Below are 144,179 nucleotides of genomic sequence, written 5' to 3'. Positions count from 1 at the left end.
ATTCTTCACTCCTTTCTCATGGTTCTTGTCTGAGGCTTCAGTGGATTCCTTCCTATACGTACAAATCAATATCCAGCAAAAGACTTGTGATGTTTCTGTAATTCTCTGGTGCTCCCTCTCTGTACAGCTCCCCCCTCTCTACTTCTCTGCCCTTGGCTTCCCGAAAGCCCAATCTTAGTCTTTTCAACTCAGCAAGACTTACCAGGGTTCTGTCAAGCTTCTGCCTTCCTGCACTACAGCCTGAAAACTACCTCCGGGGAAATAAACTCATGCAATCATAGAACTCACCTCACTTCACCCGGCCTGCTTATATATTTTGTAAGTTCTTCAAGGACAGAGTCTTATTCATCTATGTAGCTCCCCTGCCCAACACAATTGGAGAACACATGGCAGGTACTTGATAAATGATTGATAAATCAGATTATTCCAACAAAGCAAGTGAATTAGTCCTTGCCACACAGCCTCTGGCAAATTTGCCCCCAAAAGACACGACCAACTTATCGTCTTAATATCTAAGGAAGCAGGCCAGGCGCGGTGGCTCACGCCTGTAATCCTAGCACTCTGGGAGGCCGAGGCGGGTGGATCATTTGAGCTCAGGAGTTCAAGACCAGCCTGAGCAAGAGCAAGACCCGTCTCTACTAAAATAGAAAGAAATTATATGGACAGCTAAAAATATATATAGAAAAAATTAGCCGGGCATGGTGGCGTATGCCTGTAGTCCCAGCTACTCGGGAGGCTGAGGCAGGAGGATTGCTTGAGCCCAGGAGTTTGAGGTTGCTGTGAGCTAGGCTGACGCCACAGCACTCACTCTAGCGTGGGCAACAGAGACTCTGTCTCGAAAAAAAAATATCTAAGGGAGCAGTCTTTCATGAATAATGTAATTTTGTATTTGAACACAAGAGTAACTTATATGTGAAATAAACTGACCAATGGAAGCAGTATCAACTTCAGAGGCCCCAAAGCCCCAGTCCTCTAGGGCCTAAATCAGTAATGGCGATCTTACACCTGAGATGTACGTCACTTTTTCTTTCTCATAATTCTCACTCATTCTGCTAAATCCTTTTACTTCTAAATACATGTCAACCACTCTTGTAGTACTTACCATTTCACTGAAGCATTCTTAAACAAGTTGGAATACTAAATCACACAAACACAAAAGCTACCCTATCAGCTAACTTTAATAGTAACCTCAAATGTATAAAGGAAAATAAATTCCTAATGGGTTGGATTTTATTTGTTGTTTTTAAAAATGTTATATATTATCTGGAAACCAGGGGAAAAAAAGAGATTCTTTGTTTTATTTTATATTTTACCCAGTAACCAAAGGAAATAAAACACAAATTCTTCATGGTAAAGCTGGTTTATTGAACTTCATGGAAGAAATGTAACAGTGACACCATTTCATAACAAAACTTTACCTTAGATTTAATGAGGAAACGTGTATTAGCAATATACTTTCAATAAAGCACTGTCATTAATAGCTTACTACATTAGATGCTGGGGTAGTTTCCTTTAGTGTTCTCAAATGAAGACCTTTCCAAAGCATATCTGATATTTTCAATTAAAGGTCATAGTTAAAACAAATTCACACAAATTTACAAAATGTGTGATTTGTGCTTTAAAATACTAATAATTAGTTGTTAGTCACCATTTTGGAAGTGATTTGTCAACAGTTAATGAAATATTTTATAAATATTTTGGAATACATCTAAAAGCTTTATCCCCATTCAACTGATAAGTATGTTCTTTTTAAAAATAAAAACATACATATAAAAAATTAAAACAAATTGTTACAAAGGAGATACAAATATTTTAAAATAAATATTAAAGTGAAAAAATAAGTCCTTTCACAAAACTGTAAAGAATACTAACTTCTTATAAAAAGAAATAAAGTTAAATTAATTTTTTTAAACCATAGTAACTACTAAAAAAAATGTGCTTGGAAAGTCTATAAATTTTTTTCCCCCACTTTAGAAAATGTTTTGAAAAGCAATGAACAGATTCCCTTCTTTAGAAAAACTGTTATACCCATCACAATTACTATAGCTGTTACTATTTTACTACAAAAATAGTTACAAATCAATGTTAATTTAGATAAAAGTAAAACAATTTTTAATTCCAGCATGATTAAGAAAAATGGATTAATCTCCCTAAATGCAAATAAAGCCAGTTTGAGCTCTAGTACTTAAAACTGAGTAACTTCCTGTAATTATTACTTTCAGTTAGTTCACTTAATATAATTATTTTGTCTTTATAGTTAAATTATCCAGTTAGGACTGTCATCACAATGATTAAACAAAAATCCTAAACTGGATTAAATTACAGATTTAATTGATTTCCACTTCCTGAACATTCTGTAAGTACAATCATCTTCTGGCTTAATTTCCTCTAAAATTATCAAGGACAGCAATCTATCAGAATTGTTAAGTGTGTACACTTCAGTTAAAGTTCATGGCTTACATTCCATTTATGTAAATACCTGCATGTGCAAGCTTGCTATTTTCTATGTGCAAAGTCTTAAATTCAAAATAAAAGTATTTAGGATAAAAAAACTTCTTGAAATATTCTTTCCATCACTGAGGGATAGACAAGGTATTTTTCAATCTAATTTATTGTTCATAGGAGGAATAGCTTGTTGTGACCATAAAATTTAAACATTTAAAAAAACTGATACAACACAATACTATTACAGAAATACATGTAGACTCACAGCAATTAGTGTTAGACCCTCAGAGATACAATCCAAATGGAAGTTAATTTGTTCATTCAGCATTTAGTCATTAAAGTGATTGGGGGTGAGGGGAGAGCAAGAGATACCATGCCAGATACACAGCTTGAAATTACCAAAAGCTAAAACAGTCTCCTGTGGTAGCTAGGAACAATGTTTACCTATTTTCTCTTAAGTTACAACTCCTCAAATGCTTTCAATTAGTTTTTCACTGTTTAAAAATATCAAAATAGACCGGGCGCGGTGGCTCACGCCTGTAATCCTAGCACTCTGGGAGGCCGAGGTGGGTGGATCACTCGAGGTCAGGAGTTCGAGACCAGCCTGAGCAAGAGCGAGACCCCGTCTCTACTAAAAGTAGAAAGAAATTATATGGCCAACTAAAAATATATATAGAAAAAATTAGCCGGATATAGTGGCACATGCCTATAGTCCCAGCTACTTGGGAGGCTGAGGCAGTAGGATTGCTTGAGCCCAGGAGTCTGAGGTTGCTGTGAGCTAGGCTGACGCCACGGCACTCACTCTAGCCTGGGCAACAAAGCGAGACTCTGTCTCAAAAAAAAAAAAAAAAAAAAATTCAAAATAAAATATAAAGCACCTTATTATTCACTTCAATTGCCTTAAAATCTCTTATTTTTGCATATTTTAATATAACTTAGTAAGAAAACAATTCAAATTGCTCTTTTAAAAATAACAATGATTTTTGTAGATCTGATTGATATTAATTAGAAATAACAAGTTGGGCATGGTAGTATACACCTGTAATCCCAGCTACTCGGGAGGCTGAGGCAGGAGGATCACTTAAGTCCAGGAGTTTGACCAGCCTGGGCAACATAGCAAGACCCCTGTCTCAAAAAAAAAAAAAAAAAAAATTGAAAAGAAATATCAAGCATCTAGAACTGTTGGAAAAATCATTCTTTATAGACTGAGAACCAGAAAATGTTCTAGGCCTTCTTATCCCACTGGAACTAAAGTCTTGGCTCTAAAAATATACCAATAATAACTCATTAATATGCCAACAAAACAAAGAAAGGCATATGCCTGTAGTCCCAGCTACTCAGAAGGCTGAGGCAGGAGGATTGCTTTAGGCCAGGGGTTCAAGGCCAGTCTAGGCAACAAAGTTAGACCCTGTCTCTAATAAAAAACAAAACAAAACAAAACCCAAAAAACCAAAGACTGTGGAAAGGCAGATACCAGTTTTTATTCTATTGGGAACACTTCCCATTCAAAGGACATTCAAAGGTGTGTACTAAACACTTGATACTTTTTTCATTCCCGGGAACATGGGACTGAATAGTTACTGACTCTTAAAATCTCGTTATGCTCTCATTTGAAGCCTCCTTCATTGGGCTCTCAATTGGAGAGATGTTCTGATTCATCCTATCTGCTTCATTTTCAATCTCACCTGAAAACCAGTATTTTTCTTGTGTTGTCCCAGTGACAAACTTGATTAAGTAGATACAAAATACAAAAGTAAGCATGACAATGATAAATGGTAAAGTGTCAGGATGATCCATTATAGTTGAGTTAAATCTTATGACTTATCACTGTCATACTTCAAAAGTATTTCTTTAGTCAAAATTAGATAGTATAATGAAGACTGTTATTTAGCACCAGCACGTCATTGCAGGCTTTGGTTCAGGCTTCAGAATAATTCCATTATCAGGGGGTTGACTAAGCATTAATGGTTTGTGGCTCTTAAGCTTATGAGCCAAGGTCATAAATATAGCTTCCACATGGTCATTATCATTGGGGTTTTTAGCAGAGGTTTCAAACAAAGGCATACTGTGTGTGTCAGCAAATTTTTGTGCCAAGTCTGTGGGTACCTGAATGGCACTTCTCAAGTCACATTTATTTCCAACAAGAATCCGTGGTATATCATTGGCTAGCAAATGTTGTTTGCATTCTTCTATCCAAGATGGCAGGCTGTGAAAACTAGCCATGTTGGTCATATCATACACGAAGACAACGGCATGTACATTTCTGTAGTAGTGTTGTACCATGCTCTTTCTGAATCGTTCTTGTCCTGCTGTGTCCCATAACTGGATCTGAAAATAAAAAAAAAAAGGAAAACTAAACATGTCATTCCAATTATATACATGTTGAAAAATGTAATCACCTTTGCATGGTCTTTAGTACTTCTTTACTTGTATTAATACTTTGCTGCCCTCCATGATGTCTTTTCAGTGTTATCTATGGGATCCAGACTCCATGACACTAGACTAGTTACCTCATAATTAAACCATAATAAGAGTGTCAGGATAATTCAATTTAGCATTTCTAAATTTTAGTAAATCAAATTTGTTTGTATAAAATTATAACAAAAATTTATTTTAAAATATTAAGAGAAAATATTGCAGGTTTTAACAAACATGTTAAGTATTTAATTCCTGCAAATTTGGTTACCATATGCTCCTCTCTACCTTTCACTAGTCTAGTCTAAAATATTAGACCTAGGAAAGATGTTAACAGTTATGAGGTACAGTCTCCAAATCAACACATATATAAATTTTATAAAATCCAGGCTCCCTTGAAGATTTTAAAAGGCTAGAAAATCACTTATCTATCCTAAACATCTCCACCAACAAAACTATTCCAGCATCTCCTAGTGGAAATATGGGGAAATGATGTCTAGAGCTAAATTTAAGTCATGTGCTACGATTCCCTTAAAACACTGAATTATCCCATGCTTGCTTACTTCCTAAAAAAAGTTAAATGATGAATGAGGAGGATACTAGTCACACTGGAAAAAACTAGAGGCAAATTTGCTTAGATAACTTTAAAAGACTTCAGCTTTTTTTTTTTATTTGAGACAGTGTTTTGCTCTGTTGCCTGGGCTAGAGTACAGTAGCTTCATCATAGCTCACTGCAGTCTCAAACTCCTGGGCTCAAGTGATCCTCCTCCCTCAGCGTCTCAAATAGCTGGGACTACAGGCACGTGCCACCATGCCTTGCTTATTTTTAAAATTTTGTAGAGACAGGGTCTCACTATGTTGCGCAGGCTGGTCTCAAACTCCTGGGCTCAAGTGATCCTCCTGCCTCGGCCTGCCAAAGTGCTAGGATTACAGGCATGAGCTACTGCACCCAGCTGCTTGAACTATTTATAAATATTTAGTGTATGGAATGGAAGCCTAAACTCATGACTTCTCATACAATGATATGGAAGTAGAGGGAAATTGAGGGGATACTGTAAATGGCCCCCAAAGCAGGTAGGATATAAGATATGAAGTACTCAGATCATGCCAGTTGGTATATATGGTAAGTGCTCAGTTAAGATGTAATGAATGAATAAATTTTTAAAAATGTAGTAAGATGAAAATATTGATCATTGCTTTCTTTCATTCTACCTTAATTTTTGTCAGTTCTATTTTTTTCACCTTTTTTTGGGGTAGCTCTTTTTAGTCAAAATTTCTCTATTTCTTAGTAGTCTCCCCTTTCTTCCTAGTTAACATAAACCTAATTTGGTTTCAGACATAAATATAAGACACTACGAACTTGATTTCTTAGGCTGTCCTGGCATGGGGTGGGGAGTGACATAGTTCTGGCCAATAATATATAAACAGTCTTCTCAGTGGGAATTTTTAGAAACTACTGTTTTTGTGATTTTAAAAAAGATAAAAGCATTTGGTATATGCTTTTTCCCCTGTCTTACCCTGTTCCTTTCTGCCTGAAATGGGATATGAGCATGAAGAAGATTGCCACATACAAGAAAAACAGAAGTCTATGAACCTGGAATCCTCCTGACAGCATGCCATCATACAGACTGCTACCTCTGGCCTATTATGTGAGAAAAATAAAACCTTATAGTTAAATCACCACATTTAAATTTTTCTTACATGTAAGAATGCCAACGTAAAATTATTTACCATACGCATTATTCCCCTCCCCTCCTGTTTTAGAGGCAGGGTCTTGCTGTGTCGCCCAGGCTGGAGTGCAGCAGCATGATCATAGCTCACTGCAGCCTTGACTCCTGGGCTCAAGTGATCCTCCCACCTCAGTTTCCTAAGTAGCTGGGACTACAGGCACACACTACCATACCCAGCTAACTTTTCTTATTTTTTGTAGAGACAGGGTCTTGCTATAGGTGGCCCAGGCCGGTCGTGAACTCCTGGCCTCAAGCAATCTTCCCGCCTCAGCCTCCCAAAGTGTTGGGCCACCACTGGGCCACTACATCTGGCCATACCTACACTCTTTACACTCACATTTACTCAGGAAATCACAAGGTTTTGTTTCAGTGAATTCCTAGAGACCATGTCTCAAACTAAATCATTATAAAATCATTATAAAATACCACTTTGTGATGTAAGCTACATAACTGGTGGATGGGCCATACTCAGTGTCCTATAAATCAGATATGGAAGCAAACAGTTGTCTGCAAAACAACTACTAACATCGAAGAACATTTAAATGAACAAATATTTATTCGATACCTTATATGTGCCAGTAGTTTATGGCTATACCTCCAGGCCTTAGCTCCCTCAACAGTAAAATTTAGTTCCAGACCCTATAAATAAGCACTCTTATATTAGCTACATTGACTATGCAAAGAACCAATGAAGAAAATGTATAATTCTTTAAAAATACAACTTTCTTGGCCGGGCGCGGTGGCTCACGCCTGTAATCCTAGCACTCTGGGAGGCCGAGGTGGGCGGATCGTTTGAGCTCAGGAGTTCGAGACCAGCCTGAGCAAGAGCGAGACCCCACCTCTACTAAAAATAGAAAGAAATTATATGGACAGCTAAAAATATATATAAAAAAAATTAGCCGGGCATGGTGGTGCATGCCTGTAGTCCCAGCTACTCGGGAGGCTGAGACAGGAGGATCGCTTGAGCTCAGGAGTTTGAGGTTGCTGTGAGCTAGGCTGACGCCACGGCACTCACTCTAGCCTGGGCAACAGAGTGAGACTCTGTCTCAAAAAAAAAAAAAAAAAAAAAAATACAACTTTCTTTTTTGGAAACAAACAAACAAAAAAACCCAACTCCCCCCTCCCCCCCAACTAACATGTTAAGAATGAAAACTTTAAAGCTGGGCACAGGCTGTAGTCCCAGCTGCTCAGAAGGCTGCAGTGGGAAGATCACTTGATTTTGATCATACCTGTGAATAGCCACTATACTCTAGCCAGAGCAACACTCAACATACAGTTAAAAATACTTAAAACTTGAGATGTCAAAACTTATTACAAAGCTACAGTAATCAAGACTGGGTGGTACTGGCATAAGATTAGACATATAGACCAAAGGAATAGAACTGAGAGTCCAGAAGTAAATCCATATATCCATGATCAACTGATTTTCAACAAGCATGCCAAGGCAATTCAGTGGGGGGAAAGAATAGTTGCTTCAACAAATGGTGCTGGGACAACATACAAAAAAATGAGGCTACATCCCTACCTCACACCATATGCAAAAATCTACTCACAATGGTTTCTTAGATATGACACCTAAAGCACATGTAACCAAAGAAAAAAAATAGAGAAACTGGACTTCATCAAAATTTAAAATGTTTTTGCTTAAAGGACAACATGAAGAAAGTGAAAAGACAGCTCACAGAATGGGAGAAAATATCTGCCAACAAAATATATCCGATAGGGATATAGTATCTTACAACTTAATAAAAAGACAAATAACCCAATTGCAAAATTGGCCAAGGATCTGAATAGATATTTCTCCAAAGATATATAAATGGCCAATAAGCACATGAAAAGATACATTAGTCATGAGGAAAATGCAAATCAAAACCACAATGATGGCTGGGCGCGGTGGCTCATGCCTGTAATCCTAGCACTCTGGGAGGCAGAGGCTGGTGGATCATTCCAGCAGGAGTTCGAGACCAGCCTGAGCAAGAGCGAGACCCTGTCTCTACTAAAAATAGAAAGAAATTATATGGCCAACTAAAAATCTATATAGAAAAAATTAGCCGGGCATGGTGGTGCATGCCTGTAGTCCCAGCTACTTGGGAGGCTGAGGCAGGAGGATCGCTTAAGCCCAGGAGTTTGAGGTTGCTGTGAGCTAGGCTGACGCCATGGCACTCACTCTAGCCTGGGCAACAGAGCGAGACTCTGTCTCAAAAAAAAAAAAATAAATAAATAAATCAATGATATACTGATACATGTTATGAGGCAGATGCACTTCCAAAACACGAAAGTGAATGAAGCTAAACACAAAAGGTCATATACTGTATGATTCCATTTATATGAAACATCAAAATAGATAAATCCATAGAAACAGGATTCAGATTGGTGGTTGCCAGGGGCTGGGAACGGGGAAAAACTAATGATTGAAGGGTTTTAGTTAGGAATGATAGACATATTTTATCATTAGATAGAAGTAGTTATTGTACATTGTGAACACTGTGAACGTACTAAATGATACTGAATTGTTAACTTAAAAATATTTAATTTTGTTATTTGAATTTCACCTCAATAAAATATTAGGAAAATAAAAGTCAAATAGAGAGGTGTCATATGACCCAACAATTCTGCTCCTAGGTATATGCCCAGGAGAAATGAAAACACATGTTCACACAAAAAATTTTCCAAAAATGTTCATGGCAGCATTATTCATAATAGCCAAGAGGTGAAAATAACCCAAATATTCATCAAATGATGAATGGACAAATAAAATGTGGTATAGCTATACAATGGAACATTATTCAACCATGAAAAAGGAAGGAAGTACTGACACTTGCTACAACATGGAGGAATCTTGAAAACTTCATGCTAAGTGAAAGAACCAAGACATAAAAGCCCACAGACTGTATGACTCTATTTATATGAAATGTCCAGCATAGGCAAATCGATACAGACAAAGCAGATTAAGGGTTGAGGGAAGGGGAAGAATAGGGAGTAACTTGCTAATGGGTATGGGGTTTCTTTTTGAAGTACTGAAATGTTCTGGAATTAGATAGTGATGATGGCTGCACAGCCTTGTGAATAGACTAAAAACCACTTGATTGTATATTTTAAAAGGGTGAACTTTGAATTTTATGGTATGTCAATTATATCTCAATTTTTTAGAATTAAAAAAAAACCCTTCAAACTCTATCTTTAGCATTTAGAAAAATATTGTGGTAATAAATTGGATGACCCATATAAAAGCTGTCCAAAGAAATTAGAGCTGATTTTTTTTCTCTGTTAACAGTGATTTTCTTTAAGGCAATTTCCCCCTTTATTTCTACTTTTCTGTTTTCAATAACATGCATTTCTTTTATAAAAACAAACTCAATTTTAAAAAACAATAATTACACAGAATTTTAGCCTGCCTCAAAAAATTGTGGAGGTCCTCAACAAATAAAAAAAAAGTGGTAAAGATAAGAAGTTTTAACCCTAAGAAAACCTCTGGGTTTTGGGCAGGTCTGGCTCAATATTCCTCTTTCCATCAATCCTACTCAAAACTCTGCATTCTAATCATATTATACCAAGACTTCCAGAAAAAAAAAAAACAAGTATGAAATAAATCTTCACACTTTATTAGAGAGAGCCATAAAAGTAATTAGCAAGTTAATGAGGCATTTACAAAGGCATACTTTCAAAGAAGCTGCAACTAAATCATGTGAAGGCTTAGGGCTACTGCTGCCTTCCCACCAGTGGAAAAGGGCAGTCAGAGACTCAGCCAGAAAAGGACAAGTAAACTGGTAAAAACTGTTTGCCATAAAAGGCTAGAGAAACCTTGAGAGAAACAGAAAGACAGACAATAGGTGGAGAACAAATATTACGATAGTCTTGAAAACTTGAGGTTTAGCTATGAGAGGAGTGGTTCATAATCTTTAAAAAAGAGGAAAGAATGATACTTTGGAACCTAAGGAAGTGGCATGCTTTTTTCTGGTAAACGTTAAATTAGGAAATATTTTGAGAGCAATTTTTCTCAATAAATATCTTAAGAAAAATGGCTAATGTGTTCATATATATATTACTCTCATTTTAAACATTATAAAGACAACATAAAATATACTGCCTTTACAATAATATTTCATGAACCTCTACTTTAAATTCCAATATCAAGTTCCAACAAAAATGGCAATCTAGCTATTGCTAAATCCTAATAGATTCTTGTTGCTCATGAAAGCCTTTAGTAGTTTTATTACCCAAAATGAGAAATGATATGACTTTAAATTGATTTAATACTCCTTTTGCTTGACCTAAAATATTAAAGGTATTAACTGAAATGATCCCTCCTTCCCTGATTAGCTATCAAATTTCCTTTTCCCTTGTCCTCCCAAAGAACACATTTTTGCTCTTTTTGCTTCTAAGCAGCACACATAAAATACCAACTATATAAGATTAACTACATAAGAGCTTCTATTAACAACATAAGTTGTGAATCCACATCATAACTGGTATTAGTAACAACTCAAGAGATGTCTTTTTGCTTTTGGTATGTGGAGTAGAAATGTGTACATCTAGTGTACGAAACCAAATGACAAATTTTTAAAATAAATTTCAACTTGCTAACAAGGAGAAATGATGATTTTTTGTGACTATTTGAAAGGAATACTTTCTTTAAAATGAAGAATTTAATGATAGTATAATGAAGGGAATAAGGAAGATCGCAAGCAGTCAGAGAAAGGACACAAAAGCAAGGGTTGTAATCCCGGCGCTGCCACCACCCTGCGTCACTTTGATCCAGTCATTCAGCCTTTCAAAAGGCTGTTTTAATCTTAAAACCAGGGCTGATACAACATTATGGGTTCATCTTTTTAAAAAAAATTAGTTATGGCCTTAGAGCAAAAAATAAACACAATTTGGGAACAGTAGTAATCTCAGCTATCCTCTTCTCCTATCCTTTCTCTGCTTTTTTTTTTTTTTTTAATTACTATCTCCCCGGAAGGAGTGAGCATTTACTCTTAAACTATTAGTATTTATTTGGGCCTCAGACACTCTAAGTACATTCCAGGCACTATGCTAAGTCCTTTACATTTTACATTTAAAATGTGCAACCCTATACAATAATTACCCAATCTTGTAAATGAGGAAACTGAGGTCTACCAAGGTGAAGTAACTCGCCTAACGACACAAAACTGTAAATCTTAAGGTCAGAATTTCAACTTGGGCTGCCTTTACTGACTCCGTAGAGAACACATATTGTTTTCCTCAGCCTAATCCCCATTCCTATTTCTGTTAACAGCACCCCATTTTCCTTGGGGAACCACCCATCCCTTGCTTTCAAATCATGTGAACCCCTGGCTCCCAGGCTGCCAGGCATGTGACCTAGGCCTGACCAATCAGCATGGCACCCCCCCATCACTACCATACGTTAGGAATGGACGTACAGGCCTGTGGTTGGCTCTGGCAGACAAAAACTTACCTCTTGGCTTCTCAGTTGTGAAACAATAAATCCCCATTTTGTTAAAACTAATTTGTGTGATGTCCTAACACAGACTCCACAGTAAGAGATCTTGACCACTGATTAAAGATTCCAGGGAAGTAAATAATTCTCTCTCCTCACCATCTCTGAGCGTACACACTAATGTCGCCATCCTCACAGGAAGTGGTACAAGAATCACAGGCTTCTGAAATCAGGCTGGTAGAACAACAGGAGTTCTGACTTGGTTCCAGGGATACTTCAGATAGTGGGAAGGCTTGGTCTGTGAAAATGTACCTTGCTTGTACCCTATAGGTCCCAGGATCAAATGCCAGTAACTCAGAATCTCTGTCAGACCAGATCCAATCCCCCCAAAGGTTTCTGAGCTAAGGGGTTACAAATTAAGATTCTGGAGCATTTTTCTTAGAGTCCCCTGACTGCTAATATTCTCATTCACTGAATTCTAATGCAAATCAAATCAAAAGGACAAATTTGGTATCTACCAATACCACATTTTAAGAGATAAAGTATCCATTTAATTCTTTTGGTGTAGGGTATGAGATGACTTCATACAAAATATTCTTTGACATATTCACAATCTCAGTCATCTATAAGTTTTCTTTCTTCTCATCACCAAAAGCCAGTCATGGAAGCCATTGCCTTCATCTTCAAAATACCCCATTTTATTACCTCTATCTTTCTTTTCCTTAGTTTCTCTCATCACCTCAATTCTGCATTTCCAGAGCAGCCTACCATGGTTTAAGAACTGAGCTAGACACAGGAAGACGTCTATGGAATTACCAGACATGGCTCCTGCCCTGAATAAGACTAAGACCTAATAAGGGAAGTAAGATACATGCATAATACAATGAGACAGAGATCATTTAAAGGCTCAGATAAGGTGCCAAAGGGGGTTCATAGAAGAAAGAAGTAGAGTGGAGAAGGAGGAGAGGGGAGATTCTGAGAGAAATTATGCCGGCAGAAAACCAACAGGCCTAAGCAGCAAAGGAGAAGGGTGACACCACAAGGATGACATCAGTACAGCTTATGTGAATTTTGAATTTCATATGATTTTCACGTCTCATGAAATCTTAAGATTTTTTTCCCAACCATTAACAAATGTCAAAATCATTCTTAAATTGTAGGCCATATAAAAATTGGAAGCTGACCATTTTTGGCCCTTGAGCATAGTTTGCTGACCCTTGAACTGTGTTGTAATTCTTTATCTTCTTCCCAGTGATTATATTTGATTTACCGATGTGAGGAGAGGCCCTGATTATTTTCCTTTAGTTAATATTAACATCTTGTACTTAGATGGCAAAATTTCACTTCTACCCCTACAAATAAGCTACTGAAATGTTCAAGCAGGAACTGCTGACCGCTAATGGGAGGATAAACTAAATCCAACACTAGGCTTTAATGACTCCATTGGTGTATCTGCCATTGTAAAATGCCTGTGTGAAAGGAATACAGCTGGTCACAATGGGGACACATGTACAAGGAAGAAGCATAAGGATTAGAGTTGGGAGTCTCAATTTAAAAGTCAAATGTATTTCTATTTAAGGAAGTGATTTTATAATTTTATTCAACTTCCAAAATTTGCAAACAAGATTTTCCCTTTCAATTACATATTTATAGTGCTTAGGAATAGATTAGCAAATATAGACTTTCTTACATTTCATAAAACGTTTTAACTGATCCTGAAAGGGCACTGCTATAAGTCATGCTCTCTGAAAATTTTCCAGTCACAATTATCAAAACATTTAACACAATCTCATTTTTATCAAACAAATAATGTCTACAATGTCATTTTACTAGTAAAGTAACATAGAACTTTCCAGCTTTCAGATGAAAATCTAGAAAAAATGTCCTTTTAAATCAGGCTCACAATTTCCCAAAGATATATGAACATTTCAGCAGCACTTAAGATGTATTACAGGTTAACAAAAAAGTAGCAGCAATGCAATCAAGCTCTTTATATTGCTTTTCAGTTTCTAAAAAAGGTATATTAAAAAAATTAAGTTTTGGCCAGGTGTGGTGGCTCACGCCTGTAATCCTAGCACTCTGGGATGCCAAGGCAGGAGGATCGCTCAAGGTCAGAAGTTCGAGACCAGCCTGGGCAAGAGCGAGACCCCCATCTCTACTAAAAAATATAAAGAAATTAACCAGGCAACTAAAAATATATAGAAAAATGTTAGCCGGGCATGGAGGTACATGCCTGTAGTCCCAGCTACTCGGGAGGCTGAGGCAGGAGGATCGCTTGAGCCCAGGAGTTTGAGGTTGCTGTGAGCTAGGCTGACGCCATGGCACTCTAGCCCAGCAGGGCAACAGAGTGAGACTCTGTCTCAAAAAAAATAAAATAAAATAAAATTGAGTTTTGTGAGGTTTTTTCACTTCCAGCATAGCTATATCTTTTTCTACTACAGAACTCTCAGAACATTTCTGTAGTCATTTCAACCACAAAAAAAAAAAAAAAAAAAAATCTCCCTCAAGTCTTGAGGGTGGCACAAGTCAATAGCTAGAATCTTAGAAATAAGAAAAAGAATCTCAGTGTCCAGGTCCCCAACAATATAACAAGTTAAGCTAAAGCTCAGGAGAAATAATTCCAGAAAAAATGTTTTCTCCTCACTCTTCTCAACCAGAAGGATCTCTGTGCTCCCAGACGCATCACACCTGTGTTCTGGTTTGCTTAAGTCCTCACCTCCGTAGTTAAATATTCGACTTTATACAATGCACACACTTTGTATTTTTTCGATATTAGTATTCTCTTAAATTTGTACCTGAGTCATCTGTGATCTTTAAGTATAAATGACAACCCAAGAATAGGCAAAGAGCCCTCAAACCCCAACTCCTTCTCCCTCCATTCTACCTTTTTTAAAAATTTCCTGCTCCCATTTTTTTTTTTAATTTATCTCCTTTTCAGCTCTCCTTTATCTCTGATTTCTTCTTTGGGTGTACAACTGCAGAACTAATGGTGCCAAAGAAGAAAATAATATGAAGCTGCCAGGAAAGACAAAGAATCTTTGTAAGGGTACCAATTATGAACCAGGTGCTTTACATATGTTCTCATCTAATCCTCACACCAGCCTGATAAGGTATCATGACTCCAATTTTTCAGAAGAGAAAACAAGACTCTGAGAGGTTAAGGAATCTGCCGAAGGGCCAGGGTGACCAACTATCTCAGTTTGCCCAACACTGAGGGGCTTCCTGGGATGGAGACTTCCAATTTTAAAACCCGGACAGTCTCAGGCAAAGCTCGTCACTCTACCGAGGACACACAGCCTGTTCTTACTTTTTCATAGATTCAGATTTGAACTTGGGTTAGCTGGGCTCCAAAATCCAAGCACTTTCTTCCAGAACTGCTTCTCCCAAACTAAAACCCCTCTCAACCTTCAGAAGCCCCATTATATTCGTTCCCCACAGGCTTCTAGGACTAACCTAATTCTGGTGAAAAACGTTCAGCCTCTTTTTATTCTGTCTTTTCCTCTGCGATGTATACAAATCTTTCTTAACCCCCTAATACAGCGCACCCAAAGGACCACCACTGGCAGCTTGTATGGGACAATGAAACAGTAAACTGAAAAATTAAAAGGTAAATGCGCCTATAGAAGGGTTTTCTTTTAACTCACCTTATTTCTTCTTTACCATCATTAGCATTAAAAACCCTTGGGGTGGGGAGCAATGATTAGGGAACTGAGAGAGAAACTGTTCCTGCTTCAAAGACACAAGAGTAGGAATGACTGCAGCAAGCCTATCCCTCCACCCCCTACCCCACAAGGGGACTGAGGTAAAGATGAATACTAATTTAAAGCAACAGTAAAAGCAGTGGTATAAGGAAGGCTAGGCAGTTCCTAGGGTTCACATGTTTTATAGGGTGGTATCAGCAGGTGGCATTTAGTGGTGGCTTGCAATGAAGAAGTGTATCTAAGGTTTATACCATCAGTAGGCCTCAGCCTTGTCACTGATCCTCATTCTCCAGTGTCCTAACCCAGCCCTGGCCTGAGCCTACTACCTTCTCCACGGTTACTCAGTGTCCCCAGCCTCGGGAGCCACCAATAATGATGTAAAAGGAAGAAAGAATTGGGAGAGGGTCTGAGGTGGCATCAAGAAAGAGATGTGCCTTTGGCAACCTAAGCATGAACTATCATATATAGAATGTTTCTGCAGGAAAAAAGATTCTTCTAAGCAAGTCAATGTCATACAGAAACTACAACAGCAAAACTGTATGCAAGAGGATACCTAAGTACTTCCTCAAAGGCTTTTCTTCCACAATACCCAGGGCAGTGCTCCAATGAATGTGTAATAAATATTGATTAAATGCATTTTCCATGCTTGAGAAATTCCACTGTTTTTCCTTCAGTCATATTTCACTGACTCCCAGCACATGAGACATAGCTAATGAGTCACTGGACTACACTCTTGCTACTCAAACTGTGGTCCATGGGCTAGCAGCATCTGCATCATCTGGGAGCTTACCAAACCATAATCTGTATTTTTAAAAACAAGATCCCCAGGTAAATCGCATGCACATTAAAGTTTGAGAAACACTGCCTTAGAAGTTTGCTGTATACAAATCCTTCCATTCTCCACATCAGCGTGAGGAAAAAATGGAGCGCACGCCCTGCCCAGCTATTAGCCAACAGAGGGATTGAGACACTTGTCATCCCGGGAGTCCCTCCTCACTGACAGTCCCCCGTCCGCTCACCTTGATGCGCTCCCCATCAATCTCCACTGCTCGTTCTCGGAAATCCACCCCAATAGTGGCCTCGGTGCGGTCGGGGAAGCGGCCAGCGCAGAAGCGGTAGGTCAGGCACGTCTTGCCCACATTGGAGTCGCCGATCACGATTATCTTGAAGATGCGGGAGCGGGCCGGAGGCAGAAATCCTGGTGTCCCAGACACCGCACCGCTGGACGAGAAGCTTGCCTCGAGCGACGACTCCATCTCCGAAGCCATTCTCCCGACCCGCCCCAAACTGAGGCGGAGAACTGGAGACGCAGAAAGGCTGGCGATTACGCCACCGCGAGCGAGTGCGCGCAGCTTGCCAGTTCGGCTGCGCAACGCCCCCGGAGCCCCCACCCGCCAGCCGGGCAGCGCGCTTGCGCACCTTCTCGCCCCCGCCCCGCACAGGTGTGGCGCGCACCGCACCGCTGACCCTTGCGCCCGCCTGCAGCCCCACGCTCAGCGTCACTCGGGCGGGCGCCCATCTACCTGGGAAGGCGCGGGGCCGGCCGGGGCTTGACAGCGGCGTGGAAGGCCAGCCTGCTTGGCGGCTGAGCGGAGCGCCCCAGGCCCAGCACCCAGGCTGACTCGGCCCCGCCACGTCCAAGGTTCCCGCCCTCTGGAAGAAGCCGCGCAGCCGCTCGGGGGCGGGGAGAGGAAAAACAGCTGAAAGGAAGGAGGCGCCACAGGCGCGCTCTCGCGAGAGGGCCGAGGAGCCGCCTTTGGCGGGGGCGTGTGCCTGGGGAGCGACGGTGAGGGCGTCGGAAGGCTGGGACGCGGGTTCGGTGCCGTTGTCAACGTGTTGCGTGGTCTGCGCCGGACCCGAGGAGAAGTCAGGTTTCCATGGCTTGCAGCTGGGGGCTGTGGCATCGGCTGCGCTCACCACCGCCTCCTCGCTAAACCGCAGGAGTTGGGACCGCGGCAAGGGCTGAATAGGGTGGGGCGCGAGCCATCGCCGAACGGGCGCGGGGCGCTCTTGAAGGCGAGGCCTGGGCCGCACTGAGCTTTGCAGCCTGAGGGCTTGGCGGGCGCCTTGCTGTCAGGGAGCTGGCCGGAGTTCGAGGCCGCCTACCGCCTAGGCAACCGAGGCCATGTGAGAATATCCGCGGGACCACGGTGCCCAAGGCTCATTCAGTTAATATCCCCAGCCCCAAAAGTACAGCATGTCAGATGTGCGGCACTTGGGGGAGTTGAACCCGGGAGTCGTTACTAGATGCCTCTGATGAAAATAAAACCCGTCGTGCCTTAGTTATGTCTTAGTGCCTGAGTGAGGATGATGTAGCGGTTAAATATCCCTGAGCGCACTTAGAGCTTTGTCAACCTGAAGAAAATATTAATAGCTTTTTTTTTTTTTTTGAGACAGAGTCTCACTCTGTTGCTCAGGCTAGAGTGAGTGCCGTGTCGTCAGCCTAGCTCACCGCAACCTCAAACTCCTGAGCTCAAGCGATCCTCCTGTCTCAGCCTCCCGAGTAGCTGGGACTACAGGCATGCACCACCATGCCCAGCTAATTTTTTCTATATATATTTTTAGCTGTCCAGATAATTTCTTTCTATTTTTTTAGTAGTGGTGGGGTCTTGCTCTTGCTCAGGCTGGTCTCGAACTCCTGAGCTCAAACGATCCGCCCACCTCGGCCTCCCAGAGTGCTAGGATTACAGGCGTGAGCCACCACGCCCGGCCAGGAGGATCACTTGAGCTCAGGAGTTCGAGACCAGCCTGAGCAAGAGCGAGACCCCACCTCTACTAAAAATAGAAAGAAATTATATGGACAGCTAAAAATATGTATAGAAAAAAAAATTAGCCGGGCATGGTGGCGCATGCCTGTAGTCCCAGCTACTCGGGAGGCTGAAACAGGAGGATCGCTTGAGCTTAGGAGTTTGAGGTTGCTGTGAGCTAGGCTGACGCCACGGCACTCACTCTAGCCTGGGCAACAGAGTGAGACTCTGTCTCAAAAAAAAAAAAAAAAAAAAAAATAGATGAAACCACCCAACCTTAAAGAATCTCTGTGAATTCTTCTGAGGAAAATAATGCCATACAAAAAGTCCCAAATGTGTAATCATACTGTTTTTTGTTAAAAGTTTTGTTTTGTAATGACAAGACTTCATTTTATGTTTGAACAGATGCATATGCCTTTGGAAAGTCAAAGACTTTCTCACTTACCTGGTTTAATGTGTATGCCAATTACATTTATTCAGTTTCCTGTTTTAGAAACTGTAAGGCTGGTAGCAGGCACCCCTCCCCTCCCTAATGAAAAAAAAGAAGAAGCCCACGAGACCTACCTAAAACGATGCAAAAACAATGCCTGCAAGGCACAGCTAAGCTAAAGAATAGCCACACCTGGATGGATTATCCTGATAAGGGTCTCAGTTCTTGAAATCCATACATACCACCAGCCCCTCCTAGTTCTCAATACTCACCCTAAAACCCTAACGGAACCGAAAGACCCTCATTCCCCCAGCTCTAAAACATATATAAGCCCACACAAGACTTCTGGGCGGTGTGACTTCTCGGGCCCCTCTCTCAGGACCCGTGAACCTCGCCCGGGCCCCTCTCTTGGGACCTGTTACCCTCGCCCTGGGAGTGCTCAAATAAAGCCTTGCTGCTTACCCCTTTCTACTCTGCTCGTCTTTCTTTCTCTGGCGCCGACCATCCAAAAACCTTACAGAAACCAGACTATGTGCTGGAAAATCTTAACTTTTTTATCTGTGAAGTTATTTCCATGAACATTAATCGTCCACAAACTATTATTAAAGGGCCTTGGAATATATTCCTCTAATTTACTCTACCCAACCCAATCAAAGGAGAAAAAAATGACGATTTAAGGACAAAGAGCAGCTGTGGTTAATCAGGGAATTTCAAAGGATGGGGAAAAAAGCATCAACATCACTTGCACCCCAAGACCCTGCTCTTTACCGTCCAAGTACTAACCAGGCCCAACCCTGCTTTGCTTCCAAGATCAGGCACATTCAGGGTGGTATGGCCATAGACAACCTTGCTCTTTCTTTTTTGTATTCTGGCCTTTCCAATTTAGCTCATTCTTTATCATGTTTTCCCAAATCCTATCCATTCTTCACATCCTAGCTCAAAAGTCCCATCTCTGGCGGGTGTGGGGCTCACACCTGTAATCCTAGAACTCTGGAGATCAAGGCAGGAGGATTGCTTGAGGCCAGGAGTTCCAGACCAGCCTAAGTAAGAGCAGGAGTTCAAGGCTGCAGTGATCTATGATTCCATCACTGCACTCTAGCTGGGGCAACAGAGCAAGACAGTCTCAAAAAAAAAAAATAAAAATAAAAAAGAAAGTACCATCTCTACAAAAATTTTTCTCATTACTTCAGGTCAGAATGTTCTTTGCTTTTTTCTAACTCTAATAAAATTTTTGGAGTATTGCTCATTTAGCCATAAGATTTGGAATCAACCTAATTGTTCATCAACAGATGAAGGGATAAAGAAATTGCAGTACACGATTATTATATAGCCACAAAAAAGAATCAATTCCTGCCGTTTGCAACAACATGGATGGAACTAGAGAACATTATGTTATGTGAAATAAGCCAAGCACAGAAAGACAAATCTTACATGTTCTCACTCATAAGTGGGAGCTAAATATTAAAAACTATTGATCTTATGGAGACAGTAGAATGATGGTTACTAGAGGCTTGGAAGGGTACTGGGGAGGGGTGGGTATAAAGTGAGGATGGTTAATGGATGCAAAAATATAGTTAGATATGAACAATATTTGATAGCATAACAATGTGAATATAATCAACAATAAGTTGGGATATACTTTAACTAAAATAATTGAATTGGAATGTTACTAACACAAAGAAATGATAAATGCCTCAGGTGATAGATACCCCAATTACCCTGATTTGATTAATTCATATTATATACATGTATTGAAACATCACATGTACCCTATAAAAATATACAACTATTAGTACCCATAATTAATAATTAAAAATTTTTAAAAAGAAAAAAAGGAAATTATCCTAGAAGAATGGTCTGAAGTGCAAGATAGAATGGTGAGTGACTCAAATAGTAAATAAACTTGTCAATCCAAATAAACATTATCAGTCTCAAAAAATTATGTCTGATTTGTGAAGTGTTTTAAACAGGGAAATAATGCCTTGAATAACAATAGCAGGTGTTGGGGGGAGGCGAGACCAATGGAATTAAAATTATTCTAAGACCATTAGTTTGTTTGGAAGGAGGGTTAAGATATATTTACCTTCAGCCAGGCGCGGTGGCTCACGCCTGTAATCCTAGCACTCTGGGAGGCCGAGGCGGGTGGATCGTTTGAGCTCAGGAGTTCAAGACCAGCCTGAGCAAGAGCGAGACCCCATCTCTACTAAAAATAGAAAGAAATTATCTGGACAGCTAAAAATATATATAGAAAAAATAAGCCGGACACGGTGGCGTATGCCTGTAGTCCCAGCTACTCGGGAGGCTGAGGCAGGAGGATTGCTAGAGCCCAGGAGTTTGAGGTTGCTGTGAGCTAGGCTAACACCACGGCACTCTAGCCTGGGCAACAGAGTGAGACTCTGTCTCAAAAAAAAAAAAAAAAAAAAAAAAAGAAGATTTATTTACCTTTAAATTTTGTTAAATTAGAGGTGCAAGGAAACTTATAAAAAGAAAAGAGTAAGTAAATACAGTGTGCATGAATTCCAATTCCATGTAGGAAAAAATGGAATTTTTAAAAATCTCGTCATAGAATTACTTTTTAAAAAATACAAGGCCAGATGGCTCACACCTATAATCCCAGCACTTGGAGAGGCCAAGGCAGGAGGACTGCTTGAGACCCAAAGTTCAAGACCAGCCTGGGCAACATAGCAAGACCCTGTCTCTACAAAAAAATTTGAAAATAATATGTAGCTGGGCATGGTGGCATATACCTGTGGTCCTAGATACTCAGGAGGCTGAGGCAGGAGGAGTGCTTGAACCCAGGAGTTTGAGGTTATGATCATATCACTGCACTCCAGCCTGGGTGACAGCAAGATCCTGTATCTAAAAAAATAATAATGATAAAATAAGTGAGTAAAAAATTTTTAAAAGTTGGGGGCACAAAAAAAGTAGCTTGGATTTTCCTCTTCTCCCCACTCCCACAACCTGTTTTGCTAAGATGGTACATAAGCTTCTGAACCCCACTGGCGTGTAGGTAATCACTCTTTGATTCTCCCTGTGTACACAATAATAAATCTATATGCCTTTTCTCCAATATAAAAAAAATAGCTTGGAAAAATCAAGGCAAACAGAAACAAAAAGTAAGATGTAGAAACAAGTCCAACTATAACAAGAATAAACATAAATGTATTAAATTTATCAATTAAAAGATAAACTGTCAGCTGGGCACGGTGGCTCACACCTGTAATCCTAGCACTCTGGGAAGCCGAGGTGGGAGGATCGCTTGAGCTCAGGAGTTCCAGACCAGCCTGAGCAAGAGCGAGACCACGTCTCTACTAAAAATAGAAAAAAAATTAGCTGAATGTTGTGGCATGCACCTATAGTCCCAGCTACCCAGGAGGCTGAGGCAGGAGGATTGCTTGAGCCCAGGAGTTTGAGGTTGCTGTGAGCTAGGCTGATGCCACGGCACTCTAGCCTGGGCAACAGAGTGAAACTCTGTCTCAAAAAAAAAAAAAAAAAAAAAGATACACTGTGAAATAGATATAAATAGAAAAATCTACCTGTATGCCATGTATAAGTGAGGCAGCCATAGACAAGCGGTGGCTGAGTTACAGCGGGCACAAGAGGTGGACCTTGGTGAGTAGCAGGAGCATCAGGTGTTGTTTCAGAAGTGGCAGAAGCTCACCTCTGGGTTGGGGGTGTTGCCACCAAGCCCCAGCTGGATGAATACCAGGGCCTGGTGAAGTATACAGAAGACTGCCATCGTGCTTTGAAGTTTGGGCCTTAGCAAGCCTGCACATTGTTCAGTCCAGGGAAATAGGCCGAGCAGGTAGAGAATGGCATGCTGGTGATGGATGCTGTGGACAGACAGCTACAGAGACAGCTCAGCAGCTCCTCCTCCTACAGCAAAGATGTCAGCAGGCACCCCACTGTCAACAGGACCAGGAGCACACCCCGCAGAGCCCTGGACATTTCACAAGAGTGATAATGGACCTTCCTTTGTAGCAGAAGTAACCCAACAAGTAACCAAAGCCCTACACCTAGAATAGAAGTTACATACATCTGGAATTGATATAAGAAACCCATCTAAAGTAAGATAGGGTGTTGACACTTCCCCTTCTCTGGATAAGGGTAGCCCTTTAGAAGCAGGCTTAAGTTAAGCCCCTGAAAAAATAGTTTATGAGAGATCCTTCCTAGCACCCTGAGGTAAGTATGGTAATATAACCATTAGTAACAGAGAATAGACTAAAACGTTATGCCAAATGAGTGGGTCAGGCGCTAACCACTACACACGAGTTTGCCTCTTTCAGGTCCCTGCCCCAGTTAAAGGAAGGTCTCATTATAGCCTCTGGGGATTGTTCTTTTAAGGAATCTTAGCCTATAATTATAATCTCTTGGGATTGTTCTCTTAGGCAGTTTATAGAGAAGCAGGTGGATATTGTGGTTTGAGAGGCAGGGGGCAGTGGACTTACCGGGAACACACTGAACTCCGTGTCACTCTAAAATCCAGTTGAGGTTATGCCTGGGAGGAACTCTGGATGCGTTATTTCAATCCAGGAACATTGGGAGTCCTACAGTCTAAATCTTTGGTGTTGCTGCTGCAGGACAGGCAATCTTCGAGGAGCACGGAAATCCTTCTGTGACTGGGAAAGGGCATAGTGATATAATATAAATATCTACCTAGAAAACCCAAGAAAAGCAACATCATTTTAGATCTCTTCTCAAACTTCATCTTATCACAGGTGGTTTACTTGAATACATTATCTGAAATAGTATTTTTCAGGTCCCTTTCCATCCTCTTACTATGCTTCCTCCAGCCTCCACCTTCTTAGCACTTATCACTACCTGTCATATATTTATATGTTTAGTTTTTTCTCTCAGTAGAATGTAAAGGCCTTGAGAACAGACTTTGTTACTGCTTATTTCCAGGAGCTAGAATAGCTCCTATACACACTCAATAATATTTATTGAATGAATGAATGAATGGATAAACTGAAGAATGTTAGAACCATTAAGCAAGTTCAGTAATGTGGCCAATTACAAAACCAATAATTCTAAAATTAATAGTGTTTTTATGTACATTTAGTAAAAGCCATTAGAAAAATATAGAAAAAATATATTTATTAATAGCAATAAAAATATAAAATATCCAGAAGTAAACTAAATGGAAACTAACACTCAAATTTTACGGACAGAAGAATTGAATGGAGAAGCAAACCATTGTTGCTGGATGAAAAGGCATAATATTGTAAAAATGCAAATTCCCTTCAATTTAATGTATAAATTGAACACAACATCAATCAGAAGCCAAATGGAATATTTAAAGGAAAGGGAGGGGCAAAATTTGACAAAATGATTTTACAATTCACCATGAAGAATGAATGCTTTAGAAGATCATCATGTTTGGAAGAAGGACATTGAGAAGGGGACCTTGTTCTATCAGATTCAAAAACATAAAGGAAAAGGCCAATAGATGGTATATATCAAAAGTCTTAAAAAGAAAAAGAAGTATGTACCCTTTTGCCAGACATTCCACCCCTGGAAATTTTCCCTGAGAAACAACTACATGATTTGGCAAAGCTGTTTATTGAAGCATTGTCTGTAAAGCCAAAACAATGAAAACAGTCAATGCTTGACAAGTAGAGGATGGTTTAAATCAATTATGGTTTAAAGAAATCCCTGTGGAATATCATGGAATTCCTAAGAATGATGTTGTAGAACTACTACATTAATTGATATGAAAGGTGCTTGCTGTATATTGTGTTTCAAAAAAAAACTGATTACAAAACAGTATGCCTAACGGTATTCCCATTTATGTAAAAATAGAAATATGTGTGTATATATATGCCTACATATAAGAAGAAAAAAACCTGGACTGAAGATACACATCAAAACATTAACAGTAGTTCGACTCATTACTGAAAAAATAGTAAGTTTTCCCAAAAATGAGATGGCAGTTAAGCTCTTCACTACTGCCACGTGGTGGCTACCACAGGGAGGTTTGTTATTTCTTTACCATCTTAAGTAGTAATGCACATAACATCACAATTATATAAAGAAATCTTCAGTACTGTACCATCTTAGTCCCTGAATTACCCTTGCCCTTTCTACTATATCCCATTGCCTCTTTCTTCAATGTTTTGGTGGACAACTCTTAGGATATGCCCATTCTTTGTTACGTTCCTCATGGTTGAAAAGGCAGTACAAACATGTACTGAAAGAACTATAAGGAAACAAATAACCTTACCCCCAGCTCCATGTAAGACCCTTGTCCAGACAGAAACTTAGACTGACATTGAATTGCTCAAGTGTCCAGATACTAAGAATCTTATGTTAGAGATGTGGAACTATATATAGACAGGCATCCTTGGGCTCCCAGCTACAGTTTTACCCATTCTTTGATCCCCCCTTAAGTTTCTGTAATTATCACTATATACAGTTGTTCATGCACTTTTTCCTCCTCTCCTTTCTAGCTCTTGCCTACTTTCTCAGGAAAATAGTCTCCAGCTCTGGATCTCTTCTTTGTGCATCAAAAACAAGGTGGATCAATGATAATAAGTATAAAAGTTGTACTAGGGATAAATCTATTGTTTAAAAGTAAAACTAGAAATATGAGAAAACTAGTGCTATTAGCCTCTGAAGCCCTGGAAAAATGTTCTTCCTTTCTTTAGACAAGGAATAAAAAAGCAAAGAGAAATGCTGTTCCTCCTGTTACCTTGGATGGAGGTTAATTTGTCTTACTTACCCTTGTAGAAAAGTCTCTCCTTTCAAGCTTATATTTTTCAACCCTCCATCTCTCTATTCCTGCTTGTTACTGTCATCTGCTAGGCTCCAAGTTATTCTTCTCTCTGGTTTATGGTCTTCACCTCCATTGTGAGCCCCACCATCATCTGAGATGATTTCATTGTCCATGTGGACAGCCTTAGCTTCTATTTTCTTGAATCCTTTCAATTTAATGACCTTTAGCACATTCCACTTGGTCTGTTCAATGGCTGTAGCTAAGTTTGTTGCAAATCAAATGGTTTATCACCATTTTGTTCTACCTCTTAAATCCTAAATTTCAATCTCTTCCATTCCTTTAGCTCATCTATTTTCTTGCGAAAAGCCTCCTTCTGTCACTTCCTTCCTTAATCAGCCTAGATGCATGGTCCAGGTTTCATGAGTCAACTTTTCAAAAACACCTTCACTCCTTTGTCCTCTTGTTCACCTGGCTCAAAATCAGCCTGGTTTTATTCATGACACTATGCTCCACCATGTTCCTGGCTTGTGGCCTAAGCATGAGTAAAGGTTCCTTTGATATGGCAGGGGCGTCTAAGATGGAAAAAGAAAATCATCCAGCACAAAATGAATCTAGCCTGGGAATAATATGATAATTTACTTTCTACTCCTGTACACAGGCTTGTATAGATAAAAACCCTCTTATCTTCTTATTTTTAATGTTGGTGAGGGGTTTTAAGTTAACCTTAGAAGTGGTTACAAATGTATTTTAGTACTTAATGTATATGCTCCCTTTGAAATCTTAGTACTGTTCTCATGTAGACTAGTAATGGAACTATCTCTAACTTCCCTGCTTCTTATTGGTAGACTTATTCATTTGTGCAACAAATATTTATTGAGTACCTGCTACGTATTTGGCAGATACTTTGCCCTTAAACAGCTTCTAATGGTATAAAATGAAATAAGTACTAAAAAATTTTAAGATCATACTACATAAAAGAGTGACTAAAAAGAAGATGGAATGTGCTATGAAAGATCAAAGAAGGAAGAGCTTATATCCAACTAAGAACATTCTTTTTTCTGAGACAGAGTCTCACTCTATTGCCCGGGCTAGAGTGCCGTGGCGTCAGCCTAGCTCACAGCAACCTTAAACTCCTGGGCTCAAGCAATCCTCCTGCCTCAGCCTCCCGGGTAACTGGGACTACAGGCATGCACCACTATGCCCGGCTAATTTTTTCTATATATATTTTTTTAGCTGTCCATATCATTTCTTTCTATTTTTAGTAGAGATGGGGTCTCGCTCTTGCTCAAGCTGGTCTCAAACTCCTGAGCTCAAACGATCCACCCGCCTCAGCCTCCCAGAGTGTTAGGATTACAGGCATGAGCCACTGTGCCAGCTAAGAACATTCATAAATAGGCAGAATTTTCTTAGTTAGTAATAAAGAATATTTCAGCTAGAGTGAGAAGTACGCGAAAAGACTCGGCATGAGAAAGCATTGAGAATAACCCAGTTCTTGACTTATTTGTTCATAGGTGGATGGAAAGCATATTTCCAGTTTTTAAAATATGATATGTTGATATTCCACTTGTACAATGAACACAGCCCTTTCTTTTATCTTTCAAAGGTTTGTTTTTGTTTTTCTGAGACAGGTCTCACTCTGTAGCCTGGGCTAGAATGCAGTGGCATTATCATAGCTCACTGCAGCCTCCAAATCCTGGGCTCAAGCGATCTTCCAGCCTCAGCCTCCTGAGTGGCCCAGACTACAGGCGTGCGCCACCGCATCTGGCTAATTTTTCTATTTTTTGTAGAGCCAGGGTCTTGCTCTTGCTCATGCTGGTTTGAACTCCTGGCCTCAAGCAATCCTCCTGCCTTGACCTCCCAAAGTACCAGGATTACAGGTGTGAGTTACCACACCCAGCCTCAAAGATACTATTTTTAACAAACAGCCAGTGTGGTCTTCTTGACCACACAATTAGTAAAGTTACCCCTGAAATTTTCATTAGCAACAACAAAAGACCACACAATATTAATATCAGCCTACTTTTGGTCAGAAAGGCTCATTTAAATGCTTAAGAAACAGAATTCCCAATGCTTTGTAGTAATTTCTTCCACTAACAGGAAAAAGCTCAAAATTGGTTTTTCTAGAACTCTAGGGGAATATTATTCAAAAATAAAGGAAATAGACACAGATGACAACACAGATGAATAATTGTGCTGAACGAAACCAGACTAAAATAAAAGCAAATACTGTTAAGATCTCATTTATAAAAAACTCTAGAAAATGCAAACTAATCTATATATTAATATATAGAAAGCTGAGGATAGGAAGTGGGAAGGGTAGGAGGGAGGGATTACAGAGGGGCATGAGGAAACTTTTTGGGGTGAGCACCACAGGTCTACACATGTCAGTTGTACATTTTAAATATGAACAGTTTATTGTATGTAAATTATAACTCAATAAGAATATTTTTTAAAAATACATTTCCCTTTGAGGGCATCAACTTTGTCTTTTATACCATTTTATGTCAAATCTAAGTAAAAGATTAGTGTAAAGTTTTAGTAAGATCAGAGTGTGTGTGTGTTTTAATTTCTGTGCCATATAAGATAATCATGATGATGAAGAAAAAAGTACTTATCTAATTAATTATAAACTATTTCAGTTAAATGACTAAGTACCCTGCATAAGGTAAAATGATGTACAATATTTTATTCCTATTGATTGAAATTGTTCAACTTTGTTAAGAATACATAAATAATGGAAGAAATAGTCCTGTTACTACCTCATGCAACAAGCAACTCACTGAGAGAAAATTTAATTTTAATCAACTTCTTCATTTAGATATAAACTGCTGAGACAACATTGCCATCTAGTTGTTGAATACTGAGTATATTGTTGAAACATTCTTGACAGTATTCAATTTCACTTTTATGTAACCATTCAAGAACACAAAGACACTCCCAATTACATTTCCTTCCTAAGAGTGTGACTGTGACTGCCACAGTGCAGCCTATGCTGCCCCTGGTAATTAATTACATGCCTGAACCCAAGCAGGTGATCATGTATCCTGGAACTACCTCATGCTCAAGGCTCTCCCACCTCTTTCTCTCTCTCTCTCTCTCTCTCTCTCTCACACACACACACACACACACACACGCACACACATGCGTAAAACAAACAAACAAAAAAACAACCAACCTGCTGGATCCCTGTCCTAAGGAGTTAGTCTAGCCAGGGAAACAGACAACAAAGCATTTGAATACAGTGTGGTGGGTGCCATGAGAGCAGAAGTACAGAAAATATGTAAGCCCCAAGGAACACCAGCAGGTGTTGAGGGTTTAGGGAAGACTAATGGGAAGTTTATCTAAAATGAAAGCAATGATTAAGACGAGATTCTGCAGTGCCCTGTAGACTATTTTATTCTAGAAGCAATGGGAAGCTTTTGAAGGATCTTAAGCAAGGGAATGAAGTAATTAGATTTTAGAAATAATATTCTGGTTGCAGTATGAAGAATAGATTAAAAGGAGATAAGATTAGAAGCAGGGAGACAAACTAGAGGTTGTTAGGGTAATTTAGGCAAGAGATGGTGGTACTAAACTAGGATTATAAACATGGAAATGGAGAGAAGTGGGTGGATTTGAAAGATGTTTCACAGATATAATAAGTGTGACCTGCTAAAAGCTAACTGTGAAGAATTAGGAAGAGGGAAATACCAAAGATGACTTCCATGTTTCTGACTTAACAACTGAGTGCATTATAGTACCCAAAAAGTGGAGGAGCAGGTTTTGGGGAGATTATAAAGTTCATTTTCACTCCTATTGAGCTGGAGGCACTCATGATATATTAAATAGAGACATATTTATCAGTTGGCTATATTGGTGTGGTGCCCACTATAGAGAACCTGGACTCCTAGGCACATAAATTATCATTGACACCACGGGAGTAGATGAAAGGCACAATGGGTCTATTTCAGGAAATGTGCCTAGACTGAAAATAGACATGCACACGGAGTGAAAAGAATATGCATAGCGAAAGTAAGATGCAACTGAGAAGGAATAGCTAAGGAAGCTTCCTGCCTTCTCACTCCACCTCAGGCAGGCAGGCAGAACTTAACTGATGTTCCCTTGGACTCCTGCTGTTTTCCATCTATGCATCTATGAAAGCACCCTTCATCTGTCATTGAATATACTTTTCTTTGTCTCTCTCCCTACTAAACCATAGGGACCTTATGGCAAGGATCATGTCATATTTATCTTTGGATTCCCAGGACTTAGCACAGTGCCTGGAAGATAGTGTTTAATAAGGCTTTTATTCATAATTAATGATAGGAAGAATTTATTGAGTACTTTCTGTATTCTAGGCACTTTACATACAAGGTCTATTAAACCTAGTATATATTGAGACTCAGAAAATTTAAGTGAATTGCCCAAGAAGTTTCCAGGATTCAGACCCAGTTCTGTATAAGTCCATGTTTTTTTTAATACTGTATCATACTCTTTGCAAAAGACTGGCGAATGAAATCTATCTTTAACAAAAGATGAAAAAAAAAGGGATTGCATTTTATATAAAGCACTGGTACTGATCCTTATGCTAAAGAAGATGCAGTCCTATAGAGAAAAATCCTTGGGTTCTGTCTCCTGGGATGTCTGCTACACACCATGTTTGCCAGATAGTATAGCAAATCAATGGCTGCTTGTCTTAAACCATAAGGAAGTCCAGCAGAGACTAAGCACAGCAGCCCCTGCAAGGATCCAGCAATTACCACTATACCATGGATCTAGAGACACCCCTACAAAAGATAGGTCAAACACTGCCTGGGACCTTCAGCTTATCGGTTTTGCTCAAAACAACTTGGCCAAAGCTGAGAAACTTTAGTCCGTCTGAACTTCTCATTCCTATTATATTAATACTTCGTCATTGATCTGAATGCAGTCCCCTCATCCATCCATCAGTTTTCTCTCATTTCTTGTCTCCAAACTGCTCTGTGTACCTGATAGCACCCCCACTCCCAACAACATACCATGCCCTCCCTCCATCCTTTCCAGTGTGAGATTTGGCAACCTATCCCACTATAAATAAACTCACCCATACCCTCAGCTCTTCTGATGAATGTGTCTTCCATTTCTTTGCCCTCTCTCAAAGACACTGCTTCCTTTGTAGTTTCCTCAAACTCTATGAACCAGAAGGCTCAGATTCAGTATCACCATTTTTTTTGTTGTTGTTGTTGTTCCATAGGCTCTTCCAAACCATTTCACTCTCCTGTAAAATCTTTAATTCCTTTGAATTTTGTCACCCTTTACTTTGCTTTGTCCCTAATATCCATTAACCTCCAGATTCTTCCCCCACAATAACATTATACCTAGATCATGTTATTCCTTTAAACACCAATTCATTTAGTCATTTCCTTGGAAATTTCAACATTCTTGTGGATGGTCAGTTGAACACTCAAGCATCACAGTTCCAAGACCACTTCAACCTCAGTCCCTTGGTCACACTCTCCACTTTGTTATGGAGTGGTTCTGGGTGATTTCAATACACTTAACCTTGCACACATATTACCCGCAGTATGCCTAATCCTTACCCTCATCAAGACCTCCATTCCTATAATATTGCATTTTCTTCCAGTTTATTCTTGGTCCCACTTCCTTCCACATCTGGCCTGGATCTCTTAATTGGTCATATTAATCGCTCTGTCACCAGTTGTTTCAATCACCCTATATTTTTCCTTTCCTAGTATCTCTCTTCTAACCCACATTTCTTTTCTTTTTTTTTTTTTTTTTTGAGACAGAGTCTCACTCTGTTGCCCAGGCTAGAGTGAGTGCTGTGGCGTTAGCCTAGCTCACAGCAACCTCAAACTCCTGAGCTCAAGCGATCCTCCTGTCTCAGCCTCCCGAGTAGCTGGGACTACAGGCATGCACCACCATGCCCGGCTAATTTTTTCTATATATATTTTTAGCTGTCCATATAATTTCTTTCTATTTTTAGTAGAGATGGGGTCTCGCTCTTGCTCAGGCTGGTCTCGAACTTCTGAGCTCAAACAATCCGCCCACCTCGGCCTCCCAGAGTGCTAGGATTACAGGCGTGAGCCACCGCGCCCGGCCCTCACCCACATTTCTATATTCTGCCTGGCATCAATGCTCTCAATTCCCTTCCATACTTGTCTTTCTCCCGTATTTGTTATCCAACTCACAATTCTGGATCAGTCCTATAATCTACCTGGCCCTGTAAGCCATTCAGCCGAGATGCTAGAAACAATCACAAAATCAGTATACTTTCACACTTCCAAACTCAATTTTGTGGTTAACACTCTTCATTAATGCTTTTATCTTTAGTCAGCTTAACTCCAAACCACCTCTATTCTTTTCAGGCCCCCCAAAGTAACCTTTTACCCCCTCCTACCTCACAAATATTACCTATCATATCTTACTTTACAAAAATATTGAGACCATGTAGTAGAACCCTCTCCTTTTACACCTACGAACTTACTTATAAGCCTTACTTCCTTTTAGTTTTTGATAAAAGGTGTGTTTTTCAAGGGTCACCTTTCCTGTCTCCTTTGGGACCTGGTTCCATCAATATCCCTCCCACCCCCGCTAGTTTCTTTCGATCAGATACAATCATACTCAAATCTCTCAAATATCATGACCCCTCTTTTCACCACATCTCCTTCTGGTTTCTGCTCTCTGCCTCTGGTTTCCATTTCACTCAAAGCTTTTTAGAAAAATGGTATTCTCTTGATGGCTCTTCATCTTCACCTCTCATTTACTGTTCAACTCATTTCCCTGGCTTCTATTCTCACTACTCTGTGGAAACCAATTTTACTAACTTGACAAAGGACTTGCTATTTGCAAATCTAAGAAACATTAAAATTTGTGAGTTTATAATAGTTTGCAGCAATGTTTTCCCTTATTTTACTAAGGAAGTTTTGCTTTTGGCTTGAAACATAACATTGTAGTTGAGGTGAAAGTACAGATAGATCCTACTTTCTTGGTTTCTAATTACACTTTAGCAAGATAGCTTGGCAATCTCGAACAATCAATACACCTATAATAGACCACTTTACTACGGGCATATTATCCATGGCAGTGGTTTATTTTTCAGGGCACTGTACTTCATTCAAGAGACACAGGGATTGTAGTTTCTAATTCATGGATTTGGTAAATGATGTCAGACACTTATCTTCACCATCTTGAAGACCTACTTCCCTAATATAAAAGGAAATCCAAATGCCAGCATAACAGGGGGGTTGTGGGGACAAAATAGGTAAGTTTGAAACACAAAGCAGTGTCAGAATAAAGTATGTTTTATGTGTGTATGTGTATAAGGATAACATTGCATAGTTTTAAAATACCCATTTTTAAAAATCCTAACATTCTTCTCTTTTAAGGAAGTTCTAAATAGCACAAGGTACTTCATTTCAGTAACAGCCTCCTAGACAAAATAATAGGATCCAGGAACACAGTGTAGTTATTTGCCTTGAAACCAAAAACCTGGCATCAATTTCCTGCTCTAACAGCTACACTTCTGTGACCTTGAATGACCAGCAGATAATGGGAGGAGCAACACAGGGAAAGATCAGTATCCTCGGGTTCTTTGACTTGGTTCACTACTACTATCTGGGTACCCTTTAGCAAGTCATTTAACATTTCTGAGACACTTTTTTCTGTAAAGAAGGGATAAAATTATAAAGGGTAATGTTTTAGATACTGTTTGAACCTCTTCCTCCCGCCAAATTATGTTACACATCCTGGTAAACCTCTCTCATACTGCCCCCCTCATTTCTGGTCATTCTTAAATGAATCAGTAAAAGTACCCTTGACCTCTTGGGAAAGTATAGGAAGCAAAGAATCACCTGTTTCATTTGTAGGTAGTTACCCTACTTTCAGAGTGAATCAGTATTATGTACCATTTTTGTCCACCTATACTGTCAGTGGGAAACAAAAAATTTAAAAATTATTTGGCTGGGCACAGTGGTTCATGCCTGTAAGCCTAGCACTTTGGGAGGCCAAGGCAGGAGGATCACTTAAGGCCAGGAGTCTGAGACCAGCCTGGGAAATAGTGAGACCTTGCCTATACAAAAAATTAATTTTTAAAAATTAGCCAGGAATGGTGATACACGCCTGTAGTCCCAGATACTTGGGAGGCTGAGGCAGGAGGATTGCATGAGCCTAGGAGTTGGAAGCTGCAGTGAGCTATAATAATGCCACTACACACTAGCCCAGGGAACAGAGTGAGACCTGATCTCCAAAAAATAAAAAATTTTAACTTTAAAGATCTCAAATAGACCCAAAATTGTAGGACCAAATCTTAACATTTTGTCACACTTATCTCAAATATTTTCTAAGAAATAAAGATTACAGAGGTAAAGCCACTTATGTATCCCCCCTTCCTTTAAAGAGAACCACTGTCCTGGATTTTGTGTTTATAATTCCCAAGCTTATTTGTAAACTTTTACTTTATGTGAATATATTCATAAACCACTTATTATTTTGCATTAAAAATAGTTATATACAAGATATATAATAAAATGCCATTTGTTTTGGGGGATCATCATTTTGGAAGGTAACCCTTGATTCACTTAATGTTAGCTTATTCGTTTTAACTGCACAGAATTCTATTAGATAAACATAGCACATTTTATTTCCAAAGTTTACTATAAACAATACTGCACTGAACATTCTTGCACATCATTCTGGCAAATGTGGGGGCATATACCTGAGTGTAATTACTGGTTCATAGGATACGCACATTTCATTTTGCCAACTGAATGCTGACTATTGCCCCCGAAATGATCATACCAATTTATATTCCCAAAGACAGTGCCTGAGAAGTCTGTTATTCTGTAACCTTCTCAGCAACACTTGATATTCAGACTTTAAAAATTTTACCAACTTGATAGGTATCAATTATAGTATCTTGAGTTTAATCCTTGTTAACACTTTGATTCCTCAACACTATTATCTTCAACTTCTCCTAGGTTTTGACTTCAATCTCTTTTGCTAGCTTTTCTCCCTCTATCCAATTCTGTTGGTATTTTCCAGAGTTGTCATCTTTGTTCATTCCCTCCAATTAATCTTGTTCAGGCTATACCACATATGACTCATTCTTCAAGATACCTCTAAGTTTCACACCCATATATACCTAGCTGCCTACTAGACATCTTCACTTCGATATCTAACTATTCCTTCTCCATTCACCGCCCTCTTCCCCTCAACAGAGTCAGCTGATCTAGTCCGACCTTAGCATCCCTTGTATTCTTACTTTCTTCTCCATATTTACTGTTGTCCTTACCACTTCTCGCCTAAGGCTACCTATATTGTCCAGTTTTTAGAAGCAACCACTGTAGAGTTACACATACCTAAGCTTGAGTCCAGATTTTATCACTTACAACCTGTGTGACCATGGGCAGTTACAAACCTAACTTCTTTGACTCTCAGTTTTCCTTTAAATGATAATACCTACCTCATATGGTTTTTTTAAGGATTAAATGAGCTTAAATGAGACTAACAAATGCAAAATATTTGCTGCACATAGTAAGAGCTCAGTGATAGTTATTAATTATCTCAAATACTAAGTCTCCAGATTAGTCTTGGTGACTCCAGTCTTGCTCCCCATCCCCACCATATTACCAGCAGAATTCTCTCAGACACATATCATCCCTCTTTAATTCAACAACTGTCCTTTGCTTACAAAAAGCTAAATTCAGCCTTTTTAGGAAGTCATCTAATTCTCTCTTAAACCTGAGCCCCAGCCTCATTTCTCAGATTCTATTCACATTAGGCTACATAAAGTCCCTGAATACACACTATCTTGTTCCATGTACCTAGGTCTTTAGGCGCACATGCTATCCTTTGCCTAAGAAACTCATCTTTATCTTTCTAAACCCAACATTCTCTGTGAAGCTCCTCCTAGTCTATCCAAATAGAAATGTGTGCTGACTCCCAGGGGGTTTATATGTGGCTGCTGCAATCATTTCTTGATGTGTCTGTCTCCTTTAGAAGCCTATGAAAAATGTAAGAACAAGGACTATGTCATATATCCCCAATATGAAGCATAGTGCCTAGAGGTAGTAGGCATTCAGTAACAACTGTATGGACGGAGGGAAGGAGACTGGGATTGGCCTTATTTTACATCTAAATAATTTTAAAAAGTAGCATCACGAAGTCTGCCAAGTTTGCTAACACTACTAAAGGTTTCAATAAATGTCAAAATGATAATAGCAGATGGAGATACTATAGGTAGTTTACCCAATGAAAAGGCAAAATAGCGCAAAGTACTAGCAAGTATAAAATAAAATACAGACATCTCATTTTATTGCATTTTGTTTTATTGTGCTTCACAGATTGTGTGGTTTTTTTTGACAAATTGAAGGTTTGCAGCAACTCTGCATTGAGGAAGTCTATTTAACACCATTTTTCCAACATTATGTGCTCATTTCTTGTCTCTGTATCAGTTTTTGGTTAATTCTCACAGTATTTCAAACTTTTCATTATTATTTTATCTGTGATCAGTGATCTTTGATGTTACTGTTGTTCTTTTTGGGGGCACCACAAACTGCACTCATATAACAAGACAAACTTAATAACTGGCGTGTGTATTCTGACTGTTTCACTGACCGGCCATTCCCCCATCTCTATCCCTCTCCCCAGGCCTCCCTGTACCCTGAAACACAACAATATTGAAATTAGGCCAATTAATAACCCTGCAATGGTCTCTAAGTATTCAAATAAAAGGAAGAGTTGTAGGTTTCTCACTTTAAAATCAAAAGTTAAAAATTATTAACATTAGTGAGAAAGGCATCTTGAAAGCCGAGATAGGCCAAAAGCTAGGTCTCTTGCGCCAAACCATTAGCCAAGCTATGAGAGCAAAGGAAAAGTTCTTGAAGGAAATTAAAAGTGCTACTCCAGTGAACACAGAAATGACAAGAAAGCATTGCTTATATGGAGAAAATTTCAGTGGTCTGGATAAAAGATCAAACCAGCCACAAAATTCCCTTAAGCTAAAGCCTAATCTAGAGTAAGGCCCCAACTCTCTTTAATTCTATAAAGGCTGAGATAGGTGAGGAAGTTGCAGAAGTCTGAAGTTAGCAGATTTGGTTCAAGCAGCCAACTCCAGAACATAAAAGTGCAAGGTGAAGCAGAAAGTGCTGATATAGAAGCTGTAATAAGTTATCCAGAAGATCTAGCTAAGATAACTGATGAAGGTGGCTACACTCAACAACAGATTTTCAATGCAACAGCCTTCTATTGGAAGAAGATGCCACCTAGGACTTTTACAGCCAGAGAGAAGTCAATGCCTTGCTTCACAGTTTCAAAGGACAGGCTGTCTCTCTTGTTATGGGTTAATGCAGCTGATGACTTTAAATGGAAGCCAATACTCACTCACTATTCCAAAAATCCTAGGGCCCTAAAGAATTACACTAAATCTACTCTGCCTGTGCTCTATAAATTGAACAACAAAGCCTGGATGATAGCACATCTGTTCACAACATGGTTTACTGAATACTTTAAGCTCACTGTTGAGACCTACTACCCAGAAAAAAACATTACTGCCCATTGACAATTCACCTAGTCACCCAATAGCTCTGATCAAGGAGATGAATGTTTTCATGCCTCCTAACACAGCATCCATTCTGCAGCCCATGGACCAAGGAATAATTCTGATACTCAAGTCTTTTTTTTTTTTTTTTTTTTTTTGAGACAGAGTCTCGCTCTGTTGCCTGGGCTAGAGTGAGTGCCATGGCGTCAGCCTAGCTCACAGCAACCTCAGACTCCTCGGCTTAAGCAATCCTACTGCCTCAGCCTCCCGAGTAGCTGGGACTACAGGCATGCCCGGCTAATTTTTTCTATATAGATTTTTAGTTGGCCATATAATTTCTTTCTATTTTTAGTAGAGACGGGGTCTCGCTCTTGCTCAGGCTGGTCTCGAACTCCTGACCTCAAGCAATCCACCCGCCTCGGCCTCCCAGAGTGCTAGGGTTACAGGCGTGAGCCACCGCGCCCGGCCTCAAGTCTTAATAAGAAATACACTTCATAAGGCTATCGCTGCCACAGACAGTGATTCCTCTAATGGACGTGGGCAAAGTAAATTGAAACCTGCTAGGAAAAGGCTTCAACATTCTGTATGTTATTAAGAACATTTTTTTTTTTTTTTTTTTGTTGAGACAGAGTCTCACTTTGTTGCCCAGGCTAGAGTGAGTGCCGTGGCGTCAGCTTAGCTCACAGCAACCTCAGACTCCTCGGCTTAAGCGATCCTACTGCCTCAGCCTCCCGAGTAGCTGGGACTACAGGCATGCGCCACCATGCCCGGCTAATTTTTTCTATATAGATTTTTAGTTGTCCATATAATGTCTTTCTATTTTTTAGTAGAGACGGGGTCTCGCTCTTGCTCAGGCTGGTCTCGAACTCCTGACCTCGAGCGATCCACCCGCCTCGGCCTCCCAGAGTGCTAGGATTACAGGCGTGAGCCACCGCGCCCGGCCAAGAACATTTTTGATTCATGGGAGGTCAAAACATCAACATTTACAGGAGTCTGGAATAAGTTAATTCTGACTCTCATGGATGACTTTGAGGGGTTCAAGGCTTCAGTGGAGGAAATATTGCAGATGTGGTGGAAATAGCAAGAGAACTAGAAGTAGAGCTGAAGATGTGTGTGAATTGCTACAATCTTATGAAATTTGAACAAATGAGGAGTAGGTTCTTATGATGAGCAAAGAAAGTGGTTTCTTGAGATGGAATTTACTCCTGGTGAAGGTCCTGTGAACATTGTTAAAATGATAACAAAGGATTTAGATATTACATAAATTTAATTGATTAAAGCACCGGCAAGGTTTGAGAGGATTGACTCCAATTGTAAAGAAGTTCTACTGTGGGTAAAATGCTACCAAATACCATTGCATGCTACAGAGAAATCTTTTGTGAAAGGAAGAGTCAATTGATGTGGCAAACTTCACTATTGTCTTACCTTAAGAAATGCCACAGCCATCCCAACCTTCAGCAACCACCATCCTGATCAGTCAGCAGTCATCAACATTGAGGCAAGACCCTCCACCAGCAAAAAATTACAACTCACTGAAGACTCAGATGATTGTTAGCATTTTTAGCAACGAAGTATTTTTTAGTTAAGGTATGTACTTTTTTTAGACATAATGCTATTGCACAATTAACAAACTATGGTACAGTGTAAACTTTTATATGCACTAGGAAACCAAAACATTTCTGTGATTTGCTTTATTGGAATAGTCACTTTGTTGTAAATTTGCTTTACAGTGGTGGTCTGGAATTGAACCCACAATCTCTGAGGTATGCCTGTACTAAAAAAATAAATAGACAAAATTTAAATTGTTAGTATCTAGAAAAAGATTATAAACTATTTCCCGAAACACTGGCCCAATGTACTTCAGTAGATAAGAATAATCAAGTAAAATATTGACAATTAAACAGAAAAGAACCTTTTATAAATACTAGTGTATAAAATGAATGTTTACTATGTCAAATATTGTGGTAATCACTTTATATACAGCATATTACTTAATCCTTCCAACAACTGTATGACCTAGAAATTGTTACTATCTTGTCTAAGGGACCTCAACCAGGATTTAAACCTAGCTCTATCTGACGTAAAAGCTTGTTTTTAACCACATTACACTACTATTGTAGCAAACCACCAAGTGTTTATACTAGAAGTTTAGCACAGTCACAAGAATCAAAGAAAAGTAACTAAAGCATAAAACAAGGCATCTATGGTGAAGACAGACTAAAACATTTAGACCTCCCAGTTTGCAAACTGAGATAAAATCATCCACGTCTACAAACTCAGGGATAGTGATAAACAGTACCAACATAGCCTGATTCATTTATCAAATACTCTTTAACCAGTAAAAAATAAACTAGGTAAGAGTTGAGGGTTGGCCTACAAAAAGATCCCTATTTTGTTAAATAAAAATACTGGATTGGATAGATTTGGGAGTTCTATCCACAATGTTGTTATTACTTTAACAGATATCATAAGTTAAATTTCAGCTTGATGTATGATTCTGTAGGACACAAATCTCCTTTCCGTTCTACACTATCAGGCCAACACTCTCCGTTTGAATTGTCTGTCCTAGAATTATGGTTCCTTTCTTATGTAAGATTTCTAACAGTGATTCATTCATTTATGGAAAATGCAGTTCTGTAGGGATAACATATATATTTGATTGGGGGCTAGGTATGAGTGTATTTTCAGAGTATTGTCTACCACTTATCCTTATTTAAAAGTCTACTGACTGCTCTGATAGGCATTCACTTAAAAAACTCAAGCATCTATCTATGGCAATTATACTTAAAAAGCTGTTTCAGTTAAGTTATCATGACATCAAACAAAGCTAAGAGGTGATTTTTTCCCCCTCTATCAGTGTCTCAGGTAGTGTAGTTAACAGCATTTAACACATTGACTGCCACACTAGAAAAAACATTTTTCCCCTGGGGCCATGGTGTTTCATTACAAAAATAGAATAAAAACTTTGAAAACAAAACGATCCTTTCTAAATTAATGAAAAATGTGTTATTTTTAATTGTTTTCTGTGCATGAGTTACATGCAACTTGAAAAATAGTTTCACGTGGCTCAAGGTGAAGAGATGTGTGAGTTACATATGCTTCACGAGGCCCTGGGCTCAAAACTGGTATGAGTTAATACAACTTACATGGCAATTAATGTGTTAAGTAGGGAAAAGCATGACTTGGAAACTAACCAGAAAGCTCTTGATATAAAGTTCAAATCTGGGTTCTTCCACTTAATGTATTACAGGGGAAAGGTAATCTCTTTGCATTTCCATACTTGTCCTTTGATCTCTCCGGGGATAAAAACCAGTAGTATAAAATATTCTTAACTTCTTCCTCATCATCAGATAGTGGCTTTGAACTCTGAATGCACCTTGGAATCACTGGGGAAGGGAAAGAAGTGGAGGAGGGGAGGAAATAAGGAGAGGAAGGAAAGGAAGAAGACCAATGCTTAGCCCTGAATCCAAATCATTTAAAATCAGAATCTTTGCTGGTGGAGCTGGGCAGTAAGGTTTTTTGAGTTTTTTTTTTTTTTTTTTTTAATAGTTCCCTGGGATTCTAATATAAAACCAGTGTTAAGTTTATGACTTAAAAGATTGAATTGCCAATCAATCCTCAGTAGAAAAGATCAACTATGGACCACACCTATCACTTGTGATGGGCACTGACTGTGAATCAAGTGTCCAGCTAGAACCATAGCATATCCCTGATTTGTGTCTCCTTACTTATAATGATTAAAAGTGGAAATGCTAGGCTACGAAAAACAGTGCCTTTTAGGTAGATGGTGTTACCAGGCCCCTTATACTGTTTGAAAGATGAAAAACTGAGTGACAATCCTTGTCACTTAATTCCAATGGCTTGATGTTACCTGGGTGGCTGGTTGCTAAAGACATGAAGGATGAGTAGATTCACTGCTAACCAATGCCACAATGAACAGGCAAGTGAGAAAATTAGAAGATGGTCCTTCCAGGCATCTGCTTCCTAAAGACCAGTCACAACCATTCCTGACAAACTATAGGAAAAAAACAAAAATTAGACATGAAAAATATACTCAACATAAATAAAATGTAATGGATCTATAGTACTTTGAGGAAATTCCTTAAGACTAACAGAAGAGGACAAGGGAGAGATGAATGGGAATACTCTACATCAACAGATAAGGGACAAAAAATTGTGAGCTTTTTGCAGGTGACCTGAACGTTAATAGTACTTATTGCTATTTTCTACAATCTGTAAGGCAGCATTAATATTCACAGCAAATTTAACCAGGATTTGAATACCTACTATGTATTGTCCTAGTCACTGTTCCTTTATACCAAAATGTACTCAGCATAAATCCTTAAAATTTCATACATCACATTAAAAATGGATTTACATGAGTCTGAACCAAAGCATTAATCATTTAACTTCATATTGTAATGGCACATTTCTCTCAAATAAAAAGCATTCTAGCAGGTGAATGAAAAATGCTGTGTCAAATGAAATGCCTGAATAAGTAGGCTCTTTAAAGCTTTTTAAGTTGTAAAAAATTACAAGTGAAGCAATGAGCTTATTCTTAGGTCCTTTTCAATGAACTTCTGGGCAAATGTTAACTCTACAATAATGCTAGCTAAATACCTGCTTTTAAATACTTCTACTGCTATTGTTGACCCACAGTATTGTTTTTACTAAATTGGTGAAGGGAAAATTAGTATTCAGTAATCCAGGGTCCAGAACTTAAAGAAGGAAAGGTAAGAATCTAGGAAACAGGTTGTTTTTTTGAACCTTCTTTTCATTTTTAAAGATATCCAGTGACAGCATGACTACTTAAAGGCAAATAAGCAATTCAAAGAAACATGAGAACTGGTAGCTATTTACTACTACTTAAAAAAAAAAAAAAAACCCCACATAGTCTTAGAAGAACACTTTAGAAAAAACCCAGTTCCTATCCCATTTGTGGTGAGACATTAAAGCACTAGACAACTGACCCGATAAACTTGTTGATCAAAGTAAACAAGTGGCAAAGTTATAAAAGACCAAAGTTAGGAAACTAAGGTAGACTGGGAAGACAGCCATAGACTGTTGTGGAGAGAGGCTTCTTGTTTGTTAGACAATCAAAAGGTAACTAAATATAGAAGATAAATGTAATTATTAGCAGAAAGCAAGTCATGGGATCTAGAACATACTCCAAAAACTCTTTACTTCTTTTTAAATGAGAAGATAATTTGTACTTATTGAGGCCAAGTTGAAGACTTAGCAACAGCAGACATCTTTTTTATCACAGATAGAAAATTTTCCATCATATATTCACCACCATTCATTTTTTCAATTAGGAAGAATTATACTACTTGTATTAAATAATGCAGACCCTTAGACGAGGGATAAAGACTTGATTTTAAAAATATAACCACTACAGTATAGTTTTGTTAGATTACCAAGTATCAATTTTACTTCTGGTACAAGCAGCTTTGAAACAAAGTCTGTATTCTCACCTTGGCACACAGAACTCTATAAAGAGCACTGAATATGACGAAGTTTCCAAGCTCCTCTTTAGTAAATAAGTTAGTAAAGGTTCTAATTTATATAGTACCAGTTTCTTTCTTTCTTTTGGCTATAATCCCAAGACAGCATTGCTTCAAAGGCAACTGGACAAAGTGAGAAGTTGGAAACTTTCAGATCTTTCCTCCAATATGCTGCTCCCTCTTTGGGGAGCCCATTTTTAATGTCACAGAGGTGGTCATGTTCTGATGGAGGTAGCAGGTTTGAATACCCTATATAACCTACAGAGTATGTAGAAGATACTCTTCTGCTTTCTTAAAATAGAGCAGAGAAATCTCTGGAGATTTTTTTCCAGAACTTCCTGCACACCACACTTTTATTTCAACATCCAACTCATAGGCTGCATACTGAAAGGTCAAAGTGCAATTCAATAAGTAACTACCTTTTCCAAAACTATTTCATTGCTATAGGTTGAGATTTTCAACAATCAAAATTGGAACAAAATAGTCAGGTGTGGTGGCTCATGCCTATAATCCTAGCACTATGGGAGGCCAAGGCGGGAGGACTGCTGAAGGTCAGGAGTTCAAGACCAGCCTGAGCAAGAGCGAGACCCCCCCGTCTCTACTAAAAATAGAAAGAAATTAGCTGGACAACTAAAATCATATATAAAAAATTAGCCAGGCATGGTGGCACATGTCTGTAATCCCAGCTACTCGGGAGGCTGAGGCAGGAGGATTGCTTAAGCCCAGCAGTTTGAGGTTGCTGTGAGCTAGGCTGATGCCATGGAACTCTAGCCTGGGCAACAGAGCAAAACTGTCTCCAAAAAAAAAAAAAAAAGGAACAAAATAGTGTTTCTACTCATTATGGTGCAACATAGCAATCTCACAGGACTTTGTTTTTAATTTAGGTTTGGCAGTGGATTCAGTAAAGCTCAGTTCATAGCAGAATGGTATCAGGAAACTTTGTCTATAACTTACAGAACTGGAGCATGAACTAGAATGGGAAGATTGCCTCCATCTGAAAGGTCAGTCTTTGAATTCTCTTACTAGGATTAATTTTAAATTTTAAGGCTGTAATTATCTAAGACAAGTATATCTTATAATAAAGTCTAATATTTCACTTTTTAACTCTTCCCAAACAGATGCTACACATGGCAATTGAAATATTCTTAGAAATTATACAGATTTCCCTGAATTTATTGCAACCTACCTGAATATGGACGATTCTCTGACCTCTTCAGTCACAGCTTTTATTTCACAGCTCTACTAGCAATACGCCATGGAATACAAGCAACACTATGAAAAACAAGGGCCCGATAAAGCCCACAAAAAAGCTATTGACTAATATTGGCACTATTTTTAGTCATGCTATTATAGATCACACTTTATTTTTGTGCATAATAAATACAGAAAAATGTTGAAAAGGTATGTATGACTCAACCATCTAATTAAAGCTGAGTAACTAACCTAATCAGATTTTAGTTTTTCAATGAGAAATGACAAGAGTAGTTGAAAATAAAGAAAAACAAAAAGAACTTTACTTTCCTATGTTAATACAGGTCAAGGGACCCTTTCTTCTCAAAAGGGTTGATAACACCAGTTCTTAGCAATAAACATAAGGCACTTGTTTAGATTACAACATCACTGCATTTCTTTTCCACTTGTTTTTCTAACCCTGTTTTTCTCCACAGTATCATTTGAAATTAAAAGAATAAACGAGGCAAATGTGAGATGATCCAGTTGATACCACTCAGAGCAAGATAATACAGTACACAATGTTTTAGGGGTGCTGTCTGGACATAAAATGAACCCAGTCAAGGTCCTTTGACACCAGACAATGTATCCACTATCAAGTAAACCTGAAAGAAAATAAAAGATTTATTCAATAGTTCCAGTAAAATTGGGATGGAATACAATATACATGTTAGGAATTTAGCTCCTTACGGGTGGCATCTGCATTAAGAATTCTGAGTATTTATGAATATTCATTCTAAGACAATCTACATCATTTGAACATTGTCAAGACAAATAGATGAATCCATTTCGATATACAGTAGAGTTTAAACAAAAGTCACACATACACCCCCTATTATATGGCTGGTGCCTCCTCCAAACACCTCATTAGTGGCAGAGGTAGCACTAGTGTTCTTCCCCAACAATAAGAACTTCAGTTGCCACACATAGGAGAAGTTGAAAAGGTTTTGTCTTTTTGCCATCTGTTAAGATGTTCCTGAGACAGGGCCAGTTAATAAAACAACAAAGCACTGGAGTTCAGTTTGAACTTTTCTTTACATCACTAAACTGTTAGACTGGGATGTGGAATGCAGGTCATGTACTATGAAAGGCTGATTTTAGCACAACTGTTCAATCAATAAAAGGATCAGGCCTTCTGAAAATTCCCTTTAGAGTACATTCTATAAACTAAAAGTACCACAAAAAGGTCAATTATATATACAATTGGTTCATTGTACTTTAATCTTATTTGCTCAGATCTTGCAAATGCAATGAGAATATTAAGCCTGAGACTAGCTCTCAGTGTACAGGTTTAACATACATGTTAAGGCTCATTTTCCCAGTCAAAATAGTTTTTAGTTTTCCTTTCAAATTATGAATTACATTCATAGTACCTGCCACCAACCTAGTCCTCAATGAAATCTTAATGCAGGAGCAGCACTCTACTTATGGAATTTCCCCTGACATCAGCACTTAGCCCCTTCTAAAAAGCTCCCATCTGTACCTCTTGCTTACACCTCTGTTTCCACCTGTGTATTTTCACAGAAGCCCAACACAGATAGGTTGAAATATTCACACAACTGTTTTTCAAAAGAATTTATTGCATCATATTTGGTACCTTATGTTTGACAACAAAAAGGAAATTACATCTGTAACTGCAGGAAAAAGAAGCTGGTCTGTTATTTGGAAAAAAAAAAAAAAAGTTGGGCCCTTTAAAAATTACAAAGTCTTGGGCTTGCCTGAAACAACTGAGCAAGAAATATATTCTTAGAAATGTAGGGCTTCAAGTATTACAAACCTGTGACACTGTGGAAAAATTCCAGAGGTATCTAAACTGCAGCACTTTTTTTCTGCATATCGTGAACAAGGCCTGCTGAGGTTTTTAACTATTAGTCTTTTGATCAGTCATAGAATGGTAGTCAGGAGTTCTGCTCTTTAACTTCAAGCCATGGTAGATTTCCTTTTTTTCACTCTTGGTGAAAAATTCATGCTTGCTAATTAGTTGGTGCCACATCACAGTGCATTTGGTTCTTGCATTACAGTTTTAACAAGTTTGGCCAAAACAATGCTGAAAGGTTTGCATTGTTGTTTTAGTTCTTCAAGTTTTAGTTAAAATTGAGACTGTTCCAACTGGTTCCTTCAGTTAAAAACTGTGGTACAAGAACACCAAACTGATCATGTACAGTGAATTTTGGAAACACAACAAGCGTATTGAACACCTTCTAGGTTTCTTATAATTTTGCTTGGTATCTATATGTCCCAGTTTCTACAACATCAAGCATCTGTTGCAGATTTCTCTGTAAATAGTGATTCACACTGCATACTTACTATGGTCAGAATCAATTCCGTAACAAAATCAGTCAGATGCTAAAGCCCCAACAACTCTTTGTGCTCAGTGAAAGAATCCAGTGCTAAAACAGCATTTAGGCTGTCTGAGATATAGTAAAATCTCACAAGACAAATTTAAAGTAATATTTCTGCCACACACCTGCTTTGTTAGCTGTAACAGCCTCCAGATTTTATATAAATTAGTTTAAAAACATGGGTGGGTGGGTAGGAATAGGATAAGGTATCTTTTTTTAACCTCTCAATTTTAGCAGCTTTAATTTTTTTAAGAAACTGAACCTATATCCTGTAATGTTAGATATTTTATATATACTTTTTCAGCAGGATAAAAAACGTAAAACACTATTTGAAGGCAAGAACATTTACTCCTCTCATTCTGTGTAAGTTAGAGCAATGCAGCAGGTGCGTGACAAAAATATTATACACTAGATATGGTCCAAAGTCATTCCATTTGCTTGTTTGATGATGTTCAAATTTCATTGGCCAGTTCTTCGGTTTCTGCAGAACTATCTCCATTAACTGTGATCTTCAAATCCTCTTCATATCCAGGAGGCAAGAAAGCCAAAGCATAAGGGAAAAGCTTATGACAATTTGCTCTATAAACTTCAGCAGCTTCTTTACAGTCTCCTAGGCTACCATCACACAAGGCTTCCAATACCTCCATACATGTCTAAAGAAAGAAAAATCATCATGTTAAAACTTGTCAAAAAAGATTTTTACTGTGAATTTATTACACATTTCAGTATCAATTCAATATTTCCAAAATAAGAAATAAATGCACATATTTAAGGGAAAAAAAACCCATTTATTCCTGCATACACATTCCAGTAGAATGTTCTTTAAGGCCTAATTTATCCATTTCTCCAGAATTGCAGGGTTTACACAAGAGGATAAACATGGGACAAATGTAGAAACAAGACTAAGGTGAGGCAAGTAAGGTGTATAGGGTGCTACATTTAAAGAGGTACCCACTCTCTCAGCAAGTACACAACCCTCGGCAGCCAACTTTAACTCAGCCTAGTCTGGCCCTGTGTATAAGCGTCTAATTTACAATGCCAATGCCAATTATTATACATAGACCTTTTAATTTTTGGGAGGCCTTAGAGCCAGCCAGCAAAATCAAACATTGTTTTTCAACCTTATATTCAAATTAAAGAACATCTTAAGGCATGCCCAATAGCTAAACAGAAAAGACTGTCTCAAACACAAAGTGATTGTAGGCAAGAAAAATCATGAAAATCAGTAATTCTTTCAACAAAATCCCTAAGTAAGTCTGCTTCTTATATTTTTAAATGATTTTTGTTGAATTGCATTTCTCATATTTTCCTTTTTAATCTTTTCATTTAGAAAACACTACTTAGTTTCCAGATATGTAGAATTCTATAAACTGTGTCAGGTTACAAAGGATCTTAAATCCAGGTTCTAAATGGTGCAACTAACAAGAGCAGTTTCTCTTTCTTAAAATAGTGCCTTCATTTGCATTAAATGAATATATTTAACTATCTTTCAGCAAGTACTTTATTATTTGGATGCTTATAACACAAAATAGCAGTCCTTTGTTTTTACTCTAAACTATAATCTGTATTTTATAATATACTCATATTGTCTTTTACTTTAATCTCATATTGTATTACAAGCTATAAAATGAGTATTTTATTATGTTAGTGCAAAAGTAATTGCAGTTTTAGCATTGTTGAAATTTGCTGTTTGATATTGGAATACATTCTTAAATAAATGTGGTTATGTTATACATCATTTTAATGTATATTTCTCACTTTATGATTTTTTTGCTAATGACTTATTACTTGCTGTTTATTTTATATTTATTTTAGACTTTGGAAATTATGTTAGACAAAAAGCAAATTCGAGCAATTTTGTTATTCGAGTTCAAAATGGGTCATAAAGCAGTGGAGACAACTTCGCAACATCAACAACACATTTGGCCCAGGAACTGTTAATGAATGTACAGTGCAGTGGTGCTTCAAGAAGTTTTGCAAAGGAGATAAGAGCCTTGAAGATGAGGAGCACAGTGGCGGGCCATCAGAGCCATCGGAGGTTGACAACAACCGAGAGCAATCATAAAAGCTGATCCTCTTACAACTACATGAGAAAGTTGCCGAAGAACTCGTCATTGACCATTCTACAGTCGTTTGGCACTTGAAGCAATTTGGAAAAGTGAAAAAGCTCGTTAAGTGGGTGCCTCATGAACTGACTGAAAATCAAAAGAATCATTGTTTTGAAGTGTCACCTTCTCTTATTGTACGCAACAACGAATGATTTCTCAATCGGATTGTGACGTGCAATGAAAAGTGGATTTTATATGACAACTGGTGATGACCAGCTCAGTGGGTGGACTGAGAACCAACTCTGAAGCACTTCCCAAGGCCAAACTTACACCACAAAAAAGGCCATGTTCGTGGTCTGCTGCCAGTTTAATCCACTACAGCTTTCTGAATCCTGGCGAAACCATTACATCTGAGAAGTATGCTCAGCAAATCACTGAGATGCACTGAAAACTGCAACGCTTGCAGCTGGCATTGGTCAACTGAAAGGGCCCAATTCTTCTGCACGAGAGCACCCGACCACACATCGCAGAACCAACGCTTCAAAAGTTGAACGAACTGGGCTATGAAGTAAGTTTTGCCTCACCTGCCACATTCACCTGACCTCTCCCCAACTGACTACATCTCAACAACTTCTTGCAGGGAAAACGCTTCCACAACCAGCAGGATGCAGAAAATACTTTCCAAGAGTTCATCGAATCCTGAAGCATGGACTTTTATGCTACAGAAATAAACAAACTTATTTCTCATTGGCAAAAATGTGTTGATTGTAATAGTTACTATTTTGATTAATAAAGTTGTGTTTTAGCCTAGTTATAATGATTTAAAATTCACAGAGACTGCAATTACTTTTGCACCAATCTAATTATTTAGCCCCTGGTAAATAAACCTTAAATATGTCAGAATCTTCACTGAGACCACTGCTGGCTCTGAAATGCACAGAGACAAGTTGAAATTTAAAAATAATATACGAAACATAAATATGATTATACTAAAATATATTTTTAAAAAAGTCATTCCAAATTACAGATGTGAAACTAGTTACTGAATGTCAAGTAGCCTGGTGTGCTTTGTGTATATATATATATACACAAAACCCTAAATAAATTTAAGATGAGCTATTTCTGACATAGATTCTTAATGATTTAAAGAATAACAAAAAAGTTATTTTTCTTGGTGAAAAGAGAAACAAAAAGTAGTCCAGTATTCTTACGTAGAGATTACGAAAACTCTTTACCTGGAGGTTTCTGTTAGTGAGGGATTCATCAAGTGTTGTTGCCAACTCTATAGCTCGCTTCTGACTAGAAGGATCTAAATAATATACCATTTTGGCAGCTACATGAGAAGGGGAAAGGAAATTTGTTTTATTTCAAGTAAAACCAACATCTCATCCTCTACTTATTCAAATATAAAATGCAGGTTACATGTCCACACAGAGCATGGCACTTTATTAGAAAAATGGGAATAGCCACGGGAGACACTGTTATTTAAAAAAAAAAATCCTGAGGGTAGACCAGAAATAGCCTAACCGTCAAAAATAGGTAAATTGCCAAAATGATTAAGGTATATCATGTGTATCTATCTAATAAAATATAATGTATACATAAAATATGCACAGTAAAAGAGACTATGAATACAAATATTCTAGTAATAATACTCTGTGGTGGGACCATGGATAGTCTTCTTTCTAAAATAAGCACAATAATTTGGGGGTGAAGGGAATACCCAATCTCAATACCATGTGCCAAAAAACTGAGTTCAGGATTCCACAAAGGCATACAAAGCTGCTGGGCTTCTTAGCCAGGTATTTTAAAAGAATACTACTAAAGCACTACCCACATGATCCCATAAAGTCCAGATTTTGGCCCACTGGTATAGACTCTTATCTTAGATTTCCCATAAACTATCAGATAGTTCCAGGTGTTTACCATTGTCAAGTTTGATACCTATAATAAGCATGAGAAATGGAAGATGATGGTCGCATCTGAGTGAATAATAAAAATATAATGGGCCGGGCGCGGTGGCTCACGCCTGTAATCCTAGCACTCTGAGAGGCTGAGGCGGGCGGATTGTTTGAGCTCAGAAGTTCGAGACCAGCCTGAGCAAGAGCGAGACCTTGTCTCTACTAAAAACAGAAAGAAATTATATGGACAGCTAAAAATTTATATAGAAAAAAAAAAAAAAAAAGTAGCCAGGCATGGTGGCACATGTCTGTAGTCCCAGCTACTCGGGAGGCTGAGGCAGAAAGATTGCTTAAGCCCAGGAGTTTGAGGTTGCTGTGAGCTTGATGCCACGGCACTCTAGCCTGGGCAACAGAGCGAGACTCTGTCTCAAATAAATAAATAAATAAATAAAATGATGGGAGAAGAAATAAAAGAAAAAGCTCCTCTTCTATTGTGCGGTACACATTTAAATTTAGTTATGCTTGCTTCTTTGTAATGCCAATGCTGAGCCACGAGAGACAACTGACCTTGATTCATAGTAAATAATATTGTCTTAAGAAACTAAAAAATGTATAGAAAATGTGTGTATGTGTGTGTGTGTGTGTGTGTGTGTATGAGATTGGGTCTTGCTATGTTGCCCAGATTGGCCTTGAACTCCTGGGATCAAGTGATTCTTCTACCTCAGCTTCCCAAATAGCTGGGACTACAGGTGTGCACCACTGCACACAGCTTAGGAAGCATATTTAAGCTGCCTGTTTTCATAGGATTAAAATGTAAAATATACACAATGCCTCTTTCTGTGCTAAAAATGTGCACCCTACATTTCACTGATCTATTAAAATAAATACTGAAGTTGTTTTAGAAGGCTAAGAGAGGGATAAAATAAAATGATTACCTGATAATCTGTGTGGCAATGAATCAGAATTCCTTTTCAGAAAAGTTTCATTAAAATTCTTTGGATTTGTTGCTCCAAAAAGACGATTCATTTCTTGTTTTAATACTGTTCTAACTGTATCAGGTAAATCTTTACTTTCACAAACTGCTGAATAAATTAAAAACAAACCGTCTTAGTAGTTAAATACTCTGATAAAGTTTTGTAAGAGCTAAATTATGTACTTGATGAGGCCAATGCAACACAGCAAATACAGACAAGACTAGATAAAACCTACTGATATTTCAATATTTAAAGAAGAGCTTACCTACATAAATTTAAAGAATATGTACCAGCAGACCAATCTGATCATTGTTCTAAAGGCATTCAAAGAATTTCACCAACAGGTGATTCATTTCCAGAAAACAACAGGATGCAAAATGAATGACAAAAGATCTAATTTCAAAGCCTTCTAAGCCTCTAGGATTGTATCCCCTCAACCTTAAGGTCTGCAGAGCAGAGGGGCTTGAGAGCACTTACATGTAAATACTATCACAGGAAATATGTTGTGCTTAAGACAACAAATTTTCCTCATCTTCCTTATCTTCCTCTATACCTAAGTAAGGCACATTTACCAATTAAAAAAAAAAAAAAAAGAAACATAGCTGACGTCATTGACCCTTTTTAGGAACTATGTGAATTGAGCTATCACTATATAATAAACTCCAAAGGACTACCAAAGCATTTTCCTGTAGTAAATACACAATAGTCAATAAATACCTGTATTCCCAGGCCTTGGGATTTAGAGATGAAAAAGCAGACCCCAATCCCTCTGGACTGATTCCAAGTTATGCTTTGTTTCATTGTTATTTTGGTATAGAGTGATAACAGCCTAGAGCTTTGGAGCCAGACAGACCTGGGTATGGACCTGGGTTTGGACTAGTCATAACCTCTCTGAACCTATTTTTTGATCTATAAAATTGGGGTGATATCTAACCTAGAGGGTTTACAGTAAGAATAAGATACCATATAAAAGTGCAAATTATATACCAGGTATTCAATAAATTGTAGTTACTATTTTTGTTATAGTTTGAAAACATAACTAGATTTTCCTGATGGTGGTGGCTTTCAAATTTCTACTGCAACTAAGTATTTGTACTGTGACAAATGTATAATCCCACATCCATAACTTGTGTGAACCAAAAGTTTCGCAGAGCACTTACTATGTTTGACATAACGCTGATATTTTCTATACCATTTTATTTCAGGTTTCCGAACGTTGATAATAACTCATTTGTAACTGATTTCATTGATTTTGTTATTCTACCATGGATCATCACCCTAAGTTTAAAAAATTCTGAACCCTGAAGAGTAGATATAGAAGTATAATGTTTAAGTTTAACTCTGTTCTGGCTGTACTTTCCACTTGGTTTTGGCAATTTATCAATACTTGTTTTTCAGGGGGAAGCAAGAGTAGAGAGAGAATAGGAAGAATAGTTAAAATAAGTCATAGCCAATTATAGTGAACATTATCTCAAAAAATATAAATCTTCCATATAATGAAAGTTATTTCCATGAGCCTTGTTAGTTTGCCTGAAATGCTTTCGGGACACTTTATATGTAGGCAGTAATTGTACAATCTACATTTTAACTTGTTTCCCTTAGATTAAACAATCTCCCAGAAAAATCAAAACTGCTAAGAAAAAAAAATTCACTCCACAAAATGAAAGAGCAACACATATATTTAAATAACTCCCAACTTTACTAAGTTTCCAAAAACATTTCCTCACTTGGTAATTCACAAAAGTTTGAGGCCCACTCAGTTTCTTCTCCTAAATCATGTAGATTACAACTAAAATTTCCAGGAAGATATCAATTACAAAAAAAAAAAAAAAATCTGCAATGAAACCTCAACTGTCCTATGGAATTCTGGTAATGAAATTTTACCTCTACCTTTAAGAAAAGGATCAACTTCAATGTCATAGATTATCAGATGATTTATTATTGCTAAAAACTAGTGGGCAGGAAAAAAATCTAAAAAGACTTTGAAAGTGACAAGACTAATAAAAAAATACTGAGTTCTCAACAATGTAAAAAAGAACAAAAATCTCAGATTATTCAATCACCTTCCATAATAAGAGTAGTAAGTGTTGTGAATCAAGGAAAAATACTAACTGGATGGGCAGGGGTGGATAAAACCTTTTGATCTGGGTCCTTTGACATCTTAAAATTGAAATACTGTTTGATTCACGCTATTAACTTATTAGCAGATTGAATTAAGTAATCACCAGTGATTAAAAGCCACAATGAAGAGGGGGCTGATTCTTAACAAAAGGAGTTGCCCTGGGTTTTCAAGGTAGTTGCCATTATTAATAATTTGGGTAGAAAATATTCATATTTTGTGTGAGATAATGATTGCTTAGTATGTTACAGCACAACATACTAAGTGACTACCACTCAAAATGGCAAAATGAATGAGAATGGTAAATAAGGCTTAAATAATAATAAATAATAAATGAGAGTATTAAAGAAGGGTAGGGAGACATACATAAGTACAGAGAAAAATAATCTCTGCAGAAAAAAGACAAATGAGGTTGTAGAAATAAGAAACAGATGTAATGTCTCACTGTAGATCAAAGTAGCCAAATAGTGGTGATTTTAAAAGCAGGTAGAAGAATATAAACAGGTAAGAAAATAAGAAAAATTGAATATATAAGCTCCTGTCTTTTACTTAGCAGTGATTAGAAATGTAATTTAAATTGCTTTTAGTCCTATAACTTTAAAATTTTTTAAAAAGTAAAAAACTTAAGAAGAGTATCAATTCCCCCTCAGAATAAAAAGGGAGAAAGGTGGTCCTATATGATAAATGGCTTCATGCAGCTTATAGTAATTACACTGGTAGTATAACATATTCTAGAGACTTAGAGGGTGCCAGTAACCATGCTAAAATCCACATTCATTTAGAAAGGTCTCTACAAATGATTAAAATAGTTGTGGAGGCATTGTTTTTTCCTCCATACTCCCCAGAACAGTGTATTTGTGAGGGTTTCTTTGTAAAGAAGCAATTACAACAATATATCTCAACATGACAAATGTATTCATGAAAAATTACTTCTAAATTAAACTTCTTTAAAAGCACCAAATATTTTAGTTAAAGAAACCTTTGGGGTATATAACAAAGATAATTGTATTTGGATATCTGTAGTTTTACATATGATTTTATGTACAACCCTGTGTTCAGCAAAGGAAATAAAGCAGTCTACCTAACTCCTTAAATGCTTTTTAAAGAGACAGTGGTGCACCTTTACCACTGCCAGTAACTGTGGCCTAATTTCATTGCCTAAATTCAGTCAAAATGAGGATCACTTTGTAAAGTCTCTTCATGACAATGATTTTAGCTGACCACCTAGAGCAATGGGTACAGCAGCACAGATACTCAATAATTCTAACTAATTATTAAAAATTTTAAGCCCATGTGTATTTTAATTTTCTGAAACCAACTGCTGAAAGAAAAGTCATGTTAATCAATCTACATATTCTATATACTCATTACTAGCAAATGCATTTAAATATGTCACTTTTAATTCGTATTTCCAAAGAAAGTTTCTAACTCCAAAGGACTTAGGTATTTTATTTAATTACCTTTCAGGAAAGAATCTAGCGCATAAAACAAAGTGTGTATGTTATTTTTTTGTTTGTTTGTTTGTTTGTTTTATTTTCAGGCCATCCTTTTGGATGTGTATGTTATTTTTGAAAATAGTTTGTGTGTACTCCATCCTAATTGAGAATGGATCAAAACTATTATTTGTAGCCTTAATTTTCTGATTCACGATTTCAAAGTTTTTCTAATACTAAGAAAAACAAACTTCTTTATTTTTTCTAAATACAGTAATTCTTTCTTCTATTTTCTATAATGTAGTTATATTACTACTTCCACAATTTTTTTTATATTGAGGAAAAACATTCCTAGGAATCAGTTTCTATAACAGGAGTTATTTTTGGACAAGCATAAAAACAACTTAAATAAGGCTTTACTTCTTCTCAAAAGTCAAAACAGTGTTCTTAATTGGGACAATTTAGCATTTTTTAAAAAGCTTGATTAGGATGGCTGGTTTAATTTCATCATTTTTTACATAATGAATGAAATTAACAATGAGATAGCTAAGTTAATGTTATTATGTTATCTTTTAGGCTCTAAAAATCTATAGTTCTACTTCACATTAAAACTAATACATTGATCTGCCTGTCAAAATATTTGAAAATACAGATTATTTTCAAGTAACAAAAAAATTTTTTAACTCTTAAAGAATTGTGCTAAGCAAACCTAATTCATGCAAATTCAGATCTACAAGATAAATAAGGAGAAAATAGTCAACTTCAAAGAGATTCTCCAATTTTAAAACAATTTCCTAAGAAACTTTACATAATGCAATATGATTCAAAACTTCAACTTACAGATAACTTTTTAGAAACAGAAACAAAGGTGATTCTCAAACATCTGGACTCAACAATTCTATGTCAAAATCAGGTAACATTTATAGTCTTAAAATAAAGACCGTTATCACACACACAAAAAAAGAGCCCTACTTTCCCTCTTAGCTAATTTAATATACAACAGCTTTAAAATCATTGAGTTTATGATAAACTTGTACAGATCATTTATATAGTCACTATTAACTACTGTATCAAATACTTAAGTAATGGAAAACAAAAACATACCAGTACTAAAGAGTCGAATCATACACTCATGAAGCCAGGGATGACTAGAATCAATAGCAAATGCCCTCTTTACTGATTGTAGCATCAAAAGAAACTTTTCTACAAAAAGAAAAAGTAAGATATATTTTGATCATTTGATAAAATAAGAGACCCTCCTTTGAAGGGCCAAGACCTTACAAATAGGAAAATTAGAGTCAATCACACCTGAACTGCAAACGTATGGTTGAAGCAAACAATTTTCCTTCAATTAACAATATCAGCTGATATTTTTCATATAACATTCCTTAAGAAAAAAAGTTTTATAAAATATTAGAAAATTTAGGCAGCATTCAGCAATATTTGAACTAATGGCATATAAACAAAGAAACAAAATTTGAAGCCATTTCATTTCCTAACCTCCTTTAATCAAAATAAAGAAATGTTCCCCACTACACAGAAAATTTCCTTGTGTATTCTTGAAAGTATTTCCTTTCCTGCATTTTGTAACATGTAAAATCGTTTCCCTTTTACTTGACTTTCCTCTCCTGCCAATCAATCCCTGACTCCTCTTCCCCACTGAAGATAGACTATTCAGCAAGATCATGTTTTCAGTCATTTTCTAATCTCTCTCTACACTATCTCCACCCCATTCTCCATCTTTGCCAAAGTTCAGTAGTGTTTCCACATGTTAAATGGAAATTTGAACTTGCATGCTCAGTCCATTTCCAAGTCTTATCGATATAACCCTGTCTTTGTTAAGACTTCCCTAATTTGGTACCCTTTTCCAAATATCAAAGTTCAAAACCCCAGGCTCTTCTGATAATTTCTTTTCCCTTGCCCCCAACACTGAGAAAGCTAAAAATACTGCCATGCCCTTTGTCATTACCAATTTCATACAACTGCAGTGGATTCCAAATGCTGGGGTCCTTTAGAGGTTAGAACACAGCCAAGAAGCCAATTGAATGGGGCTTTAGATTGCCCTTCCCCACTTTAAGCAGAGCAGCTTTTGTATTTTATACTTTGGGGTTCCATTTAAGAATATTTTTTAAGGGGGAGTTGTATAAACTGTTAAAAGAAAAGTTTGAAAATTATTGGACTATTATTAAACTTATTTTCCAAGTTATAACACAATAATTGTGGAAAATAGAAAATACTTTCATCACTCAAACTCTAACAAGAGACAAGCTGTTATCTTTTGATCTATTTCTTCCCAGCCATTTCTATATTATATACCATGCTAAATTTATTAATAAAAATTCAATCTAGAGTTAGTTTTGTATCCTATCATAAAACAATGTTATATAGCCACTTTCCTCCCAACAATACTTTTGCTAAACATGACTTAATGGATACTCTACATAGAGAAGTACCATTCTACTCAACCTGCTTTAATAGTTATATTGTTCAGAACCAGAATCTTCTATTTGATCTTACTAACTAGTTTCTCTACCCTTCAATATCCATCACCTTAGTGACAAACTTTTTTTTCAGTCTTTTTGTTTTTTTTTTTTTCTTGAAGTTCATGTATTGGAAGAGAAACTTTTTTTTTGATGAACCACTGGACTATATCAATTCAGCACTATAAAATCTTATGATCTACTAAATATATATTCTAAGCATCTTAAACTTGGAAACCTAGACCCTTCATTTATCTTTTACCTGGCTCCAGGTAATACAGACGTCAATATTATTTATACATTCTTGTGTTATCTTAATAGATACTCTTTCTTTCTATGTATGCTTTCCTTTAGAAATACAATCCACTCAAGATCTAGCTGAAAGATTATATCTTCTATTTATGACAATAGCTCATAATAGCCAATATTTATTTAATGCTTACTATGTACCAGGCACTATTCTAAGCTTTGTATTAACTAATTTTATCCACGCAATCATCAGTTCTTTGAACTACATAAATGGCAATTACCATATTTGACCTTAATTCTAGTCATGAACATTCATCTATGATTCTAATGTCCTAGAAGAGTTAAATTGTATCATTGTACCTTCCCACAACCTTCTGTGCATCACAGGCATTTCTGTGAGAAAGCTGCATTAGCATTTGCCAAATAACCCTACAGTGGTGAGGCTATGAGAGCTGGGTGACTATAACTAAGAAATACAGTGATCAGTTTATCAGGTCCACTATACCCTAATTGCCTACCTTTCCTAAAGTAAATCTCAAAGGCAAAAAGATGAGTTTCTATCTTGTTCTTCACCAAGTTCTTCAACGGTGTTAAAAATTTAATAGCTTCTTCCAATGGAGTTTCAACCTAACAAAAATAAAAGATATTATACAAATGGAAGTAAGATTCTTGGGGAGTGTGATTTTATTCTTGCTATTAAAAATACTTACTGGTTTTTTAAAATTAAAAATCACTTACCAGGCACTCAGAAAAACACTGCCATATTTTAACCTCCCATAATCTAAATGAAGGGGATTTTGAACTCTAGAATTCTTAACCACAAAGATTACATTATCTCTGGATAGAAACTAACTAACAAGAAGGAAGTAGATAAAATAGAACCAGGAAAAGAAAGACAATAAAAGAAACAAGTAAAACAGCCAAGGGGAAAAAAAGACAGAAAAGAGAGGTAAAGTAGGATGAAGAGAGATAAGAAGGAAACTGTAGAGAACATTACAGAATAAGTGAATGTTCTTTATAATTCAAACAAAGTGAAATATAATCAAGCTATTAAAAATAGTATACTATCCATTCTGTCTTGCTTTATTCTACTATAAATTCTACAAAAATTCTTATTTATTCAAATACCTACTAATGGTAAGATGGCATCTGAAAAGATTTACATTTATAGAACTGTCCCAACTACCCTTTGTTAATTATATAATGTCATATTAATTATATACTTATAATCATTACTAAGCAGGTATAATGTAGTTGTGCTACTGTTATACTCCCAGACTTAGTACTGAGACAAGACTATTATTCCCTACACACTGAAGTGGGGCTGGGGAACAACAGTATGTTTATCAGAAGGGCACTCAACATCTGCATTCTATATTTGCCTTCTCTCACCATTGAGGCAATAACAATTTATCCTCAATGGAAAATATACTTGCCCTATCTGTCCAGCATACCTCTGCCAGTACAGTAATTGTGGTTTTACCAACACCACTGGCCAAGGAAATTATATCACAGCAAAAAAAAAAAAAAAAAAAAAAAAGTTAAGCAATGAAGTGATGTTTATGGGATTCACCTTTTCCTGGCGAGTAAAGCAGTGGCCTTATAGGACAATAAAATAATCCATTAAAATCCCAGCTACAGTGCCAGATGATGTTATTTTGAAGTATACATGCTCTAAACCAGAACCCAAAATCAATCAATGACACTGTCACTCTAATAACTGTACATTCAGGAACCAAGAGATAGAAGAGAAAATAGAGACAGTCATTAAGTATGCCTTTCTCACATATTTGTAAATATTTTGCTTCTTGTTCCCATGACTCCACGTTCTATTGGGTTGGAATTTACAGTACAAGGGGAGAAATGTTTCTACCAAAGAAAAGTAGAGAACTGGAAACTGAAACTACCACCCAGCTATATCAAGAGGCTTTTCATGGCTCTAGGGGTATGGACTGAAATGAGGGTCAGTGTATAGACCAGAGTAATTAACTACTGGGGAGATATGACTGCTATTACAAAATGGAAACAAGGAATATAGAGAAGGTGAGTCAATACAAGCATTGTATTTAGCGAAAACAAGTATGTGAACTTGGAGAGAAAACAGAGCATTTAATTCTGTCTGTAATTCTAATAAACAAAAACATACGCCCCAAAGGAGATCTCGTTCAGATGTCCCAACATTATAGTCTCAGTCTCTGTGTGCCTCTCAGATAAATTTTGTCAGAGTAAATCTAAATGTTTAAATATATGTATATAACCACAATAAAGCTAACTATATTCTACATTTACTCATACATAATGCAGTACATAGTTATATATACAAAAGCATAGGAAGTAGTTCTAAAAATCAGTGCTTAAGAAAAAAAAAGTCAAAATACCCTTGAAAATCCCTTAAGTTGAAAAGATAGGCAAGTAGATATAAATATATAATACAACTAGTTTGCGTTAAGTGTAAGAAAACCATATTCTAAAGTAACAAAATCACAATCATTGTAGCAAGAGATTCACACCAAGAGAGGCACACAAGAACTGAGATGTAGTAAACAAATGGCGGTCATGCCTTCCATCTCAAACTCAGTTGGGGTTCAGTGTTCACTGAGGGGAATATTGGATAGAATTACCAGCATTATGCATATCCTTGCCTCTCTTAAAGAAAAAATTACAGTCATGAAGAGTCGAATTCACCTAGGTTGAATGAATGCATGTGGAATAGGACTGCACTGTGCTTGAGGGGCAATTTAAGACATTCGCAAGAGCAGTTTATCATATACCATTTTTAAATTTACAAACTGACTTGAAATCTAATCTCCATATTAAGATATGTGGTATAGGAGTATATCTCTCTATTATAGCAACAAAAAGTTTAAAGTGATTAAACCCAATATAGGAAGAATACTGTACTAAGGACTTACAGCCCTTGGAATAAAAGTGTATATACACAACATGAAAAAAAAAATTCAGTTCAGATGCTGCTGACTGAAGGCAAGGAATGACACAGGATGAGTAGCAGGTGAGGGAATTTACAAATACCAACTATTGAGAAACAAGTAATACAGCTTCAGCCAAGACCTCAGATTTATAATCAGTTAACTGAATATTAAATTTACTAATTGAACCCCTTCCCAGTTTCCTTTTCTCCTTCTTAATTGGAATTACTACTAAATTGATAATACTTTGATTTTATTTCATATATAGTCATGTGTTACATAAGGACATTTTGCTCAAGGACGGACCGCATATACAATGGTGGTCTTCTAAGATTATAATACCATATTTTTACTGTATCTTTTCATGTTTAGATACACAAATCCTTAACATTATGTTACAATTGCCTACAGTACTCAGTACAGTAACATGCTGTACAGGTTCATAGCCAAGGAGCAAGAAGCTATACCAAACAGCCTAGGAGCATAGCAGGCTATCCCATCTAGGTTAAACAAGTACACTCACTCTATGATGTCCACACAATGATGAAATCACCTAAGGACACATTTCTCGGAATGTATCCCTATTGTTAAGCCACACATAACTGTATATTATCTTGAACTGGTGACACTAAATTTGCCATGAAAGAATGATAAAATACAGGAAAATACCCCAAACAGCCCACTATAGACTAAAGACCCAGACTTGATGGATAGCATTTAAAATAGCCAATGCCACTCCTAGTTATGATGGCTTGGTGTAATTTGGCTTTGTCACCACATTGGTGATATGAGTAAGCATAGATTAGATAGGGCATCTTGGAGAAAGTTAGCTAAGGAAGAGAAGTGTCTTCTTATATGCCTAACAGGCAAGAATAGTATGTACACTAAGGAACAGTCCATGAAAAGGGGTGCTTTCAACTAAGTTCCTTCCAAACAAAGCAGTCAGAAGCACTTTCTATAGGCATTATCTTGTTCTGAGACTCTACAAACCTAAGAATAATTAGATCACAGCTTGACATCTGGTCCAAAGGCAACCACTTGACGCTGGACACAAGGAAAACCTAACAGTCTACAAGGGGGCTTGATACAAGAATTCCGCTCTGTAGGTATACTCTTTATTAAACAGTGACTAAACAATCCAAATAGAGCCTCTCACGAAGAGTTACAAAGAAAAAAGTCACTAGGGAAAAGTCATGGGATAAAGGGAAAAGCAAGTAAAAAAGCAATGGTGGAAGGTAGGCAGTGACAGTGGTAAAAGTAGCAGTAACAAATGAAGTTGCGGTATAACGATGGAAGTGCTAAGTTGATGTTACGCCCTGAATGACTTCACAATTCTCCAAGAAGCCTAAAAGGTCAATTTTCTGTGCTTTTTCACTTCCCTTTGTAATCTTCCAATAAACTCAACAATAAAAAGATACTATGTTTGTTCCTAGCAGGTATGCAATTATTTGTGAAAATATGTCAATATACCCTTGTGAAATCCAAACTAGATGTTTCTACATTTCTCACAGCAATATTACTATGTCTAGGAAATGTTACTGTCCACATACTCTGGTATAATTCTAAACATATTCTCCAACTCTTTATTTGTTTGGGTATTATAACTTTCCTTAGTTACAAAACAATCAAGGAAATGATTTTGAATTTTTATATACCAATGAAGCTAAAATTAAAATCAAGGGCAATGTGCTTACTATATTGCTTTTATGTAATAAATTATGTAATTATTATTTCTATAGAGATGGTGGTCTTGCTATGTTGCCCAGGCTGAACTCCTAAGTTGGGGCACTCCCCCCACCTCAGCCTCCCAAGTAGCTGGGACTACAGACGCATGCCACCTTTGGTCCATGCAATTATTTTCATACTGAGTAGGAAGATGTTAAGGGTCATAAGAAAGGGCACAGGAATATTATTAATCAAAATGGTTCATGTGGTTTCAGTTTATTGGTTAAAAACAGCAGGTCAGATTTTGACTTGGGGAAAATATTTAAGGATTTTTAAGGTATTAGGTTTAAATGGGAAAGGCCAGTAAGAAATAATGTAAACTGACAATATAGTAAGTGAGAGATACACATATAGTTTTCAGTTTATAACAAACTCACTTTAGCCAAGATATAAAAGTTTGCATGTTAACCACTTGTAACAGACACTAGATGTTTCACACATATATTTTCCCTAGTCCTAGTAAGGATTTTCTTAGTCCTATTTTATAGATGAAAAAACCATCAGAGAGGTTAGACAAAGTGTCCAAGGGCAGGTACACGGTGAAAGTGTTAAGAGCTGGTGTCTGGACCCAGATCAGAATGACTCAAAAGCCAAAATTTTTTCCACTATACGACAGTGGATGACTCTTAACAAGGATCATAACTGCAAGTTTTAAACATGAAATACAATCAGAAACAAAATATTTTAAAAAGAAGACTAAAAATTAAAATTTTGGGCTCTAAAATCTATAATCACATGGGTCAAATAAGATAGTATAAAAATGACTATGGCTGCTCATGAAATTTCACTGAATTGTGCTAAACAATATCAATTACCTTGGCCAGTTTCTCAGGGATAAGTTCTTCTTTTGGACCTCCAATTTCTTCATCATCATCATCCTTCTTCTTTTTCTGATTTCTCTGCTGTTTTTCTTTTTCTGCATTTTTTTTCTCCTCTTCTAACTGGGCTTTCTTTTGCGCTCTTCTTTGTTTATTACGTAGCTTCTTTAGCTCTTTATCAGACATGTTTGCTGTAGGCAGTAAATGTTAATTAATGAAATTATAAGCATGTTAATCAGATTAGTAATTACCAACTACTACTATTTAATATTCCCAAACTCCTATAAAAAAATATTGTATGGTATGCATGTAAAGGTACCTAGCCTTTGAATGGTTTCACATTAGACAGCAAACAATGTAACCACCTCAAAAATTTTTTTGGAAACCAGGTTGCGTATGCATGTAAACATTTAAGGATGGCAAAACACAGGAGTTATTCTAGCAATGTTAAGCTACTTGCAATTCTATGAATATAACAAGCTGATGGATATTTCCATGGCTTTGGACTATGCTCTCTCTTAGTTATGCCTTCTCTACCCAGGCCAAACAGTTATTCATTCTCTTCTCTGTGCTGCCACTATGCCTAACATATTTTGCTTATCACAATACTTTGTATACCTATCTCTCTTGTAGACTGTGAGCTCCTTGTTAAAAGAGACCCTGTATTAATCTGTAATCTCTGTATTCTCAGGACCAACAGCATGCCAAAATATACAGAAAACACTCAAATATCTGTTGACAAAAATAAATGAATAACTCTATGGTAAATTAAAAATTTGATATTAAAAATTAACAATATCTCTAGAGGTATAAACTGTGGGATGTCTCAAAAGAAAATCACCGACACATATGCTATAATAAAGTGAAAAATGTATATGTTTAGGTTTCAAGCAACAGATTTGAAAGCTACACGCTCAGTCAGCATTTGGACATTTGTTAATATTGAAAACTGAAAATATACCACTGTAATGATTTCAAAAAATGTCTATGAATTTTTCCCTTCAAAAGGCAAAGCCTAGTTCCCCTTCCCTTAAATATGGGCTATGCTTAGTGACTCAGCAGTAATTAATAGAATGTACTAGAAATGAACGTATGTAACATTTATATTAAGTAGGACTTAAAAGCACTGTGGGTTCTCCCTTGTCTTCTCTTGGATCACTCAGAGGAAGCTAGCTGCCATGTTGTGAGGAAAACCACCTAATCTTATGGAAAGAACCGTGTGGTCAAGAACTGAGGCCTCCAGCCATGAGAGTGAGCCACCTTGGAAGCTGATCCTCCAAATCTAGTCAACCCTCAAGATGCCTGGGCTGACATCTTGACTTCAAATTCCTGGCCTACAGTAACTGTCAGATAACAAATGTTTTTTATTTAAAGCTGTTAAGTCTTTGAGTCATTTGTTTTGCATCAGTAAATAACCAACATAGATGTTGGTATCTGGAAGTGGGATATTGCTGTTATAAAAACTTAAAATGTGGAAGTAACTCTAGCACCAGAGAGTGGCAAAAGGTGGATGGACTTTGAGAAAGCTGCAGGTGAGGGTTTAAAGTTGAAGTGAAGGATATCATATAGTGGCAGAAAGTTTAGCAACAATGTTACAAAATGCACAAAATTATCTGAGTGATCTAACTAAGGTGATTTTCAGGCAAAGTGTTGAAGGCAGCACCTGACTCCTCTTGCTGCTTACAGTAAAATGCAAGTGGAGAAAGAAACTTTAGGAGGGAGCAGGAATTTGATGATTTTGAAAACTCAGTCTCTCCAGAAATGGCTGCTAGGCAAAGATCAAATCCAGGGCATTGTTAGGAAAACATGTTAAGAGGGAAAGCAAAGGATTTGGCTTTAAAATCTTTTGTTAAGACCCAGGACTCAGAATGATGGTGCCTCACTAATCAGCAGTCTTGAAGAAAGGCTCTCTAAAAATTTTAAGGGTGACTCACAGAGATCTTCTCAAACAATAAAGCTTCTAAGAAACTTAAAGGTGTTCTCCCCTTCACAGAAGTTCAAGATAGATTCCAGTAAGATTTACAAAAGATCTACAATGTCTTAAAAAGAATTATATGGGCAGAAACACAGCAAATTTGGACTAAAAGAAACAGAGTTAATATACAATGAAAAAAGGCCTTTAGAACCACCCCCCTGCCACTGCCCTGCAAATTTTACTGGCAGCAAGCCGACCAAAAAACTACTCAATAGCAAACAAATGCTAACTTTCAAGAGAAAGGATGGATGATTCACAAGGTGCAACCAAGAACCCAGAGGGCAGGGCCAGTAGCCACAAAAAATCATTCCTATGTCTTGAGTGCTAATCAAGTAACTGTTAACCTACATGAACCAGTAAATCCTGTGTGCCTCCTGAGAATGTCTATGGTGGCTTTCCCATGCCTGTTCCATCATTTTATATTTGGTGTGTAGTGAGTTTATAACCTGTGTCTTCAGTTCACAGGATTTCATATTAAAATAACTACACTTAAAAAACTATACATAAGGGGGGGGGAAGCTATCCTGAAGGAGCTACATCAGCACCTATACCTGATTTATATGACAATATTCTAGACTTTAAGCTAACATGGTAATGGATAAGACTTTTGAAGGCCTTGCGAGGGATAACTATACTTGTATATGAGAATAATGTAAATAATTTGTAAACAGAATGCGGACAACAGCAGTTAAAAATATATCCACAAATACTTCAATTCTCCTCACCTCAAGTGTAGGTTGTACTTGGTGATTCTCTCATGCCCAACGAGAATGTGAAGGAATAATAAGGTGGGATGTCAAGAGAACATAATATTTAAAAAGTGTTGTGGCTTATTCCTTGTTCTCTCTCATGGCTAGCTACCATGTCTTGAGGAACTCTAGAAACCCTATGGAGAGACTAAGAACTAATGCCTCCTGCCAACAGCCTTCTCAGTGAGCAATCTAGGAAATGGATCTTTCCATTCTAGTCAAGCCTTCAGATGACTGCAGGCTCAGCCAAAACGTGAACCATAGGTTTCATAAATGACCTTGAGCCAGAGCCACCTAGATGCTTCTGAATTCCTGACACACAGAGACGGCTGTTTTAAGCTGCTAAATTCTGGGATAATTTATTTTGCAGCACTAGATAACATATAACCCCCCCAAACCAAATACATACTTGTTTATCTTTTTCCTGGTAAAAATTCCTTAATACTAAAAAAAGAAAGCTTCAAACAAAGACCAAAAAAATTACATTCTGAAAACACAAGACTATAAATGGGTAGCCACATAAATGCTAACCTTTAATAATGGTAAAATAACTGCTACCACTTGCATCCTTGCTACATGCTAGATACAGTACATACATTATTTAACATTCTCAACAACTTCATAGATTAGGAGTGTAAAGTATGAGAAAACAGGTATCAGAGGAAAACAACAACCCAGAGTGATAGTAAAAGGGAGAGCAAGGATTTAAATCTATTTCACTAGGACTCCAAAATCTAGGCTTCTTCTACTATGCTAGACCAACCTTAACTGTAGGCAATTAAAGAGTCAAATATAAAAATAACAAAATTAGACTCCAAACTCTATGATTTTTCCACTATGAAATACCAAACAAAAGTCAGAAAACTTTTTCTGTAATGGGCCAGATGCTAAGTAATTTTAGGTTTACAAGTCTGTTGTAACTAACCTCAGCTGTTGCAGCAAAAAAGAACAATAAATAATATGAAAATTAATGGGTCTGACTTCATCTATATTCCAACAAAATTTTATTTATCAGAACAGACTGCAGTATGGATTTGACCTATGGGCCTTATTCTATACTGCCTGCCACTGTTTTAAAAGAACTCATGACAGTTCACCATAGAATTACCAGGAAATTAAGAGTTCAAATTCTATTTCATTTAATTTAGCACTAATTATCTAGAGAAGTACTATAATTCTCAACTTTACATATATTAGTTATTACTTGTGTGAGCCTAATAAAGGCTCAGAATTTTAGCTTAAAAGGAACTAGAAGAAAATTCTACTGTGCTAGAAGATACTATTTGACCATCTTTTTAAAAAATGTTTGTATATACATGCGCATACACAGAAAATAACATTTGAAGACTACTATAACCAGCCATACTAACTAACATCCACGTAAGAGGGTAAAATAAATCTGGCCAAATAAAGACTTTAAAGTTTACTGAAAAGATAAAAACACAAGAAAAGAAAAATAACTTTTCAATCAAATAAGGAGTAACTACCAAATATTTACTACAAATAGTAGACTTTTATGGTGAAACATTAGAAGTTCTCCCTCTAAAGAAAAAAGGGCAGTAAGTACACTATTGCTCCTATTAAACAGCACTGTTTTAGCAGCCCTAACCATGCAATAAGACATTGGGGGAGGATGGTATAAATATTGAAAGAAACAAAATTACTACCATTTATAGATTAATATAACGGTCTACATCTGCGGTCCCCAACCCCTGGGCCATGGCCCAGGTACAAGTCCATGGCCTGCTAGGAAATGGGCCGTGTATCACCGCCTGAGTTCCACACCACCTCCCCCTGTCTCACAATACGCCACACCCCCACCCTCAGTCCATGGAAAAACTGTCTTCCATGAAACCAGTCTCTAGTGCCAAAAAGGTTGGGGACCGCTGGACATAGAAAACTTTCAAAATTCAATGGAAAAATCACTATTATCAGAGATAACTGACTAACGTTAGAGATCAGTAAGAATACAACTTGACATATTAGGTTATTAAGTACTAAGTTTGACAGTTAGTATCTCTGACATTTCATTCACTTTGAACCTTTTTGTTTTTTTTTATAGGAACATCCTCATTCTTTCAAACACATGTTTTGGCTTGTGATTATCTTTCAAAAATTTTTTAAAGCAATTTTTGTGAAACAATGGATAAATCTAAACTTTGTGTTATTTTTGAATATGAGTTCCGTTGTGGAACCAATGCAACACAGACAGATCGAAATATCAATGAAGTATTTGGGAAGGATGTGGCTAATGAACACACACAGTACATCCATGGTTTGAGAAGTTCTATTCTGGTTATTTTAATCATGAAAATGAGCCACGTGGGTGACCTGAGACCAAGGTGGATAATGATGAGCTGAAAGCTGTAGTGGAAGAGAATCTATCTCAACCTACGTGTGAATTAAGCAGCAAGGTCTGACGTCAACATTCCCACAATATTCGACCATTTGAAACAAATGGGCAAGGGAAAGAAGCTGGCTAGATGGGTTCCACCGTGAATTAAATGAGTGTCAGAAGAGAAATCCTCTCAACGCTTGCCTTTCTTTGTTGTCACAACAGAAAGGTGAACCATCTCTATACCATATTGTTACATGTGATGAAAATGGATGCTTTTTGACAATCACAAGCATTCGGCACAATAGTTAAAGTGCTGAAACACAGTCCAAAATTTAATATTCATCAAAAAAAACTAATGGTGTCTGGTTGGTGTTCCAGTGCTGGTATTATCCACTACAGCTTCATGAAACCCGGTCAGTCGATGACAACGGATGTCTACTGCCACCAATTGGAGGAAATGAGGATGCTCGCCAATAAGCAGCCAAGCTTGCTCAGTAGAGACAGGCCAATCCTTTTTCAAGACCACATGTCACCAAAAAAACACTGCTTAAACTATAGAAGCTGGACTTGGAAACTCTCTGTCATCCATGGTATTCACTAGACCTTGCACCAGCTGACTACCACTTCTTCCAGGCTTTGGACCCCTTCTTGCAAGGAAAAATAATCAATTCTCAACAAACTGTGGAAAACGCCTTATGCAATTTCATCGCCACTTGCTCTCTAGGCTTCTTTGATGCTGTCATAAACAAGCTACTGTAAAGATGGCAAAATTGTGTCAATAGTTTCATTAATTGTACTATTTCTTGTTTGAGATATAATAAACTGAACTTTTGATTTGAAATTGGACAGTTCATATTTAATGACCTAATATAAAATGTTGTACTATATTAGAATATTGTAATAGGAAGAAGGACACATAGGAATAATGCTAACAGTAAATTTGCCAAAGTTATGTAATAATAATTACACTAAAAAGTAAATAGAAGACACATACATTCTGGTATATAAGAATTCAACATTGTTTAAGGCCCACCTCTTGCACCCCCTCTCAAATAGCAGTCTGTTTTGAATCAAAAATTCCAGAAGAAACTTTCTGGAAGACAAGTTAATTTTACAGTTTATGCAAAAGCAAAAATCTGCATGTAAAACCATAAAAATTCTAAAGATGACATAGTATTATTTTAAGAAGAGAGAAACTGATCATAAGAAAAGAAACCTGTGTGCTGATGTCAATACCATATAGTTTTAATTATGTCTTCACAGTAAGTTTTAATATTTGTTAAAACAAGATACCATGCCCACAACCAACCATATTACTTTTTCAGGATTTAGTTCATGATAAGGGTAGCATTTTAAATCAGTTGAGAATATGCTGACCTATTCAACAAGTACTGTGAGAAGTTAGCAGTCTATTGGCATGGGAGGGTAGAAAGCCACTCTTCATCTTACATCGTATATAAAAATTAACTCCAGATGATTAAATAGCCAAATCTAAAAATAGCAAAGTATTAGAAGAAAAAAAAATATTCATAAATGTATTTTTAATTTTGAAGTAGGAAAAGCCTTTCTAAGCAAGGCCCAAAAGGCGTAAAAAAACAAGACTACATATTAAAAATTAAAACCTTTTTTTTTTTTAATGAAAGGGGGTAGAAAAGTGAAAGATTTTCATATCAACCTCCCTCCCTTCTTTCCTTCCTTCTTGTCTCACTATGTTGCCCTGGGTAGTGCAGTGGCATCATCATAGCTCACCTGAAGCCTCCAACTTCTAGGCTCAAGTGATCCTCCTTCCTTAGCCTCCCCAGTAGCTGGGACTATAGGTGTGCACCACAACACCTGGCTAATTTTTCTATTTTTAGTAGAGACAGGATCTCACTTTTAATTAGGCTGGTCTCAAATTCCTGAGCTCAAGGAATCCTCCTGCCTTGGCCTCCCAGAGTGCTAGCATTACAGGCGCGAGCCACTGTACCCAGCCTAAAACTTTTATATAATGAAAGAGACTCACCATAAATAAAGGTAAAACCTACATGAAGGTAAGAAAGTATATAATAAGCAATGCAATATATAAACAAGGATTAAAATCTTTAACATATGAAGAATCCCTACAAATCAATAAGTTTAAAAAGAAAGCAAGCAAAAGAAATGAACAAGCAATTCACAGAAGACACCCAAGTTTACATGAAAATATAAGCAGATGTTCCATCCCACTAAAAATCTAGAAATTATAAATGAGATATTTTACCCAAAATAACAAAAATGTAAAGGACCAATAACTTTTAGAGTTAACAATAATGTAAAACAAAAAAATCCGAATACAATATTGGTGGTAATAAAAAACTGATGAAACAAACCTTTATGGAAGGTAATTTGACAGTATTTCAAATAATCATACCCTATGACTCGGCAATTTCCACTTGTAACAATCCGTGCTAAATAAACATGTGCATAATGATGGACAAAGATGTTTACTATAGCACTATAATGGTGAAAAAAATTCACACAGATTCTTACATAGCCATTAAAATGTCATTTGGATAAGTATCCAAACACAGAGCAGCACTATTAATTGGGGGATAAAAAGTATAGGCTGCAGAACACCGAGTAGGTTATAATCCCATTTATGACAAAAAAAAAAAAAAAAAAAAAAAAAAAACTTGCCAAGAACCACCCTGAAATATGTGTGTGGTATACATACAAAGAAAACTTTGAAAATTGTACTTGTGCATAAAGGGAATTGATCCTTTCACAGGGATAACTTCTGGAAAGGAGAATGGATGGTAGAAAAGTGAAAGATTTTCATATTTGCTAGGTATATTTCTATAGTGTCTCAACTTTGTACAATCAGACTTAATTGTGTATTATTTGTATAATTTGAAGAAGAGGATGTAACCAGGAGAGAAAAAAAAGGTAAACAAAAGAAGCCAGAGGGTCATAGCTATCAATTTTAACTACAAATTGTCCAGCAGATTCTTCTTTTTGGTATTTTCTTCCAAGTTGAAGCAGCATCAATAGGCAGGAATAGATTCAAGTGAAATTTATACAAGTGTTTCACTATTGGGCCTTAGAAAGTTCTAAACTGTCCTTAGGCAACAGGAAGTAAAAATTAACAACATATTAACAAAATAATTCAAAAGTTCTTTAACAGGTGGAAGCACATAGAAAGTAACCAGCAATATCTTCAAAAGAGAAATAAACTAAGGACTAAAGAAAAAAAATCCGACACTTTTTATGCCCCAACTCTTACAACATTTTTGCCCTAACTGAGTCACAAAATATATGCACATACAATTAATTTATATCCTTCTACATGCAAGATCAGTTTTATTCTGAAATTCTTTCCCAAATAACTGTCTAGTGAAGACTTCTCCCTAATCATTTTGACTCTCAGCTACAAAAATGGTACATTAAAAACGGGTCAAATGATAAGTCACTGTGGCTTTTAATGTCTAAGCAATATTCACCTTTTGGTAGCTTACTTATAAATTACTATTTAAAAAGGAATAGCTAGTTATATAACAGCCAATGCTAACGTAGAGTCCCACACTAATAGTTAGCAATTTACAGTACTGTAGTTAGCAATTTATAATATTGGATAAACCAGATATTAAATGCAAAACTAATAAAATGCAAACGTCTTAAATGCTAATGAGCAATTACAAATCAAATGTTTAACTTATTTTGAAAGTATAAAAGTAATTAAAATTTTTCTTTTGTTGCTTAGAGAAATTCACAAAATAACCATCATTTTCTAACCTTGTATAACATCTTCCCACAAGGTGCTCAATAAGAAGCTAGAGAAAAATGTATATTATTCAAAAACATAAATACAGAAACACACAGCAGAGAAAATAATGAGAAATCTTTGAATATTATACCTGTATCGGCTTCATGTTCTTTATTCTCATCTGTAAGGGGGTTATCATGAAGTTTCAAATAGATCTCTATAGCAATTCTTGCTGCCTTGAAGTAAAATGGATGTTGTCGAAGTACATCTTCTAGTTTTAATAAGTCCACATAGGATCTAAGGGTAATCTTCCTCATACAGTATGTATGAAAGTCAAACTGGTCATCAGTGATTTCTATAAAATGCTAACAAAATTATCTTTTTATTATTATACTGAAGTATAGCAACGTCTATAAATACTTTGCATTTCAAATAAGTAAATACAGTTGGTCATAACATAGCACAAGATATGGCATACAGCTAGCATTAAATTATTTGCTGAACATAAGGGAAGCTTTAATATATATATATATTTTTTCTTTCTTAATCATACTTAAATAAAGCTATTATGACAATATCAAACATAATTTATTAGTATACATGATGGTACAAAACAGTAGATTCACATGTTGAACACTGTGAGTTTTTATATTTAGAACAATTTGCAAAGGATTATAATATGTAGTATTTGTAATTTTTGAGGGTACAAATCTGAATCTTATGCAATGTGATGCTGATATGGGAGAAAGAAATCAATTAGCAAGTAAGTCAAGCAACCAAGAACTTACAAATTTCAACTATGATGTTCTACACTTGACTATAATATAAATGGGAAATTAATTATATAAACTACGTTCATCTGTGAAAAACACACAAAAAAGGAAGCTAACTATTGGTCATAGAAATGAATCAAAAGCGAACAGGACTAAAAAAAAACAATGAATTTATCAGAAACGAGGAATTATATAGGCTACAGAAACATGAAAAGGTGTCAAAGCTTATATTTATCAAGGGTATACAGCCTCACTAATCAACCTAACAATGAACAGGCTTCTAGGATTACTTAAGCTTTGTAGGTACTACTAAAGAAGCAGCAACAGTTTAAAAAAAAAAAAAGTTAAAAAAAAATCAATAAAAACATAGCCAAGACACAAAATTCCAGAAGTTTTTAAGAAGAATTTTTACAGGAAGAATAAACAATAGAGAAGTTTGGCTGAAAATACAGTCTATAATATTTCCATTATAAAAACCGAAAAAAGTGAATACTGATTTTAAAAATCATCTGTGAATTATAAAGAGGGAGAAGAGAAAAAAACTATATACAATTTGCCCAAAATCTTCAATGTGTAACAGAATAAAATGAGAAACTCATATGTATGAGGTACTTACTCTCTCAATCTCATGACATTTCTTAAGTGCTTCACCAAATTTATTCATTGCTTTATAAGCCTGGGCACATTCTGTCTGGAACCACATGCACTGCATTTCATTCAAATTCTCTACTGCTGAAGTTCCTTCCTATATGAAAATCATATATATTCAAGGCCATTTCTTACCAAATACATAACTCCACCACAGGATTTAAGAAGAACAAGATGTTCTACTGATTTGAATTCTTCCAAAATAATTTAATTTTTTTAACTATTCTTAGAGTAAAAGGAATAATTTGTGAGAGCAATTGAAATTATCTTTCTAACCACTAAATATATTATTCAGTTTTTCAAGTAATTAAACAAAAGGTCTATAGAACTGGGGATAGGAATTAACATAAGAAATAAAACACTAGCACATAGCAGGTACTCAATAAATATTAGTTCCCTTAACCCCTAAAAAACGTATCTGAACATACACCAATATAAACCAGAAATCCCAGTGTACAGTCATCAAAAAAGACAATGCTTTATACTAATGTTGGTTCCAGTTCTTTCTGATAATGGTTATTTAATTAAAATCTGTTTAGCAGCTGGGGCCATTAAAAAATCTGGACTATTTTCATATTAAAAGCATTAAAAACAAACTTTGAAAAATGAGCAAGGAATACAAGTATGAACTGGCTCATGTCCTGTTTGTTAATAAGAAAACTAGCTGTACAAACCCGTGTAAACTTGGAGCACATTTCTTCAGCTTCTTTAATCAGATTGGCTTTTAGCATATATTTTGCACATTTGGAGTTGATAAATCTGTCTGCTGTGTCCAAGGCCTGGGCCTCATCCATCCACCTTGCAGCTTCTTTAATATTCCCAGCGTGCTTACAAGGTACAAAAGCAAAATAAACCAGTAAGTAGCCAATTTTACCAGGCAGGTAATTGGTTACCTGCTGGTAAATAACTAAAAAACAAATGAAAGAAAAGGTATTCTTTTGACTCTTAAGATACTAATCAATGTAGAAGCATGTATTCTTCCATAATATAAGTTCTGATAACTTTCTGTCCATCAAGAATGTAGGCTGACAGTAAAGAGTTGTTTTAATAGTTTGCCTACTGTTATATCCTCGTTGCCCCACGCGCTATATACATATATGTATGTGTGTATATATAATATGTATATATATGCATGGCACATAATAAAAATACTCAAAAATAATTGTTAAATCAAAGAATAAATAATGGAAATCTTTAAGTCAGAACAACATAATTCATTATGAAAGTCATGAAAGGCAAATGGATGGCCAAATTTCTACCCAAAAGGAACAATGGAAACATTACTGATTAGGACCATTGGTAGACATTCCCCAGTGATCTTCATTCTAATTCAACTAACTACTCCATTTGGCAAAGGCCCAAAATGGATGAGCATAACCTGACTTTCAAAAGTGCTTTTTGACTATTACTTACTTTCATTATTTTCTTGCTAAATAAATTACTGGTTTACAATCACTCCATCAAGAGCTTCGATTACTAAATTTTATTTACAATAAGATAGGGAAAAGCCAATTTTATTTTAATATGATGCTGGAACATATGATAGAGATTCTCAAGCATGGCCCAGGAGTTGAGAAATCAAAAAAGATAATAAAATGTAGAATTCATAATAGAATTGTCACAGTTCCATTTCATTAACATTACCAGATGCTGATGTTTTATCGTAGTCAAATGTTAATAGAAACACCCAGTGCACAGCAAATATAATTACCTTTGAACCACCTGTACTCTTATTCCTAAAACCCAAGAGAATAACCACATGAACCAAGAATAACTATATGTGTGTATGTATGTATGTATAGATACAGATGAAGCATCAAATTAGCATGACCACTTCAATTCTAAAAGTAATCAGACCAAGAAATGTACTATAAGTTATTCCATGCTTTGAGTCATCAAATATGTCATTTTCCCTACATTTAGAATCTATAAAGCATAGGAAAATATTTATGACAAGTCTCATTACCATACAAAAAAAAAAGGGGGGGAAATTTTTTACCTTATAGATTTTAGCTTTCACAAGAAAGAGTTCTATCAACGTCGGTGTACTTTCAATAGCAATATTTATGTATTCCAGAGCAATAGATGGCTGGCCAATTTTATCATAATGTTGTGCCAAATAGTACTGGACCCAAAGTAATGTGGTTGGTGGTTCCTCCTTTCCATCATCTTTAAAAAGCAAGAGGAGGGAGAGAGAGGGAAGAAACCATGTTAGGCATTACATATATTAACAATACCTCCCCCCAAATGATCTCTGTATTTATTAATAAGGAAGGTAGTTTATTTATGTATCAAGCCATAAAACAACCCCTAAGTCTATAAGATCTTTGGAAGGGACCATGTTTTCTGTTCTGTATTCTTACAGGCTCTAGCACAATGCCTTGCATATACATAAGAACTTTATATAACAAATATGGTAGATAAATGAGATCAAATATATTAATTACCTAAGAAGGAGAGCAAAATGGATGGGGGGAAGACAAGCTGTACTAGAACTATGAGAGTGTATTCATCAGATGTTATTTATGAGGGGGGAAAACTCAAAAAGAAATTTTCCACTAATGTGTGATTAAAAAAAAATAAAAGTCCCGACTGCTCAATTGAGTTTCTAGCCAATGTGCTAAACTGTATATAAATATAGCTGTGATGTGGTTATTTTGAATTTTGGTGATTATATTATCATCAAATTCTACTGAATTTATTATGCTGAACATGCAAAAATGCACAATTTATATTGAATAAAAACTATACTCAAAAAATGAGACAAGTAAAAAATTCTTATTCTATATTTTAGTTCGTGATTTAATTTTAATATACTCACAAGAAAATGTGTAAGCCAAATAACCCACACATTAAAAAATTCTTCTTTAATACAAATTTCTTAAGTCTGAGAACTGTTATTTACTTTCAAAGAAAGCAATGGATTGCTTTTTTTTCCCTAGTAAAAGCAGGATGGCTCAGTGGACAAACAATAGGAGTGGAACTCACCAACTCCCCATCTGACAGATCTGCAACAAAAGTGCTGCATATTCTTGGGCATGTCACTGAACCTCTTCCACATTTGTAAAATATGTAGGAAAATGCTGATAATCAAAGGAACATCATGATGATTAACCAATGAAACCATGGTAATGCCTTTTTTAAAGTACTATTAAAATTAATCTGAGACCTAGAAACAATGACCAACCCAATAGCAATGAGCACCCCAGGTCCCACACTGGTTATTTCCCATTACAGGAACCAGAGCTCCTTGGAAAAAGAACTGATTATGGATCTGCAGTGGCAGCATACAAGATAACTTCAAATATCTTGTCTTATCAAACAGCAAGGAAGCTATCAACAGCTACCAGGGTTATGTAAAGAATGGAACCACATGAGATTTAAAACATCAAATATGCTTAAATCCATGAATTCATAATAATACTTTCTAAAAGTATTTGTTATCTTATACGATGTTACTGAACCAATTCATTATTTTGAAAACTGGTAAATAACTTTAAAAAAAAGTAGGAAGGAGGAGGGAAAAAAACCACATTTATTATGCTTTTCCTATACAAATGGAGATATTAGGTGAGCAGAGAATAGATTAAGGGAAATTTCTCTTTTAAGATAATAAAGAATGATAGAATATCATCACCTAATAATTCCTAACAGTTGTTAATGTATAAAACAAACACTATATGCCTATTGATAGAAGAACACACCACCACCTGTAAAATATTCTTGCTCACTGCTCTTATGCTAAAAAAAAAAAAAAAAAAAAAAAGGCAAAACCACAAAGAAAAATTAAGTCTCATCAATCCTCTAGCCAGACCTATCCATTAGAAGATTCTGCAATGACGGAAATGTTCTGTATCTGCCCTGTCCAATATACTAGGCATTATTTATCTATATGGCTATTGAGCAACACTTGAAATGTGGCTACTGCAAATGAGGGATGAAATTTATATTTTATTTTACTTTAAAAATTTTTAATTAGCCACTGTGGCTAATGGCTATCATACTAGACAGCACACATCTACATCAAACAATAAATTTATAGGAAATTTTGAGGACAAAGGAATAATGTGCTAAGCAAAACATGGAGTACATTCAGTAAAATCTAGACTGGGAAAACTAACAACAAAAAATATTTTCTTTAACAAATAGATTGTAGGAAAAGAGATGGATGAGAAATGTATAGATTTTAAAAAAGACTTAGGAGACACCAACCCAACTCAGTATAAATCTTATCTGGATTTTCAGTCAAACAAACTTCAGAAAAGGAAGAAAAGGAAAAAAATATATGTCATTTATAACTGCAAATGTGAACATGGACTGGATATTTGATATTAAGCTTTAATTTTCAGGTATTATACTGATATTGTGGTTATGTTTTAGGTTAAGTCCTTATCTTTAGAAATATTCATGGATGAAAATAATGTGATGTTTGCAATTTGCTTCAGAATAATATGGGAGTAGAAAAAAGGTGAAGATAGATAAAAATAAGTTTGATCATGAATTAAAAATGATTGAAGCTGAGTGCTGGGTAAACGGAGGATCATTAAATTATTACATTTGGTTTTCTAAATGTTTTAAATTTTACACAAAAATTTTTTCAATAAACTAATGTAATTCTCTTATAACCAAATTATCACAGAATCCACAAAATAGTGGGAAAAAATTTTAAATGCACTATGTTTACTGCTAACTAATAATAGTGAAGAACTTAGTTAAAAACTTCATAATGTATTACAACTTTCAAGATGTTTTTAAAACATAAAACTTGAGCACTTACCATTGGGGTTAAATAACCGGCAGCTTTTCAGAGAGGTTTCATAACCTACTACTAATTCTTCTATGATTGCCACCTAGAGTACAAACACACAAGTATACTTCAATAGAAAAAGTATAGTTACTATTTTTGTGTAAAATGTGCTATTTTCTATTAAAGGACTAAATAAACCAACCTATATATACCCCTTTATAAATCCTTAACCTGTGGATAAAAACTTTTAAATGAATCATATATTTGTGCAGGTGTGCATTAAGACATAACTTTCTAAAAACTTACTGGTATATTCCTTTTCCCTGCTAGAAAATACAGCATCAGCTAAACCAGAAATCAGGAAAGAGAGGCAACATTATAGATGACTTATACCTTGATTCATTTATCTCAAATCATATATTTATTTAGCACCTGCAGTTAACATTTGCTCTTTAAGACTCAAGAATTAAATGCTATATAAAAAGAGAAAATCATAAGTAAATGATAGTATTCAACTCTCAGTTTCACAACTCAGAGAAAACGTTAGTAAAACTGAAACACAGAACAGTGGGTGGGTTTGAGGTACAGAAGAGTAAGTGGCTGTCCAGGTTCTGGTTTCTCCTAAATCTTAACTATACTACTAGCTCCTGGCTTCCTGAAAGATCTGTGAATATTTTTTATGAATTCCCTTCTTTGCTTAATCCATCTTTAATAACTTTCTATTACCATAGAGGTTCTCTTAAATGACGTCAACTTAACTGGCTCAACAGTTAAACTGAATGGTTATAGCTAGGTTATTCTGGTGCACCCGTGTTCTCCTCCCACAAGTTGAGCTACGTGTCTTCTAAGACCCAGTTTTGTTTTCCCAAACCTGTTTGAATCAGTTGCATTTATAATCATAATGGCAGAATTCAATATTATGCAAACTTAAGAAATGTGAACAAAAAGAACTGTTTCTATCCATTGAATACCATGGAAAAACTCAAAAGATAAACTAGATATTTTAAACCACTTTAGGTGTAAATCAGAAAACCATAAATAGAAGAAAATCATAAAAATACAGGATTCCATACTTAAGACCGGTTCACTGTCATCAAATTCTCACTTTTCCCAAACTGGAAATAATAGATGTTTTATGGATGTGATTTATGCAAAAAAAGTGAAAAAGCAATTAAAGCCCATACCTTGGACCCCTCAACAAAAGACCGGAAAGTAAATGCACATTATGTGCCTCAGGTTAAAGTGTTCAGTATGTTTAATTTGCTCCATCTGATTCTTCAATGTAACTGATTTTTTAATCTAATCAACACATCTTGATGACTCTGTATTTACAAGCAAATTAATCTAAATTAAGATTAAATACCTTCTAAATAAGCATCTTGAATATTGTTAACATAGCCAAAAACGTAAGTAAACAAACTTTTCTGACAGAACTTGTCTTCTGACCATGAACAAGGATTATAAAAAATGTTGGAGAAATCACTGCTTTACCAACTATTCATAACCTACACTTATTAAAGTACATAGCAGAAACAAAAGACAGAAAACAAGCACTAAGTTACTGGGCTAAAGAGAAAAGGAAGATGAAAAGGAAAGCATTAGAAGCATTTAAAGAACAAGCCAGGAAGACTGAAACTAAATTCACAAAACATGTACTATTGTGCACAGATAATCAAGAATCAACCATTTATTCCAAATTCTGAGCAAATGATAGCTAAAAGAAAACATCATATTTTACTTTACCTTTTCTTTATCTTTGTATAATGACCTCAAAGTATTGAAGACTGGTGGACAACCCTTGCTGAAATTCATCCTTAGGAACTTATCCAAACATTCTTTAAACTTCTCACCTTGGAAGAGAAAAATCCTGTTGGCTTACATTTACTAACTAGATTTACTAACTTACACTTATCAACTTACATTTGCTTGAATTGTTAGACATCTCTAACAGTGCATTTAATCTTAATATGCATACTCATACTTAAAACCAAGATAAGAAAACTTTATTCACAATTTTTTTTTGGTGAGACAAGGTCTCCCTATGGTGCCCAGGCTGGTCTCGAACTCCTGGACTCAAGTGATCCTCCCGACTCAGCCTCCCAAAGTGCTGGGATTATAGGCATGAGTCCATGCCCAGCCCATGAAAAGAAAGTTTAAATCACAGCACCATTTTCATTCCTTTGCAATTATTCTCACTTACCAGATAAAAAGTTTAATGGCAGCCTTCTTGGCACCAGTCCCCTGGGATATTTAGTCCAGGCCTCCTCATAAATTTTTAGCCTTTCTAACATATTAGCTGCAAAGGAAAAAATTTTATATGTAATTATAAATTGTATATTTTTCTGGCAAATTACAATTTTTTCAAAGTATATAAAAATTATAATATTAAAAAGAAAATTTGAAGATGAGAAGAAAATTACTTATAACCCTACCATCCTAATAAACAAACAATCATTTTAGAATCTCTTTCTTTTTTTTAAATTTTTTTACAGACAGTCTCACTCTGTTAACTAGGCTGGAGTACACTAATGGGATCACAGCTCACTGCAGCCTTGAACGCAAGTGACCCTGTGCTCAAGTGACCCAGCTGCCTAACCTACCAGAGTAGCCAGAACTACAGGGTTGTGCCACCACACCCAACTAATTTTTTAACATTTTTTGTAGAGATGGGCTCTCCCTATGTTGCCCAGGCTGATCTCAAACTGCTGGCCTCAAGTGATCCTCTTAACCTCAGCCTCCCAAATTATTAGCATTTACAGATCTGAGCCACTGAAGCCAGCCAGACTATTTCTTTCCAATATTTCTTATTCAAAATAACCATGTAAAATACATAATTTTCTTTATCCTGTTCTGCTTTAGGTAGGCTTTTGAAATCTGAGAACTCCTTTACTTTAAGTTCTGAAAAAGTTTTGGTTATCATGTTTCCATATTTTGCTTCTAGTTTCCTTAGCTTCTTTCCTCTAACTCTTCTCCTCTGATTTATTCTGGAGCTTTTGAATATATTCCCTATCTTCCATTTTTCCATATTTCTTTTATATTTTATCTTTTACTCTCAGTGCAAACATTGAGAGCTGTCCTCAGTTTAATCTTCCACTTCACTAATTTTTCCTCTGCTGTGGCCTCTCTTCTATTCAGTCTATTAAGATTTTTATTTCAATAAGTAGGTTTTTCATTTTGCATATTTCTTAATTGGTATTTTTCATAACTATTCATATTTCATGGATACAATTCCTTCTATTCATTTTTAGATTCTCCTATCATCTCTACTCTTTTTTTGCAGGCAGTCATGATTAACCATTCCTTGCTGGTGTTTCTATGACAGCTTAAGAATCTTTGCTGTAAGGTAATCTGCAGGGAGAGGTTTCTCTTGCACATCAATGGCTCACAAGTAGACCCCATTTAGAGAGGGTAATGCGCGGGTTGGGGGAAGCGTGGGCACACAGAGAGTCTCTGGACCCAAGTTTATTTTAGTGATGGAAATTTAACCTCTCTTCCCACAAAGGAACAGTGCTGCTCATTCAGCATGGCTACATTCATGTGACCCTGGCAGGTCATTGCTGCAGTCAGAGCTTAGCAAAGATTATGCTTGCTTCTTTCCTTTAGGGAGATATCTCCATTTCTGTCAGTGGAAATTTCCCTTTCATGTTTTTTGATGCTACCATGCATTTGTGAATTTTTTCTAAAGTTGTTTCTAAAATTCTTTTCTCAATCATTTCTATGAATTTGTAGTCGAAGAGAGGTTTAAAAACGTGCTCAATCTGCCATATTAAACAAAAGTTTGCAAATGTACTTTAGTATTCAGAGTTTGAACCAATTTTTAATCGGTATTTTTCTAGTTGTGCTTTTCAATGAGTTAATAAAATATGTATTAACAAAATCAGCAATTAAAATTTAGAAAATCAGTTTTAAACAATACTACCTGGCTTGAGTGCTTTTTCTAAGCCTTTGTAATAGGCCCAGTTTTCAGGATTTCTCTCTTGTAATCCTCTATAAACATCCGCAGCATCTTCCAAACGACACAGTTGCAACAGAAGTTCCCCTGGTTTAAAAGAAAAAACTTAAATATAGGAGAATAACCTTCTAATTTTAACTTTCCCTCAAATTTTCTCTTAAAACCTCATTATAAATCAATGTTGGGAAGTGGATGCATCTGGTATCCTGAGTTCACAATTCCCTTGTTTATCAAGTTATTTTACTGCCCCCTTCTTTTCTGAAGTTATATTATTTAGAAATGCCATCCTCTTCCTCCAGGCCACCTTCACACATTCACTGAACACACTGTCATCAAGCATCATCTACTCATCAATTTTTCCTGATATCTTCAACAGTCAAACTAACAACCCAATCCAATATCCTAACTTTATGATCCTTTAATCAATTACAAAACAATTCTGCTGTAGCAGCCCATAATCTCCCCACATTCAAAACCACCTAATAATCTTTGCCTTTTTATCTCTCCCAACAACCAAATAAGCATCCTACTTTATACTTAACTTTCTTTTCTTTCTCTTTCTTGTCTCACTAATCCTACCATTCAATCTCAGAGAAAAACCATTTCCTTTTCTTCAGGCCCATCAGCAACTTGTAGATGCATTGCTTGCTTTCCCTGGGCTGCATGACCAATCACATCCCTGAATGACATTAGCAAACCCCAGGTATCAAAATAAATCTCAAGACCTAAGGCTCCCTTGTTTACCCTATCAATTTAAAAGCCTAGATCATTCCAATACTTTATTTGTTCTATACGTTCTCATGGAAGGACGCAATTCAGATGAATAGAAAGAGACAGTGGTTTCACTAGAAATACATCAGCTCCAAAGCCACAGAAGCTTCAAACACTACTCAGGATCCCTTTTTTATATCCTTAACATGCTTCCCTTCATCAAAGGGATTACTTTCAAACCACTTCACCCTTGCACCTTCACCCTCTGTTGTACCATCTGATAATAAAAATGAATACTTACTCAGCACTTATTATGTGCCAATGACTTTTAAATGCTTCACACACATTAACTAATTCAATTTTCAGAACTCTGTGAGATAGGTTACTATTTTCATCATTTTAAAGCAGAGAGAACTTACGTAAATTTGCTAAGTAAGGGTCTTTCAGATAGTGTTAGAGATAGGATTTGAACAGAAGCACGTTAGCTGAAAAAGCCCGTATTCTTAACATCTGTACCAATGGTTCTCAAATTAGGCACACTTTTGCCACCCAGAGGACATTTGGCAATATTCAAAGATATTTTGTTTGTCACAGCAGGGTTGGTGGACATTATTAATATCTAATAAGTAGAAGCTAGGAATGCTGCCAAACATCCTACAGTGCACAGAAGAGATCTTCAACCTCAACAACTCAGGCCTAAAATGTCAACACTGCCAAGGTTAACAAAGCCTGTTCTATACTAACCAAAAGCCAACTTCACTAAAAACATAGAAAATAACCTGCAGTGGGGCACGGTGGTACACACCTACAGTCCCAGCTACTTGGGAGGCTAAAGGGGAAGGACTGGTTGAGCCCAGTTGTTCAAGTCCAGCCTGAGACATAGTGAGACCTTGTTTCTTACAAAAATAACAACAAAGAAAAAAACATCATGCAACTTCCCTCCTCTCCCCCACCCCGCACTATATCCATCCTCATTTATTTCCCTTAATCTTCTCCCACCTTTTCTGTGTGGGAGGAACAAGTGTTAAAAACAATAAAACATTTTGCCTAACTATGCCCACTCATCCACTCCAGGAAGTTCCCAAGTGACCTTCACCACTTCATCTCCCCACAACTAACACCACCAGCAACACTACCTTCAATTTCTGAAGATTGTTAGAATTTCCAAAGATTGATTCTACCCTCAGTTTTCATCTATTCTTTTTATATACCCTGTACTCCACACCTAACTCAAAGCAGGTATTCAATAGATATTTTGTGGAATGAGCTGATGGCCTCATTTCCTATCTCATGTAGAAGATGGAAGCATTTAGAACTCCCAAATAACCACTATCTCTACACATTTACTTGCCCAACTCTTGTTACTGTGAATGAACTATCATGCTCTTCTCTAAGATTAATCCTTCAATTTATCCTACTATATCAAATATTATGACTCTATTGGATCATTTCCCAGTCAGCACAAACACGTTAGAAAAAAACCTTCTCTTGAGCCTGCATCCCATTTTATCTACCACCACCTCATTTGCTTCCTTTACAGTAAAAGTCCTTGTATTAGTTATGTATGCTTCCTGTCTTCAATTCTTCTACTTCCAATCTCATTCAAATTGACTTGATGTTTCGGTTTTTACCACCCTCCTGCCAAATGCTTAGAAAGTGCTTTTGTTAACCTCACCAACGACTTCCAAATTGCTAAAACCCATTGGTCAATTCTCAGGTCTTACCTAATTCGACCTATCTGCCATTGTTCCTCACTAATAAAGTTATCAAAAGAATCAAATGAAATGATTTGTCATGTATTTCCATAAAGAAACCAAGCCTTGCCCCTGGTCATATAGCTAATATAGCAGCCAAAGAAAGAACCCAAACTAGTTTTTTCCAGACTTGTGATCTTTTCCATTAAGTCAGAAATCTCCTCCCTTTATAAGTAACAGACTACTAAGAGATGACTAATTCAAATGAAAGAGGGTTATCCTGGATGTACAGTTCACAACTGAGCTCCAGGAGCCTTAAACTACCAGTTTTTCTTGTGAGTAGCATTATTCTCTTTCATCTGGCAAATAATGGCTGTACTCTTTATGCACACAGATATGTACTATACTTTTCTAATGTTCAACTTCAAGGTGAGCCAAAGGAATTTAAAAACCAGAAAAATTCAGGCTGGGTGCCATGGCACCCGCCTGTAATAGCACTCTGGGAGGCCGAGGCGGGAGGATTGCTTGAGGTCAGGAGTTCGAAACCAGCCCGGGCAAGAGTGAGACCCCATCTCTACTAAAAATAATAGAAAAAATTAGCCAGGCATGGTGGTGTGTGCCTATAGTCCCAGCTACTCAGGACATTAAGACTGAGACCGAGGCTGAGGCAGGAAGATTGCTTGAGCCCAGACGTTTGAGGTTGCTGTGCGCTAGGCTGACACCACAGCACTATAGCCCAGGTAACAGAGTAAGACTCTGTCTCAAAAAAAAAAAAAGAAAAATTCAGTTCCCTAGATTAGCAAGGACAAAGCAGCATTTTCAGAGGGCAATTTTAAAAAATGACTTGCCTTTTCAATTACTTGTTATTCTTCTTCAATTTTCTATAAATCACTTCCTTAACTTCTACAACTGTTAATACTCCTTTTTCTCAGCCCCCTAATAAACGGCAGTATTATAGTTATTTATTTAGAGATCTACCTCTCTTATCACAATCCACACATACGAACCCAAATTTCTGGTCTCTTTTCCTATCAGAATTCATATCCTTTCTATGTCCTCAAAGATTAATTCTAAAGACATGCAGGAATACCCTAAATGTATTTTAGTAAAGCCTGATTTATCAACATATATTACTGCAATAAAGAAATCTGGCACACATTACATAGTTTTCTAACAAACTGTTTCTAAGAAATTTAATCCTTCATCTTATAAAACTAAGTAACTGTCTCTTGTGTTTTGATCAAACCCTGTAATATTTTCAATACAAAGATACTTTATTTAAAGAAAGAATGTTATACTGAGTCATTTCTTTCAATGACTTTATTATTCATAATTTATTTTCTACTACATCAACAATATCCATTGTTTAAATGTATATTTTCCGACATCACAAATTAATCAAAGTACATAGGTAAGAAAATTTTTCTATCATCAAGCTGAATTACATGCAATTGTCAGCAGGAACCAGATAATTTTCAGCCTTGTTCTTTGTCACAATTAAATATTAGAATAAATAACAATCTTTTAAAAATACCTTTGGTTTCTTCTACAGCAAGTTTATCACAAATCTGCTTTTCATAGGTACAAAGATGTTCCAAGGCTTCTCTATAAAGACCTGCTTCCCGAAGAACTTGATTCTGATATAAAAGTAGTTCACTATATTCATAATCCACCTTATCAGGGGATGTCTGTATACAGATATAAGGATTATTAACAGCAAGAATCTTACTTTCCTATCAGAAAATTGTTTACAACACTCAAAAATATGTAAGAAGTCAAAGGATAGTATCTGAATGACAAAACTAATTTTTAAAACAAATCCCTAAATATCTATGAAGTAAATTATGATAATATTAACTTATAATACATTGAATAAAAGAATAATCCATAAGTCCTTCCATATAATAAATAAATGGGGAAGAAGAGAAAGCTCTTATATAACAGTAGAATGCCAAATAAATCTAAAAGGAATCACCATTTTGCAACTACCATAGTAATAATTGATTCAGGCAAGAATCATAATAATGAATGCTAAAACTAGTAGTGAAAGTTTGATGCGGAACAAGTTATTCAGTCTCAAATCGTGTATTAAACACAAAGTGAAAAACAAATTTACAGTTGCAAATACCATCTTGACCAAGTAATCAAATGGAACAAACAAATGTCGTGTGCCTCTTGATGTAATGAACCAAGAAGGACCCAACATCACTTCTGAGGTTTCCTGCCAAAACCGTATAACTATATCTAATAATGAAGAAACATCTGACAAATTCAAATTAAGGAACATTCTACAAGCACAACCCTATACCCTTCAAAAATATCTGTCAGGAAATCCAAACGAACTCTTCAAAACTGTTCCAGGTTCAAAGTGACTTAAATGCAAAGTGTGATTCTAAAATGGATCCTGGAGTGGAAAAAAAATTACCAGAAAGGATAGAAACTAGGAAAATTAATAAATTCTGAATGTGGGCTATAAATTAGTGATAGTTTATGACTGTTAAATTTCCTATTTTGATAATATGTAGGTATAATACTATCTATATATAGAACTGACAATTATACAATTATTTTTAGAAAATACACACTGAAGGATTTAGGGGTGCAAGATCATAATACCTGCAATTACTCTAAAATATGTTTAAGGTAAAAAATTTACATAGATAAATAGATACAGAGATTTTGAAGCAAATGTGTCAAACACTAACAATTAGTTAATGTGAGTGAACTCCTCTGTTGGAGTTCTTTGTACTGTTCTTACAACTTTTCTGTTAAGTTTGAAATGATTTCAAAATAAAAAGTTAGCCAGACTATGTACAGTTCTTTCTTTTAGTTAGAATTAGACCTAGTAAAATGGCTTCTGGTTATTACCTGTTGTGTTTTCCTAAATTCTTCTAAAATTTTTGCTGCCATTTCATAATCTTCTAATAAATGGTAAGCGATAGCGTAACCTATCCATGATGCTCTCTGTGCAGGTCGAAGCTGAAGTAATTGATATCTCGTTTCCTTTAAAAGGAAAAAAAAAAACCACTTTCTCTTAGGCTTACAGTTCAAAAGCAAATGCTCCTTTCAAGATCGTATTAAATTATTGCACCACAATGCTAGGAATGATAATAAAAACTAGCTTCAAACATCCTTGTTTTGTAGCTTTATACAGAAATATTTGTTAAGAAGCACAACATGTGGATGTGGTGGCTCATGCCTGTAATCCGAGCAACTTGGGAGGCTGAGAGAGGAGGATCACTTGAGGCCAGGATTTTGACACCAACCTGGATAATATAGCAAGACCAATCTCAAAAAAAGAAAAAAAACTGAAAAAAATTAGCTGGGTGTGGTGGCTATGGCTTGTAGTCCTAGCTCCTTGGGAGGCTGAGACAGGAGGATCACTTGAACCAAGTAGTTCAAGGCTCAGTGAGCTATGACTGTACCACAGCACTGTAGTCTGGGTGACTGAGACCATATTTCTTAAAAAACAAACAAACAACAAAAAAAAGAAGCACAAAGAAACCGCTAATATAATCTGATAATTTACTTATTAAAAACTTAAGACCAGATATCCTTCTTTATTTCCTGATCTACTTACTCCAAGAGAAGAGACAGGATGGAAAATATAGTACAAAGGGAAAAAATTATTCAAGAATTCTTAAAAAAAAATAGTGACCAACATTAGAGTTAAGATATACATAGAAAACAATTCAGTAGATACTACCATAAAAAAAAAAAAAAAAAAAGACACGACAGAATGTGAGAGAGGAACTAAATAGATCCAAGGCTGATTTAAGGATCAAAATTGAAGCTACAAAAACATATTGGTCTCATTGGATGTAAAACAAAAAAATTTGCTTTCCAGAAAAATGTGTAGTAAAGGTTATAGCTGTGTGTTAATACTAGACAAAGGCATTGTGTATTTGAGTATTAATGTTAATTTTTATCAAATTGATTAAATGAACCCTACACATTAATACAAATCTACCGCACGGTAAAGTAACTTACTTTAAAGATCTGATTATTCCAATGGTAAATACAACCTACTATGGTAGGAGGAAAAACGCATTCAATGAAGTTATTTTCAAAATGAAATGGAAAATTCCTTTATCAAGAAGCACTCCAAGTTTTAAGTAATAATATTTTCCCCTTAGAATTAAAAAAATCTCTATTTTACTTACCCTGTAACCCTCAAGATCTCGCATTTGAATCTGTAGTAAGGAAAGGTCCCTTAATATTTGAAGATTGTCTTTATCCCATTTTAGTGCATTTCTGTAACACTTAATGGCTTCATCATACTTCTTGTCTGACCTTTGAAGAAGGCCATAAACATGCCAACCTAAAGAATTTTAGTTAAGGATACAACCTACAAGTCAACAAATACTATTCCAAATGATCTCCCAAGAAACTTGGAGAACTACAGCCATATATAAAATAAGCTTTAAAAAAGGGGATGAGGGGGAATACAAGGATAGAAGGCAGTTTAATACAGTGGAAGAGCACAGCTTTTGGAGCCAGAGAAAATTAGTTCTAGCTTGCCTTACTAGCTCTGTAATCTTGGACAAGTTAGTCTCATTAAGTTTCTTCATTTAAAAAATGTACATAAGTAGAAATGTAAATAGCAAATCATACTAGTGACAACTAAATGGGATAATAAAGTGCTCACTGGCTGGCACAAAGTAAACAACTGTAAAGAGTTCTCTTTATTGTTAAAAGGAAAAAGAAGAAATGGGTCTTCATGGAATTTAATTACATGAAAGCATGTAGATTTTATTTTCTTTAGCTAACAAGGTCCTCAAGACAGCCTTTAGTGCAGTACAAAGTTCCTAAACTCAACCACATATAAAATAAAAACATTCATTCATTCAACAAATATTAAAAATTCTTAATAATTAGGGTAAAGGTGATGTGATCAAAACAGTCTCCTACATTTAAACAACTTAAAGTCTAGAAAGGACACAGATAAGCAAAATTACAATGGGTTGTAAAAAAAAATGCCATAAAGGCAAAAATATTCCACTTAATACAGGACAGATCTTTTTCACTTTAGAGCTTGATTACCGTAAATCACTCAATTCACCTACCTTCCATCTCTCTTCTTTTATTCTCTCCTACCAAATTAATCTTTCTAAAACACACATAATCAAAACGAAAAAAATCTACTCCCTTTCCAGAAACATAGTATTTCTCTCTCAGATTAGGCTCAGACTTCAATCTAACAACTTTTAGGCCACAGATCCTCAATAGTCACTAAAATACAGAATGTATAGGATGGTATGTACAACTTATAACACATATTTAATATTACAAATTTTATTTGAAAAATAATCTTTGTTTTCATAATATAAATGACAAAGTAAAGCTTGACAAAATCCTGTCAGCTGATTGGAACGTGGTTATAAAAACCTAAGAAATACCACCCTTCAAAATTTAGCTCCCATTACCTATCTTCCCACTCCCTCTCATTTCTGTCACAATGTCCTATATTTCAGGACTTTATCTCTCTTGAGCATTACAACCTTATAACTAACTGCCTCTAATCTTCACCTCCTAAAAAATCCTACTCTGAAGGAGTTTAACATTGTTAAAAAGTTAAAGAAATTTATGTCCATCAAAAGAAACCCAATTAAATAAATCATAGTAAATACATACAGAACACTACATAATTATTAAACATGAGGGAAAGATATCTATAACAGTCTTATCAGTTAAGCCCCCTTGCTTACCTTTCTAGTCCTTTGGTCACTCTCAATTCACACACTTCTGCTTTACTGAGTTAGTGTCAATTCTTTTAAAAAGCTGTAACACTTTATGTAATACTCGAAAGTGTTCTGTACATGCTTCTAAGAAGTATCTTCCTTCACTAGACTAAGTTCCTTGAGAGCAAAATCCATATTTTTTCATATGTACTGTGCCAGGGGCCTGGTAAACATTTAAAATTTTGCTAAATGTTGCAGCACTTATAATTATGTTAGCTCACAAAGTAGGTACAGAAATTTGTTAAAACAGACTATTTAAAAAACAGCAACCCACAATTTTTTCTCTATCTTCCCTCATACATTTCTACTTGCTCCCACCTTCACACTTCCCTAAATAAAATTTATCTAGTATGGTACTTAACATTATCAAGGACTATGTTATATATTCCATCATTAAATCTTTATACCACCACAATGAGGTGGGTATGATTTTACACATGAAGAAACTGAATGCTAAGATCACATAGTAAGAAAGAAGTTTTGAACCCAAGTGAAGCACACTCCAAGCCTACACTCCAAAAGCCTGTGCTCTTAACCAGTGCACTACAATGCCTAATATTCCTTATTATATATCCTTCTCTAAAGTTATGATCATGATAAAACTGCATGCCTGTCTTAGCCCATTTGGGCTGCTATAACAAAATACATCAAGGTGCCAACAGATTCAATGTCTGGTAAACAGAAAGGGCTTGCTTTCTGTTTCATAGATGGCACTTTCTAGCTGTGTCCTCTTATGGCTAAAGAGGCAAACAAGTTCCCTGGGGCCTCTTTTATAAGGGCACTCATCTTATTCATGAAGGCTACACACTCATGACCTCTTTGCCTCCCAAAGACACCACCTCCTAATACCATCGCACAGATGATTAGGTTTCAACAAATGAAGGGATGGGGTGACAAACATTTGGGCCATCACCATGCCCCCTTTTATAAGAGTGCAATGCCCCCCTTTTTTAAGAGTGGCAAAAGCTTTCACAGATATTTGTAAAGGCATTTATCTACGGGTTACAGGTAATGTTAAGACATGGTAGGTATATAAAAATGTATTGAGTAGGTATATAACATGTATTAGTAGGCATATAAAAATGAATGAAGGTAGTTGCTGTTATTCTATTTAAAACAGAATAATTTCTCTGGAGTTGCATAAGTAGAATCTAAAACTTTTGATTTTCAAATTGCTACGTTAGCTCAAACTACACCACCCAATCCTTAAATATATCTCAAAAAGGATACACACATGACTCTTCAAGTCATTTCTCAAACCTCTACGAACCAATTCATAAGCTTCTTCCTTTTTTCCCAAACAGTTCAGTGTTAATCCTTTCATAGCCAGGGTTTCTATTTTTAAAAACAAAGAAAAAGACGAAAAGATAAAAGAAAGGAATTAAACATTAAAATAATTAACAACAAAGGGTAACCATAATCTCAAAAACAAATGCTGGCCTGGCGCGGTGGCTCACGCCTGTAATCCTAGCACTCTGGGAGGCCAAGGCGGGTGGATTATTTGAGCTCAGGAGTTTGAGACCAGCCTGAGCAAGAATGAGACCCCCGTCTCTCCTAAAAATAGAAAGAAATTATCTGGCCAAGTAAAATATATATATAGAAAAAATTAGCCTGGCATAGTGGCGCATGCCTGTAGTCCCAGCTACTCGGGAGGCTGAGACAGGAGGATCGCTTGAGCTCAGAAGTTTGAGGTTGCTGTGAGCTAGGCTGACGCCACGGCACTCACTCTAGCCTGGGCAACAGAGTGAGACTCTGTCTCAAAAAAAAAAAAAAAAAATGCTACGTTATCCTAAGAATTAAAATTTTCAAGGAGAAAGATGTAAAATATTTTTAAAATTTGACAAACCAAGTAAACACAGATTTCTAGACTATTCTTAGAAGGCTTTCCTAGATTTTCTTTAGATTAAAAGAATACAAAATGCATGTACATCTGACGAGAAAGATAATCCAGTAATTCATAGTCTGACAAGATACAATCACTCTATTATTATTCTTCAGGAGAATTCCATGGGATGACTTTCTGTAACTATTTCATTAAAATATGAAAAACTGTATCTTGAAAACATACTATTTCTGTGAATCTAAGTTATGTTAAATTCATTCTACAATAATTAAAACACATAAATTGCCTACACTTCTGGCTTTCATAAATTTATTTTAAAAATGATTCTTTGGGGGCCGGGCGCAGTGGCTCACGCCTGTAATCCTAGCACACTGGGAGGCTGAGGCGGGCAGATTGTTTGAGCTCAGGAGTTCGAGACCAGCCTGAGCAAGAGCAAGACCCGTCTCTACTAAAATAGAAAGAAATTATATGGACAGCTAAAAATATATATAGAAAAAATTAGCCGGGCATGGTGGCACATGCCTGTAGTCCCAGCTACTCGGGACACTAAGACTGAGACCGAGGCTGAGGCAGTAGGATCGCTTAAGCCCAGGAGTTTGAGGTTGCTGTGAGCTAGGCTGATGCCACGGCACGCACTCTTGCCCATGCAACAGAGTGAGACTCTGTCTCAAAAAAATTAAAAAAAAAAAAAAAAAAGATTCTTTGGGATTACTATTAAATATACATGCAAAAGATGTCAGAAATTTATCATTAGCAATCAACAGATTAAAAGAGAGATTTAAGGGAAACTTAAGTTTTCAGAAAAGAAGAAAGATTTCTAATTTTATGTATATCTTATGAAGCATAACGGAATAAAAAAATACTTATTATGATTTACTGGCCGAACCTTTAGGACCACAATTTAGAATGTACAAAGAATTACTTAGGTATAAAAATAGGATTAAAGGTATAATTCTCAGGAAGAGTCAACATGCACTGTTTAAAAATACATTCAATGAAATTATGACACTACATATGTAACGTGATTTCAGATATGTTCAAATATGAGGGGAAAACACATTTTAGAAACAATGAAATAATATGGGAAAAATTACATTTTAGAAACAATGAAATCTGGTACTCTTCTATACTGAAACTATCATGATTACATTATTAAAAGTCACCTTACCAGTACTGGCCACTTCAGAAATGAATATAAAATAACCTAGTATCCAGCTGGCCAGCAAAAAGATAATTTTTTTAACAAGGAAAAAGATAAATTTAGAGACTTTTACCTCCACTGCTTTTCATCTCCAAACAACTGCAGTGAAAGTATAAAGTGAAACTCAGTGAAAGTAAAAAGTATTATAAATGAATTATTATAAATGAATTATTACTCTCCCCCACCCCCTCAACGCTAAGAGCACGTTAATTAATTACTGAAGAGTCATGTTTCTTAACTCTGTACAAATCAGACCTGCAAAAGCTTATTTTCCTTTGTCACTTCACAAGTTTAGCCACACATTCCCCCCCTTACTCTACAAAAATCTACCATCCAATTATCTACTTGGATAGCCAAGTAAATTTTCAGAGCACTACAATATATAAGTCATGTCTTAAACATGCCTACATCTTGAAAAACTAAGATATAATATATAAAAAGATGGTTCATAAGCAAAGGACCAAATGCTCACTTTCTGAATGAGCTTATTGTCAAGCATAAATTTTCTTTAGTTCAGCTGAAGTTCTAAAATAAATTTTTCTTATAATACTATTTTATTTAAATAAGCATACTACTGTATGAGGTTCTCCTGCCTTTCCTATAGAGCTAAAATTCAAAATAGGAATAAATCAGAACTCAAGTAGAACATGTCATTTTTTTGACATTAAATTAAAAATTCAGTATTAAATTTCATCTTCTCAGAGGAAGATAAGAGAGTCCAATCTCTCTGAAAAATAGTTAAGACAGCTAGGAGTAATGAAACCTAATAAGAGAAGCCAGGCAGGTATGTAATAAAACCTTATTTGCACTTACCTCCATGCTCTGCAAATTTAGGATTTGAGAGGATTTGTTTACAGAATTTCAATCCATTTCTATACTGTTTATGTTCATAACATCTCTGTCAAAACAAAAAGAAAAGCTTGAGTTTGGCAAGAAATGCAAACAACTTTAAGCTCAATGTTAAACTTTTTATTCCGTTAAATACAAAAGAATATTGTTTCCATATTCTTCTTTTTTTTTTTTTTTGAGACAGAGTCTCACTCTGTTGCCCAGGCTAGAGTGAGTGCCATGGCTTCAGCCTAGCTCACAGCAACCTCAAACTCCTGGGCTCAAGCGATCCTCCTGCCTCAGCCTCCCGAGTAGCTGGGACTACAGGCATGCGCCACTATGCCCGGCTAATTTTTTGTATATATATATTTTAGTTGTCCATATAATTTCTTTCTATTTTTAGTAGAGACGGGGTCTCACTCTTGCTCAGGCTGGTCTCGAACTCCTGACCTCGAGCGATCCACCCGCCTCGGCCTCCCAGAGTGCTAGGATTACAGGCGTGAGCCACCGCGCCCGGCCTGTTTCCATATTCTTCTAAATCCCACTAAAATGCCACTAAAAAAATACAAAAGGTTGAAATACAGAAAGTAAAAGCAAGACAAAGGGACAGAATATAGATTAGAAAGAATAAGAAAAACATAAATTCACTCTAAAAGGTCCAACAACTGAGCGATGCAGAAAGTGAAAATAGAGAAATAAAAGGTATAGACATTGTATTTTAAAATAACTTTTTTTATTGAAGGAAAGAAGCTTTCAAGCTCAAAGAATCAAACAAGTGCAAGTAAAATAAATGGAAAAGAAGACCCACACCATGGCACATCATATCGAAATTTCAAATCCTGAAAAGCTCTTCCAGAGAGGAAAAACAACAGGTCACACAAAAACAATCTATAATCAGAATGGCATTGAACTTTTATTCCAAAGTAAAAATGAAATACTGCTGAATGCTAGAAAACAAATATACAGCCTTCAAAATTCAGAATGAGCATTAAGTTTCAACCTGTTATTCTGTAACCAGTCAAGTTATCAATCAAATACAGTTTGCTCCCATAGCCATGAGTTCCATCAACCTCAGACAGAAACTATTCAGGACAAAAAACTGCATCTGTACTGAATATGTCCCCCCCTTTTTCCTATCATTATGCCCTAAACAATACAATTTAACAACTATTTACACAGCATTTACATTGTATTAAGTATTTTAAGTAATCTTGAGATGATTTACAGTATACATGAGGATGTGCATAGGTCATATGCAAATACTACACCCATTTATATCAGGGACTTGAGCATCTCTGGATTTTAACATCTGAGGGAGGTCTTGAACCAATCCCCCCCAGATACCAAAAAGACTGTATATGAGCAAAATGACATTGTAAGGTTTGAAAAAAGCTAAACTTTTATCTTCATGTACTCTTTCTTAGAAAACTATTAAATTAAATTTTTAAAAAGAAAATATGGGACTTAGTAAGGAACCTGATACAGAAAAAAGGACTAGAGAACGGCCACTCCAAATTGGAACTGGAAGCCAAAGGCTGCCATAGAATAAATTTCCAGCAAGAACAAAACTGGAACTGGTATGCTTGACAATATGGGAAATATTATTTACAAGCACATGACAGAAATATAGGCACATTTGGGGAAAATGAGCAATAGGTCTACAGAAACTCAGGCAACTTACTAAATGAAATAGATATTAACTTCAGGAAAAACAAAGCCTTGTATAAGAAAGGATGTGTGAATTAGTGTAATATTTGGCTTAATAGTGAACAATATATACATAGTTTTTGTAAATATTCAGTACTAGTATCAAAAATTGTGGTATAACTATATTGGGGGAATGAGGAAAATAAAAGTGGGCAAATGTGTGAATGAGGAAGTCTGAGTCCTCATTTTCAAGTCGACAAATGTCTAAAAGTTACATATTAAGAAACAGTGATGTAAATTATTAAGCAACAGGAAGGCAAATACCAGAGAATATATAGGACCAGGGTTGTTTGATTCTGGAGTGGGAAGGCAAGGGGGCAGGGGAAAATGGGGAAAATACTTTTTCATTATAAATCTTCTAGTGCTAGGTATCAACATATGCTTTTATGATAAAAATTATTTTTTAAAGCACTGTGTTTATTACAGAAAAAAATCTGCACCTGAAAGATATGATAATTAATGCCAGAATTCATTGTCATAAATTTAAATGAATTTTACTCACAACTTTTGAAGCAATAAATTCAAAATCTGGGAAGGATAGTTAATACAAGTGATCACAAAATTATAGTAGAAAATGTGTAACAACAAGCTGGGAACAGTGGCTCCTGCCTATAATCCCAGCACTTTGGAAGGCAGAAGTGGGAGGATAGCTTGAGCCCAGTGAACTATGTTCATGCCACTGCACTTTCTTCATCCTGGGTGCTGGAGTGAGACCCTGTCTCTAAAAAAATAAAATAAAATAAAATGCATAGAAACAAAACAAGAAAAACTTAAGACTTTATAGCAAACTACAGAGTTTTTCTATTACCAAATATGTACCCACTATCTCTTTGTTGTTTTAAATCTCAAACCTAATATATCTAAATGCAACAGATTTTCTTCCCCAAAACTTATTCTACATCACGTCTTCACCATCTCAGTAGATGCCCTCCCCTCAACTCAGATGATTAAACAAAAAGCCTAATCATCTTTGCTGCCTCTCCTTCTCTCACACTTCTATCATCTGTCAGCCCCAGTTTCTCTGCAATAGCTTCCTAACTGGTGCACGTATTTTTCTCTGCCTTCCATAATCAACTATATACTCAGTGGGCACAGTGATTTGGGGGATAAGGAGAGGGAGAGCAGAAGCAGTTACTTGGGAGCTATCATTAACCATATGTAGCCAAAGAAACATAGTAAGACTAAGCAACTAAAAGCAGTGCTCCTATTTAATTAGCAGAAAGCCTAAAAACAATTTTGTTTTCTTATAATAGTAAAAAGCATTAAAGGAAGCTATGATGTAAAGATTAACATAATTAAAAGGAATGCTCTTGACTTGTTGCTGTTTTCCAGAAACTAAATGCATATAAAGAAGAGTGTAAGTGTTACTATTCATAAAACCATCATTAACTTCCCGAAAATTTATTTCTGTAAAAATGTAGTTAGGTGGCCAGGCGCGGTGGCTCACGCCTGTAATCCTAGCACTCTGGGAGGCCGAGGCGGGTGGATCGCTCGAGGTCAGGAGTTCGAGACCAGCCTGAGCAAGAGCGAGACCCCGTCTCTACTAAAAATAGAAAGAAATTATACGGACAACTAAAAATATATATATAAAAAATTAGCTGGGCATGGTGGCGCCATGTCTACAGTCCCAGCTACTCAGGAGGCTGAGGCAGGAGGATCGCTTGAGCCCAGGAGTTTGAGGTTGCTGTGAGCTAGGCTGATGTCATGGCACTCACTCTAGCCAGGGCAACAGAGCGAGACTCTGTCTCAACAGCAACAACAAAATGTAGTTAGGTGACTACCACTTTTGGCATGATAGAGTGAGAGTCTGAACTTGCCCTTCCACCATAAACAAAACTGGGCAAAATATATGAACTAACTGTTCAACAGGTGGTAAAAGATTGTGAATTATGAGAGAGGGAAAGAAACACAATGAGCTCTAGAAGTGCCAATGCTTTTACACCTGGAGGCACTTTCTAGATCACAGCACAGGAAGAAGGATCCCAATCAGAGCACAGCAGTCCACAGAGTTAAGAGACAAAGAATGATGTTCAATGAGGGTGAGGTACTTTGCAAGGAATAGTACTGAAAATGATAAAACTTCCCTAAGAAAGAGATTCAGAAATCTGCATACGGTCCCCATGTGTCTGTTGTTGAAAACCGTTGAGTACTAAGTTTTGCATATGTAGGGTGAAACTTCATGGGGCCAAAGAATGACTAGGAAGCAGTAAATTCAACAATTCTCATAGTACTGAGAGTTCCAACTAGCCAGAATGGAGTGTCACCGAAATGCTTCAGAATTCTGTAAATACTGCAAAAAGGTCATGCCTAAGTAGCAGACATAAAGTAGCCCTGGAGTGTTACTCTAGACCCACCCTAACAAAGCCCCCAAAGAACCAGAGTGATATATAAGTACCTTCAGTGTCTACCACAACGAAGTCCAACACTCTTTAAAGATAAATTCAGTAAAATAATGTAAAATCCGTAATGTATAACATGCGATAGAAAATTGCTAGACAAGCTAAGTAGCAGGAAAATATGACCCATAACCAGGAGAAATATAAGAAATGATGGAATTATGAGATAAGGAAGACAAAGCAACTGTAATAAATATGCTCAAGAATTTAAAGCAAAGCATAAACAAATGAAACAAAAAAGAACCAAACAGAACTTACAACAATGAGATTATAACATTTAAAATGAAAATTTCATCAAATAAGATTAAAATAGATTATGATACTTCAGAAGAAAATAATCAGTGAACTAGAAAACACAGCAATAGAGATCACCAACCTGACTTTGTATTAATGGCTTTTATGCCAAAGGCTTAAATTTACCAACATCAATGTCTAGGTCTTCTATGTTAAAATTAAATCATGAAGTACCATCACTCTGTCATAACACAAGCATTACGTTCCAAGGTAATTTTTACATAACAGAAACATTATAAACTGAAAAGTTTACTTCAATGAATCAGGAAGTAGTGAACAGGGCTGCCTTTGGAATCAAATAGCTCTGGTTTCAAACAATGACTCTAGACAATAAAACTAGTTATGTAATCTTATGTGGTATTAATACTTTGCTGAGTAACAAAAAGAATCCTTAAATCATGGAGATCAATCAGAAAAAGACATGTAAAACACTTAGTAATAATAATATCTAATACCTACCAAGCATTTACTGAGTGTCAAGCACTGTGCTAAGTGCTTTAAAAGGAAGATTTATTAAATCCTAACAATGGTATGAATCAAGTAGTCTTATTAATCTTATTTTACATGAAATAACTAAGGTCCAAGGAGGTTATATAATTTGGCCAAGGTCGCACAGCTATTAAATGATGGAAAAATAAATATGAACCCAGATAATGTGGATCCAGAGCCATTACACTTAACCATTATAACTACTGCCCTACTACAGTGCCTAGGACATTTTTTTTAAGTGGATTTTTTTTTCCAATAACATAAAACTACTAACATAGTAATATTTAGCCATAGTACAAAGCTGTTTTAAAAATGGAAAAGCGTGTAATATCCCAGCATTCTGGGAGGCTGAGGCAGGAGGATCGCTTGAGCTCTGGAGTTCAAGACCAGCCTGAGCAACAGCAAGACCCCGTCTCCACTGAAAATAGAAAAAATTAGCCAGGAGTGGTGGCACAGGCCTGTAGTCCCAACTACTTGAGAGTCTGAGGCAGGAGAATTGCTTGAGCCCAGGAGTTTGAGGTTGCAGTGAGCTATGACTAGATAACAGAGCCATACTGTGCCTCCAAAAAAAAAAAAAAAGGGAAAAAAACCAAAATTAATCCATAATCTCAACGCAGACACAACTGCTATTAAACATTCTGATGTTAACAAGAAAGTTTTAATCCAAAATTTACAAAAAAGTCTACTACTCTACAGTGTAAGTGTGAACCTGTATAGATACAATTCATACTACCAGATAAAAACATATACATTGATATTCTTACTTGGCATGCACAAGGTGACTTTATCTTGTATAGCTGAACTTAAAAATAATCAGGATTCCAGTTCTTTTTATGGTGATCTGACTGGAAACACCTTATATTTGTTTATAGTACCACAATTTTCAAAGGGATTTCTCAGTAGCATTTAATCCTAATAATCCTGTAAACTAAGCACAAAAGGTTCAACCCATATCATACAGGTAAAATAGAAAACAAGTAACTTGCTTGAGATTACATACCTAACTAGTGGAAAAATTTAAGACTACATTCTAGGCCCTCTAAACTCCTGGTTGAAAACTCTTTCCAGCACATACAGAAATTTTATTAAATGTTAACATAATCATTACTAAAGTCAAGAGTTTTATCTTTTAACAGATCTTCTAATCAACAAATTCCACTATTATCTCACTTTGTTACCTTGCTTATTCAGTGTAAAAATCAAACAAAAAGCCCAGCACGTTGGCTCAGGCCTGTAATCCTAGCACCATGGGTAGCTGAGGTGGGAGGATCACTTGAGCCCAGAAGTTAGAGACCAGCCTGAGCACAAGCAAGATGATGTCTCTACAGAAAATAGAAAAATTAACTGGACATGGTTGTGAGTGCCAGTAGTCCCAGCTACTCGGGAGGCTGAGACAGGAGGATCACTTGAGCCCAGGAGTTTGGGGTTGCAACAAGTTATGATGACACCACTGCACCCTAGCCTGGGCAACCAAGGGAGATCCTGTCTCAAAAATAAAAATAAATAAATCAATCAATCAAATAGACAATAAAAATGCCAAAAATAAAGTGAGAAAAAGGAACAAACACACAAAACTAACCAACTGGATAATCCCCCCAAATAGCTGATTTTATCACATGAAAATGAAAAACCAACCCCCTTTCTTTGAATGAAATGTTTATACTATAGCACTAAGCTTTTTATCACACTTCGGAACAGTAATTAAGTTTCAGATCCTAATGATTATGTACTCAATACAACTGAACCATCTTCCATACTGAAATTATACTCAATGCCATTATCTCAATTATCTCCTGTCACTGTGACCCATAAAAATAATTCAGAAAGGCATATGCCTCCAAATAACTACTAATTATTCATTTCTCCTCATTAAGAATCAGCATGCACTTAAATAAATGGATCTCAATATTTTTTTCCTAGAAACACTGCTTCTACATCATTTATTACAAATGAGAGTAGTCTTTTCACAAAGGAAAAAGTAAACAAAAGTATTCAATTTATGAGAAATCCCATGAATTTCTCCTTAAGCTTCTGCTCTTGAGTGGTGATAAACTCTAGTAGCAACTAAAAGTTAATAAGAGAAATAAGAAACAGTGCATCATATTTCATTCAATAGTTTCCTTTTCTCCCACAAAGTTTACATACAGAGGTACAGATGTACATATAATTCAGCTTTAACACAGGTTTTATCTAATTAAAATGAAGTCTTATAAAAGCAGTCTTAAAATATAATGGAAAATGAATGTTAATGAAAAATCTTCAACAAAATACTAGCAAACCAAACTCAGCATCATATTAAAAGGATTACACACCACGACCAAGTGGAATCTATTCCTGAAATGTAAAGATGGTTCAACATACAGAAACTGACCAAGGTAATATACCACATTAACAAAGTAAAAAACAAAAACCATGTAATTATCTCAGCTGATGTACAAAAAGTGCTTGACAAAACTCAGCACCCTTTCATGACAAAAACAATCAATAACAAGGAATAAAAGTAAACTATCTCAACATAATAAAAGCCATATATGAAAAACCGACAGTGAAAACTATAGTAAATGGTGAAAAACTGAACACTTTTCTTCTAAGATCAAGAACAAGACAAGGATGTCCATTGCCACTTCTACTCAACATAGTATTGAAAGTCCTAGCCAGAACGATTAAGCAAGAAAAAGAAATAAAAAGCATCCAAAATTGAAAAAAAAAGAAGTAAAATTATCTGTTTGCAGATAATATAATGTGATATCTACAAAACCCTAAAGGATTCCACAAAAAAACTATTAGAATAAAAGAACTCAGCAAAGTAGCAGGATATAAAAGTCAACACACAAAAATCAGTTGCCATTTCTATATACTAAAAATGAACAATCCAAAAAGGAAATTGAGAAAATCCCATTTACAATAGCATCCAAAAAGAATAAAATACTTAGGAATTAATTTAACCAAGGAGATGAAGGACAACGAAAACTACAAAAACATTTCTGAAAGAAACTAAAGACATAAATACAGTAAATGGAAAGACAGCCTAAGTTCAGGGATTGGAAGATTTAATATTGTTAAAATGTCAATACTACCTAAGCAATCTACACATTTAATGCAATCCCTATCGAAATATCACTGACCTTTTTTTTTTCTTTTTCAGAAATAGAAAAACTCATCCTAAAATTCATATGGAATCTCAAGGGACCCTAAATAGCCAAAACAATCCTGGAAAAAAACAAAAACAAAAAACAAAGTTGGATTTACACTTCCTACAAAACTTACTATAAAAGCTTTAGTAATTAAAACAGTATGGTACTGGCATAAAGATAGACCAATGAAACAGACAGTCCAGAAATAAACCCTAGCAAGCATATATGATCAAATGATTTTCAGGAAGGGTGCCAAAACCATTCAATGGGAGAAAGGGCAGTGTTTTCAACACATGGCGCTGGAAAAACTGGATATCTACATGCCAAAGAATGAAGTTGCACCCTCACTTAACACCATATATAAAAAGTAACTCAAAATGGACGCCTAAATGTACGACCTAAAACTGTAGTACTCTTAGGAAAAAAAAAAATAGGTCAAAGCTTCAAAGCACTGGATTTGGCAATGATTTCTTAGATGTGATACCAATGGAACAAGCAATAAACAAACAAATTGGACTTCATAAAAATTAAAGTTTTGCAAACAAAATTTCATGTTGATAGTGTGCACACTATCAACAGAGTAAAAAGGCAACCCACAGAATGGGAGAAAATATTTGTGAATCATATATCTGACAAGGGATTAATATTTAGAATATACAAAGAACTCCTAAAACTCAAGCAAAAAAATCCAATTTATACAAAAACGGGCAAAAAACTTGACTAGTTATCTCCAAAGATATACAAGTAGGCAAACAAATGAAAAGGTGTGCAACATCACTCATCATTAGGAAAATACAATACTATGATTCACCACCTCACAACCATTAGAATGGTTACTATTAAACAAGCAAACAAAAAAATCCAGAAAATAACAAATGTTGGCCGGGCACGGTGGCTCACACCTATAATCCTAGCACTCTGGGAGGCCGAGGTGGGAGGATCTCTCGAGGTCAGGAGTTCGAGACCACCCTGAGCAAGAGCGAGACCCCGTCTCTACTAAAAATAGAAAGAAATTATCTGGACAGCTAAAAATATATAGATAAAATTAGCGGGGCATGGTGGCGCATGCCTATAGTCCCAGCTACTCAGGAGGCTGAGGCAGGAGGATTGCTTGAGCCCAGGAGTCTGAGGTTGCTGTGAGCTAGGCTGACGCCATGGCATTCTAAGCCTGGGCAACAGAGTGAGACTCTGTCTCAAACAAACAAACAAACAAATGTTAGCGAGGATCTAAAGAAACTGGAGTCCAGGCACGGTGGCTCATGCCTGTAACCCTAGCATTTTGGGAGGCTGAGGCAGGAGGATTGCTTGAGGCTGGGAGTTAGAGATCAGCCTGAGCAACAGTCAGACCCCGGGCTCTACAAAAAATAGAAAAATTAACCCTAGCCCAGCATGATGGCATGCACCTGTGGTCCCAAGGCTTAGGAGGCTGAGGCAGGCAGATTGCTTGGCCAAGGAGTTCAAGCTTGCAGTGAGCTCTGATGACGCCACTGCACTCTAGCGAGACTCTGTCTTGAAAACACAAAAAACAAAACTAAACTAATAAACTAAAAAAATTGAAAATAAATTTAAAAATAAAAAACTAGTAAAGCTTCAAAAAACAAATTATGGAACTGAAATAGAGTTGCTAAATTTTTATTTTTCCAAATAAACCATTTTTAAAAATTTGTCATTAGTATTTCACAAAACAAAGGCATCTTAATATTTAAAAAGTGTCAAGTACATAGTCTCAGAGTAAGACATACAAGAAAGTTCTGTGGGAATTCTACACCAATTATTTTTGTGGAGTACAGGCGTTAGGGAGTCACTGGTCTGTATCTTTCGAAGTTTTGGGCCCAGGAGTGAAAACTGCAAATACGGTCTTACTGCCAGCAGAATTGAGCATAACAATCACCATCTGCTTTCTGGATACTATACTCTTGTGCCTGATTTTATCTCACCTTTCATGTATTTTGTAGTACTAAATTATGTCACTTGAAAAAAGAACATTGAAGGGGATTTAGGATTCTTGCTTAATATGAGTAGAACTCTACAAAACAAGTCATACACATATGACTGAGATTCAGCTATGTAATAGAGCCTCATGATTGTTTCAATGATCAATACTCCCAGAAGAGTTTGAAGAGAGAACAATGGGGCAGCCATGGGGACAAACAGAAGTATAACCAATTATCCATTATATAAAACCTGAATTGTAAATTATTTTAAATCAAACACTATTATTTTAAAGCACAACATATAAAAACAAAGATGAAGTCCCTATAGGACAATGGCTATCCCCTCATTTCTAAACACTCCATAAATCCTCATAAAAATCATACAGGCCAAGAAACAGAGCAAATAAAATCACCCATGGCTGACCCCACACCATTATAAGGAGAAGAAACAACTAAAAACTCCAATTTACATGTAAGTGCATAAATATGCAAGACCAGAAGATCCACCGGGAATTGTCCAAAAGAGCAATACAGTAGGGTCGGGTCCTAGTGGAGACTGAATACATGTAATATCACCTAGGATTCACCCTCAGAAGAACAGAAGGAACAGCACATCTGAGACATGATAATGAGTGCAATGGCTACTGGGGAGTCAAAAAGAAGAGACTTAGAAAGTCTATTATATCAAGATCAAAACTAACAGTTATAGTAAGATGAAGCTTCTGAGAGGGAGGCACCTTAGGAGGAGTTGTCACTTGGAGGTTTGATGGTAAAGGAAAAGAAGGAAGTGACTGGAGGGATAAAAGTTCTACTAAAACAAGACAGAACTATAAAGGGGAGGGGAAACTTAAAAAAAAAAACAAAACTGCATTTCACTATAGTAACAAATGAGAGTGCTCTTGAGCTTAAAAGAGACTAAGAAAGCCACTGAAACCCCAGCACCAAAATAAAATTGCCTATGTTGTTGGTCCAGTAAAATCAAGCATAAACAACCGAAACGGAAAAAAGGACGCAGCATCCACACCAAGTTACTTACAAACAATAAAAAGTAAAAAACTTTTTGGCAGATGAAAACATACCAAAAATCCTAGCCATAACAGAAGATGTTAACACAAATTAAAAATAATTTTTTTTTTTTTTTTTTTTGAGACAGAGTCTCACTCTGTTGCCCAGGCTGGAGTGAGTGCCGTGGCGTCAGTCTAGCTCACAGCAACCTCAAACTCCTGGGCTTAAGCGATCCTACTGCCTCAGCCTCCCGAGTAGCTGGGACTACAGGCATGCGCCACCATGCCCGGCTAATTTTTTGTATATATATATTTTAGTTGTCCATATAATTTCTTTCTATTTTTAGTAGAGACGGGGTCTCACTCTTGCTCAGGCTGGTCTCGAACTCCTGACCTCGAGCGATCCACCCGCCTCGGCCTCCCAGAGTGCTAGGATTACAGGCGTGAGCCACCGCGCCCGGCCAAAAATAATTAAATAACAAATGCAGACATAAAAGCCCACCCCAAATGAGAAACTCAAAATTTAAAATAGAGTAGACAAATAACAAGAACATGTATAACAGAAACAGACAACTTAAATGAAGACTAACTTACAAGCCACCCTAAAGAGAACAGATATGATCTTAAGAGATGGAAAACAGAAACGCTCAAGTAAATGAAAATGAAACACAGGCTTAAAAAAAAAAAAAAAAAAAATCAAAGACAACCACTGGGCACACCTATAGTGCCAGTGGGAGAATCCTGAGACCAGCCAGGGTGACATAGTGAGATCCTATCTCAAAAAAAAAAAAAAAGAAAAAGAAAAGAAATAAACATAAAACAGAGGCAACGAAGAGCCAACAGGCAAAGATCACTGAAGAATGAAACAAAAGAACAGAACTACTAATACTCAAGCTATAATTCAAGAAAATTTCTTGAATTAAAACAATCTACACTCTGAAATCAAATAACGGGAAAAATTTATCCTGTATAGCTGACACATGGACATAATTTAGTAAAACAACTCAATTTAACAGATAAAGAAAAAACCCTTGGATCTGTAAGAAAAAAAACAAGTCATCTACAAAGGAATAAAATCAGGTTGGCATCAGCAACGTATTATGCAAGCAAGATAAGAGCAGGGCAGTATTTCCAAGAAAGTTAAGAGGATGTGAATCAAATATGTTATATCCAGCCAAGCTATCCTTCAAATATCAAGGACATAGGAAAACAGTTTAAACATGTAAAAACTTAAGAAATATTTCCACAAGCATTCCTGAGAAGTCTAACTAGATGATGAGCTTTACACAACCAAGAAATGATTGAGAAAACTTCAACAAAAGGTGTGCTAGTGAACATTGACTATATTTAATTATAAAACTAAATCTAAATCAAAAGTGTTGATGGAAGAACAGTATGCAAAATGACAAGCTCTCACAAAGTAAAAATTACTTTAAAAAGTCACAGGAAAAGAGACAGAGGAAAAAAAAGAAAGTAGAATAAGATCATTTACTGACTCACATATAAAAAAATGAGACTCAACAGCTTTAATTTAAAGCTGATAAACCAAATAGTAGAAGCCTAAATGAGAAAAAAGGGACTAGGGGAATTAAAGGTATAAAGGTAATTAAAAAATATATAAACTTTCTTTTAAAAAACAAAAGCAAAATAAAAATATCAACAGAATACAAGATACACAGTATAACATTTTAAAAAAAGATGAGATCAATTCACTGACAAAGCTAAGTTCTTAATAGACTACATCTACGATAGAGCGAGCACTAATACATGTGCTTCACCATTTGCCAGGCACTTTCATGCATATCTCACAATCTAATCTGTGAGGCAGATGAGAAAAGTATTGTTTTTCTCTTTTTTTTAACAGTAGAAATGGCCTTTATTGGTTGCAACTCGGAAGTGTGAGAGGAGGGGATAGGACAGCTCCTACTCCTGGGGGTCTGCAGACTCTGCCACTGCCCTCCAAAAAGTTGTTTTTCTCTTTCCACTCGGATTTGCCAAGTCTTAAAGAAGGTACATGGAAAAACAAGGTCAGGATTCAGACCCAGAATTTCCAGTTCTGAATCTATTGTTCTTCCTCCATTGAGCATCAAAACTATTTCAAAACACAAACTGAAGAAATATGGGATATTTTATTTCTTTGATTTTAAAATACTAATCTCCCCCCCAAAAATCTTCAGCATGAATTAGCCTCTATCAAAAGCTTCCCAAACAAAGAAAAAGCTGGAAGAAGTTTAAGTCTCCATGGTTATCATTCAATGGCAGTGGCCACTGAGAAGGCAAAAAATGTGACACTAACTCAGGTACTAGATGCAAGAAGATCAGGGCTGGCTCTTGCTTAGTAAACAGCCATACTTCAGAGTTAAGAAGAGATACTGTAACAGGGAACATTTTGAGCATTTCAAATTTCATGTTTGCTTCTGTGGAATTTGTCTGCCAGAAACACTAGATGAACACAGAAAACAGCACCCAGTTAAAACAAGTCTCATAAGCATGTGCAGCAGCAGACAGGAGTACACCTTAAACATCTACAGCTACCTCAGTTGACCTTGTAAGCCACAATAAGCCACACCCATCCACATCTGATGTTAGAACTTTCCATCAGATTTCAGATAATCTTCCTTTTATTACTTCACAATAATTCACAAACAATCCTTCATTTATTTTTTTTCTTTTCACCCACCTGCACTCTGAGACAAACTGCAATCCTTCAGACGCTCACTTTCACAAGCAAACTTCAGGTCTTTTCCAAAGTAAAGTGCAATGTTTACACTGTAGTATCAATGTATTTGTTAACCATTTAACATATGTAAAACTGTGCTACAATTTTTATTAAGTTCTTATCTTTGTTTTTAATCTGTCACTAATGTTTTTAAATGTTGTGCCTAATCCAATTTTCCCCAGAAGCACTAGTTTTTACTGCATTGATTTTGCAAAGTGCAGTGACTTTCAAAAACCTATTAATATATGTCCTGATACAGGAGAACTACCTGTACATAAAGCAATTAGAAATATACTTTTAATAATGTAGTCGAAGTATTGGCTATACTTATTTCCTTTTTTTTTTTTTTTTTAATCCCCTGAGACAGAATCTTGCTCTGTTGCCCAGGCTAGAGTACAGTGGCTGGATCATAGATCACTACAACCTGGAAATCCTGGGCTCAAGTGATCCTCCTGTCTCAGTCTCCCCAGTAGCTGGGACTATAGGCATGCACCACTACACTCAGCTAATTTATTAAAAAAAATTTTGTAAAAAGGAGGTCTTACTATGTTGCCCAAGATGGTCTCGAACTCCTGGCCTCAAGCAATTCCCCCACCTCAGCCTCCCAAATTACTATAATTTCCTTAAAGGAGTGTCACAAGGTTTGTATCAGCTAACATGTAAAAAGTCTACAATAAAATCTGGCTCAAAACAAATATTCAATAAATACTAGTTTACTTCATTTTCCCCTTCTTAAAGATTCTGGCTCAATCCTCATGCACTGATAATCAAAGGCAAACTTGGAATACCTAATGAAATTTATGAAAAATAAACAGTATCATTTTAAGTGTAAGCCATTACGTATTGAGAGGAAAAAAGGTTTTTTTGAATCAGAACCACCACCATGTGTAAAGGGAGACAACCAACCCTAAGGCTAGGCTTTTCCCCGCCCCAGGTCTGTATTTTTAAAAACAAACTTTCACTTCTCTTTTTATGTAGACAGATAAAAAAACTCTTACAGATATTACATAGGAATGTCTAAACAATCTCCTCTGTAATAAAATCAAATGGAATCTTTAAGATTAAAAATATCACTGGCTTCAAATAATATTATAGTTTCCCAGGAGGCTTTAGTAGAAATTTCAAATGATCTCAATTGAAGATTTGTTCATATTATAGTAACCAAAGAAAATTTCAGTGGAGTAAAGCATATCAGATAACAAAAACATTAACCTCTCTGTCATTTATTTCTATGCTGCAATTCTTATTTTACTTTTAAATAGCAAGGAAAGATTGATTTTATTAAATTAAAAGTTTAAGGAATTATTTTCATGCCATTTTAAATAGTTAACAATGTAATTTCATATCTTACCTAGGAGGAAAAAAACAACATGCAACAAATTAGGCTAGCTTTTTTAAAGTTACAATTTCAATACAAGTTTGTATAGCATGCATCATAAAGCAGCTTAGATGTTTAAGTGTATAGCTGACATGACAGGGAAATTTCCAAAAGTCAAAAATACAAACAGCATAAAATTCTCTCCACACCCTACCATTCATACTGAGAACTATCACTCTTAATTTAAACCTCTTCATTTGTTCTTCTTACTATCAGAACTGGCAACTGACATTCTTCTCAGAACCATCTTTCACTAAGAAGCTTAGCATTTCTCTCTTCAACAGTGATACTGCCGGTAAACAGAGATCAAAGATTGTAATTAGACATGACTGCTAAGGGCTGGCTAAACTCACTGACTAAAGTGACTTGCTCTCTCCCCCACACCAGCTTCCCAATATACGTTCCCAAATTCCAAGAATTCAAGTCGATTCTTGAATTTTTGAAAAACACTCATAAAGCAACTCTAGCCTACAAATATTTTACCTTTTTTTTTTTTTTTTTTTAAAGAGACAAGGTCTCACTATGAAGCCCATACTGGAGTGCAGTGGCAATTCACATGCTCAACCATATCACATTACAGCCTTAAACTCCTGGGCTCAATCAATCCTCCGCCTCAGCCTCCCTACTAGCTGCGACTACAGGTGTGCCAGGTCACCTGGCTCTTTTAACATTTTATGTTCCTGTTTCATAACATCATATATAGTGGTCCTCAATCCTGACTCTGTGTCAGAATCAGTTGTAGAACTTTATGAAATGATGTATGACTGAGTCTTACCACCTGGAGATTCTAATTCTGCACGCTCACAACAAACTCTTTAATCGTGATACCATTTTTTCCTCTGGTGCCAAAACCAACCAAAAAAGAAACAACAATAAAATTTTCCTCTTATTAAGCTTTTGTGATGAGACAAAGGCCATGTAAACAAATTAATACTATGATTGATTCATAAATGAAACTTCTAAGGTCTTACCAGATAAAACAGGCTCTGCCCAATATCCTACAATTACCTCATATAATAATGTACTCTACACAATGCCAAAGCCCAACTTAACTCCCTTCTGCAGGAATATTTATGCAGGCACACAATCCAAAGATCTTTCTTGCCCTGTAATCACTGCTTTAACACTCATATCATGCAACAAATATTCATTAAACATCTACTATGGTACATCAGTTTAACCAATGTGAATATAGCAATTAACAAAACAAAAAATCTCTGCCTCATCAAGGGAAGTCTCTATATAACATTTAAAGGACACCTGAGCAGAGTCCTAAAAGAAATAAGAAAAATGAGCCCTGCAGATATCTGGGGAAGAAAATTCTGAACAAACAGTCCTTTGCATATGATTCTTTACATGACCTTGCTTTTTATGTCCAAAATGCTTTTATGAACAAAGATGTATTTGAATGCTGTTGGAACTGCATTGTCAGAAGCAGAAATATTAAAGGAAATAAAGAATGAACACTAAGGAAGACAGAGATCCCTTCAGTTGAGGCCGATTGGTCAGTAGCTCTCCAGTACTCCAAACATAGAGGGCACCATGCCTGCCTCTCTGGAAACTGTCCTTTAACCAGTGCTTCAAAGCAAAAGTGGGGATAGCAATTCTATTATGAAATAACTAGTTTGTGTGAGCCCCAATAACGACCCAGCTTTGACATATCTACAGAACGGGAACATTAAATTCAGTTCCCTATGAAGCTTTTGTCTACTTTTCCGAAAAATATAGTGTTGTCTGCTACTATTGAAAACTAAACTGCGATTACTCTTTTTTTTTTTAATCAGAATACCCCATTCCCCCAAATAACCTGCACAAACAAGTATTTTTATCCTACTCCCTTGTCCCAAAACTATCATTTTGAAAAACATTTCAGGTTTCTGACACAATACAGCATTATAAAAATATATGTTTTATCAATTTGAAACAAAACATATATTTGCTCATTCATACTGTACCTCATTCCAGAAGATCGAAAATTTAAAAGCAAAGAGTAAATTTGCCAATTATAAAAAGGTTTTTACTTCTTACTAGATCTTTATAGACTTTAAAAAAATATTTTGAATTTTCATAAGAATATAGTATATTTATATTTCAACTTCATTTTCTGGTATACTTTTAAGCAAAAATTTATTCTAGTTTAAACATTTTATTGCCTACTATGTACAGAAGAAAGGGGACTTCACTGTAGGTAAAACTTTGTTTCCATTTTTTGTTATATTCTAAACAAAGCAGTACAAACAAAAATATATTAAAACCAATTTCAAAGTTACTGTCCACACTCAGTTGCAAAACTAGAATTCTGCCACAAAGAAGTTTAATTTAAATCAGCTGACCTTTCATGTGCATATGGAAACCTACATGTTAAAAATTCCTAATCTGAATTTCAACAGCAACTAAAGTCAACCTAAGTATCATTAACTAGCAGAAACAGCACTTTCTTTGAAAAGCAATAAATCATATGAAATAATTTATCTACAGTATGTGCAGCCACCTAATAATAATTACAAGTCCTTGGCCTAACAAAGAACTCCCTTTCCATCCTCCTACAGCCCTCCTCAAAATAGTTAAACACTGGGCATCTGTGATATAAGTGCCCTGATGGAAGAAAAAAAAAAAAAGCTTTATTCTGGACTCTAACTAACTACTAGTCATTGACCTTAATCTCAGTTTCTTTGCTTAATAAAAATGTCCCTACTCTGAAAAATTTTGAGAATTAAGAAAGGACTCTAAAAAGTGCACTGTGTCCAAAATGGTAACCGTTTGTCACATGTGGCTATCTGAATTAAAATTAATTAAAAATTCAATTCCACAGTCTCACTAGCCATATTTCAAGTGTGTAATAACTACGTGTCCAATGGCTATCACACTGAAGTAGATATAGAATATTTCTATCACCACAAAAAATTCTATTGTGCAGTGCTACTCTAAAGCATCTAAGGCAGAGTCTGACAAATAGCAGTTTTCTCATTTCACCTGGCAAATAGTGATAAATCATAAATATTATCACTATGCTACGCTAACCTCTCCCACCACTTTTCTAGGAAAGGAAAATTCTTGTCCTTTAAACTCATAACAAACAATATGAATCATACAGGCTAAAGTCCAAAACTACATTTACTAATGCTGTACCATATTCCCAACTTAAGACGACTTTTTTCTTACAATTCACATAAACATCCGAAGACAGAAAAAGAAAGAAGAGAGAAGGAAGCAGCAGTAACAGAACCAACCTAGCAACACTCAACTGCCAAGGCATATGGGTATGTCCAACTTTTCCAAGTGGGTAAGATCTAAAAAGATGTGGATTTCAGTCTACCCTGGCATTCTCATTTTTCATATCCGTAACCTAGACCCTAATAAAGTTGTGTAAAGATCTGATAATACCCTCAAACTATTTAGATAAACAAAGAGCGTCAAAAGTAGGCAAAGCCTACAATTTTCTAATGACTTAATTTTCCAAATAAGTTAAAATAAGTAATTACAAAAAACAAAAATAGCTTCTGGATAACACAATTCTTCTTTAACCTATACTCTTACATAATATATATCACATTAAATTCATTCTCCCCTTTCTCTAGACATATTATAGATAAGAAACAATATGCAGACACATGCAGCCATCTTGACTAACTTATGACAATGCTATATCGAGAAAACAGTAGAGTAACATGGGAAAAAGGGCCAAATATGCAACAAAACTGAATTTTAGACATCAACTAGACTAAATCCAGCCAGGCAAATCAACTGTAGAAACTGAAATTTTTGCAAACTGACATATAAACTAGGTTTCCATTGAAAAAAGGCAAAAACCTTTCATTATTTTGAACTGAGGTTTCAAATTTTTAGAAAATACAAACTAACTTCATTTCCTACTTTAGCCAACAAGTATGGTCCAACTTATAAAGTAAAAACTGAATGCTGCTGGAATGATTTCACAACAGGTCTTGATTATAAAGCATTAGAGTATGTCCAACTTTCCTTTATCAGACAGGGCCAGAAAAAAAGCTTAAAATCCAAAGAACTAACTTACAATCAAAGCTCAAGCAGCAGATGCAATTTTAAAAAGTCAATATTAACTATTCTTTTGGCCAGTAATATTTTCTTCATTCCTAACGTAAGGGAACAATAAGGGCATTATATCTCCTTTACTTTTCTTTCATTTAGTGATTTTTCACATTCTTCTTGCATTTACCTTACCACAATAAATCTCTTAGCACTGTGATTTTAGCAATGAACTAAAAAGTTTTTGCCCCACTATCACCACAACCCCAAATAAGGAAGATGCTTAATCAAAAATTCCTATTCTCTGACTGGTTGAACAAACTGTGGTACATCCATATCATGGACTACTACTAAGGAATAAAAAGGAATAAACTATTAGCTAGGTGGTGCTGCATACCTGTAGTCCCTGCTACTCAAGAAACTGGGGCAGGAGGGTTGCCTGAGCCCAGGAGTTCAAGGCTGCAGTGTACTATGATAATGCCTGTGAACAGCCACTCCTGCACTCCTGCCTCGGCAACACAGCAAGACCCCATCTCTAATAAAAGAATAAAAGGAAAAATAAATAAACTATTAATACAAGCAACAACTTGAATGAATCTCAAGGGAATTCTGCTGCATGGAAAAAGGTCAATCCCGAAAAGTTATATACTATATAATCCTTTTGAGTAAACATGTTTGGAATGACAAAATTATACAAATAGAGAACAGATTAGTAATGGTTGCTGGAGATTGGAGGGAGAGGGGATATGAGAGAGGTGGGTGAATGTGGTTCTAAGAGGGCAACAGAGGGATTCTTTGTGCTGATGGAACTGTTCTGTATCTTAACTGTAGTGGTGGAATCTACATGTGAAAACACTGCATAAAACTAAATACAGTTGGCTCTCGTTTTCCTTGGGCTCTGCATCTGGGGATGGAAAATATTCGAAAAAAATAAAAATAACAATACAATTTTAAAATACAGTATAACAACTATGTATTTAGCATTTACATTGTATAAGGTATTATAACTAATCTAGAGATGACTGAAAGTATGCAGGAGAGCCAGATGTGGTGACTTATGCCCAGCACTTTGGGAGGCTGAGGCGGGAGGATGGGGAGGATGGCATGAGTCCAGGAATTCAAGGCTGCAGTGAGCTTTGATTATGCCACTGAGCTCCAGCCTGGGTGACAGAGTGAGACTATCTCTTAAAACAAAAACAAACAAACAAACAAAAAAAACACCACCACCACCAAAACCAAAAATAAAGTATACAGGAGGATGTGCGTAGCTCATATGCAAATACCACACCATTTTATAGAAGGGACTTGAGCATCTTGGATTTTGGTATCCCTGGGGATCCTGAAACCAATCCCCCAAGGATATCAAGGATGAACATACGCACGCGCGCGCCCAAGTGAGTACAAGTAAAATTGGGGAAATCTGAAGACTGGTAGATAGGTAGATGGTATCAATGTTATAATAATGAACAATAGTTTTGCAACATTATTAGTGTTGGGGAAACTGAGTAAAGAGTATAAGGGATCTCTACAAATTATTCCTTGAACTATGTGAATCTGCAGTTATCTCAAAATAAAAAGTCTGATTTTCTTAAAAAGTGATAACACTTGGGAAACTGGATATTAGACAATATTAGGGAATGATGGTATAATGGTTATACAGGACAATGTCCTTATTCTTAGGAGATGCTTCTTGAAGTATTTAGGTATGAAGTTTTATATCTGCAACTTACTTTTAATTGTTTCAGATATATATGGGGAGAGAAAAAGCAAATATGGCAAAATGTTAAATATTAAATTTAGGTAAAGAATTTATGAGTGTTCCTTGTTCTCTCAACTTTTCAGTTTGGTTTTTTTTTCCAAAATAAAGGCAGGGATTAAAGATAAATTGCTATCCTAAAACTACGTTACAGTCCTACCTACACACCAATTAGTCTTTTTAAAGGCCTAAGAATAAATAACTGTTCTCCTAAAACTATGCTATAGTTCTACCCACGCTCTCGTTAGTCTTAAAAACAAAATGCCAAAAAGGATTTCAGGGTAACTAAGAGTAATATAGCATTGGATGTGACTTTCTAACATGAATTCACTAAATCTGTAAGGCATATGGGTATTTTTGTAAAATTGTTAGTTCAACATGGATGATTCTCCCTTACCAGAAAAACTGGCCCCCAGAGTTATTCTACTTTTGAAACAAGTGAAATAAATTACAACTGCAAGAGAAAAACCTAACACCCCAAATTTTGTCTCAAGTTTGACAAGCACAGTTAATTCTTTCATAAGGAAATGTTTGGGTGAAAGAGGCAACCCACACACTAAATGCCAAACAAGAAATGTGCTACATTGTATTAATTATAGCACCAAGACCACAGGACATATCTTACAACTTAAACTGTTCCAACAAACATAAATGCGCTTATGGTTTTTAAAAAATGCAAACTGCACAAATTTGAAAAGTAGGAAATAGGTAGGTTTGAGCTAGCATCAACAAGATCCCTATCAAAAGTTCTTATATATTTTTTTTCTGCTAAGTTTTTGCAGCAGTGCTAATACACTTCGGTGCAAAAGGAAAGTCTACGTCTAGAACATCTCAACTAAAGGCTCTTAACTTTTCACTTCCTACCGAACCGCCCCCTCACAATGGGCCCCACCTCCTAAAGAGAGTGATGGGGTGGGGCTGTTTCCCGCTCCGAAACTAAGAAATAAATGTCTTGTCCCTACTCAGGAAAGGAGGGAACAAGAGAGGCAGAGGAGCTGCAGACTTACAAGGAGGTAGTCGTTTGGAAAGCTTCCTTTCATCTACTGAACTCTCCCTTCCCTTCCTCCTCCCAGGTCATTCCGCGACGCGCGACCGGGCGGACACAGGTGAATCCCAAAAGGGGAGGAAGAGGGAGGGAGAACCGCGCTTAGGCAATGAATGAGCCGTGCTGCATCCGCACCACCTGTTCCTTCCAAGGGTGCCAACCCGGCGTGCCGGCAGGATTCCCACACCAACCCTGCCGCGACTACTGCCGGCGTTGGCCGCTTCACTGCTGAAGGCCGGGCCTCTTCTCCCTTAGCTTGGGGAGGATGAAAACCGGCATTCCAGAAGCCGGGAGGTCTGGGCCTAGCCCGGAACCAGGGCCTCAAACGTGGAAACGGGAGGGGGAAGCCTCTGGTCCCTGGCGCGCGGGCCGAAGTGGGAACCATAGAGAGAGGACGAAGAAGTGCATTCGGCTTCACTAAGACTACGAAGGCGGGGTCGGCTCGCTGCCCGCCGGGCCGAGGTTAAGGGTGACAGGCCCGGTTACTGGCTAAATCCTCCCCACTGCTTGCCCAGAGCCTCACGCTTACCAAGATCCGCTTGAAGAGCGCGTTCTCCTTGGGCGGGAGGCTCACGGCCGGCATCGTTCCGGCTCCTCCCGCTGCTCCCGCCACTACCCGGCTCGGTCAGTCTGTTTGTCCGACCGCCGCCGCTGCCGTTCCCTGGCTGCTTCAGCCTTGAATACAACGATCCGTCGCCACCACCGGGCCTTGGGTGTCGCCGCGTCGCCCTACCCGGACACCCCCTTCTCCTCGTTGTCTTTTTTCCTTTCTCACTTAAGGCTGCCGCCGCCTCCCCCCCCCCCACCACGGGTCTCCGTCGGCGGTTCACGTGGTAACTGAACAGACGGACAGAGGCAGCCAAAATGGCGGACGCGGAGGGCTTTCCCACCCGGGTCACGCCTCGTAGTACGCAGGCGCGATGACCTCCTCTCCCCACCTCCTCTGTCCCGGAGCTTGCCGGGAAACCTGGAGGCTGGCCCGCCGGCAGAGGCAGAGAGGGTCGGGGCAAGCCCCGCCCATCCTTTTAGTGCGTGCCCTCGAAGCGTTCGGGGAGCGACCACCTCGTCATCAAAAATAGCCTTTCTGCTCCTTCCTGCTACTAGATTGCCTTTCATTCATTGGGTAGACTCTCACACACTGTGTGATCATAGTTTGAGCCTAAAGTGCTAAGATGCAGGTGTTGGTGTTCAAGAAGCGCTGTATTTGATCATGGACGAAGTGCCTAATTAAGGAGCAGAGGCGGAAGGGAAAATGAAAAAGTCTTTACTTCAATGGGAACTTGTGAACAGATATGGAGAGGAAGGGCCTCAATAAAGTCCGAAAAGCGTGAAAGAGCTTGACCGATTAAATGTGTCTGGCTGACTGAGGTATCGATGATTTGGCGAACATTAAGATGAGCCTGGAAAGGTAGTCAGCCAGATCCGAAGTGATGTGTTTGTACTACCAAAGGAACCTCTGAAGGTTGAAGTGTGTGTTTTTCTTTCTTTGTTGAGGCCATACAATGCAGAGTTGACAGACCTACCGGATAAGTCACCTTGGGGGTATTGGAGAGTGAAAGGACACTGTACTGGAGCTGGCTTCAAGTTAGTGTTTACTATTGTGACTTGTTGAACTCCCCATTGCCAGAAATTTTCAAATTTCAGAAGCCAAAGAACATCTTGCAAAGATACAGGATGCTGCTCTAGTGAGCAAGGTCAGACTAGATACTGAATCGGACTCCTTCCAAAAATGTAGGTCATTTCATTAACAGCTATACTAAAACTTTTTCAAAGTGGCATTCCTTTGATGATTTAAAAATTTTCAAGTCATTTGAGCCATTTTTACCCTTGTTTTTTTTAATCTCTTTGTAAATCCTGAATTAGATCTGTAGCATCTTTCCGTTATGAATCATTAAACAATATATTTGCAGTTTTGCTCTTCTTTACAAAGATATTTTACAGTTTTCAAATTGCTCTTCTTTAACCCCTGACCCCAAAGGTGTGAGTTGAGAAAGATGTTTCCCAGGATAAAAATCTGAGACTAAAACTTGAGTTTTCTAGCTGCTATCTTGATTGCCTTCTCCCTTCACCTGAATCATAAATATGGTTTTAGCAGTCAATTCCTGGAATTTCCTTCAATTCTGTGATCTCTCTGCAACAGCTTAAGAAAATTGTATCTACAGGAAACTATGTTTCAGTTTTGAAATGTGGCCAGTTTTTTAACTTTCAGTTTTTTATATATTTAAAACTAAGAACAAGTTTAGAATTCATTTTTTAAAAGTTGTTATATAGTGATAACCTGCAAAATTCACTGTCCTAAGATGTCTTTCAACTATCTGAACTGTTAAAAGATAGAAAAATTGTCTAACTGCAGGTGATAATTTTAGCTTAGCTATTAAGAGGTTTCCAAATCTCTGGCTTCATATCCAAAAGTCCGACAGCAGTATTATTTGCTATGGTTTCCTAAATTTATCCTGTAAATAATATTCTATTTTTCCCTCCAGAGGAAGAAAATTTCTTGCCTTTGAAAAAAACAGTTTCCACGAAAAGCTGAGTACCTGATTAGATGAGTCAGCAATATAGTGTGGCAAATTCCTTTGGGCTGTCTCCATGAGCACTCAACTGATTTAACAATTTTCTGATTTATTTCCTAGATAACAGTCTGGCCACACAGTCAGTGACTTGATAGCCTGAACTCAACAATAAAATATCTACTCTGATCACTACCATTTGATAGAGATCCCGTTTAATTTGAGTTTTGCTCTTAATGACAGCTAGGCTTCCAGGAAGATAACGTATCCAAGGCTATCTGCTGCTGCTGATGATGATGATAATCATTCATATTACCACATGCACTTGCATGTCACTATGGTCAAAATGCTACTTCTAGAATGATTAACCATAAATAAATAAAATCATTTACCTTGCCAGTTTTAATTGTACAAAACGGATACGTAGAGTGAAATTTCTGATCTTCATATATGTAAGATGTTCTCTATTGAGAGTTTTACATCTTATTTATTATTTAGATTTTATGAAAAACTATAAAAGAAATCTATGTATTTGTCACCTAGGTTTTTTTGTTTGGTTGGTTTTTGTGGGTTTTTTTTTTTTTTTAATGAGAGTCTGGAGTGAAGTGGCATGATCACAGCTGACTGCAACCTCCAGCTCCAAGTGATCCTCCTGGCTCAGCCTCCCAAGTAGCTAGGACTACAGGCAATCGCCACCATGCCCAGCTAATTTTTTTTATTTCTTGCAGAGATGGGGTCTTGCAGTGTTGCCCAGGTTGGTCTCAGACTCCTGGCCTCAAGTAATCTTTTCGCCTTGGCCTCTCAAAGTGCTGGGATTATAGGCCTGAACCATTGCTCCTGGCCTGTCACCTAGATTCAACAAATGTTAACATTTTACTATCACTTATGACTTTTTTTTTTAAATAAAAACTTGTGGATACATCAGGAGGTCCATCCCTCTCCAGGTCCTGAATTTGATCTGTAGTATTCTCATGCATCATAAATCCATAAACATATATATGGTGGTTTTGCATTTTATACTGTGTTCAACTCTTGCTCTTTTTTAACTGTTCCTGGGAGATATGAGGTCAATAAGATGTTTCCCAGCAGAAAAATCTAGGACTAAAACTTTGATTTTCTAGCTGCTAACTCGAATCCTCCTCTCTTCACCTGAGTCATGAATAAGGTTTTAGCGTTCAAATTCTGAAAATGATAAATGAATGTTATGAAGCAACTTCTACCAATATATCAGCTATTAGCTCCTGGTTGGAATTGCTTCATCAGGATTCTTTTCAAGATGGAGTTTCACGTACAGCTGGATACTCCAAGTGTAATTTCCATCAGCTCTAACATGCTGAGGGAAATGTGCTTATATTTCATCATCACTTTCCCAAAACATATAATAGTAAAAGGACATAGGGACCAAAGCTCTGAAAAAAGAACAAAACAGCCTTTCCCAACAGCACTACTGAAATTAGTAATTTGCTTACTGGTTCTGTATACTCTGACTAAACTGTATACTCTGACTAAATGTGGCTTCTGTTTCAACTTGTTGGATACTAGCAAAAGCTTCGTCAGGACAAGCTTCCAAAAGATGGTGTAGAAAGGATATACAACTGACAGGTTGCTGAGTGGACAAGAAGCCACTAAGTTAAGAACCAACAACTGACTCAGCACATGAGTTGGGTGGTTTGCTTACTTGAGCATGACTCCAGGAGGCTCAAACTAGCTTACAAAGTAAAATGACTCACAATTTAGCAATACATTTTGCCATCATTTGCATGTAAAAATGAGCCAGAAAAACATAGCACAATTATTTTACTCTTTGGTCAGTAATTTTTTGTTAAAAAAGATTTTAAAAGAACATTGCTAAAGAAAACATAGAAGGAAAAAAAGATTTGCTAACATTTGTTTTGTTTTTAAAATTAACCGAAATGGCATTCAGTTTAAAGGATTAGTTTTAAAGGGTCAAAGTTTATTATCTCTGTTACCTATACATGTTTTTCTATGATCTTTAGACATCAGATTGAACTGAGAATTGAATGCACAAAAATCTGGCTCAGTTGTGCAAGATAAAACGTCTTGGTCAGAAGGATGTCTTTATTTTTTATTTTATTTTATTTTATTTTTTGAGACAGATTCTCACTCTGTTGCCCGGGTGAATGCCGTGGCATCAGCCTAGCTCACAGCAACCTCAAACTCCTGGGCTCCAGCCATCCTGCCTCAGCCTCCCAAGTAGCTGGGACTACAGGTAGGCACCACCACGCCCAGCTAATTTTTTTCTAATATTTTTTCTATTTTTAGCAGAGATGGGGTTTTGCTATTCTCAGACTGGTCTTGAACTCTTGACCTCAAGCTATCTTTCCGCCTGGGCCTCCCAGAGTGCTGCCAGAACGTCTTTAATAGGCAAAACCAAACAAGTTGTTTACTACTACCAGACATTTTCTAAGGTTCCTGATGGCGCTATAGGATGTTACGGTTGTAAAACTGAAGCATAGAGAGGTTAAGTAATTTGCCTAAAACTCATACATCTAAAAAGTGATAAACAGGAGTGGAGGTTTGAACTCTGATCTACATCTTATGGCCTCAGGGGTGGTCCAACTTTGTTAGGTGGGCTAGCAAAGATCACTAGGTCTAGGGACAGAAGACCTCAAACTGAATCCCACCCTCTGCCAGCTGTGTGATCTTGGGCCCTTCAGGGCACTTTAACTCCTAAAGTACGGAAATTCTGCTTAACAGGATTGTGAGGTTTATGATTGTGAGTATAAATGGACTTTAAGAATTGTTAAGATATCTTTTCAAATATAAGGTATAATATGTCACCTTGGATGAGTAGCCATCGTCTTTGAGCTTCACCTGTAAATTTGCTAATAATCACGGTATGTCACGTGATCGTTGTGAAGCTGAACTAAGACAATGAATGTAAACCGTATGACACATTAATGCACCGTGCCTGGAATACAGAATTCAATTTAAATGCTAGTTATTATTCAGCACATTTCATTTTCAGTTTTCTGGCTCACGTTGGAAGCTTTTATTAATATAATAGTAAACTCCTTGATAAGTGTCCCTGGGAAGGGAGTGAAAATAAACTCTCAAAGGACAGACAAGTAGATATACTTTTTTGGGGGGTTTTCCCCCCCCAATCATTTCCTTCCTAACCGCTTTACAGACAGAAGACCAGCGGTGCTAGGAAACCTGCCATAACTGGGATTCGCGTCGTCTCCCCCGCGGAACTCGGTTGCTGAGCCAGCGAGTCCCGCACTTCCGCCCGCCAGGGGGCGCTCGGTCCGGCGCCGACACCCAGGGAGACGGAGCTGGGCCTGGCAAGATGGCGGCGTCCGCATTGCTGCGTCCCTTCTCACGGCTGCTGGCCCCCGCCAGGCTCCCAAGCGGCTGTGAGTGTCCATCTTCGTGCAGGCCGACTCGACCCTGACACTACCCTTCCCAGGACGGACCCGGTCCGCAGGGGTAGGAGGCGGCAACGGCCCGGGCTCGTCCTGCAATGACCTTCGTGGACTGGCGGCCTGGAGCTCACGCCTGCCCCAACCCGGGACTGTCCGCTCCCCTTATCCCGCCGCCAACCTTTTTCCAAGTGCCACCTGACCCCTTTTGGCCTCTGAGAATGGACTTTGGGTCCCCCCCTCTCCCAACTCTGCAGGTTCGGTGGCGCAGTCTGGGAGAGGGGAGACCCTCCCTGGGGCGCCTCCTACCCGCCCACTCCCGAGTGGTCTGAGGGTCCGCAAGCCCTTAAACCAGGCTTTGAAGGTATCTGGCAGGACAGGAGCGTCCTCTCTCGCTCTGCTGTTGGCGCTGAGCGAGTTACCTGACCTCTCTGAACCTCTGTTTCCTTGGCTGTGTGTGTTGGGGAGTGGGGGGGCGTTGAAGGGATAATTAAATGAGATGATACACACGTAAATGTTGGGTTTTTTCTTACAAGGCTGTAAGTTACAGATTTACAGACTCTGTCCCATTTCAGCTTCAGCGCGGTCAAAGTTCTACGTGCGGGAGCCGCCGAACGACAAACCTGACTGGCTGAAAGTTGGGTTGACCGTGGGCACCACCGTCTTTATGTGGGTCTATGTAAGTATTTTACTCTCATATGTCTTGAGACCCCCAACACAGTGGGAGAATGAGATAGCAGTCAGTGTGGGATTGATAATGGTGTTATTTGGTTGTATGGGAGTAAAACTCCCATAACAATAGGAAATTTATGTAATCACTAATAACATTTCTCGGGAAATCCCAAGGACTTAAAAGAAATTACAATTTCAGTGGCATTGATAAAGTATGATGAGGCTGAAATTTCTGTTTGTCATTGTCAGCATGGTTTTGTGAGGAATGGCAGTTTTACTAAATATTAGTTATATTTATTTCTAAATAAGATTTGAGGCTGGTTGGGGTTTTATGAAGGCACCTTTTCCAGATGCCATAGGAACAAACCAGCAGTGAACAAATTGTACAAATTAAATCCCAGTAGACTTCCAAAACATTAGATTTTAATCAACGTTTGTATAAATTCATTGTTGGAAATTCTACTTAGTGTGTAGCAGCCTTTTAAAAAAATCTTTATGCCAAATGCTTCACATGTAAACTCTCATTTAATCATGTCAAGAACTCTATGTAGTGCACATAGAATACATACCATTATTGTTAATCCTTTAAAATGAAGAAACACATCTGGAGAAATTAGTTTGCTGAACCCAGTTCTCTCTAACCTCAGAGGCCACATAACTACTGTGAAACACTGCCTTTGTAGAGATAAAATTATTTCTAAAAGTTGACTCAAAGTATCTATTATATTAGTATTTAAAAATTTTTTTGTATATAATGAGTTTGGGGCTTCCTCCACTGGCTCCCCACCTCTAACTCTTAGATCTCTTATTTGGATTTTCTCCTTAAAGTAGTTCAGAACTTTGACTTTAAAAGGGCTAAGAGATTTTGGAAGTCACTTACAACTTAACAGCAGTAACTCATCCTTTTCAATAATGTTTGTTATAATGAAATTCTATACATTCTTAACTTCAGGTTTTTCCTAAAAAGCAGCTTAATTGCTGTTGAGAGCACTATGATTGAAATTGGATTTTTGATTGCTGTGAGTGTCATCATATATCAACCATTGTTTCAGTTGCATATTCTGTCAGGCAGTGGTTCTAAGAAAGTGACTTTCCTTCTTGACATCTAATTAATACACATATAGCAGGGGCTGGGGGCGGCGTTAGTCATTCAGTCAGTATCAAACTTCACAGATTAGAAGTATAACACATACCCACCAACCAGCCTGGACCCCATATAATAACCAAGTTCTGGTGTATCACTAGCCCCTCTGTGGTAAGGTATTTTGTCACATTTATTGCCCACTAAATGAAGTAATTTTTTTTGGCAGAAGTTGAATTTAATCTTTTAAGGGCTGCCTTCTCAAATGTGGTATGTCAAATTGTGATGACCAAGCGTATATACCATTCATGGTTTTTGGATTTTTGGATCTCTTAGCCTTTTGTTTCTAACTGGAATAGTTGTATTTATTTTTATTTATCCTTATTCCTCTTGTAAAATATAAGCATCATTAGTTAGCCTCCTATTAAAGATTACATTTCTGACTTTAAATGTTAACTACTTACAGCTCATCAAACAACATCACGAAGATGTTTTAGAGTATAAAAGAAGAAATGGGTTGGAATAAGCTTTTGAAATACTAATATAGTAAGTATACAATTTTATAGGATGAACAGATTATGCAAGTTAATTTGACCTGTTTTTAAATACTGTAAAAAAAACCAAACTGATTTTTTAATTACGTTTATACTTTTTAGCACCCATATTCCTATCTGTGACAAATTTATGAATTTTTAATACCTTGCCTGAAACATCTTTTAGCATAGTTTTAATCATTCTTTGACTCTGTGTTCAACGAAAGTTATATTTAAGAATGAAACTAAAATTATTTTCTTAAACCCAATAGTGCCTTATACCTTGCTTTGATAGCACTTAGGACAAGTTATCATTACTTGTGTATTTCGTAATGTCTATTTGGCATGTCCCACACTTGAGTATGAATTCCATGAGAACAGGAACCCTGTCTGTTTTATTAATTATCATGTACTCAGCGATTTGCCAAATGCCTGGCCCATCTAGGAGTTTAGTTGTAGAATTGATGAATGTATAAGGGTAATAGGTTTTTAAAGTTTTTTCTGCATGACAATTTTATTATGATTGTCACTACAACTAACATCCAATTGGACAATTCCTGGTAAAACTAGCAGTGAACAAAATAGCATACTCTATGATTTAAAAGAGAGATTGACTTTATTTTATACATATAAAATACATACACTTAATATATGTGTATTGCATACATATAAATATACCATATATACATTTAAGTGTATTTCTGCAAATCCTTTTAAAGAAATCCTATATTAATCCTTTTGTAAAGTGAAAAATCACTCTTAAAAAATCTTAACTTTCATGATTGGATTGATTAAAGTAGATATTAATAATTTGTATCTGTTGTATGATAAATAATGATCGCAAACTACACTTCGTTTTAATAACTCTAAAACTTAGCTCTTTAGGGTTGATTATCCAAATCTTGTGATTATTTTTTCTATTACCACCTTCCTCATTTCACTACTCCAGTCAGCCAATTAAGAGGTAAAAATGAAATAAGCATTTAAATCAAAACCAGCTAGCTTTTGCTATTCTTTCATAGTTCAGATAACATATTTTTTGTTAAAACTTAAATAAAATGACATATTGGTACTGTTTATGGATTTGTTTTCTAGACTTTTTCTGATGCTTTAAGGTGAATTATTCAGAATGGTTTAATTCTAATATTATTTCTGCTAGTAAGTGCTATAATTTAATTTTTTTTCCTCTTCATTATAGGTATGCTCCATATAGTGATTATAGCAGTTCCTCTGGATTCACTCGTCTGTTGAGTTGTAAATGTGAAAGAAAAAGTTACACATGAATATACGTAAAGTCAGCATTTGTGTTTTGCATCATTAAATGAAAAAAGATAAAACTACTGTATTCTTGAGATAATGCATATTGTGACAACATGTCAGAAATGTTGATTCTAAAGTGAATTATTAGAAGTATTTCAATATGGAAGACACCATCTGATGATAGGATCAGTGGTAATTAAGGACACATTGGTAAGAAAACCTGTTACAGAGATGAATAATCAGGCCGGGCGTGGTGGCTCACGCCTGTAATCCTCGCACTCTGGGAGGCTGAGGCGGGAGGATTGCTCGAGGTCAGGAGTTCGAGACCAGCCTGAGCAAGAGTGAGACCCCGTCTCTACTAAAAATAGAAAGAAATTATCTGGACAGCTAAAAATATATGTATATAAAATTAGCCGGCCATGGTTGCACATGCCCGTAGTCCCAGCTACTCAGGAGGCTGAGGCAGAAGGATTGCTTAAGCCCAGGAGTTTGAGGTGTGAGCTAAGCTGACGCCATGGCACTGTAGTCCAGGCAACAGAGTGAGACTCTTGTCTCAAAAAAAAAAAAAAAAAATTAGCTGGACAACTAAAAATATATATATATAAAATTAGCTGGGCATGGTGGTGCCTGCCTGTAGCCCAGCTACTTGGGAGGCTGAGGCAGGAGGATCACTTAAGCCCAGAAGTTTGAGGTTCCTGAGAGCTAGGCTGACACCACGGCACTGTAGCCTGGGCAACAGAGTGAGACTCTGTCTCAAAAAAAAAAAAAAAAAAAAAAATCAATGCTGAAAGATTTACTCCTTTTATCAACTTTTAATTTCTAATCAAAACACTTATTCTTTAGTATATCAAGGATACATAACTAGTTTATTCCTCAAAATACAAAAGAACCCAGAGATTGTTTTCTTCTAAAAGGAGACATTTTGTTAAGTTAACAGATAAAGTTGAATCCTATTACCAGAGATTCTTCTGACTGTTTCCTTCAATTTGAATGATTTTCATTTGGGAGATTGTTTTTACTCACTGTCATGGCAACATGAAGTTTGTTGTCCCTATTTGTTTGTATGACTTTCATCCAATGATTTAGCAAACTGATTGTTTAGAAGAAGGGGAGAAGTGAAGATTAATAGACAAAATTTAAAATATATAATTGACCCTAAACAATGTGGGGGTTAAGGATACTGACCCCTCCCTCCCCCACACAAGCAGTCAATTCATATACAACTTTTTTTTTTTTTTTTTGAGACACAGTCTCACTCTGTTGCCTGGCAAGAGTATAGTGGTATCATCGTAGCTCACTGCAACCTCAAACTTGGAGAGCATATAAACCAGTCTCATAACTTTATAAATGCAAAACCAGAGGTGAAGAGTGATTTGCCCAACTTCACTCTGATAGGTAGAATAATGGACCACCAAGATGTTCATATCCTACTCCCTAGAACATACATATATGTTAGGTTATGTGACAAAGGGGAGTTAAAGTTGCACATGGAATTAAGTTTGCTAATCAGCTGATGTGGAGTGGGGGAGATTATCTTGGATTATCCATTTAGGCCCAGTGTAATCCCAAGGGTCCTTATAAGTGGAAGAGGGAAATGCAAGAGTGTGTCAGATTTAATGTGATGTGAGAAAGACTCAACCTGCCATTGCTTCTTTGAAGATGGAAGAAGGCCAACAGCCAAGGAATGTCAAGGAAATGAATTCTGCCCTAGAACCTCCGGAAAGGAACACAGTCCTGTTGGCACCTTGATTTTAGCCGAGTGAGACCTGTGTCAGATTTTTCACCTACAAAACTGAGATAATAAATTTATATTGTTTTAAACCACTAAGATCATTTTAGCAGCAACGTTAAGCTAATACTGTCAGAAAGTGATAGAGACAAAGAGGTCAAGTATCAACTCCCTATTTAGGGCACTCTTCACTAAAAGAAACACTTAAAAATTCACATATCTAAAGGGAATGGAAAAATGTATGACACTAGACATTTTAGAAACTTACAGCCTTAGGAGTAAATAAAATGTACCTTTAGTAAGCAATATCTAGTGTGTGCCTGGCCTTGAAAATAGAGCTACGCTGTGTGGATCTTCCTCTTGATTGTGCCTGTTTAATTCCAGGGGAGCCGTTCATGAAGACCAGGGCTATCCAAAAGAACTTTCCACAATGATGGAAACATCATCTGTGCTATCCAATACAGTAGCCACTAGCTACATGTGGCCGTTTACCATTTGGAATATAATTAGTGTGACTGAATTTTTAAAATTTTTTCTTTTCTTTCGGACAGAGTCTTACTCTGTTGGTGGCACTAGAGTGCAATGGCATTGTCATAGCTCACTGCAACCTTTAATTCCTAGACTGAAGTGATCCTCCTGCCTCAGCCTTCTGAGTAGCTGGGACTACAAGCAATTTTTTGTAGAGATGAGGTCTTGCTGGTCTCGGACTCCTGGCCTCAAGTGATACTCCTGTCTTGGCTTCTCAAAGTGCTAAGATTACAGGCATGAGCCACCATGCCCAGCCTCAAGCTATGTTTGTGTAAAAAGTTATGAGGTTGCAGAGTAACTCACAGACCCCAAGAACAGGAATGCACCTGAGCCCAGGAGTAACTGAGGCCTGGGAGTCAAACGTTATCAAGACTCTTGCTCTTGGCTGATATCTGTGCATCTGCTTTATTTCCTTTGCACATGGAACTTCTCTTCCCCAATCCACATTATAAAGAGAAGGCCACAGCAAATAATTTCCAGGTTACCTCTCAATTCAAGAGAGTAGCTGGACTGAGCAAGAATCATTCTGAATCTAAATTCCCCAGAAAAATTTAGCATTAACTGTGGCAGAGGATGACTCCTTCAGTAATAATGTAAAAGGAGAGTTTCCATGTAAAAGAGGATGCAGACAAAAATCATGTGTCAGGTACAGTCAAGTTTTTTATTAGGTCAAAATCAGGTAGACCTTTCTTAAGATTTAGTGTCTATGAAGTAGTCATTTAAATTGTTTTCTTAAGTTGCCATGGAAAAAACAGGCTGTATGAAACTAAGTTTCTAGTGTAAGAAGTTGTTAAATGTTGAGGCCCAGTGCGGTGGCATGTACCTGTAATCCCAGCACTTTGGGAGGCTGAGGTGAGAGGGTCACTTGAGACCAGCCTGGGGAACATAGCAAGACCTGCCATCTCTACAGAAAGAAAAAAAAAAAAAAATCAACCAGGCATGGGTAGCACGTGCTTGTAGTCCCGGCTACTTGGGAGGCTGAGGCAGGAGGATCACTTGAAGCCAGGAGTTTGAGGTTGCAGTGAGCTATGATCATGCCACTGTACTCCAGCCTGGGTGACAGAGCAAGACCCTGTCTCTAAAAAGTAAAGAAGTTGTTAAAGGTTGAATTGTGTCCCCCTAAAAGATATGCTGAAGTCCTAGCCTCCCTCCCAGTACCTCAAAAAGTGACTATTTGAAAATAGGTTCATTGCAAATGTAATTAGCGTTCATACTGGAGTAGGGTGGGCCCTTAATCCAATATGACTGGTATATTTAAGAGAAGAGACACAGACACATAGGGATAAGATGGTGATGTGATGATGGAGGCAGAGATAGGAGTGCTGAATCTATAAGCCAAGGATTGCCGGCAAACAGCAGAAGCTAAAAAAGGCAAAGAAAGATTCTCCTGTATAGGTTTTAGAGGGGAAACGGCCCTGTCAACACTTTAATTTCAGGCTTCTAGCCTGCAGAATTGTTAGAGAATAAATTTCTGTTTTAAGCCATCTCAGTTTGTAGTAATTTGCTATAGCCTTAGGAAAATATATGGAAGTGTTAGGGAATCTCATGTTTATTTTGCTGCAGAAGAGAAAGTGGTGAATAGATGGGGTTGAATACTGATTGACCTTGAAGAATAGTTTAAGAATTTACCATGTTGATTACCTTTTCTCCTTCATTTTATCTAAATAGTTTCTACCTTCAAAAGGATGCTTATCAGGACTTTTGTAATTGCTTGCCAATTTGTCTTCCTGGATACTCTTCTAAATTGTTTCAATTTATATCAATACTGATCTGTCAAAACATACAGTTAAAGCCTGAGCATTGAGTGTTAAGAAAAACTTAGCTGTTTCTAGTTTTCTGTGGAGTCTAGCAAATCAGTCAGTCTTTGGAAATTGCTTTTAGTCATATAACACTTAAATCTTGAAAGTATAATTAATATTGCCAGCAGAGGACTCTTAGAGTATGTTTCGAGACCAATATCATCTTTGTCAACAATCACAGTTAGGTGGAACTCATCTAAGGCAAGCTGAGTTACCTCTGACCCTGGATTGTTTTTCCAACCGGACCAAGAAAAATGTCAAGGATGTGCTCAAGGGCAACGTTATAAACAATGCGACTAACAGCTGGGAAGCTATTCCCTGAGCCTTAGAGTCTTTTACAGCAAAGACCTAATATTAAAATTCTCTTGGGTTTGGGAGAAACAGCTTGCTACAGAGTGAATTTGACAACCTGAGGGCATGTCCTCTTTGGGGAAGTGTTTCATTAAGATGGGAAAAGAGTTTGTCTTTAAAATGGAAAGCCACATATCCTACAGGAGCAGTAGAGTACAGATAAATTCTCTTCAACCTGAGAGGCATGAGCTTTTAACTAAGAAAATAATTGGGAGAAGTGGCACTATTTATCTCAAGGTTCTTTTATGTCCCAGCTGGGATGGCCACATCCAACCTAGAGAGCATGATATGCCCCCCACTGGACCTTACCATCTAGTAAAAGATGGTAGAATACAATGACTCTCGTCACGTGCCACACTGGAAGGCAGCACAGTAGCAGGGGAGCCTTGAGCTTAGGCTGGAAGTCTGAATCTAGTACTGCCTTCTCCTACTAGCTGAGCACATTTTTATGTAATGTGCTTTAGGGCTCACATCAACCCTATGAATAAAGAAATTATCCACATTTTACTTAGACCAGCAAATCAGACCAGGTATGTGATTCCCAAACTCATGCTCTTAACCACAGTATTATACTACCTCAGTTTTCTCATAGGTAATACAGGGATAATCAACATTCCCCCACTGCCTTAGGATTGTTAAATAGATATGACAATGCTTTGGGGAAAGTTTTTAAAGCCTTATATATATATATATACATTATTTTTGCATTGTTTAAACCAATTTGATTTTGGCCAAAGCCCTTAGGCTGCATTTATTATGGATACTTGATCAGAGGATTCTTTGTGATCATTGACCCCATTGATGGTGGGCTTGGCAGCTACCCCTGAGAAAAGATGTGCTTCCATGTCTCTGTAACCTGAAACTATAACCTCTGTGAGTGACAGCAGAAATCTTATCTTGTTCATTGAAGAAAGCCCTGGAACAGTGATTATCACATAATAGATACTTGATAAATATTTGTAAGATAAATTATCTTACATGAATCCTCAGCATCTAGCACAGTCCCTAGCACATTATAAACATTTTGACAGAATCTATTACACAGTTTGACTGATGGAGGTTGGGTGGCTACTGTGGAACCTGGGGGCGAGCCAGAAAACCTCAGACTATACCAGACTCTGATCCTACAATTGAATTCTAAAGGGAAGCTTAGAACAGTATCCTGGGAGTCATAATTTACAAATGTTTACTCAGAACATTTTTAGGGGAGCCTTAGGATTTAATGCTTACAACATATTAAATAACAATATAATGCATCCTTTACTGCCTTTGACTATTTTCTGTCTCTGAAAAGTAAAAATTCAGGAAAGAATGAGCCATAGTGGTAAGCGAACATGGTTTGATTTGTCAGTCTGTACCAGCAGCTGGCAGTTGATTAAACATTCTATGCCATCAGTGAGGTAGTTAATTACAAATTGCCGGAGGATGTGTACTTGACGCTGGTCAAATGTAGCAAGCATACTAATAATCTGTGTTTGGCTCTTTCAAGACTACCAACTTCTTGGATGGTCTGGGTATCTGGTCCCTTCTTGTGTTGCTTGGAAGTCTAAACTTGACCCTTTATTAACTACAGATTACCTACTTGCATTACCTACTTGCCCTTGTTAAGTATTTAATCACTAAGAGTAGCTAACTATGCTATCCAAAAAACTGGCCTGATCATTGACTTGTACTGTTTGTGTGAGAATATGTTAAATATTATTGAAATTGGCTTCAGGACTATAACTTCTGAGAAATGTTCATTCACAAAGCAAATGAACAAATATTGTGCTTGTTACATACCAGGAGAACTTGGAGCTAGAAATACTATGATCATGTTCTTTTTTTAAAAAAAATTCATGACCATAGGTAAATAAATCCTTGGACATTCTCCACTACCTGGTGGTGTCATTTGCTAAAGAGAATAATTGCCACCTCCCTCAGAGGGTTGGAGTGAGAATTAAAGGGATATATATGAAAGTGCTTTACAAACTGTCAAGTGCCAAACATACATAAGGGATTATTATAGTAGGAAACCATCCCTTACAAAGATTTGTCATTTAGAAAATGTTATAAATTATTGGTTTCCATATTCAAAACATGACAAATTCTTGTGGCCATGACAAAGTAAGTAATTGAAATCTAGGGGAAGAAACTAAAAATTTAGCATTTTTAGTTAATGTGGAAATACTAATTTACATCCCATAGAGAAATATACAGAGCTTTTGGAGTTTATATTTCAAATCGTTGTGACAGTGAATTGCCTAGAAATTCAACCATTGCCTGGGGGTTTTCTTAGGATTCTGAACATGGCCCAGTGCACTAAGGTAAGGCTGAGGCCACCCCTCCCCTCGGTGCATCTGCAAGAAACTTCCCTGTACCCTTTCCTCTCCTGGGAAAGCTAACGGACTGCGTGAGATGAAGTGTATTCAGATTGCATCCAGCATGATAAACTATGTCCTTTTCTTAATCCCGATGCGATTCCCATAACTTTTCCAGCCTGCCTGCTCTGAGGAGTTACACTCAGTGGAATACAATAAGTTAGGCAGGTGACCGCAACTTCCAGACGCCCGATCCCTTTTCTGAGATGCCGCCATCAGATTTCCAGACCCGGAGGAAAGCAGTGGAGCTAGAGACGGGTTTGCGGAGGGTGGTGCGGGCTACAAACTCCTACCCACCTCCCTGGGGCCGCCGGGGAGGGGCGGGGCGGGGCGCTGCGCGGCCACAGCCTGTGCGCGTCTGGGCAGCGCGCATCCAGCCACCGAGGCTGCAGCGCTGCGCACGGCGGGCGCGATGTATCTCCGCAGGGCAGTCTCCAAGACCCTGGCGCTGCCTCTGAGGGCGCCCCCCAGCCCCGCGCCGCTCGGGAAGGACGGTGAGTGCGTGCGTAAGGAGCGTCTCTCCGGCGGTCAAGGCCAGAGGAGGGCCGGCGTCCCCGAACCCGCCGGCACACTGTTGGCTACACCTGACCCGAACAACAAAAGCCTGGATCGGAGGTGGGGGAGGAATGGGGGAGAGTCTCGAGAAAGACGTCCCGGAGTTCTTGGAGACTTTGAACGTAGGGAACCTTTCCAGTGTTACCAGACTAGATTTTCTGGGTTCGAATCGTGATCTCGGGCAAGTGGTTTTTAACCTGTTTCCTCATCTGTAAAATGGGGACGATAATGGATGTGAGTTTAAATAAGTTAATAGGTAGTTAAAAGCACTTAGATACGCTTAGCACTGGCTAACACATACTTGCAGCTTGCCACTTTTATTATTAAGGACCAGTTAGCTCTATGGCCTCAAGAGGAAGCAGAGGATGGGTGGGAAGGTGGACACTGACGGGGAGCCCGGCGGGGCGCGTGCCAGGAGGGCGTGCGGCGCAGTAGCCGATCGGTAAATGCTCGTGGAGTAAATCAACTGGAGACTTGGCCGGGTGTCGGCACCCCGCGAGCGCCGGGCCCTGAGTATCTATCTTCGCCAGAGAAGCGGCCTTCGGGGCCCTTTCCTTTGAGTTAGCAGAGAGTCCTGCAGCTATTGAGCTGCTTGGCTCTGTCGTCCAGGTACCCCCTCACCTTTGCATTTGGGGATGGGTGGGAACAGAGGGCGCACTCAGAAATTTTCCAAAGGGGAAGTTGCAGTGTGAGTTGGAAGCTTATTAAACAAAACTTGGCATATAGGAAAGCGCCTACTATAGTGCCTGGAACATAGTAGGTGCTTAATAGGTGTGCGAAAGAAAGATTGTTTTTCCTTCCCCGCAGCCGGCGGCTCCGGGACCAAGATCGCTGCGGCGCAGCTCTGTCCCCGCCGCTCTTTCCTCGTCCTCTTCCGTCCTCGCTGTCTTTGCCATCCCTGCTATGGGGACTGCTCTTGGACGACCTCGCGAAAAGTTCTTAATTCTCCATTCACTTCGCCTCACTACTGAGGATTCCGAGGTGGCTCTAGTCCAGAGGGTGGATTCGGGCCGGAGAGAGAGACTCCCGCGAAAAATTCCATGGGCCAATTTTTTTTCGCTTTGATTAGGCCTGTGTTGGTGGTGGTGGGAGAGAGGGAGGGAGGCCTTCCAGTTAGCTCTATTTTTCTTCTAAAATGCTGATGGGAGGAAGTGGCCCCACGAGTATCAGAAATAAGATGACTTCGTTTTCCTTCATCTATACTAAATAAGATAGAGCAACATATTTTTTCACTAATGAAGTAGGAAGAAGCCTTTTATTTTAAACTAAAGAAGATAACGGGGCTGTTCTGATAGGGGAGGGTGGGAAAAAAGGTGAGACCCCTGACCGTGGCCCCCATCGACATCACATACGAACACAATTTTTGTAACTGCACAAGTTTTGAATAATTTCCTCCCCAACTTGGGGCAAAATAAAAGTAGTTTAAAAATTGTAAATAACCTAGTCAGCAATACTGGTTGTAAAAGTACTGGTGTTTCTCTAATTTTCATCTAATTACTATTTTGGTAGCAGTGATTTGTGTATTTTGAGAACTATTACTGACTGGAAATAAATTTGTCTTCAATCACGGAGATTAATTAAACCTTTATTGATACGTTCTGCTTTGATGAAAAAGTTGTTTCAGTCTCATTGAAGGATAAATTTTTAACTGTCTCATTAAATTTTGTTCTCTCCTTTTTGCTTTTAAAATTGTGTAATTTTTAATGAATAATTTAGATTTATAATAATCACTGGGAAAAAAACAGGTAAAATAGAAAATAAAATTCACCTGTAATCCTACCACTCATTTTAAATTTAAAATATTTAAATTTTAGTATAATTAGTTTTCCAGACTTGTTTTTTATCTTCATACATTTTTTTCCCTTATTCCCATTGCTTCCAGAAATCTGGGATAGTCCCATATAGAGTATTTTGCTGTGATGTTTCACTTAATATATTGCAAATACTTTCTCATCTAAGTTAATATTTTTCTTCAAAAATTATAAAGTCTATTTGTTTCACATTGTATGAATTCATGTATATCTAATTAATCAATCCTTATTGAATAGTTCCCATTTCATTGCTATTTTAAGTAACTTGGCTGTAATTGTATTTGTATTTAAGTCTACTTAAATCTCTGATAATTTTCTTTAAAAATGTTTTTGAATTTCTGTCTGAAAAATACAACAGCTATATATTTCCTGTTTGATCACAGATTTATTTTCAAGCCAAAAAAATTCCCACCACAAGTCAAGGTCATAATCTGTTATCACAGCCTCTTGGGCACATTTGAAAGGGAAAATGTTTTTTCCAAGGAATGACCACTTATATCCTAACAAAGAACATTGTGATTTTGCTACTATGAAAGTTTGTAACCAGTGCAAATGTCTTAAGATGTGCCCTCTGCAAGTCATGATCTCCCAATAGTCCCTGCACCCATACTCCTTATGTTAGGCCACATCAAATGACAGGTTGAATGAACATCTCTAATCTGAAAATCTGAAATCTAAAATGCTCCAAAATCTGAAACTTTTTGAGCACCAACACAATGTCACAAGTGGAAAATTCCACACAGAGATACTAAACACAAACTTTGTTTCATGCACAAAATTATTAAAAATATTGTACAAAATTACTTTTAGGCTATGTGTATAATATGTATATGAAACAAATGAATTTCATGGTTATATTTGGGTCTTATCCCTAAGATAGCTCATTATCTATATGCAAATATTCCAAAATCCAAAAAAATCTGAAATCCAAAACACCCCTGGTCCCAAGCATTTTGGATAAGGGATATTGAACCTGTAGTTTGCACTTTCCAGGTCACCCAACTCTCATGCCTCTGCACGTGTTGTCCCTTCTCCCTCCAATGCCATTTCTCCTTCCCTTATTTATCTGACAAACTCCTACTTTCCCTCAAAACTCAGATCATGTCTCTTCAATTGTTACAGCACCGTGAGCCACCTACCTGAGTTTTTTCTCTGCATTTTCATCTGCTTAACATCTATTACAACATTTGTCATACTGTATCACAATTATTTGTCTGCATGTCCATTCCCTCCTTCTAGACTGTGAGCTGCTTGAGGCTACGGACCTTGTCTGTCTTGTTCACAGTTGTATCTTTAATGCTTCTAACAATTCCAAACACATAGTAGGTGCTCAACTGTATTTGTTGAATGAATACATAAATGTCTCTACTTCTTTGTCTTTAAAATAAGGAATTTGAGCTATATGCAGTTTAAACTCCTTCCAGCTTTCAGTCTATTATAAAAATTCCAATTCCAGGGCATTATGGGATGTACAAACTCTAGCACTACAGAAAAATATATTTAAATATGATAATATAGTACTTTTATCTATTTCTATTAGTTTGTATAGAATTGCACTTCTATTTCAAATACAACCTTGTTGCAACATTTGGCTTTAAAAAGCTTTTATCTACACACTGTTGCTTTATATTAGAAAAATTGAGGTTTCTTCCTATATCTACATTTGTATTTATACAAATATGTTGAATTCCTATATGAAATAAAACGTAAATGTTTTATTTAACAAAAATATAAATTTTATTACATTTTGGGCACAAATATATTTAATTCACTTTTTTGAGAAATAATTATTTCCACTGACTCCTGTAGTGAAGCATATACAGTAAATGGATTTCTTTTGCTGACATGCATTTTGTTGCTCTGTTAATATTGCTTAGTCCTTCTGTCATTTCTCCTGACCCACACCTGCACCCCTTCCAAGAGAGCATGATGCTGAGCATTAAGATGACAGGTTTCACAAGTACTTATCAAATTAGATTGGGAAAATGTCAAGTGGAATTATTACTCTGCCTTGTAATACTGTGTTCCCTTAAGCTAAAATCCCTTGATGTTAATAGATTCTAGGTCCACTGAGGGGAAATTTTTTAAAAGATGTAATAATTTAAAATAGTTTTGCTTAAGTGGTGAAGCTAACTGTGTTCAAACTTGTTTTCCTAGCATCTCTTCGCCGGATGTCCTCTAATAAATTCCCTGGATCATCTGGATCAAATATGATTTATTATCTGCTTGTAGGTGTCACAGTCAGTGCTGGTGGATATTATGTAAGTGATTAAGTAACCATAATTTTCAGGAATTCATGTATTTTACAACCTGTGGTTAAAGGAATGTCAAGATCAGGACATGGGATTAAATAAGTATACAACACAGCAATAGGTTTAAGTGTCATCAAGGATACACATCTGAGAAATACATTGCAGTCAGAAATATAAGGTTTTCATAAGAACATATTAACTAAATTATTATCAAGATTTTTCTAATTTTAAAATCAACATTTTTTTTGCCCTATACCTTAAGGACAATAACAACATTTTTTAATACCACTAATATGGATGAATTTGAGTGAAAACAATGTCATTATAAATGCTAACAATAATAGCTGACATTTGTTTATCATATGCCAGACTCGAGGCTCATTTAATAATCACAACAATTCTATAAGGTAGGTACTATTATTAACAGTTAAAAAGACCTGTTTTGAAAGATTAACTTTAAAAAAAAATTAATAGATATTTTTAGAGCAGTTTTAGGTTACCGAAAAATAAGTGAAAAGTACAGAAAGTTCCCATATACCTCCTCCCAGCCCCCTCTTCCTTTCCCTATTAACATATTGCATTAATGTTGTACATTTGTTATAATTGATGAGCCAATATTGATACATTACTATTAATCAAAGTCGATAGTTTGCATTAGGGTTCACTCTTTGTGGTGTATATTCTATGAGGTTTAACAAATACATGACATGTATCTACCCCTGTATAATAGTATCATACAGAATAGTTTCACCGCCCTAAAAATCCCTGTACTCCACCTATTCGTCCCTTCTTCCTTCCTCCCAGTCTTTTTACTGTCACCTTAATTTTTTTCAGTTTTATATTTTTACATAGTTTTATTATTTTGTTTTTTAAATTTTATTTATTTATTTATTTATATTTATTTTTTATTTATTTTTAAGACAAGCTCTTGTTCTGTTGCCCAGATTAGAGTTCAGTGGTGTCATCATAACTCACTGCAGCCTCAAACTCCTGGGCTCAAGCAATCCTCCTGCCTCAGTCTCCAGAGTAGCTGGGACTACAGGTGCCACCACACCCAGCTAATTTATTTAGTTTTTTGTAGAGATGGGGTCTCACCAGACTGGTTTATAAAAATTTTAGTATATTTTAAATGCTTATACTTAATAAATAAATATCATTTTAAAATAGTATAAATTTGAAAAGTCTCAATTTGAGACTCTGTCTTCTAACGGGCCTTTACTCTGTGCTCTAATGTGCTGGATTTGGAAAAGCTAGATTCTCTGGGCCTCACATGAGGGTGAATTATTCTAGTATTGTATCTCTTCAATTCTGCCTGAAGTCAATCTTTTCTCATCATGTAGTTTAGCCCCTTGAGTGGTAAGACTAATGTCCCTTGGGACGTTGCTGCTGGGATGGTCATTTCAGGGATGCGAACCTGTGCGCCGGTTCAGTTTTAGTGCACTGAGAACTGAGGGTGCTGACTCAGCATATCAGTCCTGTAGGGTATCAGGAGCGCCTGCCCAACTAGGAAAATATTCCCTGATTTTATACAATGATGTGATTGTCATTCCTTTTGATCCTGTTTCCTGCACAGGTTTCAAAGCCAAATAGTTCAAGTCTGAATTCACTAAACCTTGGGAAGTTTGTTTTAAAAGGGCCACTTGGCATCATTTCCACCCCTGGTTATGAATTTTCCATTTTTACAGTATAATTTTAATACTATAAAATGGTTTGTAATTTGCATGATACAATTTTTTAATAAGGTGCTTGGTGTCTGATTATTAAAAATTTAGAAAATACGATATATAAATATATTAATAAAAAAATTTGTAATCCTACCACTAAGAGTTAAACCACTACCAATATTTTTTTAATTGTACTTTTTTTTTTTTTTTTTTTGAGAGAGGGTCTTACTATGTCACCCACACTGGAATGCAGTGGCATCCTCATAGCTCACTGCAACCTTGAAACCTTGAACTCCTGGGCTCAAGTGATCCTCCTGCCTCAGCCTCCTGAGTAGCTAGGACTGACTACAGGCATGCACCACCAGACCTGGCTAATGTTTAAAAAAAATTTTTTTAGAGATTGGGTCTCACTGTGTTGCTCAAGCTGATCTCAAATTCCTGTCCTCAAGTAATCCTCCTGCCTTGGCCTCCCAAAGTGCTGGGATTACAGGCATGAGCCACCATACCTGGCATTAAATTATACTTTTATTATAAGTGTTATATTAATATTTTACAAAGGCATACCAAATATTAAAGTAACCCAATACAAGGAACCCTCTTCACCAAACACCATTTAAACATAAATGATTGATTTAGTTTTTTATTAAATCCATTTAACATTTTGAGTAGAGATTTTATGGATCTCTGGACTGGCTGCCCTTTCTCAAATTATCAACTCTAAGACTACCAACATTTTTTTAAAAAGCTGGAGTAATATAAACAACATTATCTGAATAATGAGATTTTCATTTTTTAATATTGTTGTCTAATATGAATACAAGCCAAAGAAGACTACTTGAATATGAAATGAAAGGAAGCCTGCACATTTTGTCTATGATTAAGATAGCTTTCTTCCCAATACTGTTTCTTAAGTAACCTACAGTCAGGTCATATTGTTGCTTTTAATGACCTAATCTTAGCTTACCTAAGGAATCTTCATGAGAATCTAGCAATATGTCATTTTGGAAGATTTTCTTAAACTTTTTATTGTGAGATAATTGAGATTCAATGCAGTTATTGGAAATAATACAGAGAGATCTCATATACCCTTGATCTTGTTTCCCCAATGATAATTTCTTTCATAACTATAGTATAATATCACAACCAGGAAACTGACACTGATACAACCCATTGATCTTATTCACATTTCACCTGTTTGATATGCACTCATTTGTGAGTGTATATTTGATTCTATGCAGTTTTATCAAATGTGGATCTATGTATTTGCCACCACTATCAAAATATAGGACACTTCCATCACCACAAAGATCCCTTGAGTTGTCCTTTTATAATGGTACCCACTTCCCTTCTGCTCCTGCTCTTCCTTCCCTTCCCTTCCTAACCCCTGGCAACCATTAATTTGTTTCTCTACTTTTGTCATTTCAAGAATGTTTACATAAAATGGAATCATAATGTACATAATCTTCCAAGATTGGCTTTTCACTCAGCACAGTTACCTGGAGATTCATCCAAATTGTCCCATGTATCTACAGTTCATTCCTTTTTACTGCTGAGTAGTGTTTGATGTTATGGATGGACCATGGTTGGTTTAACCATTCATTCATCCACTGTAGGCCATCTGAACTGATTCCAGTTTTTGGCTGTTACAAATAAAGCTGTCATGAACATTTGTGCACAGGTTTTGTGTGAACCTAGATTTCCATTTCTCTAGGATAAAAGCTGGAGGATTTTGTAAATGCCTGCCAGGATATTTTGGCCCTAGCATAATTTACTTTTTTCATCTTGTCTTCTTTCTATTTGCTCTGCATGTTTTCAGTGATTTTTGACTACTGTTAGAGCATCTGTTTCTTTCCTTTTTTAAGCACCCTATTTAATGACAAAGGTTTCCAAAGGGGAAGTAAAAGAGCAAATGGTATGCATTGGTTTCCCTTCTTTGCTACATTGGGATTATGGTTTAAACTTCTAATGATTATTACACGGAGAATTGTATATACCTTTGAAGTTGGCATGACGAATCTTAAAGCTCAAGAAGTAAACCTAAGCACATCTTTGCTTTCAGACTTATAAGACAGTAACATCGGAGCAAGCCAAACACACGGAACATATAACAAATCTGAAAGAAAAAACAAAAGCAGAGTTACATCCACTTCAAGGTAAGGTGAATTTCTTAATTTTTTATTTTCATTTATTTTTTGAGGCACTAATTCCTATTATCATCTTAGCCTAGCAACAAACAGTATTTGCTTTTGGCTTCTTTACTAACGTAATCCAGGATGGCTCTGGGTAGGATATCATTTAGAAAGAAAACCCCAACCAAAATCTAAAGAATATTGTTATACCTTTTGGATGAGTGCATTTGATAAATGAACACATTTTACATTTACACTGCTGACCAGTGGCTTTGACCTCTTTGTGTGGTAATATTATTTTCCCCTGCTAAGGCATCCATTCATGCAGGCATAATTTACTATCTGTCTCTCTCAGCAGCTTGACCTTTTGTTTCTCTCATTACTTTTTAAAATCATAAAACTAATTTTTCTTTCTGTTTTGGCTAAGACCACCTGTGTGTCTTTGCCCAAAGTACATTTGACATTAGTAGAATCAGTTGTGTATATCGAGTCCCTCGGTTGATGAAATAATGGCCACGGGAACAGAAACTTTATGTTTTCACCCTAATGTGTATTTCTTGCCTTAAACTGCTTGCTTTAAACCATACTTTTTTCCCCCATCTCAACTATAATGCCATTATTATCAATTACTATGATCACTATTTAAAGACAGAGATATTAGCTGCTCACGAACCAGTTTTAACCTATTAATCATGACAATAATAAGAAACAGAATATCATCAATAAATATTATTGAATATAATCAGAAGAAGGTTGTTTGTAATAATAAAGCATTTTCATTGCACTTTATTGGTTTTAAGTCCCCTATCATACACATTATTTTAATTAATCTTCACAATAGCCCTGTGAGGTAGATATTATCAATATCCCTATTTTACAGATGACAAAACTGAGGTTGACAGAGGGTTAGCGATTCCCCAGAGTCACCAGCTAGCAACATGGCTGCTCTTTCATGCTCTTTCACATAAAAACTCAAATAGGTTGGCTATTTATTTTCATATTCTTTGTATTTGAATAAGTAATATATCATATGTTTTTTTTAAGTTCAAAAGTTTACAGAAAAGCATATCCCTCATCTCCCAAGAGGCAACCAGTAAAACCAGTTTCTTTTCATCCTCCTGGAGAAAGTCTTTGCAAATACAACTATCTAGGTATATAACTTACCCCCTTTTTGTCCTAACACAGATAGTACCATACTGTACACATTGTTCTTTCCTTGCTTTTTCACCTGAGAGTCTACCTTGAAGACCATTACATACCAGTGCATGTAGATCTGTCTTACTTTTCAAAATGACTGCGCAGTATTCAATTGTATCCCCATGCTCTTTAAATTAATACTTTGCTTAATGGACTGAATCTTAAAGGTGAAAAAGAGAATGTTGTGGAAGCTGAGAAAGCAAGTTCAGAAGCCCCTGAAGTATCTGTAGTGGAAGCTGAGGTGGTAGGTGCTGAAGAAATTCCAGGTGCTACAGCTGCAGTCCTAACAGAGGCTTCAGCCTGTCCAGGCGGTTTGGAGGCTGCTCCAGAGACAACAGCAGTTGGGGCTGAAACTGCGCCAGAGGTTACAGACGCCGCGATGGGTGAAACCACAGAAGTCAACACTGAAACGACCCCAGAGATTACACATGCAGCTCTGGATGAAGCTGTCGCCATCACTAATGATAAAGGTACAACAGAGAACAAAAGCTCTGATGAATATGCTGAGCTAGAAGAAGAAAATTCTCCACCTGAGTCAGAACCCTCTGCTGGGGATGGTTTGCAGGAAGAAGCCAGTGTTGGTTCTGAGGCTGCCTCAGCTCAAGGCTAATCTCATGCCGGTAGACATGTCAGCAAAAAATGCCATAGTGTCTGATAGGTGTGTTTGTATTTTCAGTAAGCTTAGTTTTAAAAAAAGACTTCTTTTCTAGAAAGCTTTAATGTACCTTGAAGGTTTTTGGTATCTACTGATAGATTTTAGGATTGAGAGATTTGAAATTTTTTATGTCTTAATGGTTTACTAGTCTCTGAGATCAGAATATGACATTGCAGTAAAGAGCTTAAATAGTTTCATCTTTGAATTTAAATTTTATAAGAGAGGAATTGAGCTATATATACAACCTGTATTTACTTTAATTTTGCTATATCTTTACCTTACTTTATTGTATGTAGATCTGGAATATTGAGTTTGATTTGAACTCATTTAAATAAAATTAGAAAATCTTCAGTGCTTCTACTTTTATTCACTAATATTTATATGTATAAATAGTATATTATATATTAACATATACACATATAACATCACATGCGGAAATTAAGCTTTTGTAATATTATTGAAGAAAGAACATATAATCTATGGAGAACTCTGTGTGTAACAAAATATTTGCCCTTTCCCCATCTACATTACATAGGGGGCTATGCAGATATTGTCCATTCAGCTCAGTTCAGTCCAGTTTGAACAATATTTATTGAGGATTTGCACTTCATGCCAGGAATCATTCATTCATTCATTCATGTGTTCAACAACTATTAGCTGAGCACCTACACCTATTAGGTACTGTTTTCAGTGCTCCCCAGCTTATATTTTGGAGTGGAACCATATAATAAACAAGATAAATAAGAAAACTATATAGTATGTTAGATACTGATAAGTGCTAGGATAAAAGGAATGAAAATAAAGGGATTTTAAGTGTTGGTTAGTGGTGGAAGTTTTAATTCTAGATAGAGTGGCCAGAGAAAGCCTTACTTGGAAGGTGTATTTTGAGTAAAGACCTAAAAGATATATAAGGGACCTTCTCATGAAGACATGGTGAGGGGGAGTGGATCATTCCAGGTGACAAAACAGACAAGTGCAGAGGACCTGAAGAAGGAACGTGCTGGAGAATTTGAGGAATTTCGAGGTGGCCAGTGTGGCTGAAGTGGAGTGAAAAAGGGGGAGAGTCACTGGAGGTGATCGTAGAGAGAAAGGGAGTGTTTAGGCAGGGATGGCTAGATCATGCAGGGTCATGTAAGATTTTGGCTATTACTTGGAGTAAGTTGGGAAATTGTAGTGAATGCTGCTGATGCTCCACCTAGATCCCCTTAATGGGGCCCCTTAACTGGGTACATTTACCCCCAGCTGCTATGAGTGTTACACACACACCCCAACCCCCATCCTCACCCCATGCAGCTCGCAACCAGTGGCTGACTGGCATAGTGGCACAAAAGGTGGAGCCAACTCTGCAGTACAGTTCATGCTCCAGAGCTCCCCAAGGGTCAGGTTGAGGCTGGTCTCCAGCTGAGATTACATCCTTAGCTTTTCCCCCTGCCCTTTCCTGCTTTCCTTTCTCTGTTCTCCTGAGAACACTCCCCTTAAGATAATTGATACTGGATGTGGCCCCAGGAAGCAGGTGCTAAGAGAAGAATTCTGGACTTGTATCACTCTTCAGCTAGGTGGCAACGAGGACCCCATCACTGGTGGTAGTTGGAGGATTGCCAGTCCCCGGCATTTGTAGCAATGTGATTAGTAAGATTGTCACTCATGGTAAAGCAGGGCTGGATATAGGTGGAAAGTGATATACTGGCTAGCTTAATGCCTCTGGAATTTGAGAGGTACAAAGAAAAAGTGACTATAAGGACTTAATCATGACTCTGACATACAGGATGGTACCTTGTATTGGTTTTGAATTTGTCTCAAAATCAACTCTGCATTAGACTCATAAGTCTAAGGCCTATGGTTCCATTAAAGGGATGCTGTTTTACTAAACACTCTGCAAAAGGGAGCAGAAACACCACCCAGTACCCCTCTTACAGAACTTACACACACACAGATACATTTTTTCCCATTTTGGTTAGGATGGTTTCTACTACAAATAACAGAAAACAACTCAAGGAATTAAACAACGGAGATAATATAACTAGATATCCAGGGTTGGCGTATTCCATGGCCCAGTCATCAAGA

The 144,179-nt window shown here is 36.9% G+C and overlaps 4 protein-coding genes across 6 annotated transcripts; 2 read left to right on the top strand and 2 right to left on the bottom strand.

Annotated features, from left to right (window-relative positions):
- Positions 1-3,286: 3,286 nt before the first annotated feature.
- Positions 3,287-17,167, bottom strand: RAB33B (RAB33B, member RAS oncogene family). The gene is made up of 2 exons (XM_069493101.1): positions 16,730-17,167; positions 3,287-4,773 (listed from the first exon to the last, which is right to left on the bottom strand). The coding sequence occupies exons 1-2, from the start codon at positions 16,976-16,978 to the stop codon at positions 4,333-4,335; spliced, it is 690 nt and encodes a 229-aa protein (XP_069349202.1). The 5' UTR covers positions 16,979-17,167; the 3' UTR covers positions 3,287-4,332.
- Positions 17,168-45,339: 28,172 nt separating this feature from the next.
- NAA15 (N-alpha-acetyltransferase 15, NatA auxiliary subunit) lies at positions 45,340-116,500 on the bottom strand. 2 transcript variants are annotated; one of them, XM_069493181.1, is made up of 20 exons: positions 116,176-116,500; positions 93,774-93,858; positions 91,147-91,251; positions 88,339-88,496; positions 87,044-87,178; positions 85,710-85,863; positions 81,738-81,857; positions 80,019-80,114; positions 79,562-79,668; positions 77,849-77,921; positions 75,071-75,240; positions 73,746-73,898; positions 73,040-73,168; positions 71,802-72,015; positions 62,865-63,058; positions 57,916-58,024; positions 55,773-55,871; positions 51,078-51,224; positions 49,477-49,574; positions 45,340-46,846 (listed from the first exon to the last, which is right to left on the bottom strand). In XM_069493181.1, exons 1-20 carry the CDS (start codon positions 116,227-116,229, stop codon positions 46,646-46,648), a joined length of 2,601 nt encoding a protein of 866 aa, XP_069349282.1. In that variant the 5' UTR covers positions 116,230-116,500; the 3' UTR covers positions 45,340-46,645. The 2 variants fall into 2 exon arrangements, with proteins under 2 accessions (XP_069349282.1, XP_069349283.1); XM_069493182.1 differs by having other exon boundaries at positions 51,078-51,221.
- A 212-nt stretch (positions 116,501-116,712) lies between these two features.
- NDUFC1 (NADH:ubiquinone oxidoreductase subunit C1) lies at positions 116,713-125,322 on the top strand. Of its 2 annotated transcripts, XM_069493738.1 has the most exons (6): positions 116,713-117,377; positions 120,274-120,386; positions 121,308-121,533; positions 122,115-122,218; positions 123,759-123,838; positions 125,024-125,322. In XM_069493738.1, exons 3-5 carry the CDS (start codon positions 121,467-121,469, stop codon positions 123,816-123,818), a joined length of 231 nt encoding a protein of 76 aa, XP_069349839.1. In that variant the 5' UTR covers positions 116,713-117,377; positions 120,274-120,386; positions 121,308-121,466; the 3' UTR covers positions 123,819-123,838; positions 125,024-125,322. The 2 variants fall into 2 exon arrangements, with proteins under 2 accessions (XP_069349839.1, XP_069349840.1); XM_069493739.1 differs by lacking the exon at positions 120,274-120,386.
- Positions 125,323-132,224: 6,902 nt separating this feature from the next.
- Positions 132,225-142,412, top strand: MGARP (mitochondria localized glutamic acid rich protein). Its single transcript, XM_069493383.1, has 4 exons — positions 132,225-132,346; positions 136,376-136,479; positions 140,194-140,287; positions 141,628-142,412. Exons 1-4 carry the CDS (start codon positions 132,265-132,267, stop codon positions 142,068-142,070), a joined length of 723 nt encoding a protein of 240 aa, XP_069349484.1. The 5' UTR covers positions 132,225-132,264; the 3' UTR covers positions 142,071-142,412.
- Positions 142,413-144,179: the final 1,767 nt, after the last annotated feature.

This window comes from Eulemur rufifrons, chromosome 18, assembly GCF_041146395.1.
Source record: "Eulemur rufifrons isolate Redbay chromosome 18, OSU_ERuf_1, whole genome shotgun sequence".
Lineage (NCBI taxonomy): Eukaryota > Metazoa > Chordata > Mammalia > Primates > Lemuridae > Eulemur > Eulemur rufifrons.
The sequence above is the reverse complement of the archived record's forward strand: the minus strand, read 5'-3'. Positions and strand labels throughout refer to the sequence as shown.

Bases quoted from the DNA above. Each gene is read 5' to 3' on its own strand.
- RAB33B (XM_069493101.1), bottom strand. From the start codon at position 16,978: ATGGCTTCGGAGATGGAGTCGTCGCTCGAGGCAAGCTTCTCGTCCAGC. The intron at 4,774-16,729 runs GTGAGCGGACGG...TTTTATTTTCAG, and splicing joins TTGATGGGGAGCGCATCAAG to ATCCAGTTATGGGACACAGC.
- MGARP (XM_069493383.1), top strand. From the start codon at position 132,265: ATGTATCTCCGCAGGGCAGTCTCCAAGACCCTGGCGCTGCCTCTGAGG. The intron at 136,480-140,193 runs GTAAGTGATTAA...CTTTGCTTTCAG, and splicing joins TCAGTGCTGGTGGATATTAT to ACTTATAAGACAGTAACATC. The intron at 140,288-141,627 runs GTAAGGTGAATT...TGAATCTTAAAG, and splicing joins AGAGTTACATCCACTTCAAG to GTGAAAAAGAGAATGTTGTG.
- NAA15 (XM_069493181.1), bottom strand. From the start codon at position 116,229: ATGCCGGCCGTGAGCCTCCCGCCCAAGGAGAACGCGCTCTTCAAGCGG. The intron at 88,497-91,146 runs GTATCCTTTTTG...AAAATTCTTTAG, and splicing joins TGACTTGAAGAGTCATGTGT to GTTGGCATGTTTATGGCCTT. The intron at 63,059-71,801 runs GTATAATATTCA...TACTGCCTACAG, and splicing joins AGAACATGAAGCCGATACAG to CAAACATGTCTGATAAAGAG.
- NDUFC1 (XM_069493739.1), top strand. From the start codon at position 121,467: ATGGCGGCGTCCGCATTGCTGCGTCCCTTCTCACGGCTGCTGGCCCCC. The intron at 121,534-122,114 runs GTGAGTGTCCAT...GTCCCATTTCAG, and splicing joins CGCCAGGCTCCCAAGCGGCT to CTTCAGCGCGGTCAAAGTTC. The intron at 122,219-123,758 runs GTAAGTATTTTA...AACTACTTACAG, and splicing joins CCGTCTTTATGTGGGTCTAT to CTCATCAAACAACATCACGA.